This window comes from Ochlerotatus camptorhynchus, unplaced genomic scaffold, assembly GCF_037179485.1.
Source record: "Ochlerotatus camptorhynchus isolate MF236.1 unplaced genomic scaffold, CSIRO-AGI_Acam_v1.1 ptg000268l, whole genome shotgun sequence".
Classification (NCBI taxonomy): Eukaryota; Metazoa; Arthropoda; class Insecta; order Diptera; family Culicidae; genus Ochlerotatus; species Ochlerotatus camptorhynchus.
The window spans coordinates 1931641-2044506 of record NW_027040758.1 but is presented as its reverse complement, the minus strand read 5'-3'; the positions used below and the strand labels follow the sequence as shown (position 1 = coordinate 2044506).

Sequence of the window (112866 nt, the reverse complement as noted above, 5' to 3'; positions counted from 1 at the left end):
CCCAGAAATTCCTCGGTAAGTGCCACAAATGCGGGCGTCGCGGCCACATGAAAAAGGATTGTCACCAGCGTGAAGCCAATTCAGCGAAGAAGGATGCCATCAGTTTCATGGCCGATGCAAACATTGCGGAAAAGCGGCCTGGACGAATCCTTTTCAAGCTTGATTCCGGGTGCAGTGACCACCTGGTTGGCGACAAGTTCGTTTTTGCTGCCCTGAAGAAGATGACCTGTTGCGTGGAGATCAAGGTCGCCAAGGAAGGAGAAGCTATGCTTGCTGAACAGATTGGCGAAATCAACGTGACCAGCAACAAAGGTGTACATTTCAATCTAAAGAATGTGCTCTACGAACTACGTGAAAACCTGATATCCGTCAGGAAGATGGCCAATGCTGGGATCGATGTCTTGTTCTCTGGAAACGTAGCAGTTCTGAAGAAAAGTGGTAAGTTACTGGCCACTGGACACCTTCGAGGCAGCCTGTACGAGCTTGAGCTATCGTTGGAGGAAGTTGAAGCGAACCATTGCGAAGTATCGATTGGAAACCTGTGGCATCGTCGACTGAGGCATATCGGCCAACGCGGATTGAAGACCATGACCCGGAAAGGAATGCTAAAAGGTATGAATGAAAAAACAACCAAAATTGATTTCTGCGACGCCTGCGTGCAAGCCAAGCAATGCCGAGAACCGTTCAACAAAACGCGAGCTAGGGCCAGCCGGCCGCTGGAGCGGATTCATTCTGATGTTTGCGGACCGATCGATCCGCCGGCATGGGATGGTTCTCGTTACATAGTCAGTTTCATCGATGACCATACTCATTTCTCGATGATATATTTGCTGAAGCGCAAATCAGAGGTATTCGAGAAATTTCAGGAATTCGAAGCAAAGGTCACTGCTATGCTGGGAAAGTCCATTTCAAGAATAACGGTGGACCAGGGACGAGAGTACTGTTCCACAAATCAGATGCAGTTCTACAAGAGAAAAGGGATACAGCTAGAGTTCAACCGAACCTTGGTTGAAAAAGTCCGTTCCGTGCTCATCCAATCCAATGTGAAGAATCAGCTATGGTCCGAAGCAGCCCTCGCCTGCGTTTACTTGATGAACTGAAGCCCAACAAGTGCGTTGCCCTCTGGTGTTACTCCGGCTGAGATGTGGTTCGGTATTAGACCGGATCTGGACAAACTTCGTGTGTTTGGCTGCAAGAGTTTCGTGTGGATTCCAAAGCAGCAAAGGCGTAAGTTGGATGCGAAGAGCAAGGAGATGGTCATAGTTGGGTACGCTCCGAACGGCTACCGCGTGTGGGACCCGGTGGCTCGAAAGCTTACGATTGCTCGAGACGTCAAGTTTGATGAGTCGTCCTTCCCGTACGCTATGATGCAGCAAGAAGACGATGTCCCATTGACCGTCCACTTCCCGTTCGAGCAAGAGGGGGAACGTTGCCAGCCGGCCCCCACAGATGAAATTCGTGAAGCCAATAATGAACCTGAAATCAATCGAATTGAAGCAGAACCCGACGATGATCTTGAAGAACCGGTTGAAGAACCAGAAAATGCGCTCCCTTCGCCCACAGAAAGACGCGAAATTCCTAGTGAATTGTCGTCGAGGCATAGCGAACGGGAGCGCAGGCTCCCCGGTAAATTATTTGATTACTTTATCGGTTATAGAGCTATTTCTGGCGAATTGATTTCCGCAGATATACCCGAATCGTTTGATGAACTGCCGTTGCGTGCTGACCGAGCCATGTGGATGGCTGCGGTACGAGATGAGTTACGTTCCATGGAGGAGAACAAGGTCTGGCGTCTTACGAGCTGTCCGAAGGGAGTGAAGCCTCTGAAATCGAAATGGGTGTTTCGGCTGAAGGACGATTCGGCCGGCAATGCGGTCAAACATAAGGCGAGACTGGTGGTGAAAGGATTCCTGCAAAAGGCTGGAGTCAATTACAAGGAGACATTCGCTCCTGTTGCAAAACTGGCCACCATCAGGACGGTTCTCGCGGTCGGAGTGCAACAGTGTTTCCACTTCCATCAAATGGACGTCAAGACGGCGTTTTTGCACGGCGACCTGAAAGAGGAATTGTACATGGCGGTTCCCGACGGTGTTGCAGCGTCCCCTAATACAGTGTGCCGCTTACTCAAGTCCCTGTACGGCCTCAAGCAATCCCCAAGGTGCTGGAACGAAAAGTTCAACGATCGGTTACTGAGTTTGGGATTTCGTCGATCGCTGCACGACTACTGCCTCTACGTGCGGGTGGTACCAGGAGACGAAATTTATATCATTCTGTATGTGGACGATTTGCTCATCGCTGGGAGGAAGATTGAAACGATTGTGAATCTGAAGAAAGCCCTGAGTTCGACATTCAAGATGACGGACTGTGGTGAGATCAGTCGTTTCCTAGGTATGAAACTAGAATACGACCGTGCGACGAATTCCATGAAACTCTCTCAAGAAACGAATATCGAAAAAAATATTGATACGCTTTAAAATGACGGATTGTAACCCGACCAAGACGCCTATGGAGAAGAACCTGGTTGTTTCCCGTGATGGTGAGTCAACCCAAGAACCGTACCGCGAGCTGCTGGGCACAATTATGTACGTAATGCTGTGCACCAGGCCTGATTTGTGTTTCCCCGTCGGATTCCTGGGCCGTTACCAACAGAACCCAACAGTTAACCATTGGCAATGCCTCAAGCGTATGGTACGGTATTTGAAAGGGACGAAAACGAAGCACCTGAAGTTTGTACGCGACGAATCAGCGGAAGCGTTGGTTGGATATGCTGACGCCGACTGGGCATCGGATGCGGAAAACAAGAAGTCAGTCAGAGGCTACCTGTTCACGGTATTCGGTAATCCTGTATCGTGGTCGAGCAAAAAGCAGGTTACCGTTGCTACATCCTCGAGTGAAGCGGAATATGTGTCGCTGAGTTCTGCTGTTTCGGAAGCGATCTGGTTGTCCGGAGTGATGGAAGATCTTCAATTGAAGCGGCCTGCGGATCCGGTCGTAATATTTGAGGACAATCAAGGAGCGATAGGTATGGCGAAGAATTGTGAAAGCAAGAGAAGCAAGCATATAGATATCAAGCACCACTTCATCCGGGACCACATTGCGAATGGACGTGTAGCGGTGAAGTATATCAGTACCGAAAAGCAACTGGTGGATTTGTTCACCAAACCGGTGGACGCGGTGCGCATGAAGAAGCTGTGCCAAGCAAGGGGGGAGGTGGCTGTCAAATACGAACAATCGTCGCCTACCTCGCATAACTGGCTCCAAACGTAAACAAGTAATAAGAAACCTACAGCGTTTGTTTACGTTTGGAACCAGTTTCATACAAGATGATCAGTAGGCTGATTTGACAGCACGTCCCCCCCAGGTGCCAAGGCTTTGGAATGGCCGATTGAGAGGGGGTGTTGGCGTAGTAGGCAATCAGCCGTCGCTTTCCCTTGTTACGTTGTTGGGAAGCCCTCCCTGGCAACGACCCGTTACCTGTTTGTAAAAATTAATAACTGTTCATTCCACAATCGCACTTCGTCTAGTACAGACGTTTAAATAAACCTTTCTCCGTTTTTTCTTGTTAAACCATATACTTCGTTTGGAGTCTCCCTTTTTTCCTTTCAAGAAAGCATTAATTTTGTTATTGGAAAAATATTATGTGCGTTCTGTCGTGACCGGACCGAGGTTTCCAGCCTCGGTCACGGCTACACGAATCTCGGCTGATCTGCTTCCAGTACAGCTGCTGCTCCTGCTGCTGATGCTCCTGCTACTGCTGCTATTTGGTCTCCGTTGCTTCCAAAGTTAGTTACAAGAATGACCTCTAAGAGTTTTTTTTTTTTTAGTTTAAATGATCTTTATTTTAGTTTAACTTGGACGATTACCATATAAATTTTTACTAAGTGATTTAATTGCTTTCTTCATCTTTAGGTATGGGCAAAATTCAAAATTTGTTTTACAGAATTAGTCCTAGACTTAGTACACGGTCGACCACCTTGGTGGGATTGGTTTGTTTTGTTTTTAGAATTTGAAGAGAAACTACTTAATACTACTATTTACAGCTTAAAACTAACCTACTCTACTATATACACTTAACCTACTATGTACAAATTGCTTATTAAAGCATGTTCAGAAAGATTGCATTTTTGAATAAATTTAGTTGTCATATCATCAATTTTGGAATCTACTTTGGGAATTTCTGCCTCTTGATGGAGGTCTGCTATTCTTGTGTCGAATGGACGATCTAGGATCATCCTCAACACTCTATTCTGTGCAACCTGGATTTTGTTCCTGTGGGTCTGAGCGCACGATTCCCACACCGGGGCGGCATAGAAGATCGCGGGGGCTATGATCTGTTTGTAAACAGCCAGTTTGTTTTGCCTTGAGAGGCGGGATCTGCGGCAAATGAGCGGATACAAACACCTAACCAAGGCGGAGCACTTAACTAGGGTTTTCTCTATGTGCGAGCGGAACAGGAGCTTCTCATCGAACAACATCCCGAGATAAGTAACATCAGTGGACCACTCGACCCTTGTACCATCCATTATTACGGTACAGGAGGGAGACGGTTTAAGTTTTAATGATTGTCTGTGAAGGAACATGATCGCTTGGGTTTTCGAGGCGTTGATTTTGATTTTCCACGTGGTGGCATAATCAGTAAAGGTGTCAAGGCATCGTTGGAGCTTGTTCGTAATTTCACGAGGCATCCTACCCTTGACAGCTATCGCGGTGTCATCTGCAAACAGAAAGAACACGCAACCGTCTCCTAGAGGAGGGATGTCCAACGTGTAGATGCTGTAAAGCAGTGGTCCCAGCAGACTCCCTTGCGGAACACCTGCTGGGATCGGAAATTGTCCCGAAAGGGAACTATTCAACGACACCCTGAACGACCTTTGATGGAGATAGTTACGGGTGATTTTCACAAGGTATGGTGGAAAGTTGGAGTTACAAAGCTTGTATATAAGTCCGTCGTGCCAGACATTGTCAAACGCCTTTTCGACGTCTAACAAGGCCATGGCTGTGGACTTGGATACAGCTTTGTTACTCCGGATGTTATTCATCACCCGCACTAGCTGATGATTGGTGGAATGCCCCTTACGGAACCCGAACTGTTCCGGAAGAAGAATGTCATGTTCCTCCACAAACTTGTTTAGTCGGCTGAGGATCAATTTTTCGAACAGCTTGCTCAGCGCTGAGAGCAGGCTAATCGGTCTGTAGCTTGACGGTAGTGAAGGGTCTTTCCCAGGTTTGCGGATCGGGATGATTTTTGCCACCTTCCAGATGCTTGGAAAGTAGTGCAGCTCCAAGCATCTGTTGAGGATGGCAGCCAGCAGCGAGTGCACCCTCGCGCTGAGATTTTTCAACTCTAGGTTGAATATTCCGTCAAACCCGGGAGCCTTCATGTTCGTACTGTGTTTCAGCGCTGAGCAAATTTGTTCCTCTGTAATCCGTTCTTCTGGAGGGACGGCACAAGGGGAGGCATCTAACGTCTGGACGCACTGCACAACCTGGTTATCGAGTGGACTTGGGATTGTAGAGCCAAGCAAATGCGACTGGGCAATGTGCTCCCCAATTGCATTGGCCTTCTCTTCGTTGGTGATAAGCCGTTCGTCATTGACTCTAAGTGGTGGAATGGGCTTGGGGTGAGACTTCAGCACCTTGGCAACCTTCCAGAATGGTCTGGAACGGTCGTCCAGGTTCTGAACGAGCCGCCCGAAACTCTCGTTCCGGATTGAGACCATTCTGGAAGCGATCTGCCGATTCAGATCGACCATTTCGTATTTACGCTGCAGATCCCCAGTCCGCTGAAACTGGCGTCTACGAACATTTCTGAGCCGAATCAAGAGTTTGGTGTGGGAATCAATTGCTTGAAACTTACCCCTCACAGGAACTCGTCGAACGCACTCTTCGTCAGCCACGGATATGGCTTGATGGAGACCCTCCAGGGCCCGGTCGATGTCATCCACTGTGTCGAGCGGTGGGTTGTCGTCGATGTGGCGGTCGACCACGCGTCGAAACTGGACCCAGTTGACTCGATGGTAGTCCTTCCGCTGGCACGGTGCAGGGGCCACGTTGTAGCCCAGCTCGGTCAGCACCGGTTGGTGGTCCGAACTCAGGTCGTTGACGGCAACCGGCTTGGCTAATCTGGTGTTTGCCAAGAACAGGTCCAGCGTCGATGGGTTGCCCGTCGGTGATGTGAAGGTTGGTTCGTCCGGAAACCAGACGGAATAGAGACCATGCTGGGAATGGTCGAATAGCAGGCGGCCGTTCTGGTTCTGCTGGTTGTTCCGCCAGGCCTCGTGCCGGGCGTTCAGGTCCCCTCCGATTACAAAGCGGGCATTGGTGTGGGTTATGATGGCAAGGTCGTTCTTGAACTGCTGTGCTGTACCATTGCTAACGGTACATTGCCGGGGGCAGTAGGCGGCGATGAACCGGACGTTTCCGGTCGATGTTTCCACCTCTACGCCAACGGCCTCGATGATGGAAGTGCGGTAGTGGGGTAGGGTGCAGTACTTGATGCCTTTCTTGATGATGACCGCGACACCGCCCCCCCTGGAGCTGGTGCGATCAAGCCGGACAATGCTGTGGTCGGGCAGCCAGAAGCTGTCACCGGTCTTGAGGTGAGTCTCGGTGAGAAGGCCCACGTCGATGTCGTGCTTGCGGAGGAAGTCTGCAAGCTCAATGTTTTTCGCCCCTACGGAGCGAGCGTTCCAGTTGGCGATCTTTATGGGTTCACGGTCCATAATTAGTGACGAAGGAGATGATAGCTTGGAGCTGTTGTGTTCTTGTTGCGCAGGTGCGCTTGATGATGATGGCCTGGGCCAACAGTGTGACGATCTCATCCGTTGACAGCGGAGAATCGTCTGTAGCTTCACCGGTTGTACCGGCCAATCCCGGAGCAGGGGGATCCGTCGATGGCGCGGAGGCTTGACCGGGTACTGCAGCGGCAGCCAACTGTTGGTTGAGCGGGAGCGACGGCAACACTGGAATTGGCCGTGATTGGACCGGTGATAACGGAGGAAAGTTCTGCGCGTTGTTTTCTGGAACCTTCTTGCGACCGGGCTGGCTGTTGGACGAGGCCTTCTTCCGGATCTCGGCGTATTCGGCCCGCTTCGGACAGGCCTTACTCGTGGCCTTGTGGGCGGCACCGCAGTTGGCGCATGTGGGAGTGGCTTCCTCGATGCTGTCGCAGTTGTCGATCTTGTGGTTTTTGCCGCATTTGATGCAGCGGCTGGCCATGCGGCAATTCCTGGTGCCGTGCCCGAACAATAGGCAGTTCGAGCACTGAGTGACGCCACGGTGGGTGGGTTTATACCGCTCCCACTTCACTACGATGTGGAACAGTGTGCGTGTCGACTGGAGATCCTTCACGGTTGTGGTGTTCTTCTCCAGATGGACCAGGTAGAGCTGGTCACGATACTTGATGGCCTTGCTGCGGGTCATCTTGTGGACTTCGACCGGCTTGAGGCCGTTCGCCTTAATCTCGTCCAATAAGGTGGTGGTGTCCATGTCGTGGAGCCCGCGCAGCACCACTTTCAGCGGCTTGGTGGCCTCGATGTCGTGGGAGAAGTACTCCAGCTTCATTCTGTCCAAGAGGGCCTGAACTGCGTTGAAGTGTTTTTCGGCCGGGACCATCAGTTTGTAGCCTTCCGTGCACCGTTGAATGGTGCAGCGAAGGCCCTGCTTAATGTAGAAATCCAGCTGCTCCCATAGCCCGGGAGGGAAGCCCTTCACATAGAAGGGTGGCAACTTAACTTTTTTCGGCACCGTCTCAGGGTCCGACTGCGGCTGGGCTCCGCTCTGCAGGGCGGAGAACGGATTGTTGCTCAGCAGCTTTTTTGCTGCTGATACGGTGGCGCTGCTGTCTTCAGGTCTGGGTCGTTTAGTTCCGGGAGGCCCCGGCTGCGGGTCCGCAACGCCTGTCGGGATGGGCAATGGGGTTTTCTTCTGCTTCTTCTGGGCTGGCTCGGTGGTCGCGCCGTCTCCTGGGAGAGTCTGTTTTCCCGGTAAACCGGCACTCGCGTTACCGCGCGATTTCTTACCCATGGCTGGGTCAGCGAGAGCGTCACTACACAACGCGGAGCTAATTCGACTTGCGAACGAACGAACGAAACTAGAGAGAATTCATGACCTCTAAGAGCTTAGGTAGCTCGTTTTTATACCTCTGTGCTGTGTCAGAATTTCCCCTCACTTAAGCATGAGATTTTGTTCGCATCTCTCTATTATCACTTCTGCCACGCTCCACTCTAATTTAGTTTAACTCAAATTGAGTGTTTCATTACTTGACTCACCTCTCAAGTTTTTATTTATTTCATTATTATTATTCCACACCAACTCTATCTACCACACGTTCCTAATAGAAACTATGTGAAAACTTTTTTCAGTGTGGAATCTTTATGACCAGTTCTTGGAAGCTCACAGAAATTGTGGGTTGTTCTTCGAAGAGCACACATCTTGTAAGAAACTATCCAAAATTTTGGGCAGTTCTCGAATATTTTGGAATTCCTCAGATCATCTGGGGAATTCACAAATCTTTTAAGAGTTGGAAAACTCTCGGAACTGATGGTAAGTTTTCGAAATTTTTGGGAAGTCCTCGTATCTCTGGGAAGTTCTCGGAATTTCTGTGAACGTCTTGAATTATCTGGAAAGTTTACGGGACTTCTGGAAAGCTCTCGGAATGTTTGGGAAGTTCTGATATCTTCTCTAAAGTTTTGGAAAGCTCTCAGAATTGCCGGGAAGTATACGGATCTTCTACGAAGCTTTTAGAATTTCAGAGATCCTCTGGGAAATTATCGGATTTTTTTTGGATAGTTCTTGGAATTTCGGAGAAGTTCTCTGATCTGCTACTGTCTTACCTGACTCACAACGAATATATATTGTATCCGGGGGAACATGAACTCGTCTAATTTTGCAGATGCTATGTTAAATTAAATGAAGTATACGTTGTGTCCGTGGCCCGCGGGCACAACGTATATAAGTTCGAGGGTCTTCTGGGAAACTGTCGGAATTTATGGGACGTTCCAAGATCTAGATCTAGTAATACTCAGAATTTGTTAAACGTAAACAGAACTTCTGAAAAGTTGTTGGATCTTCTGCAAAGATCTCGAAATTTATGGGAAGTTCCCGGAACTTCTGTGCAGTTCCCAGAACGTCTGGGTAGTTGCCGGAACTTCTGAAAAATTCTCTAATATTTTTGGAATTTTTGAGAAGTTCTCGGATTTTCTCGGTAATTCTGGGAATTTCTCGGAATGTTTGGGAAATTTTTAGGAATTTCTTGGGGGTTTGTGGAATTTGTCGGAAGTTCTTGGATTTTTTTGAAAAGTTCTCAGAATTTCTGGGAAGCTGTCGAATTTCTAGATTGTTTTGCAGTCCGAGTACTTTTGGGATGGTCCAAGAATTCTTGAACTATTTCAAGATTTTTAGGGAAGTCCCGAGAACTCCTCGGCTATTTATTCTTAGATTTTCAGTGAAGTTTCGATAATTCAATTTTATGCCTAGAACTTTAGGGAAATATCGAAAATATTAGAAAAGTTCCATGAGCTTCATGGAAGTTCCGTATATTTGAGGAATGTCATGAAAACTTGAGGTAAGTTACGGACACATCAGTGGAAATTTCTGAGAACTTCAGGGACGTTAAAACAACTCTTAAAGTTTTAAAATACGACCAGGATTTTCAAAGAACTTAAAAGGAGTTTTCGAAGCTATCAATCGAATACTTCTGCAAAATTGCGGGAACTAAGGGAAGTACCTAGAACGTTAAGTCAGTTCTTAGAAGGAAATTGAATTTGGTAAAATGCTAACCTGCAGTTTCAAAATTTTACTCGAAACACCACTAAAGCCTCGCCTTAAGCTCCCTGAAATTCTTAGACCAATTCAATATTCGGCATTTCTTTGAAATTCTGCAACTTCCCTATAGTTCTCGGAACTTCTATGAAAATTCAGAACAACCCAGGAGTTCTCATTGAAGTTCTCGCTTTCCTGAAGTTCATGGAACTTCCCTGAATTTCCGTCAAATTGTCATTTCCGAGGGGGGCGACACATCTAAATCTCAATTCTAGATGTTCAAAAAATCTCACACTAGCGAATAAATCTTCGAAAAACCTTCTTCCATTTCTCGCATCTACTTGCATCGCGCATCATCTTTTTGCAGGAAATCTCCAAAATCGTGATAAATCTTCTTTCTATCTACTCAGCGTACGCGCAGCTAGCCACAGCAAAACACAATATTTCCTGCATCGTAGATAGAGTCGCCCCCCTCGGTCATTTCGTATTTGAAAGTTTTGCTAGAACCGAAAGTCGCTATATTGGATTTCAAAATGGAGGCAATCAACGATTTCCGACGTCTACACGTCATCCCAGTTCCAAAAATACCCATATTGTAGCATAGTTAACTGTTTTTTTAGAGTCGAAAGTTGCCATTTTGGATCCCAAAATGGAGTCAAGCATAAATTTCCGTGCGTCAATACACGTCTTCTCCGGTCCAAAAATATCCATGCTGTTGGGTTTAAAAAAATACTCAGAGAAGTCGCCATCGTTGATTTCAGAAAACCGGATGTCGCCATTTGCACGTCATCGCCAAAAGGGCAGGAACTCAGCGATGAGTAAATTTGTCTCATAATTTCCTGTGGAAAATCTGCCGGAAAATGAGGAAATTAACGAAAATTTTATTCAGTCTCGGAGTAGTACCAATAGACTGAGTGAATCCAATCTTTACTTTTCTCAAATTCGGGAATTTTTCCCTAGAAAATCCTGGAAAAACATGAGGCAAATTTACTCATCGCTGAGTTCCTGCCCTTTTGGCGATTATGAGTGAACTAAACTCAAATTTGGGTCGTTCTCATTCTCCGTGCATATTGATGGGTATTTAATAGTTTCCTCTATAACCGGAAGTCGTTATCTTGGAATCCAGGATGGCGTCAAACATCGATTTCTGGCCTCTGTACGTCGTTCTCAAAGTTTTTCACAAATCGGCAGTCGCCATCATTAATTCCAAAATGGCGTCTAACATCGATTTCCGACGTTGTCCCCGCTCCGAAATTAACCATATTGATCGTCATTTGATAGTTATTTTGGATTTTAGAAAACCGAAAGCCGCCATCTTGTATTGAACGTTAAACATTGATATTCGGCCTCTACACGTTGTCCCCGTTCTGAACATATCCATATTGTTGTGTATTTTTACAATTTTCCACAAACCAGAAGGTGTTATCTAGCATTTAAGAAAACCGGAAGCTGCCATATTGGACTTCAAAATGACATCAAACATCAATTTCCGACCTCTGCACATTGTCCCCGTTCCGAAAATACACATATTGTTGGGTGTGTCCAACGATAGCTCAAGCTTTTCCGGCAAGAAAAAATGAATGGTTTGGCTAACTTCCGAGAACGAAAACAAAGGACTTCCGTCGATAAAAAAAAGCTCGTCTTATTCTGATTTTTCTCTCGTTACAGTGTTGCTGGTTTTCCATTAGCATAAACAAAGTGTATTACGTACTTCAAATAAAAGTTAGTCAGAAGTTCAGTTAAAGTTAAAATTTACTCTGCGCTACTGTCCATTCAGGGTGTTTGACAGTTTTCCACACACCGGAAGTCGTGGAATTTAAAAATCCGGAAGCGTGAATAATGTTACTATTAGGTAGATAATTGATAATTTGACAACTTTGTAGAACATTCCAAAGCTCTATCTATCGATCCCCAAAAGTTATACATTATTTTTGAGTTGCGACCTTCACTTATCGACGGAACTTTAGCTGCGTCGTTCGTTTAACGAAGACACTAGCGACACCCAGCGGTTAAATGGACAAATATTGTGTGGTCATGGCGATACCGTTGAAATTCGAACAATCATCAAGTAAAGCATATTTTTCAATTGTGGTCTACCTGATCAGGCTGGAAAGTTTCTCTCTCTAAATCCAACTACTGGTCCGGAACGACTGTATAAAGTGCGCTGGCAGCGATAGGCAGAATCAGACCGAAGAGATCAAAGGCTTCCATATATATACTATAATGCCATCGTCCCAGAATTTATGAATATCCAGTATTCGAAGAGATCTAGTTGGTATACCCCTTTACAACTTGTAACGTGCTTCAACTAAAGTAAAGAGCCTCCCAGGCTCTTTAAACTAAAGGAGGGAGACAACTGTACAGAAATTTCCGCAGAAGGCAAAAAGGGTTTCGTAAAATCCGCGGATTTTGCGTCAGCAAACTACCAGACTTCAGTTGGTTACGTAGTCTGCAAAAAACTCTATTTACAACTGCAATGTGTTTCAAGACACGACTCCAAACTTATCACCATCGAACACCACCATTGCTGCCACGTTGCCTACCGTGATCCCAATCCTCGCAGTCTCCCCGATCAAAGACGCAAACGCTGCTTCCACTGCTGCATACGATCAATCCCGATCCACAATCCGCAACAGGGACTTTCGGAACACAAACGGAAAACCGGCTAACATTCTACCCTTCAATGTATAACTCTGACTGCTGCTCACTGCTTCAAAAATGCGTCCCCTTCCCGATAGGCTAAACTGCCCCGTATCCTCTTGCCCTTCAGCGCCATACCGAATGGCAACAGTGCCGGTTGCCTCACGTAGATGCCCCGCTTTTCCGGAGTCCAGGCGCGGAAAATCGCTTCTGCACCATCCGGTAGATTCACTGCGATCCACCCGGCTGACGACAGCACCACGTCTGCTACGGAAATGTGCTTTTCCTCACCGTAGAGCAGAATATCCGGACTGGCTTCCAGGGCGGGCCACTTGGCTAGCCGTTCCGGATCGGCTCGCGGTACCCGGAGGTATTCCGTTCCCAGAAGTTTTTGGTAGATGTGTTCGGCGTGGACGGTGTCGCAGATCAGTGTCGGGAGGTTTGGGGAAGCGTACAGGAGAACCCGAGTCGATTCCGGTCCTTCGAGGTAGTCCAGACGCCCTAGACCGGCTAGGAACAGCGTGAGTCCCGTCTTCAAGAGGTACGCTCTCGGACGGATCATCTGCTTCGGTATGGTGAGAAGCAGTTCGTCGGTGGTGAGGAGGTTTGTGATTTGGTCCGGTTGGACTACTCCCGGCGTGTCGTAGCACCATTTGCTGTTGATGTAGTCGTCGCTTTTTTCATTAAGAGTCAGGATGGGGGACGGACCAGATCCTCTTTGCGAGATGGAAAAACTGTCTGCCGTTTCCGGTTTTTCGTCGGCGAAGGTTTGACCAATGTGACCAATTAGAGTGGCGAATTCGGGTGATCCGGTGCTTCTGGCTTGATGCTTGCGTAGTTTTTCCTCTTCGGTTAGTATGACGCGTTCGGACTGAAGTCGTTTCGAGCGAAGATAGAGCCTGTAATCAGAAGGTCTTAGGATGGGAAATTTTAGCATCTTGAGAGTCGTGCCGGGCCAAGGGCAAGCCGTGGCTCGTTGGACTAGATCGGTTGCTTTGACTTTGCACAGATCGGACCGGAGAAGGGCGTTGAACAGGGAGCTCTTGCCGACGTTGGTGCATCCTACCAGATAGACGTCGCCACGTGTTCCCCAGACGTTGTGGATTTTGGTGATCAGCTGTTCGACTCCATAACCGGTGGTGGCCGAGATGAGCGACACGTGTTTGATGTTATTTCTGGTGAAGCCTGCCTCCAGGAAGGTTTTGGTCAGGTTGTTCTGAATGTTGTCCAGATAGCCAGGGCAGTCCCGTGGAAGAAGGTCGACTTTGTTCCCGACGACGATTATCGATCGTTTGGGTCCAAGAATTTCCGACAGACCCGGCCAGATGGAGCACGGGAAATCGAGGAGATCCACCTGAAAGGGATTAGAAGAGAAATTAATAGCATTTTGTTTTGGAAACAGACCTAGCAAAATGGAACCAACCAGCAACAGGACGAGTGACTTCGTATCCTTGATGGAGGATATCATTTCGACGTAATCATCCGGTGAAACGGTGATGTTGATTGCGGTGTTGTAGTTCTTCAGAAAGTGGCACCTCTGGCAGATGGTGGTCATTAGCTGCTGCTTGGATTTATTCTTAAACAGCTGACTGGGCAGGTACCCGGGAATGCTTGGTTCGGCGCATTGCAGCAATGCTCCACAGCCACCGCAAGGAATTTTAGAAACTGGTTGGGTCGGATCTGGCGTTCCATAGAAGGACGTTCGATCATCGTTTTCATCCTCTTCATAATACTCGTAATCGGACATCCAATCACCGGTTGTCGGTGCTGCTTCTTCCGCCGAGGAGGATTCATCCCGGGGCACCCGTTCAATCTTCCTCACGAGTTTCTGGTAGGGAAAATAGTCAACTACTTCTTCGGATTCCTCGGCATCCACCGGCGAGGGATCTTGGAACCTTTCGCCATACAACTGCTCCAGTGCGACCGGAAATGGCTGGGCCCGAATCTGATGTGTCAAGTGATCCCGCTTAGCTTTGGCCAATCGTGACTCGATGATTTTGTTCCTCCTGTAGCCCAGCTTCAGAGTGTTGTTTTCCACGAAGGAACTGTAGCGAATTTTGTCCTTGAGCTGCTCGAACAGCTCCTCTGGGGATTCAATTCTTTTGCTGGTGGAGGAACATGGTCGAACCTGCCAGCGGTGCGAACGAAAGCTGCTCCTTCCCACAAAATTTGCCGTGAGTTTTGCAGAATTTCGTAACATTTTAAAGCACTAAAATTGCATGAAATTCACTTTTTTTTTAAAGAATGATGATACCGGCGATAAACCAAAACAATGTTTGCAGTTTTTGTTGTGGTTCCTAGTTCGCTTCTTGCACAAGCACGTGGTTGTCCATGAAAACATCGCATTTGGCTGCGTGCTGGTTCAAAGGATTTTTCAGCAATATTTCTCGCAGTGTTATCTCTTTATTTACGTTTTGTCGCTGCCCGCGACCGAGCGTTCAAAATAAGCTAAATTAATCGCGATTTAGTACTCGCGCTTCGCGGGTTAGCTGTGTTATTTTTATTTAAACCCATAAAAACAGTCTCTAATGAGGAGGAAGCCGAGCCGGTGCCGCACCCGATGACGAAGCGCCGACAGCTGTACCTGGTAGTGGTCGCGTTGCTGTTCCTACTGCTGGTGATCATCTTCGTCGCCAATTTTTTCTTCATCAACTCGCTGACGACGGCGGCGGTGGACGATGATAACCGGAGGATTTCGCCATCAGAAAAGGATGGCCATCACAGGAAGCATGGCAATGAACCGCTGCTACGGCTGGTTCAGGAGGAACAACAGGAAGGTTTGAGACCGAATCGGGCCAATGGAGTTCAGGAAGCGGTCCAGTCGCAGGTGGCAAAGCTGAAGACAGTGTTCAAGAATCGAAATCCCCGATATTATCCCGTGAAGCGCGGGCTGTTGCGATCGTTTGGACTGAAGAGCTACAACATATCGAGCGTGTGGAAGACCGCCGGGGCGGTAAGTGGAATGAATACATTTGTTATTTTATTCAATACCTAAACATTATATAGATCAAAGTTTGCCCAGGTTCTGAAATTTTGTCTGAAAAGCAGAAGGAATTCACTTAAATAGCAATGATACGCTGACTGTTCACTTTCAGTGGCCCCGCGCAAGCGAAATCTTCCCGCAGAAAGACGAGCGGATCGGAAAGGTCATCCGAGCGCTTCAGGAAACGGCAATCGTCAGCGCGAAGAACACCCCACGGGGGACGCAACTGAAGCTGCTGCTGGAACTGACGGGCAAACAGCCCGTTCTGTTCAAACCAAGCTGGTACCGGAAGGACACCGTTATCGAAGGTACAGTGTACTCCGGAAAGGACCGGCACAATTCGGAAATTGTTTCGTTTCATCTAGCTGCCATACTCAATCTACGCTGGACTCCGATCGTCGTTGGACGGCGCGTTTCGCTGCAGGAAATCTACCGATTAGCGGACGATGAGCTGAAGGCAACCATGGCTAGTAGGTCTCCTCTGTCTTTACGAACCGAATTCTTCACGCAAATTTGGTCCTTATTTTAGAAAACGACACCCGTCAGTGCGTTTATGGCAAGTGCCACTACTGCAAGCAAACCGAAGCTGTCTGTGATGATCCGGAAACGGAAATGCTGGAAGGAGCTATGCTCCTCATGGTACCGGGGAAGTTTTCCAAGTACCGCTCCCCATGGCAACGAACCTATCGGGATGGAGTGCAAGCCGAATGGGAGATATCCGATGGGTACTGTAGTAAAGTTAAGGAAAAACTGCCACTAGATAGACTGTTGGACCTGATCGATGTAGCCATTTTCGATTTTCTCATTCAAAACGGCGATCGCCATCACTACGAAACCAGAGACGATCGCGTTCTGCTGGTGGATAACGGAAAAGGATTCGGTAATCCATTCAAGGATCATTTTGACATACTGGCACCACTGTACCAGTGCTGCATGTAAGTCTTAAACTACCGTTTTCCTCGTTGATCGCTTAACCAAACGGAAATATTCTAGGATCCGTCGAACCACGTGGGAGCGACTGCAGACGTTTTCTGGCGGAGCCCTATCGGAAACCCTGCAGGCATTAAGCGAAATTGATCTCCTTCATCCTCTGCTGACCAAAGAACACTACACCGCAATAGAACGCCGATTGCTTCTTACCTACACCACTGTTGAGATGTGTAGGGAAAAGTACGGAGGCAAAATCTTCAAATGACCCAAACGTTTGTTGAGTTTCGTTCGAATAAAGCTTTAAAATCGTAAAATGTTCCTCAATTTATTCAACCTTTCTGACAAAGCTCCTGTCGATATCTCAGTTTAAATCCGCGGCCAACCGTTTCGTCGTTGGAACGAACCGCTACCACGAGCGGTCCCGCACTGTCCTCCATCACCGGACTGTTCCGGGTGTAATCCTCGATACTGGCTCCATCGTTCAGGCGTTCGCCGCACAGCCGCAGGTAGTTGATGGCGATGTAATCGTCCGGACAGTTGTAGATCTCCACTCCGGCCGTGCCCGGGCGAATTAAGCTGACGCCATCTGCGGACGTGAAGTGAGAGATGGATAGTCATTGATAATTTTTGTCCAACATCAAAAACACAATACCTTCATCTTGATTGACTATCTGAAACTGGTTTTCTTCGCCAGTATCGCCGATGTTTTCAAACGTAACGGTACAGAAGTTGGGGGCTCGTCGGATGCAGATTGCGTAGTTGAGGTTGTTCTGGGGAAGGAAAGCAGATGGAAGGCTGATAACATGAGTTTTAGGATTCACAGGCAACCGTCGTGAATTAGATTTCAGAGACGAACCAGCCCACGGCAGAGAGTCTCCTCACCAAAGAAATCTTATCTAATTTCTAATCTGAATTACCATTTTTAATAAAGGTTACTGTTTTACCTGATTTTTCGGAACTTCCAATAATTTTTAGTTCTCTGGACTTCCTTGACATTTTTTGGAACTTTTCTAAAGTTGTTTAGAAACAGTTCTCAGAACTGCCCTAACAAACTCTAATCTTCCCATAAGCCCCTATAAAGCATTTCTAGATAGAGCTGGAATTAGGGCCTAACAGCTTTTATAAACAATGTCTTTTCTCGATGATTTCTAGGAATTCAAGGCGCGCCAACGCAAACCAACATAACCATCAGGTAGGGGAAGACTTCCCCTACCTGATGGTGATATTGATTTGCTTGGGCGAGCCTTGAGTTTCTAGAAATCATCGAGAGAAGTCGACAGTGAGCATGTATAAGGGCCTATACGCGATGATCGATTCTCTTCGTCGATTTTCTCTTTTGTTAATAACTCGCTAGATTTAACGTTTCTCGGTGCGTTTGCTGTTGCTTTTGATAACCAATACAACCTGTTACTACTCTGCATTGAACAAATTCTAGAAAATTGTTTCGCTTAGCTGTAGCAATGCAAAGAGAAAATCGATGAAGAGAATCGATCATCGCGTATTCACCCTTATGCATGCTCACTGTCGAAATCATTGTTTACAAAAGCTGTTACGCCCTAATTCCAGCTCTATCTAGATTTGTTCTGTTGTTCAATGTTGAGGACAACTGGATGAGCAGATGTATACCGGCCTTAATCGCTACGTTTTTTTTCGGTTTTTTCAGCAGGGCTCTTCTCTGTCGATCAGGGCTGCCAGATTTGAAGACATGTCTTCATTTTGAAGACATTTGAATTTCTGTGAAGACATTTTTTTTGTTGTCTTTCGACCGGCTAAGACCACAGTTGGTCCATCTTGCCACCTCTTTGGTTGTCTTGTTTTCTGGTTTTTGAAGCTGCCCGCATAAACGCGAACCATAAATTGACCTTACCTAAAATGGTTAAAAATTGTTTATAATCCCTGCTAAACTTTAACTGAAATGGTTATGGAACTTTACATGAACGTTTAATGATAAAGTTTCAACCTTATGTATTATGGTTTTTTGGAACTGGACCTTACAAATAATGGATTGTTAAGAATCATTACCGTTCCAAATTCTTGTTTTCTCCATACATTTTCGGAAAGAGAACTATATTAGAACCTTTTAACTTATGGTTTGAGAACTTTAATGGTAATGGTTATGGTAGTCAGTAAGGTTCACGAATGGTTTTGTTACATCGATCAACTTTATGTGGAATATATCGCGAATTGGTTGCCTGTAATTTACTGATTACCAATTCACGATACATTCCACATAAAGTTGAGCGATAATACAAAACCATTAATGGACCTTACTGACTACCATAACCATTACCATTAATGTTCTCAAATCATAAGTAAAAACGTTCTTATATAGTTCTCTTTCCGAAAATGTATGGAGAAAACAACAATTTGGAATGGTAATGGTTCTTAACAACCCATTATTTGTAAGGTCCAGTTCAAAAAAATCATAATACATAAGGTTGAAACTTTATCATTAAACGTTCATGTAAAGTTCCATAACCATTTCAGTTGAAGTTTAGCAGGGATTATAAACAATTTTTAACCATTTTAGGTAAGGTCAAGTGATGGTTCGCGTTTATGCGGGTGTTGTTGTCTGGTTTATATTTGTATTTTCTCTTCTTGGATGAACTTGTAGATTTGTAGCATGCTTTCTTCACATTTCTCATCGAAGATTTCTTCCAGCGGTTTGATGTACTCTAGCACTTGGTATTTGCTTCTGCTTATGTTGTATCGCGGGCAGTAATACAGCACATGCCGTAAGTCTTCAGTTTCTTCACAAAGAACACAAAATTCGTCTTGTTCAATCTTCCATTTAGCTCTCCTATCTTTCGTCAGTGTGTGGCCGCTTCTGATTCTGCTTAACATTCTAATCTGCAGCGCTGTTAGCCTTAGATTATTCGACCATATTCTTTGGTATGGGGTTTCCGCTATCCTGAAGTGCCATCTTCCTTTCGACGTTGATGTTCTTTTATACTGCTCTGTCCAATCGCTCCAGACTTCTATCTTGCTCAAATTTATGGCATCTCCCATGGTGATGCCATTGAAATCTGATTGTTGATCTGTTGTTTTTCTAACCAGCTTGATCCACGATTTCGTTCCCATCAATGCCTGCATGACTGGGAATCCACTGAATTTTGATCTGCATCCTTCCTCGATTTTGGATTTCTTTGAAAATTTCCCATGCTATAAAATTTTCATTTACCGTTTTTTCATTCAGGTGAGTCTCGCAAGCACTCCTAGAATCAGTCAATATTACTGTTTTGGCGTATTTTTTCCTTTTAGCCATTTCAACAGCCCGTAGGATGGCCATTAGCTCTGCATTTGTTATGGAGTAGCTCGTATTGATGCTGTCCGTGAAGGTTTCCTTATCTTGGTGGTCTATGGCAGTTCCACACGATCTTTTGGATCCATCCGTGAATATCAGGCTATGTTGTTGATAGTTATTGCATATGGTCTCTTGGAAGAGTTGCCTCAAAATTGCGCTATGGCAGTTCTCTTTTTTGGGCAAATTTTTGCCTGACTTGGGTACTACCACATCTCTCAGGTCTGTTGTATGGAAAAACCTCATACGTTTGTGCAACGGGATCTCCTTATCCCGTGGATGGACTTGGTAGACAATATCCACGTGTTTTTCTGCAATTTCGGTAAGGTAGGAGCCATTTGGTACTTCCCTTGACAATGAGCTGCTGATGAATTTGATTAATGGCGTATCGTAGAAGGTTGTTCGAATTACTTCATTTTTCGTCAGCATCTCAATCCTTTGGTTCATCGGTAGCTGTCCTGAATCTGCTAGCATGACATGAACCGGCGTGCTCCGTAGGTATCCCATTGCTGCTCTAATGTACTTGTTTTGGACCTTTTGGATTTTATCCAAGTTAGTCTTTGCCGCATTCCCATAAACTATGGCTCCATACTCCAGTCGACTCCTTATGAGAGCATTTCCGATCCTCAGCAATGTTTTGGGGTTTGCGTCAGATGTCTTTTTGGAAATTAGTTTCATCAGCCCTATCTTTTTGCTTGCGTTTTCTTTAATGTTATCTATGTGTTTCCTATGACACAACATTTTATCCAGTGTGTATCCTAGATACTTATGCGTGTTTACTACCTCGATTTTCGCATTTTTCACCTTTATTCTCAGATGTTCGGTATTTTTTTTTGTGAAGGGGATAATTGCTGATTTTCCGCGCTGACTTTTAGGTTTAGCGCATGCAGTTGGTCATAGAAACCATCAAGAAAACAGCATAGTTTGTATTCTGCTTCATCCAGATTTTCTCCCATAGCCACAACAGCGAAGTCGTCGGCAAATTGCACGAGCTCACAGTCATCTTCCGAATTATTATGTAATCCAGCAGTGTAAAGGTTGAATAGGATAGGAGAGAGTGGGCACCCCTGTGGTAATCCTTCGCTGACCTTCACTTCAACGTTTCCTTCATCGGTACGGAGTATTAGCTTCCGGTGTTTTAGATAGATATAGATCCATGATACAAGTTTTTGAGGAACCCCCATAGCAGATAAAGTACTCAACAGTTTGTTAGTATTAACCGAATCGTAGGCCATTTTAACATCTATAAAGGCTACCAGCACTACCTTCCCTAGTTCTTGCGATTCTTTTACTGTGTTAACCACATAGTTTACACAAGTCATTGCGCAGACTTGTGCTCAAAAACCAAAGGATAGTTTGGGAATAAGCTGCCTAATTTCCGCAATCTCCGCCAACCGATTTTTAACCACCGCATTTATCAGTTTGATTTCCACGTTCATTAGTGCTATCGGCCTCCTGGAGTTAGGTAGACTTAGATCTGCTCCTTTTTTCGGTATTTGCTGAATTATTGTTGTTCTCCATCGTTCCGGAATCTCCTCCGACACGAACATCCTACTCAGCATCTCGCAGACCTTCAGTAGCAATTCCATATCAAGCTGTTTCAGGATGGCATATGAAATTCCATTTTCCCCGGGCGTGGAATTTCCGTTTCGACTTTTGAGGGCAGTCAAAATTTCTTCATCTTTTAGTGCCATTTCATATCCTTCCAAATATGACTCTGTCGGCTTATACGGCATCCTCACTTCCCCTATTTTATCCTTGAAATAGTAATCCATAAACAGTACTCCATCCTGATGGTTGATCCCTTTCCTGACTTTGGTTTCTTCAGAAAGTCCTGTATCAATCCCTTTTATGATGTTCCATAGTTGTCGTGAAGGGGTAGTTTCGTCGATCCTCTCCGCTAGCTCCTTAACATATTGCCTTTTGGCTCTTCGTACCTCCTTTTTGAATGCTGCTCTTTGCTTGATGTAGTTGGTTTGCGTTTTGTTGATGTTGTATGTTCGTAGGACTACTCTTTTGCTTTCATACAGTTTTTTTTTATTTCCTCGTTCCACCACTGTTTGATATAGTTCGCTTTTTTGTTCTTGATGACAAACGACGCCTTTTCCTTTTGCTCCTCAAAAATGTCCACCATTTCCGAAGGCGAGTATATGAACTGCGGCCGTATCCTATTCAGATTTTCGATCAACTTTCCTTTGTTAATACGCCTGGTGGATCTTTTGACAGCTGGGATTTGTCCTCCGATTTCCAGCAGCATAGTCCGGTGTCTGCTACCGAATTCCTCATCTACTGTTTTCCATGTCACCTTTGCACCAATTCCTGGCGTAGCCAGCGTTATATCAATTGCAGATTCCTTCTCTCGCGGAGTATTTATCATCGTGGGTGATCCATCGTTGAGCAGAACATACTTAGAATCCTCGATGTTCTCGTTCAACATTCTTCCTCGACTACATATTGGGTATGCAGGGCTCCAGCTAACATGATGCGCATTCAAGTCAGCTCCTATTATGGTTTCTCCATCTAGCCGCTCCAAAAACACGAAAAGGTCCTCTAGATCTTGCCTAACGCTCGATTCAGTTCCAGGTGCCAGGTATACTGAGATCAAGTTTATCGGGTCCATTCCTCCTTTTACCTTGATTCCTACTGCTTCTACGGATCCTACATTTGGTATATCTATTTCCTGGTACTCCAAATCTCTACACGCAAACCAAAAATTTATTACAATGAATGTTAGTTCCACTTCCTATCATCCTCTGTTCATGAACATCGCAGCGAATGTTAGAAGTTGACCTTACAGGCGATGTAATGGTTTTTTGTCTTTTTTATTTCGTGTTCTATCTACGCTTTCGCCTATACCAGTAAGCTTGTAGAACGAAGCACATTGTAGAACATTGTAGAACGACGCCCACACTTGCCTCGAATCTCTCCAGCAGAAAAAGCATGCGAAGTCGAGTATGCGAGAAAATGAACGCTTCATTTTTGCTTTTAGGCTATCCATATTCAGAAGCATGGAGAGAGCAGTGAGGAAAGCACAGGTCTGATAGTTCGTGGTTCGAGTTCAGTCGGCAACCTTTTTCCATTTTTTTTTTCGACATAATTCATTTCACTCACTAATACACTCCACATTTTCAGTCTCCAATTTTCTTGCATTGGACCGCAGCTAGGTATATCGCATTCTTCGTTCATGCGGTCTCCACTAACATCCTCTGATGATGAATCCCACATAATTGTATGCGAATCTTACATCCCCCGGTTGGGTGTATGTGCCAAAATTCTTACGCCCCCGTAGCCTTGGGGTCTTCTTTTTGAAACAAAGTTGAAGTTCCTCATTACGAAAGGCTCCTTATCTTTCAACCAAATCTCCTGTAATAAAGCTACTCTGACATCATTATCTACTAGATAGGTGTAAAGCTCTTCTCTGGTTTCTGTTGGTCTTATGCTCTGTATATTATGCTGGATAATTTTAAAGGCCTTAGTCCCCATTATTGTTTTCGTTTTGATTCTGATTCTGCGGTTGTTCTATGATGTCGTTGTCCTTATTGATGATTCTATCCAGTTCAGAGCAAATTTCTATTAGCAGTTGGTCCGTATCGATGTCCGTTCGGGGATGTCTCAGGCGGCTTATGATGTGGTTTCTCAGTGAGAGTATTGGAAGCTTCCAGGATCCTCCCACACTCTGGAGCAGTATTCTACGCAACTGTTCCAAGAGTGCCTCGAATTCAGTCACCTTATGCTGATTTTCCACGATCCGTGTGTTTTGGCAACTACATTTTCGTTGATTCTTGTTTCCTTACGATTCCGTCAGTGCTTCGCTGTACGTACGTCTCCCATTACGAATGACAACTTTCGATTTATTGTCCCGCCTTTTCGGAATTGCTCCTGTTCTCTTTCCTACACCTTCCTCTTCTGCTACGAAGTCCTTCAAATCGCTAGCGTCGAAATTCAACGGAACGTTGGTCACAAAGCATATTGTTTCCTTACTCCTGTTTGGCAGGAAGGACTTCAGGTTCTTATTCTCCAGATCCAACCTTGACAATTTTGGATAGTCCTCTCTGTTAGTCAGCTCAACCTTGTACTTGAATTTTCCGATCTTCGTTATCTCCTTGAAGCTTTAGAATCCTGCGTCGAATAAAATCCGACCGACCTCCGCTGGATGTTTTGTCACTTCTTTTTCAAAATCAATGGGCTCCAGATACGCTACATCCGATAACTCCACCGCCACTGCATTGGGTCCCTGTTGCGACGCTTTCCGTGTTCCGGGATTGCCACCCGAAGTACTCCCCTTTCTGACGATTTTGGTTGGTATTTGTGACCGTGTGATAGGTCCTCCTTGCCTGTTGCTTGATGTCTCATGGCTTAAATCTATTTTTTTTATTATTAAATACTTTTATTTTTTTATTTTTCTCTCTTCACTTATGAACTAATATATATTTTTTATATTTTGCTGTTTCTCTATACTATTCCACTTTTTCCTCTTCTTTTCGTATGTGTACAAAACACTTTCTTCTCTTAGCCCCTGCTCTAGGCAAAACCAAAATGGCTTCCTAGTCACATCCACTTTTCTTGGAGACGAGATATTAATCATGAAGACATTTTGCTTTTGAAGACTTTTGAAGATATTTGAGAACTAAAACACAAACGAAGTGACAGACGGAGCGCTCGAAAACTTTGGTGACGAACCTGCTATTGCAATTTTTCAGTGTACCACATGACAACACTAAAATGTACTACAATGTTTTGGTTCTATCTCTTTCACTCTACTCAAAACTGAAATGCATAAAAAGAAATGACAAAATGATACACTCTTTGCACACTGTCAAAGATCATTGCACACTAAATCAACTTTGTTCAAATCATTTTCATTTTCATTTTCAAGCACAAAAGGGGGTCATAGCAACAATCAATACGAAACTAACGATTTTAAATTGGCTCACCACTTTAGTAGCCTATTGGTCCCAAGCAAACGATTAACGTACCCTATTCTAGTTGAAATTCTATTACTACACTATGTTTGTTTTGATTCGCTATGAAAGTTTGACAGATAACATCAGGGGTGTGTGGATTCATGCAGAACATGCAGGGGTGAGTGAAATAGCTTGGGACTGCTTGGGACCGTTGTTCTGGTACTGAGTGAGCCAAAAATAATAATGATTTTCTTCAGGACCCAGCGGTCTTAGAGTTACCTCTATGGTCATAGGGCCAGGTATCCAGTGAAACATCACTGTCCATTAGAGTGATGTAAAATTTGAAATTTTCGCTCCACAATACTTAAACGATTCCAAATCGGATCCTGACTAACCTCTCAAAATTTGAACCCATTTGGTGAGAAACTGAGATGGCACAAACCATTTGAAGTTTGTATGGGAATTACTATGGTAAAACCAAGATTTTTGTTCATGTCTATCTAATAATTCACCATATCGGTCTACTTCAAAAGCTTTCAATTTTACTTGTAGGAAATTTTCCCAGCTACAGCTTTGCTGAAGACCACTTTTTGATTGAATGCAAGGATCGAAAGTTATTAATGGTTCAATGCACTGATGTCTTATGATCATGCTCAATCAACTGCTCAGCAGGCAACATTGGTGTTTCTGGGGCGTTGAATAGGACACAACAATTATGGCTACTATGTCACACTGCAAAATACAGTGTTGCCTACAGAGCAGCTGCTTGATCATGTCATAAGTTTACCAATCTCTTATATAATTAATAACTTTTTCCTGTCTCGTTTTACATAGAAACGATGTTCAACAAAGTTGTAGCTGAGAAAATTTTCTATAAGAACGGCTATCGATCTGTTTCGCAGCTCAATATGGAAAAAAGACTAGAAGGTAATGAACAAAAAGTTGAGATTTCCCATAGTAATTTTCATGCAAACTTCAAATGGTTTGTGCGAAGTCTGTTTCTAACCAAATGAGTTGTAACTTTTGGAGGCTAATCACGACCCGATTTGAAACCATTTAAGCACTGTGGAGCGAAAAAGTCAAATTTTGCATCAGTCTACTGTCCATACAGCACAAGGGTATAGAGGTAAAGATTTGGCACCACAGAATAATAATCACAGGGATCAATTGAATCCTGCTTAAGATGACGGATAGGGAGGAATAGTGTTTCAAGTAGGGGATAGTCGGAGTAACAGTAGTATTAGTAAAAGTTGGAAAGTAAACGTTCAGAGGACCATGTTTTGCAATACCTGTAATTCTTGTTTTATGATTTCATTTACTTGAGTTATTGATTAGTTTAGTGATTGATAATGTACTTACATTTTATTATCTACTTAGCTGCTAAAATTCGTGGAAGGGCTCCTCTTCGCTGTCCGGAGTCGAAAATCTTTCGAATTCCGACAATCGTACATCATCTTCCGTGTTTTCCGTGCTCACGGAATCTTCCGAATCTTCATATTCAGACTCGATAAGAGCGTTGAATATTTTCTTTGTGGCCGACTTGTATTCGCCACGGTTGTATGCCAATTCCCTCCAATGCGCCGCTATTGTGTTGCTTCTGTTGAAGTCCTGTTTGAGACTCGTTTTCCACGTGAAGCAGGGTCGTCCTAGTTTCTTTTTTCCATGCACGCGGTAATTGAGAGCTTTCCCTAGTATTCCTTGGGATGTGTTCCTTACCACATGTTCATAGTAGTTTAGCCGCGCCACTCTAATTTTATTGTTGATCGTGTGGTTCCCCAGTTCTCTGACTGCAATATGTTGGGACTGCCTTATTCTTGCGCTTTGCGAGTCATTGATAACAGTTTGTGCCGGTTGTTCTGGGCTTTAATTGGTGAATGCCTCAGGACGCTGTCTTGCTTCAAAACTAAGAGCCTTTAGAGCTGCGAGCATGGTGGTTTCCATTCTACGGAGAGAATTTCTGTTGCTTTTGAGAACAGTCGCAACTTCCTTTGAGTAATATTTAAGTAATATTAGTAATATTAATATTCTTCAAATACTTGACGTTTTGAATGAAACATTGCCATTTCCAGACTTCGTGTTGTTAGTTTTCTTGAAGGTCTTGCGCTGAATGCTTGATTTGTCGCTTCGTATTTCTAAGAATTGACTCTATAAATAGATAAAAAAAAAAACAAAAACAAACACAACGCTTCTCGCCCACAAGCTGTAGACCGAGTGCAGAATCTTCGTGATGATAGTTTCTGTTGAACGGGACATTGCATACCTCTTCTGTACACATCGTTGATTCCCGTCCTCACCTCATGGAGTTCACCTACCATACGCGCAACCTTGGTTCGGTACGTGACAACTGCGAGTAAAGTTCATCTTCATTAGAAAAGCGTAACAACCGCGTGTATTGATCAGTTCACGAAGATTTGCCGCACTCTTCTCTCACCCGTAAGTTTTGACAGTTTTGGGTGGTTTGTTTTGGCTCCCATTCATTGCTATCTCTTTTACTCAGAAGCAAAATGATAGGTAGCAAAAAGTGAGGTTAGGGACCGTGCACTGATCTATTCTTTTAATCGCTTAATAAAGTAAACTTGTTTTTTCTAGTATTTCGCGTGTGCGTTATTTCTCCATAATTCCGAATTCCCGTGTGGCATTCCGCTGTATAGAACCTGGACTTGCCGTCAGGTTATGGGCTAAGTTACCTGCCCTAAGGGAAAAAGACTGGTGCGGAAAGATTCGGTCAGGAAGAGCCGAATAGTTTTTTGGTTACGTTCGCCGCGGGTGCGAAGTGAAATCGCGAAAGACTGGACGGTGCTCGTCGTAAAAAGTAGCACGAAAAAGAAGAGGAAAAGTGTTTACCAGTGCGATGGCTGATGCAAAGTTTTCCATTCCCCTGCTTAATGGGACGAATTGGCAAACTTGGAGGATCCGGGTCGAAATGTTGCTGTCCCGTGAGAACCTGTGGCACGTGATTAGTGATGATCCTCCGATAGTAGCGAACAGGACGGTTGTTTGGCAAGCAGACGACAGAAAAGCGAAAGCGACGTTGATCCTGCTGTTGGATGATAGCCAGCTGTCGCTGGTGAAGGACTGTGCTCTCGCTTGGGATACCTACAATGCGCTGAAGAATTACCATCAGAAAACGACACGTTCTGTTCGTGTGTCATTGCTTAAGAGGCTGTGTTCCATGAATCTCGCGGAGAATTGCGATGTCGAAAAGCACTTGCGCGTTTTCGATGATCTTTTCGATCGTCTGGATGCAGCTGGGATGAACTTGGACAAGGACACCAAGGTATGCATGCTGCTTAGGAGCCTTCCTCCCTCGTACGATGGTCTAGTGACAGCATTAGACAGCCGATCGGATGACATTTCACTGGACGTTGTGAAGTCAAAGCTGGTTGATGAGTTCAATCGGCATATCGAAAGGAAAGGTGTTCCAGTCAAGGTAGAGAAGGCGATGCGATCCGCGGAGGGTAACTGCCGGAAGTTCCTGGTGTCGCAGCAGAAAAAGGATGGGAGTTCCTCGAAGGCGGAAGGTAACGTGAAGGCAAAAGCTGCTCAGAGCGAAGCGAGGAGTGTTGCGTTTACGGTTGCAGAAGAAAACCACAGCAGCTGGGTGATCGACAGTGATGCGAGCGCCCACATGACAAACGACAAGTCGTTCTTCAAGTCGTTAAACGAGTTTGCTGGTGGTTTTATCACACTGGCAGACGGTAAGCGAACACAAATTCAAGGCGAAGGATCTGGCATCGTGTACGGCATCGACGGAGCAGGTAAGGTGACCAAGATAGATGTAAATGACGTGAAATTCGTACCCGGTCTTTCTACCAACCTGATCTCGGTCGGTAAGTTGACCCAAAAGAGGTTTAAAGTGGTTTTTGATACTGACGGGTGCGATGTTGTTGATACGGATGGTACCGTTGTCGCAACGTCATGGTGGGCTATACTACCTGCGCGTTGCAGAGGCATCGATGGCTGCATCGGAAGGTCAGCATAAAGTGGATTGCCAACATCAGTGGCATAGACGGCTGGGCCACCGCGAGTGGGCTGCTGCCGAGAGAATCGTCAAAGAAGAGTTAGCTACGGGCATGAAGGTGAGTGACTGCGGGTTGCGATTTGTGTGTGAGTGCTGCATGGAAGGCAAGTCGGCCAGGCTTCCATTTCCTCCGGTTGTTGATCGGAAAGCATCGCAAGTACTGGACATCGTTCATACGGACTTGTGTGGACCGATGGACTGTATCACTCCTAGTGGAAACCGATACGTGATGACCATCACGGATGATTACAGTCGTTTTACCGTAACGTACCTCCTACGGAACAAGTCAGAGGCAGCACAAAATATTAAGGACTACGTCAGATGGGTCGAAAACCTGTTTGGTCGAAAACCGCGCGTGGTGCGATCGGATGGAGGGGGAGAGTTCATCAATAAGGAGCTGCGTGGGTTCTATAAAGATGAAGGAATTCAACAGCAGTTCACCACCGCCTATTCCCCTCAGCAAAACGGACTTGCTGAACGAAAGAATCGTTCGCTAGGGGAAATGGCCTCGTGCATGTTAGTCGATGCAGGATTGGAGAAGCGCTTCTGGGGTGAGGCAATTCTCACAGCAACCTACCTTCAAAATAGTCTTCCCTCCAGATCCATCCGGAAGACTCCCTATGAGCTTTGGTGGGGGAGAAAACCTGATCTCAGTCATCTCCGTGTGTTCGGCAGTGTAGCGTTTGTACACGTGTCGGATACCAAGCGAAAGAAGATGGACAGCAAGGCAAGAAAGCTTACGTTCATCGGCTACGCGATTGAGCAAAAAGGGTATCGATTTGTGGATCTCGAAACGGATTTGATCACCGTTAGCCGCGACGCTCGGTTCATTGAGCTTGGAAACGGATCGTCGTCGGTGGAATTTCCAGTTGCTGAATCGAAGAAGACTCCGGATGAAGACATACAGCTGATTCCCTTCAAAGAAGAGAAGGAAGAGCCAGATAGTGAAGAGACTAATGACAGTTACACATCGGCATCTGAAGACAACAGTGAAGATGAGGATGAAGGTGCACCGAGTTCGGATCTTCGTCAATCGAAGCGGTCTAATCAAGGAAAACGACCGCGGTACTTGGAAGATTTTGATCTCGAGTTCGCCGTTGGAATTGCAGCCTGTGCAGTGGAAGGCCCAGTTAACCATCAAGAAGCTTTGAAGAATCCTGTGTGGTGCGAGGCGATGAAGGAAGAACTCGAAGCTCATCAGAAAAACGTGACTTGGAATCTAGTTCCACGGCCGAAACATCAAAAGGTAATCGGTTCGAAGTGGATCTACAAGGTGAAGCGCAACGAAGACAACCAGATCGTGAAGTGTAAAGCCCGGCTGGTTGCTCAAGGCTACACGCAGAGAACGGGTGTTGACGTGGATGATGTGTTTGCTCCAGTCACACGTCAGGCAACGTTTCGAACCTTTCTCACGGTGGCGTCAAAGCACGATATGTTTGTACGCCATTTGGATATTAAGACAGCCTACCTGTATGGATCTCTTGAAGAAGACGTATTCATGCGTCAGCCACCTGGTTTCGAGGTACTTGGCAAGGAACAACTAGTATGTAAGCTTCAACGAAGCATTTATGAATTACGCCAGTCAGCTCGTTGCTGGAATAAACGGTTGGATGAAGTCTTGGTAAAGAACGGGTTCAGAGCAGCTGCAGCCGACCCGTGTTTGTATGTGAAGGAAGGCGGCCCGAATAGAAATTTAAATTAGCCCAACGTTTGATTTTGATGTCTACATCAGCATCGAAATCAAATGTATGCCTGATGTCAAACATTAGAAAACATTATGATTTAGTTGTATTTAAGCAACGTAACATGGTGTATACATCAGAAATTTTGGAACAAAATTTTGCCATTCTAATGTCGGTCTGACGTCAAAAATTTCAATCTATTGACATTAGAACCAAACGTTTTAAGGATGTTTTAGGATGTACAAAACGTTAGAACTAAACGTTGTTCGGGTGTTTTTATATGTAAACGTTTTCCGGTAAAGCGAAAGTGTTCCTGATGGTGTATGTAGATGACCTTCTTGTTGGATCAACGGATGAAACGAAAATAGAGAAGATTTGCCGAGGATTGCAAATGGAATTCGAGCTAACTTTCTCGGTGTAGAAGTCAAACGTGTTGATGGAGTGTTCAAGCTAAGTCTGCGGAATTACATCGACAAGTTAATTAATGAGTTTGGGATGGAGCAGTGCAAGACAGCAAAGTCGCCGATGGATCCCGGATATTTGAAGATGGTGGATAAAGGCGAAGCATTCGAGGATCCGACGAAGTACCGTAGTCTCGTTGGAGGTCTTCTGTACCTGGCTGTCGTGGCAAGACCAGACATAACAGCAACCGCAGCGATTCTGGGACGAAACTTTAGTGAACCTCGTGAGAGCGACTGGACCGCAGCGAAGCGTGTTCTTCGTTTTCTGAATGATTTCGGTGAAACCCAGAATCAACCCACCCTCGTAATGGAGGACAATCAAGGGTGTTTGGCATTCGTGCGTTCCGAGAGAAAAAGCAGACGCAGCAAGCACATAGACACAAGAGAGCGTTTTGTTCAGGAGTTGTGTGTGAAACAGCAAATACGACTAGAGTATTGTCCGACTGATCGGATGCTTGCAGATATCATGACCAAGCCTTGCTCGGGCTAAAGGAGAACTGAAGAGATATCCATTGAGGGGGAGTGTTGAACGGGACATTGCATACCTCTTCTGTACACATCGTTGATTCCCGTCCTCACCTCATGGAGTTCACCTACCATATGCGCAACCTTGGTTCGGTACGTGACAGCTGCGAGTAAAGTTCATCTTCATTAGAAAAGCGTAACAACCGCGTGTATTCTTTTAATCGCTTAATAAAGTAAACTTGTTTTTTCTAGTATTTCGCGTGTGCGTTATTTCTCCGTAATTCCGAATTCCCGTGTGGCATTCCACTGTATAGAACCTGGACTTGCCGTTAGTTTCCAAACGTGCAAATCCATAGAAATAAATCCAATTCAATAAAGGATTGATTTCCACTGCGACTAAATCCAGCATTCCTACTAAAATATCAAATGCTGTGCTTAATCATTTATTATTAGTACAGAGCAATACACAATGTACGGTTATGATTAATCTGTTAATATGCTTTTATAAGCGGGTTCAAATGCACTTTTGGTAAGCATCAACACTGATCTGGCAACACTAGTGTGCACTTTCCAATGTGGTAAAGATCCAGATCAGCCCTGGGACCTGGTAGCCTAATTAAACAACATACACTGGAGTCGCTTTTTACGCGGTTTTTTTTTACACGGTTTTTTTTTACGCGGTTTTTTTTTACGCGGATTTCGGAATTTACGCGGTTTTTTTTTACGCGGATTCCGGAATTTACGCGGTTTTTTTTTACGCGGATTTTGGTTTTTTTTTACGCGGATTTCAGAATTTACGCGGTATATCGCTTTTTACGCGGTTTTTTCTTCCACAGTTTTTTTTTTACTCGGTTTTTTTTTTTACGCGGATTTCGGAATTTACGCGGTTTTTTTTTACGCGGATTCCGGAATTTACGCGGTTTTTTTACGCGGTTTTTTTTTACGCGGGACGTATCACCCGCGTAAAAAGCGACTCCAGTGTAAAGGTTTTGCCAAAGCCCAGGGAAAATCAACTTTGTTCAAATCAAAACAAAAATACTAGCCCATCTAGTGGATGAAGTCACAAGCTTTTAAGACAATTTTATTACAGTGAACCACATTATTTTAATTGATTTCTTCGCCAGTTAGTAGTCTGTCACTTCGTTTGTGATAAAAATATGTTTTAGCATAGAGGTAACTCTAAGACTAGAAGGTCCCGAAGAAACGTGCTCAACTTTTTGGCTCAGCTCTGGTACTCTCTTCGGTTCCAAGCTAATCGATTCACCCCTCGAAACATAGGAAAATCCACTAACCCCTCATTTTATCTGTCAAACTTTCATAGCAAATCAAAACAAACATAGTGTAGTACTAGAATTTTGACTCGAATGGGGTACGTTAATCGTTTGCTTGGGACCAATAGGCTAGTCAAGTATTGAGCCAATTTAAAATCGTTAGTTTCGTATTGATTGTTGGTTTTAGTGCACACAATTGATTTTTTATTTTTTTCATTATAACATTTTGAGTTCATATTTTAAACAGCTTTCTTAAAATGATAATTTTGAGCGAAAGTGTAGAAAAGTTTCAAAATATACCAGGGTAGATCTCGAATGTAGTGATCATACTTTAAAGAAAGATAAATCAGCATTGAAAAATCATTTTATATTCTTTGTATCTTGATAAAAATAAATATTAAATTTAGTTTTGCTCAGTTCAAAATATCGCAAATGAATGTCTTTTGGTTTCACAATTTTGTTTGATTCCAAGATTTTGAAAATTTGTTAAATCCTTTGTCTTAGACATTTGATTTTTTTTAAGTTTGAAATTAATAAAGTTCGATACTAAGATTATTAGAGTCACAGAGTCTAATAAAAGTGACAAAAGAGTGACGCGAGAGTTTCTATTCACAGGACAAAACAATAGCAAACACAATGCCGGCTGTATGCGTATTCCTCGATACAATGTTAATTCGTTTACTGTTTCGTTTATGAGATTTTGTACACCGTTGTTTCTATAATAAAACGTTGTTTTATTGTTTGCGCGAAAATTCACCAAATAAAACACAGCTCATAAAACTAAAAACCTGCCAGAATTTGCTAAATTTTCGAACATCCCCAACCACCAACAGTTTTGTTTACCACTGTACGCAGCCAGTCTCGCATTAGAAGCAAAAAAACATCGCATGCATTTATTTGTCAAAATCTACGATAAGTCTCTCGCATAAAATTTGAAAAGGGCATAATATGACATTATCATCTTAGGTAAACAAAACTTGTAAGGCCCTTTTCGCGGAAACCAATGAACGCCCACGCAAACCAAGAACATTATCGGCAAGGAGATATTTTCCCTTACCCGATGGTATTGTTAGTTTGCGTGGACGTACTTCGGTTCGCGCGAAAAGGGCCCTACAAATTTAGTTTACAAAACATGATAGTCTCTTTTCAAATGCTACGCGATGTGTTTGTTTTGATTCATCTCTGGGTGGAAAAGTGCTCCGCTTATCATCAGTGAAAAGTAGATATTTTTATCAGTTTTGTTGATATTTCGATCGAAAAATAGAATCGATCGACTCAACTGCGCGTTGCAAATTGTGATACTTGCTAGGAGGAAAGTGCTGTGTTGAAATCAACTAGAAAATGAAGCTGTAGTGAGGTAAGTTTGGCGATGTTACATTTTCCGAATTCGAGGATTACCTACCAAATAGCTGGGATTCCTGTTGGTGACCACCACCGATTGGTCCTCGTAATTGAACGACTTGATGTACCCGTTAATGCCTGTGTGGTACTGCAAACACCCATCGGAAGCTTCCGGTGTTGTGAGCTGGTATCGAAAAATTAGTTTCCAATTGTCGACTCCCTGCCTGTGGTTGCATACATTACCTGTGTTATTCGGATGTTGAATGCCTTTGGCTCGTTGGAGTTCGATACCGCCGTCAAGTACAGGAAATGTGAATAATCTCGATCGATCTGAAGGTACACTGGGAAAGGAATAAAGATATTTTACAATGAGGAAAAAATCTGCTTTTTTCGAGACCTACAATGTTGTCCACTGTTGACGCCACAGAGAATGGGGTATCTTAAATAGCCATTTTGAACGGATATAATTAGCTGATCCTCCAGGCAGTTTCCCTCCGTGGGTGGTCCCATTTCGAAGAATATAAACTCCAACAGCACCTGTCTGACGTTCCATCGCAGGGCCACGGTGAAACTGCACGTGAGCTTCGTCCGCATCGCAGCTGGATAGTTGGGACTCTGGAAGTAGCTGATGTTCTGCGCGGTTTGATCGTTACACCCCAGTTGGACTATAAATTCACACCTCGCTGCATTAACATCTGAATCAATCTAATAAATTCGAAACATGGAACTTACAGACGCAGCACACTCCAAACCCTCCGGCGCATAGATCCATGGGAACTCCTCCCAGCTGGCTGCATTCCATCTCGTGATAGCAAATACCATAGAATGTAGCCAACTGTTCGCGCCGAGCTATGCACGGTCTATTCTCAAATTTGATTACATTGAACAAACTGAACAAAGTCAGCGGTGATTTCAACTTTTGGATAACTCTGCTTTCGGTAGAATTCGGTACCAAGCTGTTCAGGATGAGTACCTTCAGTCGCTCACCGAGCAGCTCGAATGCGCTTTCCACTCGAGTTGGTGGTCTCATGATATTTCCGCTGCTGTTGCTGATCGTCGCCAACGCCGCCGCCGCCGCCGTCAGCTCGGAGTCAGCGAAGGTGAATGTAGTGGCGTTATCACTTTTCACCGTCAAAGTACCGTTTTCAGCGGTGGTGGTGATTAGAGAGGGTGAGAAGTGTTGTTGTTCTCGTTGTGGTTGTTGCCGTTTGAATTTATTTGCAAACACGGTCGGATCGTAGCGAAGACCGTATTCCACCTTGTAGTCGATGTACTGCAGTTGACTCCTCCCGATCAAGTCACGCAAGCGTAACCGCTCGGAAGGCGGTTGTTGGTCGTGCGGCAGGGGAAAGTCGTTTGACGTCGGCGGAGTGGTCGTGAAGGTACTGTGTATGGCTGAATGTGTGGGAATGTTGATTTGGGAAATTAGGATTGGCTGGCTGACTGGTTGGCAAATCTTGGACAATTTTGATAATATTCTGGATTATCAGAACTCGGTGAACGCCCCTCACCAGCCCTCTCCAAAGGGGGAGTTTGGTAAAGAGAGATGATAAAACCGATTGGTACCTTCCTAAAGTTGTCCTAGCTCGCTTTCTACTCTCTATATGCAATTTTCACACTGCTGTACTCTAAACGGAACTATCAATTCTATACTTTCATCTCCTCATCTATCGTATAAAAATTACCACTTTAGTCTGTTATTTGAAAATAGCATCTTTTTTTTATAATGCGTTTATTTTCCCAGGCTCATCTGCTGTAGCTTTGCGGAGCCGATATTCATTGTTTAGATTACAAAATTACTTAAAACTAACGTTAGTAAAGCGGGGGCCGATTACTCGCGGCTATCTCGAGGTTAGGGGTAACAAATGGTAACAAATGGATGGCAGGGTAGGGATTGTGAACACAAGGTTTGGAGAGCAATGTGCTCTTGATCTCGAACTAGGCGACACTCTGATGAAAAAGACAAACATGGGGGTACACCGATGGGCAGATAACAACTTGGGAGAACACAAGATGACACGAACTACTAAATCCTCAAATCTATCCGTTTTTAAAACACATCTCTAACGGGTATCGCGGGTTGTTTTCCTCGGGCCCTGAGGGATGTGGATAACTCAGATCTGGCAACACGGTGTAAGGAACATGTCCAAACAACATGCTCGATATCGTGATAACCATTGCCACACGCATATAAATTGCTGCCTGACAGCCCAATTCGATAGAAATGCGAGTCTAACGAGCAGTGATTGGACATAAGCCTTGATATAACGCGTATAAAGTCGCGGCTCATGTCCAACCCTTTGAACCATGGTTTGTTCGACACCTGTGGGAGAATAGAATGTAACCATCATTCCATTTTTGTTGCCAACTGATGAGGACTTGCTGACGAGCAATGGAGAAAAATTCGTTGAAGGCGATTTGTCGCTCAAAAATATCGCCTTCCATAGCGCCCACCTTAGCCAACGAGTCCGCTTTCTCATTACCCGGAATTGAGCAATGAGATGGGACCCAAGCTAAGGTGATAGACTATTCGTAAAAATGAAATAATGGTCAGAAGGTAGTGGGGCAATTCGCTCTACTGCGTAAAATATAGCTGCGAGTTCCGCAACGTATACGGAGCATGGTTTCTGCAGTTTATAGGAGGCGCTATGAAATTGATTAAATACACCAAATCCAGTGGAAGCATTTATGGTTGGCCCATCTGGGAAAAATCTTTTATCGTTACTTACATGGTGGTACTTGATTGCAAAAATTGAGGAAACAACCATCGACCGATGGTGATCTGGTATTCCATGGATTTCTTGCATCATGGTCAGATCAAAATTTACAGAGGAATTATAGAAGGCTTGAAAGCAATCACGATTGGAGACTAATGGAGAAGAACCAACCTCCAGCGTCATGTACTCATAGTACAAACTCATGAATCTTGTTTGAGGATTTCGGTCGAGCTGCTTCTCAAAGTGTTCTATTACCAAAGGATTCATTACTTCACAACGGATGAGAAACCGGAGAGACAGCTCACCGAAACGATCTGTCAGTGGGAGAACAACCGCGAGTACTACGAGGCTCATCGTATGAGTCGAGTACATACAGCCTAGCGCAATACGAAGGCAACGGTATTGAATCCGTTGCAGCTTAAGGATGTGTGTTTTTGCTGCGGATTGGAAGCATTTTTATTTCAGATACGCAATATGTTTTCCCCATGTGCATTTGGAATCGAACCAGACACCTAAATACTTAAAAGAAATACTTTGAGTGATTGTTTTACCCATTAGTCGAAGCTGTAACTGTGCAGGATGATGCTTCCTAGAAAAAAAAACAACCAACTCAGTTTTCTCCGGAGAGAATTCGATACCCAGCTTCATAGCCCAAGTAGACAAATTGTCTAAGGTATCTTGCAATGGTCCTTGCAGGTCCGGTGCATTTGGCCCTATAACGGACACAACGCCGTCATCTGCAAGCTGCCTTAGCGAGCAATTTTCATCCGAAAGGACATCAATACAATCAGAATCAAAAGCCCCCTTTAATGTCCAACAAAACTGAACCCATTTGCTGTTTTTGCGCATAGGCCAGTTGAATTTCAGTTGAAAGCAACGCAAGCAACTGCCAATTTGTAAGCAAACCATTCGACTCGACCCATTTGTCTAGACGAAAAAGGATCATTTTCTCCAACAATTTCCGTATACAGGACAGCATCGCGATGGGACGGTACGAGTTATAATCCGACGCGGGTTTACCGGGTTTTCGAATGGCGATACCTTTTACTTGCCTCCAGTCATCCGGAACAATATTGCGCTCCATAAATTGATTGAATAAGTTCAACAAGCGTCTCTTCGCGACGTCTGGGAGATTTGTAAGCAAGTTGAACTTGGTGCTATCCATTCCTGGAGCTGAGTTGTTACATGAAAGGAGAGCAAGTGAGAATTCCACCATCGAAAACGGGGAATACATACATACATTTATTTGTACAACATCACATTTAAGAGAATACATTGCGGCTGCCGCTCTCCATCCTCGGTCATGCCCAATGCTCGCTAGATCACGCTCTACCTGGTCCGCCCATCGTGCTCTCTGCGCTCCACGCCTTCTTGTGCCAACCGGATCAGTAGCGAACACCAACTTTGCAGGGTAGTTGTCCGGCATTCTTACAACATGCCCTGCCCACCGCATCCTTCCGGCTTTGGCCACCTTCTGGATGCTGGGTTCGCCGTAGAGTGCAGCGAGCTCGTGGTTCATTCTTCGCCGAAGATCGTCCTTAGCACACGTCGCTCGAAAACTCCGAGTGCTTGCAGGTCCTTCTCGAGCATAGTCCATGTCTCGTGTCCATAGAGGACCACCGGTCTTATTAGCGTTCTGTACATGGTACATTTGGTGCGGGGGTGAATCTTTTTTGACCGTAGTTTCTTCTGGAGCCCGTAGTAGGCACGACTTCCACTGATGATGCGCCTTCGTATTTCACGAATCACATTGTTGTCAACCGTCAGTTAGGATCCAAGGTAAACGAATTCCTCCACTACCTCGAAAGTATCCCCGTCTATTGTGACATTACTTCCTAGACGAATCCTGTCATGTTCGGTTCCGCCTACTAGCATGTACTTTGTTTTTGACGCACTCACCACCAGTCTGACCTTTCCTGCTTCGTGTTTCAGGCGGGTGTATAGTTCTGCCACCGTTTCAAATGTTCTTGCGATAATGTCCATGTCGTCCGCAAACCACACAAATTGACCGGATTTCGTGAAAATCGTACCCCGGCTGTTGAGCCCGGCTCGTCGCATTACACCTACTAGAGCGATGTTGAAGAGTAGGCATGAGAGTCCGTCGCAGTCCCCGGCGAGATTCGAATGAACTGGATAGTTCACCCGAAACCCTTACGCAGTTTTGCACACCGTCCATCGTTGCTTTGATCAGTCTGATCCCAGGAAAGCCGTTCTCGTCCATGATTTTCCATACCTCTGTGCGGTTGATACTGTCGTATGCCGCCTTAAAGTCGATGAACAAATGATGCGTTGGGACCTGGTATTCACGGCATTTCTGGAGGATTTGCCGTACGGTGAAGATCTGGTCCGTTGTCGATCGGCCGTAAATGAAACCGGCTTGATAACTTCCCTCGAATTCGGTCATTTTAGGTGATAGACGACGGAAGATGATCTGGGATAGCAGCTTGTAGGCGGCATTCAAAATGGTGATCGCTCTGAAGTTCTCACATTCCAAATGGTCGCCTTTCTTGTGAATGGGGAAGATTACCCCCTCCTTCCACTCCTCCGGTAGCTGTTCTGTTTCCCAGATCCTGACTATCATCCGGTGCAGGCAGGTCGCCAACTTTTCTGGGCCCATCTTGATGAGTTCGGCTACCATCCTTACCAGCTGCTTTGTTGTTTTTGAGCTGCTGAATGGCATCCTTAACTTCCCTCAGCGTGGGAGTTGGGTCAGTTCTGTCCTCTGCTGCACTGACGTAGGCGTTTCCTCCATTGCGCTGGTCTCCCGTGCCTACGTTCTCCTCGCCATTCAGGTGCGCATCGAAGTGCTGCTTCTACCTTTCAATTACCTCACGTCCGTCCGTCAAGAGGCTCCCGTCTTTATCCTTGCACATTTCGGCTCGCGGCACGAAGCCGTTGCGGGATGCGTTGAGCTTCTGGTAGAACTTCCGTATTTCTTGGGAACGGCACAGCAGTTCCATTTCCTCGCACTCCGCTTCTTCCAGGCGGCGTTTTTTCTCCCGAAAGATGCGGGTCTGCTGTTTTCGCTTCTTCGGGGAATCTATTTCGTTATTACCCGACGGACGATCACGAACGTTGGTTTGAACCGACACCGAATCCGGGCAAACTTTCCGCGCGAAGCTGAATATCCAACTGTCTCAGTACTCCCTTGTCTTCGTTAACGGGTGATGACGCGTTTCGCATTCTCCTGCCGACATTCCAGAGTGTTCTCATGGAAGTCTCTCGCGACAAACCATCCACGAACCGACGCCAGTAACCGCGTGTTTGGCTTTAATCAAGTCCTTAAAAGTTTTCTCAAGGTCGGTGTACCGCTCGACCTTATCAATGTTTGCGGAAGCGTTTAAACGCGGCGGACTTCTCGCTGTTTGCGTCGGTCAATCCTTATCCCACCAAGGAGTGTGAGGTCGTTTGCGAATGGAAACACCCGGAACGTGTTGTGTCTGTGCTTGAAGAGTGCTATCATCCTTCGTTCACTTGAGAGATAGAAAATTGTCGTGTTCGACAAAGTTTCTTAAAATGATTGCATCTACAATATTCATCGATTTTAACAAGCATTAAAAATGTAATTTTTTTATTTGAGTGTATATCCCCCTTAATCAAAAATTTTCACCACTCAAATAATGTACTCAAAAATTGAAGAATCATTCTAGAAGACATCGAAATGCTTCACTGAATAGTTTCGCCACAAATGGCCATGTCGCACTTTTTTTATTTCGTCCCACTGTGCGACGGGTTCTGGTTCTTGTTGAAAATTGCTCTCTTTCCCGGGAGTACTGAAACATTTCCGGGGTCACTGGAACAAGCCCGGGGGTTCTAGTGTGACCGTAGACTATCAATAAGGCCATTACCGGCCATGTTTTGTAACATCATGATGTTTGATATGTCGCACGAAGGGTTTTGGTTCTGGTTGAGAACTGGCCACATCCCCGGGGGTACCAGAATTTTTCCGGGATGCCCAATGTGATCATGGATCATCGGTATAGCCGTAAAGGGTCCAATTACATCATTTGATTGAGAAAATATTATGTTCACCGTATGTATGATTATAACAGAACAGTAAAGCCGAATGCCGACCCTGACTGACCCCAACGGAAACCGGAATAACTTCAGAACCAATTGATTGATCCGAATTTTTTTTCGGACGTGTTAAAAAACATGAATAGATTCCCGACAAAATGCAACTTGTTGAGCAGAAAAAGATTGAGAAGTGATGTTTTTAGAACTAATTGAATTATGAAATCTATGTAAATTTACACGTCAGGTGGTATGACAAATGCAGTATAAGGGCAAAATCTAAATAATGAAAGTCGCGTAAAAACAGAATTGAGTGTAATCAAATTGCTGTAACTTGCTTTTTGTCGCGATCAATTTTTTGTAAAATTAAAGGCGTTTCAAAGAGATTATTATTTTGACTACAAAAGAGCAAAATTTCAGTTGATTTGGGTTAAAAATGGGCAGTTATTTTACAAGAATTAACCACTTCATTCGAGCAGTTAAAATGACGTTTACTACCACTTGAACTTTGAAATAAAACATTATTTTGATGAAATAATGAAATTGGGTTGTTAGAATGGAATGCTTAAATAAAACAAAAAAAAAGGTTATCTTCCATTTAATTTCACTTAATTAATTTTGGTATCGATGACAGATACGTATTTCGACTACAATGTGCAGTCTTCAGAGAATACTATTTATTGTCCAATACAGCAGGTATAACCGACTTCTGACAAAAATTCACACCCATATAAAAGTCAATTCTTACCTTAGTTCAAGAAGTACCTACCCACCACAGGACTGCCAGATCCATTCACCATCACTTCCAATTGATCACCGATAGCCCGTGCCAGCAGCTTGCTGTCCATCTCACTAAAGGCTTCCCGCTCCGAACTGCTTCCAGACAACTTCGTAAACGTCCAGCACACGGTCGACAGAATCAAACCTAACGAAGATAACTTCCACATTTCACCCGAAAAATTCAAATCTTCCAAACTCAACATCCAAATGCAGACTGCCGCCAGCTGCCGGGGACCTTGAAGTTCCCAGCTGTCGATTTCTCATTTGGTGACAGATTTCTCACCACGGAACGCCGCCGATAACAGCGTTTTCATCGTCGTCGTCGTCGTCGTCGTCAGCGTCGCGTGTTGCATTTGATGGCCAATTATGAGCTGAAGCAGGCCGTAACCGCAGCAACCGCGAAGAAAAGAAGATGCACACCGTACGCTCTCACCTGCCTAGCAGATTATTCGGTTGGTTTCGAATCGAAGGGGAGCTTTATGGATATTTAGGGCGATGCATGGTGATTTGGAATGTTTGGTCGATTTGAATAATTACAGTTTAAACGCTTCGATGTTTTCATTTAGCGTTGCTGCTGCTTGAAGATGATTTCTCTAAAGAGGCACGATGCGAGCTTATAATCTGAGCATGGTTATGTATTAAAATCACCTCCTTTCGAAACATTCTTTACAGATTTGAACCATTTCCTTGGACTATGGGATCGGAACAGTCCCAGCTACAGCAGCAGGCCGAAGCCGGAACCATCCGCGGCGGAAGTCTGCGCGCTCAATCCAGCAATGCCACTCCGACTCCATCGCGATCGACTGCCTCCGGAGCCAAGCTACTCCGGGGCAATACGATCGCCGTGACGGAGTTATCCGCTCTCAGCCTAGACGACGGCGGGGGTCCGTCCTCATCGGGGACACCGTCGTCGGCGTACATCTGTGATTCGCGACCGGTGTCGCCCCCGATGAGCGTGTGCTCCGATTCCGATCTACCCTACATATCCTACACGGACAAGCCCATCGGTGGTAAGTGAATCCATTTGTCGCTTCGCCGCAAGAATGACTAATTTGAGCACTCCTCCCACGACTCGCAGATTCGCCCAAGTTGCGCAACAAGCAGCAGACGAAAGCGGGCAAAATGCGCCCCAACAGCGTTATCGTGGGCAGAACACAGGAAGCGTTTCGCAGTGGCGGTGCAGGCAGCAGCATCGGCACCGGTGGCAGTGCCATGTTCGTTGGTAGGCAGCGACCTTATACGAGCACGACGGCGACCAATTCCGCACACAACATCGTGGTGGTAAAGTCGGCCGCTGTTAAGGAGACTGGAATCGAGAAGGATGACGACATCGTGCGACTGCAGGTAAGTCTCCTTATTTGATCGAGTTCTGACGGAGGTGGTGGAGTTCTGTCGATTGGTTGAGGGAGTTCGGATTCAGAAAGAAGTGCCACAGAGCGGGCGAAAACGATGAATAATGTATCACCATTTTTATTGTTTGTTACTTTTTATTCTCGGCCGTTAATTGATAGTGTGTTTGCTATAAATAATCGTTAATGCGAACGAGAGCGAATTGCGTATTGAAAGCTTAAATTAGAGGTCTCTTCTTGGGGTGTCTGTGTTTGTGTGGGGGGCAGGGGGATTCATCATTTCGTTGTGTTTTTCTTCTTGTACATATTTGGCAGCGGAAAGCACCAATCTGGGACAAACGGGTTGTATAATATAATCTTAAATTAGCTGGGTGGTGTATTATTACTCTGGCTCGGGTCTGAAGAATAGATGTGCGGGTTGACTGCTTTTGGAACTGTGTAACTGGTACCGCTATTCGGGGGGACTTGAGATTATTGCTCGCGCGTATGGCTATTGAACAACTCGGATGATTGAAGATCGGCTACGCCCGACTTGGTTGGACTTAGTTTTTGGGGGTGGAATTCATTTACGGTACCAAGTTTGGGAAGGAACTATCTGGCGGTTCTGAGCTGTAAATGGTGCGTTTGATCGATAGGATGTGTAGACGGTTGCCTTTGGTAAATTACAGAATGACAGCGATGCTTTTGGTGCGATTGAACATCGATAACATTCAGATGACTCAGAATCTTATTTTATATATTATGATGGCGACTATCTAGGTAGATACCTAGTTCTTTTTATTCTGATTTATGTTTCACTCAAATGATCTTTAGGTTAATTTAATATTTATTTGACATAACTGTATTACTTTTGCATAATCTACAGACATCTTGGACAGTTATGTTAATATGTGTTGTAGTTTTATCCTACAATTTAGAATCACATTGAGAACGCATCTTTGAGAGTAGCTGCGAGAAGATATTAAGAACTAAAAAAAAAAAATGCTAAAATGGTTCCTATATAGTAACAAGACCCAGGTCACATTCACAAACTAGACTTGTTCCGCAAACTCAGTTTAAATGGCTCAGTGGTGAAGTGATCATAGAGGTAGCCTACACTACCAAGTGCAACATCTTCATAAGATCACTGTTCCCGCAATATCCACTCTACCCTGTCCCTGAAAAACAAGCTTGCTGTCCACAAATAAATCATCCTTCCCGCGATGAAGATCTCAGCGACACCTCAAACTGCAAAGCATCCAGAACAAAGTCCTTGAGATGATCAGAGTTGGGAGGAAATGCTATACTAATATCAACATGAAGCTTTAGTGCGATAATTTATTGGCTATAGAAAGTTTTGAAGAGCAAAGATTGATAGTGAAAAATTAATAGAAGTTGAAATTGAGCGAAGGGCCATTAGTGCGACAATACTAATCACATGCGCACTCCTTTACCTAACTCACACTTTGATGGGTGAGGGGATTTGAGTTATTTCCTCAAAACCACTGGCAAAAGAGTGCACGTTTGTCTTGCTCATATACTGTCTGCGGTTGTGGAATAGTTCTAGCGACGTTTATCACTACCTAAAGCCCCACGTTGCAGAAAGCATTTGATTAGTACTGTCACATTAATGGTCTTTCGCTCAATATCAATTTCTGTTCAATTTATACACTATCATACTAAAGCGGAACAACACTTTGATTGAACTGGTCCATCGCCTGTTTAGTTTTCAGATACTGAAGCAGCGGACAACGATCTGCATAGGTTCAGATATGGCTGTGGATGATTGAGCAGATTCATCAGTGAATAGGAAAACCAGATGAAGAGTGGAAATTTGAAACCACCGTACCACCGAAATAATCCCGGAGAATCTCGTGAATCCCCTAACATCTACCCGTCATAAGTGTGGAATCACTTGGCAAAGTATTGCATCATTCATACAATATACTGCATCACCTTTATACGTTTAGCATTGCTGAAAAAAAAACGTTTTAAATCACTTCAGAAAACATTCTACGGAATGTACTGAATCGATTCCGAAAAGCTTCAGAAGCGATTCCGATATTTAATGACGTGATTAAGAACCTTTCCTAAGCGATTCAGTACTTTTTGAAGTGATTCCGAACGTTTCGGAAGAGATTCAAACCTTTCTTAATGCAATTCAGTTTTTTTTTCCAAAGTGATTCCAAACTTTTCTGGAGTGTCATAAAACTTTCCGATGTTATTCCAAAGCTTTCTGATGTGATTTACTACTTTCAGATTTCAAACGTTTATGAATTGATTCAGTACACCTCGAAGTTGTTGCAAGCTTCATTGATGTGGTACAGTAATTTCCACAGTGATTCCGAACGTTTCTGAAGTGATTCAGTAAATTCTGAAGTCAATCCGATTTTTTCTGATGTGATCAAGAACTTTTTCGAAGTGATTCCGACTTTTTTTTGGAGTGATTCAGTACTATTGAAATTATTCCAAGCTTTCCTGGTATGGTTAGGAACTTTCTTGCGGTTCAGTATTTTCCGAAGTGATTCTAATTTTTTTCTGAAGTGATTCAGTTTATCCTGAAGTAATCACGAACGTTTCTGATAAGATTAAGCACTTTCCGAAGCTTTCTAAAGTGGTTCCGAACTTTTCTGGCCTGATTACGAACTTTTCTGAAGTGATTCTGAGTGTTCCGAAGTGATTTCGAATTTGTAGGAAGTGATTCAGTACTTCTAGAAATAATTCCAACTGTAAACTTTTCTAAAGCGATTCAGTACTTCCTGAAGTGATTCCGAACGTTTCCGAATTGATTTAGTACATCCCGAAATACTTTCTGGGTGTGATGCAGTTCTTTCCAAAGTGATTCCAAACGTTTCTGAAGTTATTTCAAACTCTCAGAAGTTAATCCAAAGCTTTCGGAAGTGATTGCGAACGTTTCTGAATTGATTTAGTACATCCCAAGAAGATTCCAAACTTTATTGGTGTGATTCAGTTCTTTCCAAACTTTTCTGAAGTAATTTTAAAGCTTCCGTAGTTATTCAAAAGTTTTTGGAAGTGATTCAATACTTCCCGAAGTGACTCCAAACTTGTCTGAAAAGTGATTCAGTACTTTCGGAACGTCTATGAAGTGATTCGATACATCCTGAAGTGATAGCAGTGAAAAGTGATAAGTCTATGAAGTGATTCAATACATCTAATAGTGATTGCAAGCATTATTGATGTGGCTCATTACTTTCCAAACTGATGCCAAGCTTTGCAGAAGAGATTCAGTACTTATCGAAATAATTCCTGATGTGATTACGAACTTTCTTGAAGCGATTCAGTACTTTCCGAAGTGATTCTGATTTATTCTGAAGTGATTCAATACATCCCGAAGTAATTGCGAATTTTTCTGAAGCGATTCAGTACTTTCCGAAGTGATTCCGAATTTGTATGAAGTGATTCGGCACTTATATAAATAATTCCGAACTGTACTGATGCGATTACAAACTTTTCTGAAGCAATTCAGTACTTTCTGAAGTGATTCCGAACGTTTCTGAATTGATTGAGTACATCCCGAAAAGATTCCAAACTTTCTTGGTGTGATTCAGTTCTATCCAAACTTTTCTGAAGTTATTTCAAAGCTCCCGAAGCGATTCAATTCGAACTTTTCGGATGTGATCAAGAACTTTTTCGAAGTGATTCCGACTTTTTTTTCTGGAGTGATTCAGTACTTATTGAAATTATTCCAAGCTTTCCTGGTATGGTTAGGAACTTTCCTGAAGCGGTTCAGTATTTTCCGAAGTGATTCTGAATTTTTCTGAAGTGATTAAGTTTATCCTGAAGTAATCACGAACGTTTCTGATAAGATTAAGCACTTTCCGAAGCTTTCTAAAGTGGTTCCGAACTTTTCTGACCTGATTACGAACTTTTCTGAAGTGATTCTGAGTGTTCCGAAGTGATTTCGAATTTGTAGGAAGTGATTCAGTACTCTAGAAATAATTCCGAACTGTAAACTTTTCTGAAGCGATTCAGTACTTCCTGAAGTGATTCCGAACGTTTCCGAATTGATTTAGTACACCCCAAACTCTCAGAGGGTAATCCAAAGCTTTCGGAAGTAATTCAGTACTTCCCGAAGTGATTGCAAACTTTTCTGAAAAGTGATTTAGTACTTTCGGAAGCGATTCAGTAAGTTCCGAACGTCTTTGAAGTGATTAAATGCATCTAAAAGTGATTGCAAGCATTATTGACGTGGCTCATTACTTTACAAACTGATGTGATCAGGAACTTTCTGGAAGCGATTCAGGTCTTTCCGAAGTGATTCTGATTTTTTTCTGAACTGATTCAGTACAACCCGAACTAATTACGAACATTTCTGAAGTGATTCAGTACTTTCCGAAGTGATTCCGAACGCTAATGACGAGTTTCCAAGCTTTATTGATTAATTAGGCACTTTCTGAAGTGATTACGAACTTTTCTGAAGCGATTCAGTACTTTCCGAAGTGATTCCGAATTTGTATGAAGTGATTCGGTATTTATATAAATAATTCCGAACTGTACTGATGCGATTACAAACTTTTCTGAAGCAATTCAGTACTTTCTGAAGTGATTCCGAACCTTTCTGAATTGATTGAGTACATCCCGAAAAGATTCCAAACATTCTTGGTGTGATTCAGTTCTATCCAAAATTTTCTGAAGTTATTTCAAACCTTCCGAAGTTATTCAAAAGTTTTCGGAAGTGATTCAGTACTTCCCGAAGTGACTCCAAACTTGTCTGAAAAGTGATTCAGTACTTTCGGAACGTCTATAAAGTGATTCGATACATCCTAAAGTGATAGCATGCTTATTGACGTGGTTCATTATTTTCCAAACTGATGCCAAGCTTTGCAGAAGTGGTTAAGAACTTTTCTGAAGCGATTCAGTACTTTACGAAGTGATTCCGATTTTTTTTTAAAGTGATTCAATATTTATCGAAATGATTCCGAACTTTACTAATGTGATTAAGAACTTTCTTGAAGCGATTCAATGCTTTCCGAAGTGATTCCGAATATTTATGAAGGGATTTAGTACGTTCCGAGCATTTCTTAAGTGATTCAGTACTTTCCGAAGTGATTCTGAAGGCTAATGAACTGATTCTGTACATCCCAAAGAGATTCCAAGCTTTATTGATGCGGTTAAGTGATTCCGAACTTTTCTGTCGTGATAACGATCTTGTTTGAAGCGATTCAGTACTTTCCGAAGCTATTCCAAAGTTTTCGGAAGTGATTCCAAACTTTTCTGAAAAGTGATTCAGTACTTTTGGAGCGTACTTTCAGAACGTCTATGAAGTGATTCAATGCATCCCGAAGTGATTTCAAGCTATATTGATGTGGCTCATTACTTTCCAAAGTCATTCCCATCTTTTCAGAAGTGATTCCGAACTTTTCTGATGAGATTAAGAACTTGAAGCGATTCAATACTTTCCGAAGTGATTTCGAATTTTTCTGAAGTGATTCAGTATTTTCCGAAATTATTCCGAACGCTTCGGAAGCGATTTAGTATATCCCGAAAAGATTTCAAGCTTTCTTGATGTTATGCAGTTCTTTCCAAAGTGATTCAGTACTTCCCAAATTGAGTCCAAACTTGTCTGAAAAGTAATTCAGTACATTCCGATGTGATTATAAACTTTATTTCGGTGATGCTAAACTTTTTTGAATACGCTTACAACTTCTTCTGGGACAGTCCTCAAAATTTGGAAGTTTGTTTCCGGAAGTTCGTCCAGACTTTCCGTAGAAGTTTCTTTAAACTTTCCCAGAAAGTTTCTTCCGACTTACTCCAAAAGCACATTTGCTTTCTGCAAGAATTACTTTCTGGTTTCCTTTAAAAGTTTTTTTTTTCAGATCAGCCAGCACCGATGATTTTTTTTCCGACCTGTGGATTAAATTGTTCTAGAAATTTATACTTATGTCGTTCGCAATGCTGAGTTTCAAAATTGTTTCAAACTACTCGACAGTTCTAAAATTTGAAACCGTCGAAAATGAAACTGCAACACGATCAGCGCAACGCACAGTTTTAAAAGGTGTTTGGTATTCATCCCTACATACGTGTGCGTTTGTTTGCTTCGGTGATTTTAGCACGATTCTGATTCAAGAACATGTTTTCTGGAACAAGATGATTTCAACAACGTACTCCAGCGTCAGGTAACGAGTTCGAAGCACGAGAAGAGGTCCCGGACGATTCTACTGTCGAAACATGTAAAGATAGTACTATCTGAAGTGTGATTTCCATGTTTACTCGGCTGTCGACGGAAGCAGGCCACTCTCGATGTGTGTCACGCGATGGTCTGTTTACTCGGCAGCAACCATTGTGTGTTCCTCCTCATTGTTCTTCATCAGCAGTTCTTTCGATCGATGCGTCGTCGACTTTGGAAAGCAACCGTTTAGTGATGAGTGCAAAGGTTCTGACCACGTTTTGCGTTCATTGCTGCAATGAAAGCGCTCTGTCCCCCGTTGGCTATACTGCCATACAATGAAAACACTGGAAGCGGCTCCCGTTCTGATGGAAGAGGCTTATTGGATAGCGGAAGATAAAGTGTTTATTGTGTTGTACCTTTTGACTATAGTTTTAAGATGTATTGTATAGTGAACAAGAATCCTCGGCTCTGTAAAGCTAATTCGATTGAGCCTTATTAAATAAATTAATATACAACAATGAAGTGTGATTTGACGATGGATGAGATTCCGGTGGCCATCATATTCAAAGCTATGGGCACTGATTCGAATAAGGAGATTAGGCAAGTGGTAAGCATCGATACGGATACGAAGAAACGGTTTTCCGCTTCGATGCTGAAAGCGGTCAATCTACGCAATATGAAATTGAAGCACCAAGTATAAGACAATGGCCGAGATTTGCAGTCGGTGAGCAACTCGTGAATCGCTATTGTAAATTGACTGCGCAGGTGTAAGCAACCTACATCCCTGCATTCTAAATGTGACAGGGTGAACTCACAGTTTTAGAAGCCGTGGAATGTTCAGGTGCAGCCAAGTTTGTGGGAAAATGCTGTGTCTATCGGATATTGAATACTCCTGAACTTGAAGCTTTCGGTTTGGCGAAGAACTTTGGATTAGGATGACCTATACCGACAACGTACAACCTTCTCCTACAAACTTGCCATCCACGAACTGGCGACAAGTTCAGTTCTCTATACGGTCATAAAGGTGGTATCATATTGATTTTTGATCAGAGAGAACTTCCATTCAACGGTTGCGGAATGTCACCGAATATAATCATGAACTCGAACAGTTTCTTCGCTGGTGAAGTACTTGAACTTCCATATATTAAAGCTGGAGTTTTGAATGGTACATTCCAATACGGAACCCCCTTCGTTGGAGCCAAGTGCCAAGATCGACAGGATTGTTGAACAGTTGAAGATTTTTAGAATAATACTTGATCATCCTGAAGTATTGAAAATATATCCAAAGAAGTTTTTGGAGATATTTCATTACGTGAAGGTCTTTATCACGTTGAGTCATAAGAAAATATCTGAGAGACGCAATTTGAATTGTTGGATACCTTCAGGATGGTACCTTTTTAAACTAAAGGCTTGAATAAATATCTTGAGGTATGCCTTTGGAATAATTTCTGAACAACCTGGTATCATAAGAGAATATGTGAGAGACGTGATTTGAATTCTTGGACAATAGAAGATCATCATTCTCAAGCAGAAGTATTGAGAAAATATCCAGAGAAGTTTTTGGAGATCTCTGATCATCTGAAGATCTTTGGAAAATTAGGAATTCTAATTCGTAATAATCCTGAGAGAATATCTAATAGACATTATTTGACAGTTTGGTATCTTCAGAATAGTATCTAATCAACTAGGTGGCTTCAAAATAGTACCTGAACAACCTGAAGACTTGAAAAAATATCATTAGAAGTTTTTGGAGATCTCTGATTACCTGAAGGGTTATGAAATAGTTTCTGAACCGCTTGGATGAGACAAAATCTTAAGGATGTGATTTGGATTGTTGATTATTTATGGAGATAACTGATCACCTGATGCAGGTCTTTGTAAAAAGTGAGAGACGGGATTTAAATTCCTGAACAGTCATCAATCGACTGCAAACGGAGCAGAACGGGACAATCGACGAGCCTCACGCGATCGAGGCGCACATGGTGGATTACTTCTCCCACCTCTACTCCGAAGAAGAGAGAATAGACGGTGGGAACACTTTCGACTGCGAGAACGCCATACCACCCAACGACCCGGTAAATGAGGCGTGCACAAGCGAGGTCACCACAACCGAGATTCTCTCCGCGATACGAGCTAGCGCATCCCGAAAGTCACCCGGCTGCGATGGGATTACGAAAGAGTTCTACCATCGCTGTTTCGACGTCATCTACCGAGAGCTAAATCTGGTGATGAATGAGGCGCTCACTGGCAACTTCCCTGCAACGTTTGTGGACGGCATCATCGTGTTGGTGAAAAAGAAGGGTGGCGACGAGAAAGCCCATTTGTATCGTTCCATATCTCTTCTAAACACCGACTACAAACTGTTCTCTCGTATCCTTAAAACCCGTCTGGAGAATGTGATGCGAGCCCACCGCATATTGAGCGACGGGCAGAAATGCTCAAACTCAGATCGAAACATCTTTCAAGCCACTCTCGCTCTGAAAGATCGAATTGCGAGCCTCCGTCATCATCGTCGCGCCGGGAAGCTGATCAGCTTCGACCTCGATCATGCTTTCGATCGGGTCCGGCACTCTTTCCTCTTCAGGACCATGCGATCACTTGGTTTCAACCAGCATCTCATCACTCTGCTCTCCCAGATTGCAAGTCGCTCCACCTCTCGCCTGCTCGTGAATGGGCACCTCTCACGGCCGATCGACATCCAACGCTCGGTGCGGCAGGGGGACCCGTTGTCCATGCACCTCTTCGTGCTGTACCTCCATCCACTAATATGCAGACTCGAACAAGCGTGCGGGAATGATCTGCTGGTGTGGAATGTGGGGAAAACTGTTGCCATTGATGTTGGTTTTTGCGAGGGAAACCGCATCGACATCCCATGGCTACGGACGGCCAACACGGTGAAGATCCTTGGCGTGATTTTCGTCAACTCGATCCGGCTGATGACGACCATAAACTGGGATGCGGTGGTTAGCAAATTTGCGCAACTGATATGGCTCCAATCAACGCGGATTTTGACTCTGCATCAGAAAGTGGCTTTGCTGAATACGTTCGGCTCCTCCAGGATCTGGTATCTTTCATCAATTCTACCACCATTCAGTGTACACATGGCGAAAATTACATCGAGGATGGGCACCTTCCTCTGGAGTGGGATGATCGCTCGCGTTCCGATGGCACAATTAGCGCGAAACCGCGAACATGGTGGACTAAAGCTGCAACTTCCGGCGTATAAGTGCAAGTCGCTCGCTATCAACCGGCACTTGAAAGAGATCGAATCCCTTCCCTACTATAAATCCCTTCTTCTGCAAAATCCCCGCCCAGCAATACCAATAGACCTCCCCGACCTGAAACTGATCCTCTCAAACTTATCCCAAATTCCCCCTCAGATTCGTCAAAACCCCTCCGCCGATCAAATCCACCAGCATTTCGTGGCACAGACGGAGCAGCCCCGGGTGGAACGAAACTGTCCGACAAACGACTGGCCATGCACGTGGCGAAATATCGGACTCAAGAAACTTTCATCGGAACAGAAAAGCAGGCTGTACGTTGCAGTTAACGAAAAAGTTGAGCACCGAAAACTTTGGTTTGTGATGCGGAGAGTTGACAGCGAGTATTGCTTACACTGCACCAACCAAGCAATAGAAACACTAGAACACAAATTCTGTACCTGCACTCGAGTTGTTCCAGCTTGGGAAATCCTGCAGCGGACAATAGCTACTGTTCTGAATGGGTGGAGACGGCTGTCTTTCGAGGAGCTAATCAGACCGGCTTTGAAGAGAATTAACAGAACAAACAAACTAACAATATTAAAATTGTTTGTAAAGTACATTAGCTATATAAGTAGTTGTAATGGAGTGATAAATTTACAAGCATTGGAGTTCGAACTAAATTTTGATAGTTAAATAATAATGAATGTGATACATCTTTGACAATAAAACCAAATTTACAAAAAAAAAAAAAAAAAAAACAGTTGAAGATCTTCAGAATAATACTTGATCAAAATGAAGACTTAAAAAATATCATGAGAAGTTTTGGAGATCTCAGTTCACCTGAAGCTCTTTGGAATATTTTCTAAGTCACCTGGTATTATGAGAGAATATCTGGGAGATGTGGTTTAAATTGTTGGACAGATTGAGATCTTCATGAAGATTATGCAGAATAGTACCTGATCAACTTGAAGCATCCAGAGGACTTTATGGTAATCTTAAAACACATGAAGGTTTTTGGAATAATTTTTGAGCTGCCTGGTATCATATGAGAGAATATCAGAGAGATGTGATTTGGATTGTTGGCTAGTTGGATATTTTCAGAATGATACCTGATCGTCCTGAAGTCTTGAAAAAGTAGGCTGAGATTATCATGGAGATCTCTGATCACCTAATGATCTTCGGAATAATTTATGAACAGCATGGTATCATGAGAGAACATCGAATAAACGTGATTTGAATTGTTGGATAGTTGGATACTTTATGAGCAGCAAGCAGAGCTGTTAGCAGGTCACTTTTTAGTGACTTGGTCACTATTTTCAAGTCAGTCACTAAAAAGTCTCTTTTTTCAGTCACTAAAGTCACTATTTCTTAAAATTTAGTTACTAAAGTCTCTTTTGTACAACCAATGTTCAGAGTAAAAAATTTGACTTTAAAAACACATCAAATCACAGCTTGATTTGATAACAAATGTGTGTTAGTAAGATGAATTAAAAATCCGTGTGTAAAGTCTGATAAGAAGAGGTGCGAACAAATGGAAACTTTAACTGCTCAATTGATATTGACGGAATCACTAATATTTTGATTTTTCTTATCTCGAAATTGTCATAGACCTTCAGAGGTTTCGAAATAAGTTCTAGAACCAATATTTTGGCTATTTTGCATTGAGATATTGAATGTTTTCCAAGCCTATAATGTTAAAAAATGGTCCATGGATTTTTTTTAAAGCTCTCGACATTTGTTCAAAGGCCAGAAATTTAAATAATCTTTATATAGCTTTAGTATTTGTACAAAAATCAATACAAAAATCATGTCACTGAATCTTGAGAACCTTTTTAAGTATGTATTGTATTGTATTTTGTCCATACTTATATTCCTAAAAAACAATTCCAGGTCCAGGTCTTAAACAAAATAAAAGCTCTAAAAATGTATTCCTAAATCCCTTTCTTTCACGATCGAGATTTTAAGTCCACATCCGCATTCACATTTGTGTTCCGTGATCAGTCTATCTGGGAAAATTTTCCTCTTGCCATAGTAATGAAAAAAAAAATATCTAGAAAAGTTGGTTAGGTAAAGTTGGTTAGGTAAAGTTGGTTAGGTAGCAGACTTGTGATTTTTTTTTCCTACGAGGTGTTATAGAAGACTCTATTCTTGGGAGCAAAGTAAAAAGACAACCAGTCTGTTATAGCGACTACAAAGAAGAGAAGGACACTCATGGCTAACTTAGATATGTGTACATTTGATTCTAGACTGCAGTTCTTCACGTTGCGAAACGCATCGCTTCATCTATATCCTAGATCATTACAAATTACTGTCCTAAAATTGTGAAAATTTGTCTAAATCCGAAACTTTGAACATTCGTGATCTAATCACCAATTCGCGAACTGCGTTTACTATCAACTTAGTATATTTTTTGTTTATAACAAAAACGAGATAGACAAAAGATTGCAGAGTAAGGAAATGGAGGTTAGAATTGGACCGTACTCAAATTTATGGGATCCTTAAACCATTTGGTTTATTTTTAAAAATCATGACAAATGGGCTCAAAGTGGCAATCGAAACCAACGGCAATCGAATTGTTTAAAAGTCACTATTTGGTCACTGTTTTCGTTATTTTAGTCACTAACGTCACTACTATTATCTCACATATCCACTACCAGCCCTGAGCATGGTATCATATGAAAGAAAATCTGTTTGAAGTAGAAGACGCAAGTGCTTTCATGAAATTCTGTGAAGATCCATGCATTTCCATGACGTTCTATAATATACTATCCCAAGCAACACTCATGTTCTATAAAAGCTGATATAACCTTTGTACGACTTGTTTTCGTTGTATAGCAGTTGACTCAACAAATTACTGTGAATTTGTGTTACTTGGGTATGCGAATTCCCATGAATTCTATGACGTTCCTCGATCTTTTATAAAATACTTGTCTTTAATGAAATACTCCTGAACTTCAACTCGCTTAAACTTTTTTTAAAGAAAAGTTCCATTAAGTTTACTGTTTTCTATAAAGTTCTTCATTTTTGTTGTGAAGCTCTTCGTATTTTTGTAAGTTTTCCGAACTTCTATGAAACATCCCCAAACTTCTCAGATGTTCCCAAAACTTTTGTAAAATTCCCAAATTTCTATTAAATCCTTTCAACTACTATGAAGCTCTCTGAACATTTACGAGAAACATCTATAAATACATCCAAAGATATTTGAAACAGAGTTTCATTTGTGTTTCAACCCCGCTCAGAAATAAAACAAAATAGTCGAGTAGTTGCAAATCTGGTTCAAAATAGTGCTCGAATAAAGAAACTGCAACTCAGCATTGCGAGTTGTGCGTTTCTGTTCTAGTTTCAAATTGAAACGGTCCATATAAAATACAACAATATTGCGAACGGCCTCAGGATGTCTTTTGCGAAATGATAGCTATCAAATTCCCGGGAGTCAGGAAATGTTACTTTTGGTTAATTTATCAGGAGTAGTTTCTCGAGATGACCCGTGTGGGAAACACTAACTGGAAGCTAAACTGATGGTTCACTGCAACTCTGGTTATTCCATTTCATATTCCAATCGTAATGATAGTTGATGAATAAAAGGAAAATTATGCTTTATGACAATTGCAAATCTTACCATACAGAATTCGCTCGTTGGGGGCTCGTTAGTTGGGGTGCTCATTAATTGGGTGTTCGCTAGTTGGGCCATGACCCAATTAAAAAGCATCTGGATGTCAAAATCTCATGTCAAAGTAGATTTGACAATCAACCATAAATTCCTTCTATGGGTAAGCATATGTGTTTTGAACTGCGCATTCAATGTAATGCAACATTTGAGTTTCATTTGAAATTCCACAAGAAATTCAAATCACATATTAAGCACAACAGAATTTTGCTTTTTCCACTCAGTTTAAAGCAACTTGCTTCAATCCAAAAGGTTTTTTGTTAAATCTTTTTAACCGCAACAAAGGATACGCATGACCCCCCCAACAAATTTTAGCCTTCTGTCAGACCCAACTAACGAATCGAATTCGTTAGTTGGGCCGAGGTGGTGGCCCAACCATCGAATTTGAACCGTGCCAAAATCAAACAGGTACTGTATTACTGATTTTTCGAGCACAAATTGATGGGATCCTTAAGGGGGTATTCCCGATCTTTTTTTTCAAAAAATCAAATTTTTTTTTTCACGTTTTTTTGTACTTTAGACTATATACTTTCATCCCCCCAAGCCGTTTTCCGATCAGCGAATTCGGTGTCCAGGCATAGCTGACTAATGGTAAGAACCCCCAAATGGTTTTAACTAAAGTCAAAACTTTAAACGCGTTTTTCTCGAAACCACATTTTTTTTATCGGGCGAAGATTTTTCTCAGAAACTATAAGAGATATTGACTTGAATCTTTGCGCATTTTGTTCCTTATTAAATTCTTTGGAGCTTCTCCCACTTTCAGCCAAAAATATTAACATTTAAAATTGTTTGAAGACCTTAAAGCTGCAAAAAAGCGGGCTAAAAATCGCCTGTTTTTTCATATGGCCGCCATTTTGTTAATTTGCTAGATTTTTTGCTGCCAACGGGAGAAGCTCCAGAGAATCTTATGCAGGTTATAATTTCATCACGAAATCTTTTTCAGATGAAGCCGTTCCAGAGAAAAGTCTTCGCCCGTCCAGGCGTTTGCGGCGAACAGGGGTCTGTTTGCCGCCATTTTGTGACGTCAATAATGTCTTTTTTTGTGTCGAAAAAAATTTATTTGTAAACTTTAATGTTCAATAAACAAGAATCCCAAAGAGTTAGGCGCATTACTATTCATTTTCCTTGAAAAAAAAATAATTGAAAAACAGGCCGAAAAAAGGCAAAAGATTGGGAATACCCCCTTAAGCCAATTGTGTTATATGAGGGTAGTCGGAAAAACGCTCATGTGAGTGTTTATAAAGTTTATCGAAGAGGGTTGCCATCAACGGAAAATTTGGACCATATCTTTACGATCAATAAATTTCATTATTGTTAACTTTTTTATTGATTTGAAGTCGCTATTTGGTAACTATTTTCGTTATTTTAGTCGCTAAAGTCACTACTATTATATCACCTACCCACTACCAGCACTAACTATGGTCGAAAACGCAAAATTTCATGACAAAAATCGATACCTCAAAAACCATATACTCTACAGGTTTCACATCTTCGAGAGAGTGTGTTTACAGGAAAATATTTTGCTCATTTCAAATAACAGACTAAAGTGGTAATTTTTATACGATACAAGAGGAGATGAAAGTATAGAATTGATAGTTCCGTTAGAGTACGGCAGTGCGAAAATTGCATATAGAGAGTAGAAAGCGAGCAAGGACAACTTTAGGAAGGTACAAATCGGTTTGATCATCTCTCTTTACCAAACTCCCCCGTTGTAGAGGGATGATGAGGGGTAATCCCCCGCCGCCACTGGCAAAAAGGGATGATCGCCGACTCGCTAATGTACCGACGATGTGTTTGAAACAGTTCTATCGATTTTCTAACGGAACTATCAATTCCATACTTTCATCTCCTCATCTCTCGTATAAAAATTACCACTTTAGTCTATTATATGAAATTAGGATCTTCAACTATGTAAATCGTTGACTTCACGCAGAAGAAATACTAAACATATAGTCAAAGTATTTTTTTTTTAAAGTTTAAAGGAATACTTGCTTCTATAAAGTTATAGGTTATAGATTATCAAGAAATCAATATTCTATCTCATCGACATAGTATTCTACGAACATTTTTCAAAATTTAGTTAGGATGGTTCTTGTAAAACAGTTTTTTCGCTCTAACTTGTTTATTTCGATTTCATTTTGAGATCCATTTTCGAAAGACTTCAATACCATGAGAGGACGCATCCTAGATAGAATTTTGATTTCTTCAGCAAAGTTGCTTGTATTCCTAGTATTCCTCTTACCAATAAACGTTTGATCTTTTACATCAAAACCATCACATCTTTCGTAAAACGACATCTAGTATTTCTCAAAAATCTTCAAAATATGCGTCCTTTCATGCTCTTGAAGTCCGTTGAACATGGTTTTCGAAATTAAATCAAAATAAAAAAGTTAAAGCAAAACAACTAGGTTTCCGAACCACCCTAACTAAATTTCGAAAAATGTACAAAGAATGATATGTTGATGAAACAGAATTTTGATTTCTCGAGCAAAGTTGCTTGAAATTAAATTATCTATAACTTTGTAGAAGCAAGTATTCCTTTAAATTAAAAAAGAAAAGTTAAACAATTTAAATAAAACAAAAGAGAACTACCAACGCCAAAAGGAACTGTAGACAACCTTCTCTGAAGATGTTAAACCTTTAGAGTGCATAGTTTTCGGGATATCGGGTTTTGTCGTAAATTTTGCGATTTCTACTATAGTGGGGTGGGGGGAGATCGGTTTTCTGTATATATGAGTGGTATGACTGGTACCTTAGAGCCCCTTCTCGGAACGAGTGTATTGCTAATGGACCTGGTCTACGATTCATGGTTGGTTTCTGTGATCATAGGTATCACATAAAAGGTAAAATAAGTAGCACCATCTTTATCGAAAAGTAAATTTATATGAAAAGTAACAGGATCATTTGAACAGGCGCCTTCAATCTCGACGACATCTAATTATGCATGTCAACACTTTTGAGTCTCTTATCTCTTATCTTATCCTTCACCTATGCATCTACTCTTCTATGTTAAAAATCATCTTAGCCCTCATTTATTTTCGGTAGATTTCAATCGACTCGCATATTTCTGTAGACGTTATGCTTCTGATTATCTGATTATTGTAATTACTATATATAAAAAAATCGGGTTGAGGAGAGACCATCATGGTACCCAATTGAAGCGATTTGGATGGGTAGAGTGAAGATGTCAATTCCCTGTTGCTAACATTTCGTGGATAAAGGGCGAACTATTCTCCCCATTCATTGGGGCATCTTTCTGTTGGAAGGCTCGCTTTTTGACCCATTGGCTGATCAAGTTGTTGGAAGGAGATTCTTAACTATAGCAAGGAAATTATTAGGCGAATTTCCAATCAATCCATCCATTCGTTTTTGGCCGTTCATACAGCGATTTGCTGATGACAATCAGAGGTTATTACGCTTGATCAAGTTCAACAGTGCGAAGAGCCCACAGCTATCGGACTAGTTTCCGTGCTACAATGAGTAGTAGGCCACTATCATCATTATCATCATCATGAAAATAAAATGCGGTAGCTTTTTTTTCAGTGTCATAAATTGCTGAAATCAAACTTGCCGCTATTCCTATTTATGTGAAACCGGGAAAAGCCCAAGAATTTAATTCCTTAAATTCAGTGGACCCTGTATTTGCTACAAGAATACCTTCTCAAACATCCATTTGAAGATAGATTTACTTACAAAACGGATTAAAAATTAGAATATTTTGACGGATATACAAGTTCTCCTGATGCCAAAAACGGCAACTTGCTTGACTGGCATGCGACAGACGATTTAAAATCTATCGTTCCGAAAGCTACACATGAGACGATAATCTATTTAGAAAACAAACACAGCCTGAGTCACGTTTCGATTTCAATGACAAAAAAGCGACACCGGAATTATGAGACGACCGTGTTTAACCACACCATAAACGCACCATTTGAGTCTATCTTTGCAACTCAAATATTTTTCCAACGAATCGATTTCATTTGTCCGTCATCGCGAACAAACAAGCACCACGTGAATTCTTCTTCCAACCAAAACCCCGTGTTTCACCAATGTCCAAAAAAATCAACGCCCATCGCTCACGTCCGATTCAATTTTCCCATTTTTAGAAACCTACCTCCATAACGAGTCACACCAGCCCAAACCGATCTTTTCTTCTCGCGGGGGACACTTCCGCGTGTAAACAACGCACACACATCTACTCTCTTCGACTCCGGGAGCTGTAAACCAACACACTTTTCTTCTATTATGCATGCAGAATTCTGCCTTCTCGATATTAGAGCAGTAGGTAGATCTCAAGAATATTCACTTTATGTTCTGCTTTCGTCTCACTCACTCACTCACTCACCCATTCACCCTCAATTCAAATTCCCCCTCCCGAACAGCCACCCATTCTTCCGCGTACCTACGTGTAATTTACAAATTTGGTAATCCAACTCCCACGCGCTGTGTGGAGGCCGCTTCCCGCACGCTGACGGTTTTGCGCGGCGCACTGCTGTCATCGGCCACCGCGACGCCATTGCTGAAGTTGATGCTGGACCGGAGATGGCGATGCGAGTTACGCCTGTGCTCCGAAACGTCCCCACCCCCCGGGGTTCCCGGTGGGCTGAAGTTGAAATCGGTCGATTTGAAGCTCCGATCGTCCTCGAAGTCGTCGTAGCTTCCGGTGTATCGAGCCGAATAGTGATACTCGGATGAACCGCCCGGAGACGAGAGCTGCCTCCGGTGGCGATCACCGTTCGTCGGCACCGGACTGTACCGGGACGTGGCTAGCTCTCCCTGATCCGGAGTCTGTGGCGGATGGTAACCGTTGGTGCTTTTGGTTGGTGATGTGTCACCAGAATCGACCGTGTCGTAGAACTGGAAACTCGATTTCAGCGTGTTCTGACGGCGCGTTTTGGCCATCTCACTCACGTCGTCGCTTTGCTCGCGGAGAAATTTTTCTATTCTTAACTTTTCACGCTGCCGGTCCCGTTCGATCTGGGAGAACGAGGAATCACTTCCGTCGGAAAATGCGATATGCGATTGTGCGTTGTTGCGGTGGCGCTGTTTGAGAACTTCGGCCGATTCGTACTCACTGGCAGGGCTGGCGCGTTCCTGGGTGGGCGTTGTCGTCACCGACGATGCCGTCGATGGACGGCGGCTGGAAGTGCTGTAGGATTCCTCCGGATCCTGCATGTACTCATCGGGCCAGTAAAAGCTGGATTTCTGACGATCTGGCCTATCGGAGGCACGGTTGATCATGGCCTCGGTGAGGCCATGGAAAAATTTCTGTCCTGCCATCGTTTACGATACACTCATCCTTTGCTTTACAATAGAATATTTAAATTGAATGCAATCACTCTACGATTCCAGGCGTCTGGAGAATCAATGGACACCGTTCTTGTTTCCGAAAAGTTAAATAAATTGCACTCGTCGTGCGCGCACCACCACGTAGTCGTTACGATCCGAACCTTTCGACGCGAAACAGTTGAATAAGCGCCTGCCAGTGGAAAGTAACGTGGAGAACCTGTTGCTGCACCGACCGCCTGCCTGCCGCCACCGTCGCCGTCGTCGTTGAAGTCGGAGTCGGAGTCGGAGAAACAGAAGCAGAGGAGTCAAGCCAGCAGAGCGCGACGGTCGGTTGGCTTCGGTCGAGCAAAGCGAGGGGGTTGCGTGCAGTGCGGACAGATTGGTGCATTTTTGCATTATTATTTTAGTTATATTTTTTTTAGTTTGAACTTAAGCCACCAAATGTTTTTGATTACGCGGGATCGTCCCGCATTTGTGCAACTTAATCCGCACATTGAGCAGCGTTTCGCTTTCTACTGCGATCATCTTTTATGGTGATTACCATGGAAGTTTCATTTGGATATCAATCAGCAACATGTTAAAGATTTTAATTTATTTGGAATACCTTTGCAGGATTTTAGGACTGGTAGCAGTGGCTAAGTCACTATTTCTTCAAATTTAGTCACTAAAGTCACTTTTTTACGACCAATGTTGAGAGTAAAGAGTTTGACTTTTAAAAACTCTCATCAAATCACAGCTTGCAAGGTGACCAGTGAATAGGAAAATGGGGAGAATCGAAAAAAAATCTGTGTTAAACCCGTGAATTTTGACTACAAATCGGGGTCGCAAAAATTACTAAATCTTTTGTTTCAAAAAAAAAAAATTACATTTTGCGCTTTTTTTTCGAAAGATTTTTTTTTTCGAAGCAATATTGAGAAGATTCTAGAATGAATGTCAGAGATAACACCAAGGTATTGTGAAGAGGATCCCAGGATCCGTGAAAAATGCCAAGAGAATCGAATTTTGAGAGTACAATTTCAAAGGAATTTTGAGAATAATTTTAAGGGGATTCCGAGGATAATTCCAAGGCCATCACGAATCGAATTTTTAGGAAAATTTATTAATAAAGGGTGTCCACGATGAAATTGCCACACTATGAAATTGCTCTAACTTTTTAACCGTTGGGTAGAATTTAATGAAAATTTGGGTGGTATAGTTCATAGTGCATTATTTACATTCTGCAAGTTTTAAAGTCATGTGATCAAAACTCACGGAAATGGAGTCGAAAGAACAGCTCGTGCGTGATAAAATCTTGCGCATTCATCACGAGAACAAGGATCTCTCGCATCGTTACATCGCTAAAACGTTGGGAATCGCGAATTCCACGGTGTCGCGAGTGATTAAGCGGTTCGAGGAACGGTTGACCACCGATCGGAAGCCCAGAAGTGAAGGAAAAAGTATTCCGTACAACACCAAAAATCACAACCGCGTAGTTGGGGCCTTCAACCGAAATCCGAACGCCTCCGTTAGGGATGTGGCTAAGAAGCTGCACCTAAGCCGAAGTTTTGTCCAGAAGGCCAAAACTAAGGCTGGGATTCGAACGTTCAAGGTACAAAAGGCCCCTAATCGCGACGAGAAGCAGAACAAGTCCGCCAAAACCCGTGCCAGGAAGTTGTACCTCAACATGCTGACGAAAGTTGAATGCTGCATCATGGACGACGAAACATATGTGAAGGCCGACTTCAAACAGATCCCCGGCAACCTGTTTTTCACGGCCAAGGATAAGTTCAGCGTTCCGGAGCATGTCCGCACTCAGAAGATGTCCAAATTTGCGAAGAAATTCCTGGTTTGGCAAGCCATCTGCACGTGCGGGAAGCGGAGTGCACCTTTCGTGACCCAGGACACGATGAACGGACAGGTGTACATAAAAGAGTGCCTCCAGAAGCGGCTGCTTCCTCTCCTGAAGGCCCACAACGTCCCAACAATCTTCTGGCCGGATTCGGCCTCATGCCACTACTCCAAGGACGTGCTGAAGTGGTATGCGGACAATAAGGTCAATTTCGTGCCGAAAATGTTCAACCCTCCCAACACTCCGGAGCTCCGCCCCATCGAGAAGTACTGGGCGATTATGAAGCAGCACCTTCTTAAACGACCTAAGGTAGTGAAGACAGTCGAGGAACTGAAGAAAGTATGGGTTTACATGCAAAAAACGGTTGATTCACAGGTTGTGCAGAATCTTATGGCCGGGGTTAAGGCCAAGGTGCGGGCATTTGCGTATGGACTGTAAATAAAATACGAGTAAAATGGTAAAATAAAGTTTAATAGTTATTTCTCAATCCCTGAAAATTTGATGGCAATCGGATGAAAACTCGAATTTTGCGAATCAATTTTGTGTGTGGCAATTTCATCGTGGACACCCTTTAGAAGTTCTGAAAAATTCAGAGCTCTTTGAAGCAATTTTGAAAAATTCAACTGTTCCAAGAACTTTAGAAACATCCGAAACATTCAGAGAAGTTTAAAAAAATGTCAGCATTGTTCCAAGAACTACAGAAATGTCCAGAACTCTTTCCATGGTTGAAGATCTTTAGGCGTAAGTTCCGAAAATTTCAGGGCAGTTTCTTGAACTTCAGGAAAATGTCAGAAACTTGTCAAGAACTTCAGAAAACTTCAGGAGAGCTCATGGATTTTTAGGAAAAGTTCTGACAACTTCAGGACAGTTCAGAAAATATCGAAAAAATTGTGGGAATTTTCTGGGAATTTCCGAAAACGAATGTTGCTGCAATTTTTGACGGAGGATTACGTCTTTCGGCAACATATTGACCGCGTTATGTAAAGTGGTCAGATTTTGACCACTTATAACTCTGTCAATAGCGTATGGATTTTAATTCTTAACATGTCAATCAATTGGAAATTTTTGTAAAAATCTGCTAAAATGAACACTCTCATTTTTCAATAGGTCACTATTGAAAATTACACAAATTACCAACTGTTGCAATGGTGATCAAAATTGGTGGTGTCCGGTCGGTCGCCTTCAGCAGCAGCAGTGCTTTCGGCGCGTGGCATTAAACATTGTTCTCCAATACACAACAAAAAGCTGCAGCCCACATGAGCGTCCATTCACCGAAGAAGGAGGAAGAAGTCGCACTGCTACTGATCAGATTCAGTAGCTCTTCGTGAGTCGCTGTGAGCCATCTATGCCAAGCGCGTCACCCTCGTTCCAAACAACATACAGCTCGCCAGTCTCATATGTGTTAAACACCCTAATAGCTCAGGATTACTCAACCATCACGACAAAACGGTCGTTTTCAGGATCACCATAAATTTGTTAAAGAGTATTTTGTGGACACTTGTCAAGGACATCAATCGGATGTCAGTTCCCATAAATTTAAAAATTTAAATCTAACATGTCATGTATTTTCAATACATAATTGGGGGTGCAATTTCAAAAAACCAAAGTCGGTCGCGGCATGAAAGTGGTCTGATTTTGATCCAGGATTTTAATTCTTAATACGCCAGTCGGTAGGAAATATTTTTACGAATCTTTTAAAATTATTATTATTATTATTTAGCTTTATTAAGGAGGCTTTCAACCTTGGGGTGGTTCGCCTCCAAAAAATCTTTTAAAATCAATACTTTAACAATTTACAAAAGGTCACTACTTCACGAATGTGCAACTGTTGCTATGATAGTTAAAATTATCACCGATTGCCTGTGGAAAGTTCTTTCTCAAACACAGATTTCAAAATCGAATTCCTTCCGGTCTCGCCGAACGGTGTTTATTCAAATACCGCGTGAGTGGTGGTGTCTGGTCGTCATCATCATCAGCAGCAGCAACAACAGTGCTTTCGGTGCGTGGCGTTGTACATTTTTGTCCAGTACACAACGAAAGGCTCTCCGCAAGCAGCTATCTAACAAGGTTGCCCTCAAGAGCCCTCGATTTACCGAAGAAGAAGGAAGAAGCCGTACCGCTACTGATCGGATTCAGTTGCTCGTCGTGCGCCGCTGTGGGCCATCTATGTCAAGCGCATCACCCTCGTTCCAAACAAAATACAGCTCGTGAGCCTCATCCGTGTTGAACACCCAAATAGCTCAGCATTACTCAATCATCACGACAAAACGGTTCTTTTCAGGACCACCATAAATTATTGTTGTTAAAGAGTTAATTTTTTTCGAACGTTCGCTCGCCTTGCTGCCAGCCACATCACCCCCAAGCTCTTTGATAATGTACCCAGCAACCAAACGTTTGTGATCAAATGCGTAACAGTTTTGAAGTGGTACATAAATATTCTCACAATGACCGAATACCACAGAAATTATGGTAGGGTTTTCTCCAGGACGCTAGAAAGAATAAAAAAAAATCTCGAATTTATATGATTGATCGCGAATACCTCGCGATTGGATTATTTTAGCAAGAAATTCCTCCAATCAATTTTCGATTTGTTTTATTATCTGTAGAAAAACCAAAAATTCCGTGCGTTTTGTGCACGAAAATGCGCAATTTTATCATCAGAAAACGAGGCGTTTGCGTGATGGGAAAAAAGTGGTTTCCCTAACACAGTCGCCGAATATTGATACCGAGCACGTCAAATCTGCGGTCTTACTTTTTCGACCGATTAACTTCTGAAAAAAAAAAATGCAGGAACTCTACAGATGTTCCAAGGTTAAATACCAAAAAACTTCAAAGAAATTGTGGGCCCATGAACATCGGGAAACTTGCGGTAACTTTAATGATGTGCCAAGAACTTTGAGTAAATTTAGAAAAAAAAAACTACAAGAGACAGCCCTATGGAGTTGTATGTAAGGGTGACGTAGGACTACGTGCACACTTAGAAATACTTAATCTTACACGTGACGGAATCCATTTTTGACATAAAGGGTGAGACGTAAACAAACATGTCGTGTAAAACTAAGTGCTTCGAGACTTAAAAAGTTCGAAAGTACGTTTGATTGAGCTGAATTTCGCGTCTATTATGACTCAGTTTTATGTCAAAATTGACGCTCGTATATGTCAGTTTCAGAGCACCTAAATTTACATCAATTTTTCTATGTGTGTGGTCTTATATAATAAATCTTATTTGTTAACTGCAGCAGGAGCTTGTGTTTTGTGTAGAAATAGGAATTTGAGCGGGGTTCTCTCTGTTTATACTCTTTAGTATGACGCGCTTGACATAGATGGCCCACAGCAACTCACGAAGAGCTACTGATTCCGATCAATAGCGGTGCGGCTTCATCCTCCTTCTATGGATGCTCATGTGGGCAGCAGCTCGCCGCTTGCTGGCAGTTTTTCGTTGTGTACTGGAGAACACCATCACTCACCACGCGGTGATTGAATAAATACCGTTTGGTGAGACCGGATGGATTTCAACTTTGAAATCTGCGTTAGGGAATTCGCTTTTCGCTGGCAATTGGTGATAATTTAAAGTAATAAAGCAACAGTTGCACATTTCTGCAATTTTCGAAACATTTTAAAAAAAAGTCTTAAGTGTTACAGACGCGTAGAAATATATCTGATCGATTTGAGATGAAATTATTGAAATTGGTCCAAGGGCAGCTGAGTTATGACCGTTCAAAATCTTTCATAATTTTGTTACATGTTCCATTTTCGGTTTTCACAAAGTGTACCCCCATATAGAAATCACAGACGTAATCCTGTGTGTGTATGTGTGTATTCAATCCAACGCCCACTGGCCGGCAGTGTTATTATGGAAGAACTCTCTCTACAATGTCGCATTTATGGTCATTGTAGACAGCTTTAGTCCGGGAGTTAGAAGGTGATAGCTCTATTGCAGATCCAGCAACCCATTTCAGAATGTCTGGAGAGTCACGCCCATTCCGAGGTTACTTTCACTTACAATAAGCCCCGCATGTATGCATCACCGTTATCAAATGGATAGTGGTATTATTATTATTTATCTTTATTGGGAGGCTTTCAGCCTTGGGCTGGTTCGCCTCCAATCATGGATATTGGTATTACATTCACGCTTCCAGGTTCGAAAATATATTTTTTCAAACCTGGCATGTATTTAGTTTAATTTTGATATATTTTTTTTAATAATTGGAAAGCTCTCACCATATTCTGCTCTTTCGCCGTCGTTGATTACTTCTTTTGGAATCCCTTGGACTTTTTCTCTAACGCTTCGTATTTCATTCCGTGCTTCACCGGCAATTTCCTTCCGTAGATCGTCCTTGGTTGGTTCTAATATGATTCCGCCTTTTTTGGTCGGTTTCATTGAATTGAATTGAATTGCCATGGTGATCTGGGACGAGGCTTACGTCCAAAGTCGCTGTTCCACCGAGCGCTCCGTGTGGGAAAAGAGAATGGAAGAAATACGAAAGGGATCAGTTTCAAGAAGTGACAGTTTCATCAGATTCCCCAACTAACCATAGTCAAGCAAAGTAAGAATATACAAGCTACATTGCGACTATACGGTTACTTGGGTACTCATATGGCCGTCAGAATGGTTCATCGGTTGCGAAGTGAAATATTTCTGAAAGTGATGCGTTATATTTCTCAATGTTTTGATTTTATCCTAACGTTACCTCCATGTTATTTCACAAACAAGCAGACACAACACATTGAACACTTATCATTGTAAACCCTACCACCATCTGTTGTATATACATTCATGGGCAATACGCTCAACAGATGGTTGTAGTTGTAAACGTCAAACGCTAGGGAATTGATTATGTTCACCACAAGTGGCGGTACTACCAACTAAGAAACATTTAAATTGACCGTTAAAATGATTTCTATGAAGGTTTTAAGAGTGTTATGTCTGCTCGTCTGTGATCATACCTTCACTATCGCAACTTCGGGTAATGTGCGAAAGTATTTGCATTTTTCTCAGGCACTTTTGATCTAACTGCAATTACTCTCTCATACTCGAAATGTGCCACGACCAAATTGGCACAACGACGCCCTATACGCTCTCTGACCGAAGCGCAGGGAGAAATCACAGACGTAGTCCTACGTCAAAAATAATATGGTAGTTCATCACGGAGAAAAATGCTGTAGAAAATTACCCTTTGGTGTTTTTATCTTGAAAATTTGGGTAGAAGTAGTTTAGAGTGTATTTTTTACACTGTATTTTTATCGCTGTCAGTTTTTCGAAAGTTGGAAAAAACGGCGTCACCCGAAAAGCAACGTCGCGAATTGATTTTGCGCCAGCACCTGGAAAATACTCAACTCTCTCATCGGGACATCGGAAAACAACTCGGAATCGTGCAGTCAACGGTGAGTCGTGTGATTAATCGTTACTACGAAACTCTGAGCATCGAACGCATGGAGAAATGCGGTCAGAATGGATGTTCTATTAGTGATCAGGATCACAAGCGTGTCGTGAAAGTGTTTAAGCGGAATCCCAATGCTTCGGTCAGGGATGTGATCAAAAGGTTGAATCTGTCCAAGTCTTTCGTTCAGAGATCCACGGACCGGGAGGGACTGCATACGTACAAAGTGCAGAAGGCTCCAAATCGTGACGAACGGCTAAAAACGGTGGGAAAGTCACGGGCCCGGAAACTGTACAACTAGATGCTGAGGAAGCCTTATTGTATCATCATGGATGATGAGTCTTATGTCAAGACGGACTTCCGGCAGCTTCCGGGGCTACTGTTTTTCACCGCCCAGCACAAGTTTGATGTTCCGGAGGAAGTAAGGAAGCAGAAACTTTCAAAGTTTGCCAAGAAATAGATGATTTGGCAAGCGATCTGCTCATGTGACTACCGGGACTGTAAACGGGGATATCTACCTCAAGGAGTGTTTACAGAAGCGTCTGCTTCCTCTGTTGAAGCAACACGAGGGTTCTGCGTTCTTCTGGCCGGATCTAGCATCGTGCCACTATTCAAATGTTGTCCTGGAGTGGTACGAAGCCAACGGGGTCACTTTGGAACCCAAGGACATGATGATGATGATGGTGATGGTCCCACCTCTTACCCCTACAAAGGTTTGAGCTGGATGACCCCCCCCCCCCCCCCCAACGCACTGGAACTAAGGCCCATCGAAAGTATTGGGCTATTATGAAGCAGGCACTACGGAAGCATGGGATCCTTCAAGAAGTTCTGAGAATTTCATGGAAATTCCAACAATTGGACGTCCAGAACTACGGGAAGTTTTAAGATTATTTGGGTAAGTTACGGTAGCTTCAGGGCAGTTCCAGGGCTGTTACAACAGGCGAGATTTCGTGGATTTCGCGATTTTCGGAATCGGGTTCGCGGAAACATTAAATGATGTCGCGAAAATCGCAAAGGGACTGATGTGCTGTCACAAAAGTTGTAACCTTTCCGTCCCGAATTATTTTGCTGTCATCAATTTTGTTGTTCATTTGGCTCTCAATTTTTTAACCGGTTCAAACCAAACACGCTGCAAATAATCGAGAAATGATCTCAATTCTATAAGTCACACCGGATTTACACGGAAATTGCCTGAGGTCTGTCCAATGTGAGACATTTTACTTTTTTTTACAATATTAACATACCATTTTTCGTTGTCAAATGATAAACGAATCGTAATTGCCATGTATACCGGATATTCAAGGTTCTCCAAATCGTCCTGGAGTTCAGTTGATTTGTTCTACTATATCAACCAAGACTCCAATAATGTCTGTAGTATCGAAATATGTCCAAACAGATTTAAAGAGTCTATGTGGATTGTACCTGACCTATTGCTACGTATACAAGATGTTCTAAAATCATTTTGGAGATCAGATTATTTTTCTACTAGGTCACTTAAGACTAATTCAATATCTGTAGTATCGAAATATGCCCAAACAAATTTGCAGTGTCTATGTGGATCATGCCAACCTATTTCCGTGAATGCCAGATGTTCTAGGCTTTCCAAATCGATATTTCGAGACTACATATATTATCCTATTCTTTGTTGATCTAGTAACACAAATCATCTGAACTGCTGGACGATTTGGAGAACCTAGATCATCTGGTATTCGTGGAAATAATTAAACATTATCCATATAGACACTATGAATCTGTTTGGACATATTTCGGTACTACAGACATTGTCCCAATCTCGGTTGATCTAGTAGATCAAATTATCTGAACTCCAGGACGATTTGAAGATCCTTGAACATCTGGATTACTCGAAAATAGATCATACATGATCTACATAGACACTTTGAATCTGATTGGACATTTTTCGATACTACAGACATTATTGCAGTCTTGGTTGATCTAGTAGAACAAATCAACTGATGTACTGGACGATCAACAATGTTATTTTTTTTAAATTTCAAAGGTTATAAGCGATACTCATTTAGCTCAGTCGGTAAAGGCGCAGCTACAAAGCAAGTCCATGCTGGAGGCGACTGAGTGCGGTTCCCGTCCAGTCTATTAATTTTTCGAGTTGGAATTTCTCTACTTTCTTGGGCGTAGGATGGTACAGGCATAGAAAGCTCTCAATTAAAATGTGAAAGTACTTCAAAGAACACTAAGTTGATAGCAGGCAAAAATCTAATATGCTATAGCAATACGCTTGAAATGCCATGTAGTAGTATACAAATGCTATTTTTAGGCAATGAAAACAGTTTTTTTTTGTCGTGGATTAGTATTTGAAGTCGCGGATTTTTTTTTGAGAAAACGCGGATTTCAGTGAAGATCCAAGAGCTTCAGGGCAGTTCCATTAACTTCTAGCAAACTTTACCGAAGATGCCAAAACTTCAGTTAAGATCTTGAGGGACATTATGTAACTTTGGGCAGAATTTAGAACTCATGATTATCAGGGAACTGTTAAGAACTTAAGAAAGGTATCGGAAACCTCACATAAGTTTCGAATAACTCACAAAAATATTAGGATAAAGTTCCGAGGAATGAATGGAAATACCAAGAATTTCGGGGAAGTTTCAATATCAGGGTGGCTTAGTGGACATCAGGGAAGATCAGAGAACGGCAGAGAAGTTCTATTAACTTCAAGGAAGTTGTAGGATCTTTACAGAAGCTCTGGCACGCTCCGGGTATTTCCGAAAACTTCCGAGGTCTTCAGGGAAGCCCAGTGAACTTTAGACAATTTTACAGACTTTTAGACAGTTCAATTATTTTCAGGTATGTTTTTTGTGTATCGCGGAAGATCTGAGAACTTTTCACTTGAAATCCTATATATGAGTGCTCATTGCAAGCCAGCCTATATTACATGATATAAGCCATAGTCTGTCCGGGGTATTAGAGCAGTTCCGATAATTAATTGCTGCAACTTTCGAGAAATGTTCAAGAATTTCAGAAAATTTCCCAAATTTTCTGGAAAATTTCGGGATTTTCAGGGAAGTTCCACGAAAGAAACATTTTTGGAAAGTAAGATAATTTATTGGAAATTTAGGGGACTTCATGAAGGACACCACTACTTAATTGCAGTAAGCATGCGCTCAAAACTCTCCATGGTGCATAACACCCGCCGAAGTCGAAAGCCGCGACCAAACATTGAGCAATTACGGGACGCCGGCCTGGCCTAGGGGCCTCCCTTAGCTCAGTCGGTAAAGGTGCAGCTACAAAGCAAGACCATGCTGGAGGTGGCTGGGTTCAATTCCCGGTCCGGTCTAGGAATTTTTCGGGTTGGAAAATTTCTCGACTGCCCTGGGCATAGAAGTATGATTGGACTTGCCACACAATTATACCAATGTAAAAATGGTACAGGCATCGAAAGCTCTCAATTAATAACTGTGGAAGTGCATCTAGAACACTAAGTTGAGAGCACGCAATAAGCTAATATGCGATGTGCAATAAGTTTGAAATGCGAAGAAGAAGAAGAAGAAGAAGAAGAAGGGACGCCGGAGTTGCCCAGGATTCCACGCAGCAGCTGGAAGCGGCGCTGCTTTTGAAAATGGCTGAAGGGACATCCGTTCCGCCATAGGTAGTACTGCTGCAGCGGCACTAGGTACTGCGATCCCGAACCGAAGAAATGACTGGTTTGACGGCGAATGCAAACTGTTAGTACAGGAGAAGAATGCTACACGGCCGAGGTTGAATGTGGAGCGATACAGACAAGCACGGATCGTTTTCAACATCCGCGGGGATATCAAATTGTTTGCTCAACTAAATTTCACCAGAAGAGGGATCAAGAGATTACCCTTTTCTTTTGCGTTTAGGCGCCATGGCGGCAGACGAAAGTTTCTTCAAATCGGCTCCTAAGCATATTACTATAAGAATTCGATAGATCCAAGAGGAATTTTCCAAATCGATAAAAAAGCAGGATTACCCCGGGTAGGGTCCAAACAACGATCGAAGAGGAATAAGAATCGAACAAAGTAGAAAACGTGCAGGTAATGTTTTGCACTGAGAAGTGCTGTTTAAATTCGTTGCAGCTTTATGTAGCAGTTAAACTTTCTTAAGCAAAAATCAAATGTGCGGATCGACAAGAGAGCACGATGCGGAAATTTCCGTTCTCACATGGATAAATTGGACACTCCATCTCTTGAAGTTTTTCCTGGTCAGAATTTTCGAGAGATCATTTGTCACAATATTAGAGTAGAGAGCGTATGCACACTACAAAAGATCGGTCGAGTGTGATAATTCCTAACTCTAGTGTAGTGAACTTCTCATCTCTTTCTCACTTTGGGTTCAAATCAGAAAGTTGCACAAAATACATCCATACACTGCAACTGGAAGTTCAGTAGATTTATAAACTACCTACTTGCCAAAAAATCTAATCCTAAAATGTATTTGTGAATTCAAAATTTAGAGCTCATTCTTTTTATTTTCATGGCGAATATTACCAATTCAGTGTGATAAATTTTTTGCTATATCACCTTATCAATTGACCGACCCCACACACGCCACTTAGTGCCTGGAGAAGCCGAGTGTCATAAACTCGTTAAGGCAAGGCCGTAAATCTGCCTACGACGAATGCGCATTAGGTTGTAGGTGTAATGCGACTTTGTTGTGTTGTTGTCGCGTTCTCGTTCTCAATCTCAAACGAACAAAGATCAGTTTTGAAACCCCACGATGGAGTCGCGCCTCGTTTGGCTAACAGCCGTTTGATACATTTTTATAGCAGCACCAGCAGTTTTAAATCATTCAATTACACATAACCTAACATGCATGCTCTAAGGAATCCCGCCGCAATCAATTATCTACTAACACCCTTAAAAGTGAAGGTATTTCGCTCGGTCACGCGAGCGTGATGCTCCAAAGGCGATTGCATGCAAACAGCACCAGATAGCTCCAAATGACATTAGCGAAACAGAAAGTTAAAACAGAACCGACACACATTGCATTGTTGGTGGTGAATAATTCAGCGGAGCATGCTATGTGTATTACGCAATCAAAATTCTTGCCGGATAAAATCCAGTAAATTATCATCATCCGATTACTCATCCGCTGACGGATAAGAGCAAAACCAGTTTATCAGTTTGGCTGGCTGTATCAACTTCCATCGTAGAAATTGAGACATTTAGTTGCTTTTTGTACTTAATCCGCTTCTCTCCTTTTATCGACACGCTTGACTAATTGATTCGGCATACCAATTAGTAGCGAGAAAACAAAGTGGAAGCCGCAGCATGGTTGGTAACTTTCGCATCCTTTGCTGCAGTTTGATCGTACTGTTACCCCGAATCATTAAAAAACCAGCCTGCTAGGAGTCTTGTTCTCACCCACACCGCGCCGTGGATCGATCATAAAGATTTCTTTTATTGATCAAACCTCTCGAAACTCCATCTCTTACCGGGCCGCGGCTGCGATCGATTTGCTTTTGCTTACCAGCGGATTCAGAGCAGTCGTATTGGAGTTTGTTATAACAGAGCGCGCGATTCGATGAATGAAGGAAAAGTGATCAACGCGTCTCGATATCTTTCCTATTCCATAACGAGCGACGAACCGCGACCGCGAAACAGTCCAACGGCGGATAGTGTGTTGTTTCGCCTGTTTGTTTCTTCACTCTTGCCTATAGGCCTAAAAAACTTGGCCTCTTGCGGCCATCTTGGAAAAAAGCTTGATGATGCAGATTAAAAAAATTGTGCACGGTGAGGTTGGGATTGAAATTTTTCTTTAATAAATTAAAAAAAAACTCAAGGCCTACTCAACAGATGTTATAATATTAAATATTCGAAATTTATAACCCGTTCACATTACTGACTATATCACGTAATATAGGCTGTCTTGCAATGAGCACTCATACATAGGATTTCCAGTGAAAACTACATGTATGAGTGCTCATTGCAAGACAGCGTATATCACGTGATATAGTCAGTAATGTGAACGGGGTATTAAAAAAATGTTGATTTCGACTTTTTTATCAAATTAATTTAAATTACTTAATTCAAACAATATAACCGTTTCAAATCTTCTCTCCCATACCTCGGCGTGCAACATTTTGAAATCCGCATTATCAAGCCTTTTTTTATTCGAGATGGTCGCGAGAGGCCAAGTTTTAAATGCCTATAGTTATGTAGGTGAGCGTCCATCGAAACGAACCAATACGAACGACGAGGATATGATGCTGACTACTATAGGTGCTGATGCACTGGGACGGAGCTGCTGTTTTACATTTGCATGGTTAATAATTTCGGTTTCGTTCGTTCTGTTGAGCATGCGGGCGCTTGGAAGCGTGTGGCGTCGACGTATGTGCGATGCGGAATGCCGAAAAAGCAGTCAAGTGATCGTCAGTACCATACGATCGAGCACGTGATGCCAGTTTGGAGGTTTTTTCCTAAGAATTGGAATTAGGATTTGTTGAATCACTCGTGACATGCAACGCGTTTCTAGTCTTCCCTGAGATTTATTCGTTAGGGGATACTGTTTGCGGCTTTCAAGCGTTGTCCTGATTTGCATTCAAAACAATTGTTTTTTATTCCATCGTTGTACATTCAATCGGGAATTTTGTAATATCTTTCGAAGACTTCGATCTTGTCCATTTTAAATAAGTACGCTTAAAACTTAAATTCGATTATTCTTATATGGCACTTTAGTTCTATCCACTTAATGAATAAAAGAGTTTACTTTACTTCCTCCACAAAGAAAGCACTAACTATACTTATACTATAATATACTATACTTTATTTTTTTCGTGCTTTCGATGTGAGACCACTTATATTCAGCAATTCCATAGAAAAAAGTTATAGTGGGTCTCAGAATTTCATGAAAATTGGTATAGTTCTTCCTTATCAAAAAATATTAGACTCGTATTTTTTTATTGCGCCATTAGAGTGACCATTTCCGTGTTAGGGTGGCCCAAAAAATCATTTTTTTTCAAAAATGTCTTTTTTCAAAAATTTATAACTTCTGAACCTCTTGACTGATTTTTACGATTGACGCTTCAAATGAAAGATGTTTTAATGTAGTTTTAAGAAAAATTATGAAACACTCAGAGATATTTGATTTTGTAGGAAAAAAATATGTTACAAATGCTTTTTCTTGATTTTCACTGCGAGGGTCTTCAACAACTTCTTATTTTAGTATTTTTAATTGAAAGATCATTTAATTTTACATAACATATCAAAAAATTAGCGATGTCGGAGAAGCAGTTTTGGAGATACAATTTTTTTAAAATAAAAAATTATTGTTCCGCAATATATGCACCAAACGTGCATGGAAACGATGAAGACGCAAGGTAGTTCACAATGCGTCTCCATCGAGTCACAGCAGCTGTGACTAATGAAATCTATGAGTAACTTACAAGCTGGGTGCAACATTCAGTTCAGCCTGGAGGCTGTCCATAAACCACGTAGACCAATTTTTAAACATTGAAGATCCTACCTCCCCCCGCGTATACTTTACTAAAATTTTAAAATATTTTTACCGAGCGTATACTGTGGCTGGACTCCCCTCCCCCATTGAACTCTTCGTGGCTTTAAAACAGGCTCCAGTTTGACATTATTAATTTTGGTATCAACATTCTGGGAGAAGTACTTAAATGCTACAAATAATGACGAGGTCGAAGAAAAATAAGTAAAACATGAAGCATTTATTTTCTTTAATTACAATTTCACACATTTTTCTTCCATTGAAAATGAATACCGTTTGACAATAATATACTTTTCGTTTTGAGGCTTAAAACTATGGAATGACTGTGTCCCCGAAATTTGGTTCACATGTATATAACGGTTTTTCAATTTTCTTTCCATTTTATTGTAATCGGATTCCGAAAAAAACTGATAGTGTATTTTTGAATCTGGCTTAGAAATAGCCCATGAGTAAAGTTCTTGGGCCGTTGTTATATGGTGGCCTTGCAAACTCGCTTTCGCAGCGTTTCGTTTTAATACTCCTCCCAAAGCATCACAAGGGCCCTTTCCATGACAAGTTGCGAAAAAATTCCACTCGGCAGCAATGCCAAAATCTTTTTGCATGTTGCATAAATTAAAAGCGGTCATCTTATTTTTATATTGGCTTCCTGATCCATCTGAGAAAAAGTAAATCTGTTGTAAGCTTGGCAATTTACATTTTATGAACGCTAGACAATGCGTAAGAAATAACCGAACTGCGACATGATTATGTTTAGTGAAATCAGCAATTGCAATAACACTAGTAAATTTCAAATCGTTAGATTCTTCGTCTTTAAAATAAATAGCACAAGGGTGAATAGTACATTGGGCGTTCGCCCAATGAAAGCCTTGAACTGCATCCTGCACAACGAAAGAATAATTCTCCGAAAAATCACAGATTATGATGCATTCTGTAGCTTTCAAATTCTTTTGACGTGTTTCATGTAATTTGCCTGTTGCTCAGCTATAAAGTTATGCGGCAATAAATTGAATAATTTTTCTAAAAAAGTATCAATAAATTCCTGTGTGTCCATTTCAACTAAATCCATAATGCATCTCTCTACTTGACGCCATTGTTTGAATTGTATTGATTCAACATGTCCGTTACTAAGAATAGTCATTAGTTCTGTGGCCAAAATTTGCGTTCCTGAACAATTTTTGCAACACTGCAGCCAGCATTGTTCACTTGGATTTTGACAAATTATTTTTTTAAACAAATCGTGATAGGAATCAACACCATCTGGGAGTGATTGTCTGCTTTGTAGTGTTTTAAAAATAAGTTTAACGTTCTGATGATATATACAAACGCATACGGTATGCGTGCCACTTGTCCCTGCCAAAAATGCAGTGTTACTGGCGGTTACTGGCGAACATGGAAAATCCTATTTTAATATCAGGATATGTATTTTTAAAGATGGAGTACGCCTCCTGCAAGTTACACAAGACTAATCTTCTTTGTACGTAGATTTCGCCTTCATCATTTTTAGATATTAAATAATCTCTTTTCCCCGGACAAACACGACTTATATCGTCACTATTGTAAAAATCACGAACAAGCATTATCGTTGGTTCTCCTAATGAAGCTCTGCTTAACCTCTTTACAGGCACCGACATTATTCCTTTCTCTTGCTGCAGTGCTTTTGCTTGGTTGGCCATATGTTGGGAAACATTGAACTCCTTCATAATTTTATATGTAGACCAACTTTTGGGAAGTGTGGTTAAAATCCTGTATCTCTCATTGCTGTCTCTTGTTTCTTTATATTTATCCTTAAGTTGTATAAGGAATTCATTTTCGTCCGACAAAGGTGCGTTGTAGGTGGTAACGATCGATTCAGAACTGGTTGTTTCCACTGATTCTGAAAATAAATATAAAAAATGATTGATTATTAGAAAAAAAAGCATACAAACGATTTATTTTTTTATTATTTACCTTGGCAGGGAAAAGGAACCATTCTGGACGGTCCCGCAACGGAAATTGATTCAATGCTGGTTGCTTCGATGGACTCTGAAAAATGATTGCAAAAAAGAAGAGTTTAAGTTAGTAGTTAGAAGAAAAGAATTGAAATTTGAAGAAGAATCACATGAATTTTCAAATAACGTACCTGCAGCAGCGATTCTGGATGGTCCTGCAACGGCTTCTTCGGTCACGGCATCATTGGGTTCATATAGTTTGTGGTAGCATCGTTGACAAATGAAGGAGCTACTCTCATCTATTTTAATCTTTTTTTCCACTGCATAATCGTACAATTTATTGGTGATTTTTCTGGCACATGAACTCAACATCCAAACATCACACATTGAACACTTACGTTTCATTTTTAGATATTCTTCAATTCAACTGTTCTAGTAGGAAACTTTGATTTCTAACTGATCATTTCTTTCATAACATTCGTTGTTTTATGTGAAGCATTATATCGTACCTACGAGTGAGTGATATACCTACGAGTCTAAGCTGTAACTGATAGGTATATCACCTGTTCGTAAGCAATGACGTCACTTCAAACAGCTGTTTCAGGTAAATAGATGAATATTGCGAACAAATACAAACACCACTAAATATTTCCAAATGTCACTAACACCGCGAAGCCTATTGGGCTGGAGCTTATGTAAAAGTCATTGCCTACGAACGAGTGATATACCTATGAGGTACAGCTTGGACTCTTAGCAACTGATGCAACATGCAAAAAATTTTGGCATTGCTGCCGTGTGGCATTTTTTCGCAACTTGTCATGGAAAAGGCCCTATGGGAGGAGTATTGAGACGAAACGCTTTAAAATTTGAGTATACGAAGGGAAAGGTAGGATCTTCAATGTTTAAAACTTGGTCTACGTGGTTTATGGACGGCCCGCAGGTTGAACTGAATGTTGCACCCAGCTTGTAAGTTACTCATAGATTTCATTAGTCACAGCTGCTGTGACTCGATGGAGGCGCATTGTGAACTACCTTGCGTCTTCATCGTTTCCATGCACGTTTGGTGCATATATTGCGGAACAATAATTTTTTATTTTATCTCCAAAACTGCTTCTCCGACATCGCTAATTTTTTGATATGTTATGTAAAATTAAATGATCTTTCAATTAAAAATACTAAAATATGAAGTTGTTGAAGACCCTCGCAGTGAAAATCAAGAAAAAGCATTTGTAACATATTTTTTTCCTACAAAATCAAATATCTCTGAGTGTTTCATAATTTTTCTTAAAACTACATTAAAACATCTTTCATTTGAAGGGTCAATCGTAAAAATCGGTCAAGAGGTTCAGAAGTTATAAATTTTTGAAAAAAGACATTTTTGAAAAAAAATGATTTTTTGGACCACCCTAACACGGAAATGGTCACCCTAATGGCGCAATAAAAAAATACGAGTCTAATATTTTTTGATAAGGAAGAACTATACCAATTTTCATGAAATTCTGAGACCCACTATAACTTTTTTCTATGGAATTGCTGTATTTATTTATTTTATTGTCGTCAATCTTCGTTTTGTTACAATTATAGTTACAATTGTAAGACATAAATTATTTCTAAAAAATATAAAGGGTGATACGGTCAAAATTTGGTCAAGGGAAAACGCGTGTAAATCGGTGAAATCGTTTATTTAAAAAATCAAATTAAATTTCTTTTTCAAGTTCAATTAGTATAAAATTCAGGAAAAATATTCAGTTAGGCTTCCGCTTTTCCAAATCCGAATTGCCGGGCCTTACGCTTGACCCCTGCCATCAGATTTTGTACAGCCACCTTGTCCACCTTCTTCGCCGCAGAAAGCCAGTTTGCCTTGAACTGCTGCTCGCCCTTAGCAGTTTTTTTGGTCTTCTTTAGGTTCCGCTTGACAATAGCCCAGTATTTCTCAATTGGGCGGAGCTCTGGCGTGTTGGGAGGGTTCTTGTCCTTGGGAACCACCTGCACGTTGTTGGCGGCGTACCACTCCATGGCCTTTTTACCGTAATGGCAAGATGCCAAATCCGGCCAAAACAGTACGGAACAACCGTGTTTCTTCAGGAAAGGCAGCAGACGTTTATTCAAACACTCTTTCACGTCAATTTCTTGGTTGACAGTCCCGGAAGCTATGAAAATGCTGCTTTTTAAGCCACAGGTACAGATGGCTTGCCAAACCAGATATTTCTTTGCGAACTTTGACAGTTTCATGTGCTTGAAAACATCTGCTACCTTTCCCCTTCCTTTTGCCGTATAAAACTCCTGTCCCGGAAGCTGCTTGTAGTCGGCTTTGACGTAGGTTTCGTCGTCCATTACCACGCAGTCAAACTTCGTCAGCATCGTCGTGTACAGCCTCCGGGATCGCGCTTTGGCCGTCGTATTTTGTTTATCATCGCGATTTGGAGTCACTACCTTCTTGTAAGTCGATAGTCCGGCTCGTTTTTTGGCTCGATGCACGGTTGTAGACGATACACCCAGCTTATTTGCGGCATCTCGGAGAGAGAGGTTAGGGTTTCGCTTGAAACTACCGGCAACTCTCTTTGTCGTCTCAGCGGCTTCCGGTTTTCGATTTCCCCCCGATCCAGACTTCCTGGCTGTCGACACTTTAATTACATTTGTAACGGTTGATTTGGCAACTTTTAGCGATTTTGCCAACTTTGCGAGCGAGTAGCTCGGATTTTCGCGATGCGCGAGCAAAATTTTGATACGCTGCTCTTCTTGCTTGGACGGCATTTTGACAACTGAAGAGTGAATTCCAAAATCAAAATAGGAGCAACATTCTACACACACACACCTTCAAAATGAGGGGTGTTCAGGTTTTTTAAATGCAAAATTGAAAGAAATACGTCAAGTTGATATTGAACAAATTTTGACCGTATCACCCTTTAATACACAATTTGACAGTGCTGTTGTCGTTAAATTTGAGCTAAGTAGTCGCAATTTTATTAATTTGACCCAATAACAAGATCAAAATGACACTAACGTGATCAAAATCGTGGTGTCAAGAAACGGGTGTCTGCCACATAAAAAAAACTGGAATATCGGGAATTCACAAGAAATTTTATTTTTCCTGAAAATTCCTGGAATGATGAGATTATAGAATTTTCAAATTCTCTTACTAAGGATATTTTAAAGAATGCAATTAATCATATCGTCCGGCCATCTTCCACAGAGATGGCGCTGTTCCGCTGATAGGAAGTGATAAAAATCCTCATATAGTCGGAATAATTCGCTTTCGATGCATATTCAGGTAAAAAAAAAAAGTGAACGACAACCTAAATCAATTAGTCAGGGACTTTGTCGTTCAGTTCTTCCTCGGTAATTATTGCTCAACAAGCTATAATTAAATAAAAATGATTTTTCCGCATACAGTTTTATCTGCTTTACTACCAGTTCCCCTAGAGCCAAAAAATTCAAATTTGAGAGAGAAAATTTACTCTCACGAGTTCAATCTCTCAACATGCCATGTATTTTGATGACACTCGATTTGTGATTTCCCTTTCACAGATTACAAAATAGAGTATCTGTCACTACAAAACATGTCTGGTACCTCTATATATATACATTTAGATTAACATTCGAAGTCCCTCCTTTTTTACATATTCTGCACAAAAGATACTTTCTGCCCCGCCACATTTATAAATATCGGCGGGAAATTCTGTGAGGGGTAATCTATTTTGTGTGCAGAATGTGTAAAAAAGGGGACTTCGAATATTAATCTAGATGCATATATAGAGGTACCAGACATGTTTTACACTGCAGTGTCCTCTGCGAACAATTAATGGAAAACATATTTGACGTAGTTTCCGATAGATGTCACTGCAAACAACAGCAGTGACATCTGATGGAACATCAATGCAGAACCTTGACACAATGATTAATTCATTTTATAATGCAAACATTTAATTATTTTCATTCAGTCATCAAATAACATTTAAAAAATTAAGATTTTTTTGAAGACGGTTTTTAAATTCTGGATTAAATTAATTAAACTTCAAGAAATTTTCATGAATCCCTGCACCGTTTCAAAAGCTCTTGGAATTTGATTATAATTTCTATAGATCTTCTGGAATGAGTTGACAAAGAAATCTTTAAGAAATACACTGCTTTTAAGATATGAATTCCAGATTTCATGTGAAACTTGCGATAATTTGGAGTAGAATTTCAAGGAAATCGTGGATTAGATTCAAAGTGTATTTTAATGAAACCTCATTGTAATTTCTGAGAATTATTCCATGTTAATTCTGAGCAGAACTCCTGGGAGCCCCAAAGTAAAAATCCAAGGGTATTCTGAGGATAATTTCAAGAAATTTGTGGGGAAAAATGAATTCGGATTACAATTACATCTGAGAATAATTCCAGGAGAACTTCAAAGGAATTCGGAATATAATTCCAAGAGAGTTTGTCAAATATATTGTGAGGAGAAATCTAAGAAATTTGCGAGAGTAGATGTGAGTAAAATTACAAGGGATGGAGTGTATTTCAAAGGGAGTTCTGAAATGAATACAGTCAACTTTCGCTCGTTGGGCTAAACCCGTAGCCAACTTTGCAAAAAGGCTTTCGTTAGTTGTGCTGAGCTGTCAAGCTTATAATGGGTTGAGGAATACACCGATTGTTTATTATCATCACAATCCTTTAGAAACTAAACAAATTGTTCATACATGAGCCCCTCGAAAATGAATCAGCACTGTCAGAAATGACGTCTGACTTCGATTTAGGTTGGCTACAACCCAACTAGCGGGATCCCAACTAAAACGTAGCCCACTTAAACATAGCCCAACGAGCGAAATTTGACTGTATTTTGATGACTACTGAACTACTTGAAGGTTCCCAAAATTTCCATGAAGTTAATTAAACTGTATTTTTCCTCCTTGATTTATTTTCCGTCGATATTGTTTTCCGTACTGAGTAACAATGGTACCGATGCAGGGGGGCCACTTCCACACATGAATCCTACCTATCGACCCATCAACTCTTGGATCGGGGACATCGTGATGGCGCAGAGCAATGGTGACCCGCCGAATGCAGGTGCCGGACAGATGCCACATCCACCGAACATTCAGGATCAGGTGATGCAGATGGTCCAACAGCTGGCCACCACCCAAGTTGCCATCAGGAATCTCTCCCCCGATGAAAGAGTGCTGGACATGGCGGAGTTCGTGTATGACAAGGACAATGGTCGCACGTTCGTCGCATGGAACGGCTTTACTTTCGCGTGATCAGAGATTTTAGGCCTTAAAAATTCCCGACGGTGCCGACTGGGATTGAACCCAGGTCCTTGGAGTGAGAGGCAATCACGCTTATTGCTACACCACCTAATTAAACTGTCTTGAAGATCTTTTGTAGTTTGAGAAACTAGCCTGATGCTCACAATACTTCTCTTCAAAAATTTTAAATTTCTCTACTAAAGTTCCTCAATTTTCAGATGTTTTTCTAGAATTCTAGGAAGCACCTGGTGTTTCAACAATTCTCCAATCTTTTATTTTTTTAATTTATGTGTCATTTCAGCTCAAGTGGGTACACCACCTGTGGCCGATGTCACCGAATTGAGCCAAACTTGGCCAAAACGCTTATTTTGGCATTCTGAACAAACGCCTTTTTTGATTTTGCTCTGAAGTGCCTCGATCCCTCTCGGCTACAACCCTGGAGATATTAAAAAAAAATCATCTTTCAGAAGAGATTACTCCACAACCAAATAAGCTATTCGTGATCTTAGAACGTCAATTTGAAGGTTTTTTAATGTAGATTCTTATAAGTGTACCCATATTTTGTTTTTGTTTTAGTAACTACAGTAAACAGGCTGATTACCGGCAGGTGTCCAAATTATCAAAAAATGGCCTATTTTCACCATAGGCGGGATTTTTTATTTCATAATATTTTGTGCTCAAATTTTAACCACACTTTGAAAAACTCTTCTACTTGATGCGTTTCCAAGGGAAAATTATTTGGACAAATAGTTTTTGAGATATGACCAGATGAGTGAGTGGTAGTTTTGAGCTTTTCTGGTGGAAAAGGAGCCCAAAATCCCGCCCATTCAAAGATCCATAGGCAATTTTTTGACAATTTTAATACCTGCCAGTAATCAGTCTTTTTTACTGTAGTTACTATAACAAAGGCAAAATGTGGGTACACTTATGAGAATCTACACAAAAAAACTTTCAAATTGACGTTGGTTGTGGAGTAATCTCTTCTGAAAGTTGAAATTTTTAAAAATCTTGAAAATCCAGGGTTGTAGTCCAGAAGGATCTATTCACTTTAAAGTAAAATTTAAAAAAGACGTTTGTTCAGAATGTCATAATAAACGTTTTGGCCAAGTTTGGCTCAAAGCGGTGACATCGACCACAACTTTTTAAAATCTGTACCCACTCGAGCTGGAATGACCCTTATGTTATTTTTCTAAAGTTTATGGAACTGCCCTAAGGTTCTTTGTTCTTTCCTGAAATTTTAGAAACTTCTCTAACGTTTTTGCAGTTCTCGTGAAGCTTGTTGTACTACCATGCATTTAATTAAACTGTCCTAAAAATGTCTATGCTTCCGTGAAGTTCACTGAACTTATGTGAAGTTGTATGAAAATCGTTTTTTTTTCTGAAAATTTGGGAATTTCCCAAAATATTCTAATATTCTGAAACTCGTGGAACTTTCCTGGAGTTCCAAAATTTTTGGAGTTTATTTTCCTAGCGTGCATGAAATATTCGTGGAGTTCTCAGATCTTCCCTAAACTTCCATCGACTTTGAAGTTCTCGGAGCTTTTCTGAAGATGTTTGGCTTTCTGTGATGCTTTTGAAGTTTTTCTAAAATTTCTTCTTCTCGAAAACTTCTGAAACTTTTTTATGTTCTCTAAAATTTTCTGGAATCGAATTTAGGGGAAATGTTGGCTTCGGCAATACCTTAACCTATTATCGTCAGGGGGTAAACAAAGTCCTAGAGCACTCAAATTTGGCCAATGGATGCTCTCAAACTCAATGTATCCACATACCTAAATTGAGCTCTCAAGGACGTTGTTCACCCCCTGACGATAATAGGGTAAGGTTTTGCCGAAGCAAACATTTCTCCTAAATAATTAACATAGATCTAAGATTTTCAAAGAAGTTCTCATATCGATCACCATGTTCCACTCGCCTTCTGGCGTAGCTAATGGGGGTGCCAATGGGCCAGGCCCCCTCCAGAATTATCTAATCCCCCCACCCAGAATTTGTGGTGTTATTTTTTTTTACTCGCCGGTATTTTGTCAAGCTAGGCAAGTTCGATGTTACTATTTAACAGCGATTAATAAAATTGGACCACAAACAACGATTTTTTTAAAGTCCTTTAAGTTGACTACTTTTCTTATGTTCTGAACTAGAAGAAACAGTTTTGAGAAGTTATATAATATCGATATTTAATCGATGGCATAATAAGACGTCTTCAGGCTCTACAAATTGGCAATGAGCCCAGGGTATTTTTTTCAACTTTTGGGAACTTCGTAAAACTTTAAGGGCTTCTAAGAAGTTTAGGGAACATCGTAGAAATCGAAGAAACTTAGTAGAAATTTTGGGAACTACATAGATCTTCAGAAAAAGTCGTTCTGAAAACTGCGCAGAAGTGGAACATTTCTAATATAATATATTAATATAATATAATTTGACGACCCTTTTTGAAGCCTAATGGACTTGGAATAGTTGTGGAAATTACGTGCAAGTTCAATAAATTTCGATCGTGAAATTTCGAAAATCTACAGCAAACTTTGTAGATGATTTGCGAATTTGTAAGGAATTGTGAAAAAGTTCATGGAATTTTGTAGAAGATCTAAAAATAGTTCAGCAAAGCTTCTAAGAACTTCAGCGAACCTTACTTCAGTTTAGGGAACTTCGTTGCAGTTTGTCAGCGATATTTCTTCAAAAAAGCTCAATGAACTTCTTGGAGGTTAAATTTCATGGTACTTTCCAGATGTTCAAGAATATTTGTACATGATAGGTGTCTTTCCAGAAGTGCAAAGATGTTCAGAGATCTTCGTAGGATTATGAGAGATGGAATAAATATGGGATTTGGAATTAATTCAGGGAATTTTATAGAAGCTGGGGAAAACTTTTAAAACTTAAGAGAGTTTTATAGATGTTTAGGAAACGTTGCATAAGTTACAGGATATAGAATTATGACAATTGATCTTATTTCGTTACTTTTATTTACATTTGTATTCGAAAAATTTCTCTTTTTTTAGTTAGTATCTCTTTTTTTAGCTAGATATCTCTTATTTTAGCTAGACAATCTTGAAAACATATGGAAATCATTTTTATTTTAACATTCAGAATGTTAAGAATTTGCATGGACATATTATATCATGCACGTTTTCCTAAGTCCTAAATGTATGAAATTTATCCTGTGTGCACTTTACCATGTTTCAGCCCACATTTTAGAAAATTATAAAATTCAAACTTCTAGAATTTAATTTTGAGATTTAACTGACGATAAAATATTTAAAATCTAAAAAAAAAAAAAATAAGTTACAAAAATCATGGAATTACCTAACTCTGAGAATTATCTTAAGTTTGAGATGCTTAAATTTATGAGTTCTGGACGCGATGTGATTTCATTACAAAAAGCATGAACAAACGATCATTGCTTGTTCAAAATCAATAGCTCCTGAAGTGAAGCTCCCACAATAGATTTCCTAATTGTTGTTATCGAATAAATTTAATCAAATTTGTTTAACGATTAAAATAATAGCAAGCCTCAATGTCATATTATTGGTCACAGAAAAAAAAATATAAAAAAAAAGTTGCCTTGACGCAATTTGATTGAATAGCATCTTCGCGAGTTTTTATTTATCCGTAGTTTTGCAAAATAAAAAAAATGCAAGAGACCCCCCTAGGCCCCTCCAGTTTAATTTGCAGTGCACTTGAGACTTGGCATTCATAAAAATTTTATTCAAAGATTTTTACTGAAGTTTGTGGAACTACCCTTAAATTATCGACACTAATTCATAACTTTTCCAATAGTCTAGTCTTTCCTGAAGATATAAAAACTGTTTAAATGGTTTCTGAATTTCCTGAAAGTTATTTAGACTGCCCTGAAATTTTCATTGTTTTTTATAAGTACCCGCAATTTTACCGAAGTTAATTAAATTTCCTTTTATTTTCCATAATTTTGCATTTTTTTGTTATTAATTTATTTTATAAGGCTCAATCGAATTAAATTTGAAGAGCGCTTCAACTGCAGCAATGGATGCAAAACGGAGTCATCAGTGACTCATCACTCACACATTCAACACGAAACCGCTGCTTTGCTAAGTCGACGGCTCATGAACCGAAATATCTTCTGATGAAGAACAATGAGCTTGACCAACACGATGGTTGCTGCCGAGTAAACCGACGATTGCGTGTGGAAAAAGCAAGAGAGTTGAGGGCACGGATGAAGGAAGCTAAACTCAAGTTTAGAAATTTCCTAAATAATTCCCTGGCGCTTATGAAGCTTTCGGGTTATTCATAGAATTCTAGAAATATTTCATAAGTCCACAAAACTTTTTGTAAGTTTTTGCAAATTTCCTTAATTTAATGGAATTGTTCTTAAGCCATCTGATCACCCTCGATGTACTCGGGACTTAACTGAATATTATGAAACTATCCAAACGTTTCTAAATTTCTATGAAGGTTTCTGGAATTTCTTGTAGATATCTCATTTTTTTTTAATTAATAGAACTGCCTTAAAGTTCCCTATTCAACTTAGTTAAATTTTCGCCAATTTGTGAAGTTCTTGACATTCTCATGGTAATCATATAAAACACCTAAAATACTCTGATATTTTCCGAGTGGTAATTTAACTTTCCTTACGTTCTAGAAATTCCCTCGGAGCTTTTCTGTAGATTCCTGAATTTCTCGAAACTTCTATAAGCTGTAATATCTTGGTTGTGCGCTGAAATAAATGGAACTCCAATCCTAGACACCTTCAAATTTTCCTGATTTAATATTTCTGAAGTTTTCATAAGTTCTTCGAATGTCACTAGACTTCCCTAAAATTCTCGGTGCATCCTAAGTGTTCTTGTATTTTTTTCCTGGAGAACATGGAGTTGTCCTGAATTTATGTTATCTCACGCTTATAGGTTTTTAAACTCGTCCAAAAGTCTGGACTTTCCTACAACTACGGGAACTGCCCTTCAGATCTCTGAAATTTACCAAAGTTCTCTATATTGATGGAGCCGGTGGTGGCGTTGCCATCATTCTTCACAGACATATCAAATATCAAATTCTTGCTTAATTTTGAACCAATTTAATCCAATTTGGACTACTTACGTTCATAGCTATTTGCCATTCCAAACCAGCAAAATAATTTTCTCAATGGTGACCTTCAGAAACTTACCCGTCATAGGTCTAAATTCATCATTATTGGTAATTTTAATGCAAAACACCGCCTTTGGAATAATGCTCAAAGCAATTCCAATGGTAATAGTATGTTTGATGATTGTTCTGCAGGTTATTACACTATTCACTATTCAAACAGCCCAACATGCTTTTCTTCTGCAAGAAATCCCTCAACTATTTATGTGGTCTTAACTGATTCATGTAATCTTTATAGCCAAGTGGTTACCCATGCTGACTTTGGTTTTTATTACCTTCGCGTAGCTTTTGAAATATCCCATGAAATAATTTCTAATCCCAACAGCAATATCGAACATTGGTGGAATATAAATTTAATCCAAACATTCCTTTGCAAACCAAATTAATTATGCTCTTGAATCTCTGACTACTTCTATAGTTGAAGCAAGAGCTACCTCAGTACCAAATTGAGAGGTTACATTCGATTCAATCATAATAGACGACGATCTTCAGCTCTTGATCCGTCTGAAAAATGTCCGTATTAGGCAATATCAAAGAACTCGCGATCCTGCCGTGAAAGTTATCTGGCAGGATTTGCAAAAAAACAAATTAAACAGGTATTCTCTGCCCTGAGGAATAAAACTTTGGAAAATCATGTTTCGAAGTTAGACTCGAGTTCCAAATTCCAAAGTCCGGGGGACTGATTTGGACGAAGTAAGATCTATAACTAAAAAAGTTTCAAAATATGAAAGCTCCTGGTGATGACGGAATTTTCTATATCCTCAGCAAAAAACTCCCAGAGAGTACCTTGAGCTTCTTGGTAAAACTATATAACAGATGTTATTCCAACTTTGAAGCCGGATAAAAATCCAGCTGAAGCTTCTAGCTAAGGTCCAATAAGTTTGCTGTCTTCAATAAGTAAACTTTAAAAAAAAAAATATTTTGAATAGAATGATGCTTCACATCAATACGAACTCAATTTTTGGAGATGAGCAGTTTGGATTTTGCCATGGGCATTCAACAGCTCATCAACTCTTAAGAGTTACCAATTTAATTCGTCTAAACAAATCTGAAGGCTGCTCAACTGTAATTGCTCTTCTAGACATAGAAAAAGCATTTGACAGTGTTTGGCATGAAGGTTTGATTGGTAAACTGAAAATGTTTAATTTTCCACTCTATATTATGAAATTAGTTCAAAATTATTTAACTGACATACCTCTACAGGTAAATTATCAAATTTATAAATCTGAACGACTACCTGTTAGAGCAGGAGCTCCTCGGATTGCATTATTGGGCCTATATTGCATAACAGTTCCACTTCGAACCTCCCTGATTTGCGTCAGGGTTGCCACAAATCTTTGTTCGCCGATGACAGGCATTTCCGCTAAAGCAGACTGTAGAAAAGTTGAGATATTTTCTCTTCTTATTGACAAAAATAAAAGATTTCTCCCAACGCTTCCAAAGCTCAACTTATAATATTCCCACATAAGCTTAGAGCTTACTTTTTGCATGGAAATACATTGGGCCAAAAACTGGTTCACTTACCCTAGTTTGATTCATTTTTTCATAAATCACATCATGATAAAACATTTCCTAGTTAAGGGTTCCAACAATTAGTCTTGATGTTTCCCCCAAATTCTGGATCTTGGTATTTTTCCATGGCAGATTTATTCTAAGTTTCTGAATTTTACTAAAAACAATAATTCCTGTGTTCGATATATTTACATTTTTTTTAGCGTGGATTCCCAAAATATTGTCAAGACCCAAGAATCTTGCAATTTTGTGAAAGCCAGGCTTTTTGAACCACTTTCTACCATGCCTTATTCGAGACCAACAATTTAAATGGCCTTAACTCCATTTTGTAAACAAACCTTGTAAGGCCATTTTATCGCGAACCGAAACCTTCATTCGCAAATCTAAGCCACAATCGGGTAGAGGAGAATTTTCCCTACCTATTCATTATGTTGGTTTGCCTTTGTGGACTTCGGTTCACGAGAAAATGGCCTTACAAGGTATGTTTACAACATGGAGTTAAGGCCATTTCAATTGTTGGTCATGTATTCTTGTATTTAACCACAGTTTCTACTTAAGTTCTCGAACATGAACACAGTATTGTGGTTGCTTATCGATCTGAGCGATCTAAGCTCATTGTCATTATCGAGAAAACTGATACAAATTTAGGTATTGATTTGCGGATGTACACAAGTCACAAGATCGAACCTTCTACCCCTTAATAACTCCTTCGATACACCTATGCTGTTTATAATAATCCCAAACCCGTGATCTAGCAGACAAGCACATCGTACAATATCGCCTCTGCTATAGTTTGTTACCCCTTCCTTCGGAAGGGAAGTAAAGCCGTTGGTCCCCGGTTCATGAGTTGATGGGTCGATAGGTAGGGTCCAGGTGTGGGAGCTGCCTCCCTGGCGTCGGTAGCATTGGTGCTCAGCACGGAAAACAAGATCGACAAAAAACAAATCAAAGAAAAAAAAAAACAAATAGTTTGTTACCCTTTTTTCTCCATTCTCATTGATTTGCATCCATCCGATCAGCGAACCAAATGTCATAAAAAATCGTTCTAGAGGTATGTAGGCATGTGTCGATTGGCTGATACCTACCCACTACAAATGCGACAGTCGTTGAGTTTAGGCATAAATGGCGCGCGCTCTAGGCGATAAACGATCTTCTGTTTGTAGTTTGTATGCAAATGCACCAGCAGCCGTTGTTGTTTTTGTTGTAATGCCTCAACAACTCAATTCCACCGCCGTTGCCACCTTCAACCGTCATGGAGTCGGTTGCATCGACTGCTTTGAAGGTTCAGTGTTGGTAGGACAACAGATCTCCCCAAATCGCCATATTCGTTTCTGAATGTTGCTTCATGTTTTTCAGCGTTTTACATGGTGTAATTTATCGCCTCATGACGCGGCACGAAGAGATTAATTCTGATTTATAGCCGCAGTCAGTTTTGGGTTTTTTTCGGGGAAGGGTCCGTACTTTCCCATCCCTCCTTTTAGGGCCAATGATTCGAAATTCGCAACCAATGAAAAATGCACCGCAATTAACATAAACCTTTCGTCTTATTCCATGACACCCCGTTGAAACGCAACCGAAGAGCGTTCCCATGTTTCTACCGGTGATGCGCGGTACCCTTTCCCTACCGGCGAATCGTGACCCGGAGGTGCTGGAGCGACTGCACCCGAACCACATGATCAATATGTGCAGCCGGTTGCAGAGCCACTTCAACACCTGTGCCACCCAGGTCGCATCCGAGCAGCAGAAGATTACCAACAAAATCAAAGAGGTGGGTACATGATCACACTAAACCTATGGACTTTTTGTTTTGACGTTTGTTTGTTTCGAAAGGTGGACCAGGAGATTTCCAGTGCGCTGGCCCAGCTGGTGCAGAAGCAGAAGCTCTACACTTCCTACGCGGAGACGTTCTCCAAGGTGCGGGTGATATCGCAGCAACTGACCCGGTGCAATGACATTCTCAATCAGAACATTGAAAGCATGGAATATTTGAATAACCTGTTGGACGTGGACGATCGGTTAGAACCGTTCGTGTGGAAGACGGAGTAGTTTACGAACGTAGCTTGAATCTTTTGCCTAGGTATGTACTCAAATGTAACCAAAATTAAAATTAGCGGTAGATAAGTTGTAGGATGTTGCAATTTTAGTTTAAGGCTCCTTGCGGGGAAAGCTGGAGGGTGGAAGCGATTCGAATCGTTTTATCGAGGTTGATTCAGAATTGGACGGTGATTGGAGTAAGTTGGAAATGTCGCAAGCGTAAATGATATATGTAGGTCGTTTTCGGAACTGTCTGACAGAATCAGTTGGAGATCACTGTGATCACAAAAAAATTAATTGGTTTTTTAAGTGGTATTGAGGTTATGGTATGTTCATAATTTGGTCAGCTTTGGTGTTCTGTCAGGAACTATTATAGATGTTGAGTAGTTTTCACTGTGGGCGAGCGTTCGGCTCATCTTGCTACGTGACCCATCTTGTCCCACCTTACCCCAATAACTAATTCAGTCGTGTTGCCGAAAACGGGCGACAGTGTTGAAGAGCGGATGAAAAATCGTTACTATTCAGGAACCTAATTTGATCAGCACTATTCATTTATCAATAACTTGTTCATTAGACTGATGCAACATTTGAAATTCTCAAATTCGCAGCGAGTCCTGCTCATCCTCCCAAAATTTCAACTAATTTGGTTAAAACTGACTGTACATAAATCATTTAAAATTTATATGGGAATTACTAAGGGAAAAGCAACACTTTGATGTTCATATCTTTCTAACAATGCATCATACTTTTCTACAATCAAAATAATTTGATAGCTTTGCTTGCATGAAATTTTCTCTGCTACAAGTTCAAGACCATATTTCGGTTACATGTAAGAAACAAAAGTTTTCAATGTTTCGAGACGCTGATGCATTATGATGATCATCATCTTCAACTGCTTAGCAGGAAACATTGGTGTTTCTGGTGTGTGAAATAGAGCAACAAAATAACCATGGCTTCTATGTCACATTGCACAATACAGTATTGTGATGTCTGAAGATTACTCGGACATAATTAATAACTATTTCATTTGTCGTGTAACTAAATATAAAATAATATTCAGCAAAGTTGTAGCTGAGAAAATGTCCCACAAGAATAACTATCAAACTTTCTCTCAGAGTAATATAGAAAAAGTGTAGAAGGAAATAAACAAACAGTTTGGATTTACCATAGTAATTCTCATACAAACTTTACATTGTTTGTGCACAGTCACACCAAACGAGTTAAAATTTTGGGAAACTAATCATGACCCGACACTCTGGAGCGAAAATATCAAATTTTCCATCAATCTGTTGTCCATATAAACAAGCATGTCTCAAGCGTAATGATGATTGCGGGAACTGATCGAACATAAATAAAAAGATTTTCATCGGAAATCCCATTTCGTTGCAGCAGATCAGAAAAGCTGCAGTAAGAAGTCCAATATTGGAACAACTAGACAATACATATATCTAGATGAACCTTTCTAGAAAGTCGATGAAGAGAATAGTTCAAAGCAGATAGGAGCTATTTGAAATTATCGTCTAGATATTTAGCAACCATTATAGTTGGTAGCAGGTCACTTTTTAGCGCCTACACGCTAAGATCAGTTTACCTAGACGGTACAAAGAGATTACCGAGATTGGCAGTAAATTGCACAAACTCACAGATGGGTAATTTTTTTTAACCCAAATATGGGTTCTTATGAACCATAAATGATTTATTTTTATGCAAATTTGACTTAAATTTACTCATATTTGGGTTGAAAAATTTACCTATATCTGAGTTTGTGCAGTTTACGCCTAGTTTGGGTAAAGTAAACCTACATTTGGGTTATCGGATCTTAGCGTGTAGGTCACTATCAAGTCAGTCACTAAAAAGTCACTGTATCAAAATTTAGTCACTAAAGCCTATTTTTTTACGACCAATGTTGTCTACTATCACTACTACTAATTTCACTTTGAAAATTCCTACCAAATGCTTGGTTTCCTAACAAATTTGTGTTCGAAAGATCGATTGAAAATCTGCGTGTAAATTCTTACTAGAATAGTTGCGAACATATAAACGGTGTCGTGAACGAAAACGATCGTTTGTTGGACCTCTGTTTTGTTAGTGATGAACTGCAGCTGCAGCATGATTTGAGCTTTCGTTGGTAAAAGATTACAAGCATCATCCTCCTTTGCAATTATCATTGCAGTGTGATGTTAGAACTACTTTCGTTGATGCTAGTACTAATGCCATATACTACGACTTCAGTAAAACCGATTACGCCATTATGAACTCCTTTCTCATAAGTATTGATCGGGCTGAACTAATACGTGATTACGATGTCAACCTAGCTACTAGCACTGTTTGTAACATATTACTGCACGCAATCGATCAGTTTGTTCCAAAAAAGTTACAAAATTGTGATTCAACAATTTACCCCTCTAAGCTCGAGTAAGTTGCGAGTATTCGGCCCAACTCCTACTAGACATAGATATATGTGAATTTTGTTCAATGAACAATGAATTATTGGCTCCGTAAAGCTAACGCGATTGAGCCTTCCAAATAAAAGAAGTTACAAAAAGAACAAGTTTACCCTATCAGGACCAACTCTCGTTTGAAACGCAGGGCTGGTAGCGAGTCCCTTTTTAGTGACTTGGTCACTTTTTTCAAGCCAAACACTAAAAAGTCTTCTTTTTTATGGCCAAATCACTAAAGTCACTTTTTCTTGTAATCAGTCACTATTTTAAACTTTTTTAGGGTGAATTTATTTCAATATTGATCATTCTTTGCATTGTGACGTTTAACCATCTTTCTCTATCTACAGGGTGTCTACTCATTTTTCTAAATAAAATTACCTGAGTTTTCCAAGTAAGTAAGTCCATGATCTAAAAATATGGAATGTCTTGAACTTTCGTAATCCTTGTACAAGTTCAAGATATTGAAAATTTTCATAATGCCAGAATTAAGGAAAAAATAAATGATTTATTTCAAGATCGTAATTACCTTTATGAAAGATTAGAGATCTTCATTGCAGTCCCATAATCTTCACAACAATTGTAGGAACTTTGGAGAGGTTCTCAGGAATGAAAGGAAATGCTGAGCATTTCAGTGAAGCTCCATAAACAAACTGTGTGAACATAAGCGTAGTTAACACGCTGAACATATGGGGAACTTACTGGAAGCTTTAAGAACCTCAAAGCGGTTCTTTTAGCATCCCAAAATTTTCAGGAACTTTCATGAAGTTCCTAGAAATTCAAAGAACTTCACAAGTTTTTAAGCGAACTTGAGAAATATAGAAAACTTGAGGGGTATTGTGCAATTTTTGTAAGAAGTTCTAAGCACCTCAGAAAAGCTAGATCTAGAAATCTTTACGAAATTTCAGATCTTAAGAGCAGTTCCCGTAACTTTAGTCTAGACTTTTGGAGCAGTTTAAAGATCTATAATCATAAATTTAGGCTAATTTAGGATAGTTCCATGATGTGCTGAAAAAAAATCGAGAGCCCTTAAGATGTTCCGAGAATTAGGGACGTACAGAGACCTTCAAAGAATTTATGAAAACTACAGAAATATTATAGGAACTTAACAGAAGTCCAGAGAATATCTGGGAAATTTAAAGTTGTTTACGGGAATTCCATTTATTTCCAATCAGAACCGAGATCTTCAATTGAAGAGCTTTAGGGAAGCTTCGAGAACATCAAGACAGATAAGAGAATCAAAGGGTTCAGTTCAAATAATTTCAAGGAAATTGTAGAAACCTTAAAGAAGTTTCGAGAAACTCAGGGAACTTCCGGATACTTCAGCAAAGCTCTGAGATAAGTTCTGGAACGTGATAAAAATTATATGACCATCCCGAAAACGTGAGAGTATTTTAAGAGTTTTATATCATGGTGATTTCTAGAACTTAAAAAAAATGCGAGAACTTTTAGCAAACAGCAATATCTTCAAGAAATTCCAGAGAACTTCTAATAAATTTAGATATTTTTAGATAGTTTCATTATATTCAGCAAAGTTCCGAGTACTTCGAGGACGATCAGATAGCTTCAGAATAATCCCATTAACTTAAGCAAATTTGTAGCGACTTATAAGGAGTTCCGTGGAACTATGGGTTATTCCATGAATTCTATGATCGATCCAAAAACGTCAGAAGCGTTAGGGAATTATGAATATATATCAGAAAATTTGCCGGATTATTAAACAAATTTAGATAAATCAATTATGCATAAATAAGTTCAGGGAAAATTTGTGAGCGTTTATAATGGTTATGATACTTAAGAAAAATTGTCGAAACTTCAAGGCAAATCAATTAATTTCAGTAAAGTAGCGGGTTCTTAAAAAATACTGATAAATTCAGAGCAGTCTCGAGAACTTTAAAGAAATTAGTAATCGTTTAGACACTTTTAATAACACCAGGAAAGTCTAGACTAAAGGGTGATACGGTCAAAATTTGGTCAAGGGAAAACGCGTGTAAATCGGTGAAATCGTTTATTTAAAAAATCAAATTAAATTTCTTTTTCAAGTTCAATTAGTGTAAAATTCAGGAAAAATATTCAGTTAGGCTTCCGCTTTTCCAAATCCGAATTGCCGGGCCTTACGCTTGATCCCTGCCATCAGATTTTGTACAGCCACCTTGTCCACCTTCTTCGCCGCAGAAAGCCAGTTTGCCTTGAACTGCTGCTCGCCCTTAGCAGTTTTTTTGGTCTTCTTTAGGTTCCGCTTGACAATAGCCCAGTATTTCTCAATTGGGCGGAGCTCTGGTGTGTTGGGAGGGTTCTTGTCCTTGGGAACCACCTGCACGTTGTTGGCGGCGTACCACTCCATGGCCTTTTTGCCGTAATGACAAGATGCCAAATCCGGCCAAAACAGTACGGAACAACCGTGTTTCTTCAGGAAAGGCAGCAGACGTTTATTCAAACACTCTTTCACGTAAATTTCTTGGTTGACAGTCCCGGAAGCTATGAAAATGCTGCTTTTCAAGCCACAGGTACAGATGGCTTGCCAAACCAGATATTTCTTTGCGAACTTTGACAGTTTCATGTGCTTGAAAACATCTGCTACCTTTCCCCTTCCTTTTGCCGTATAAAACTCCTGTCCCGGAAGCTGCTTGTAGTCGGCTTTGACGTAGGTTTCGTCGTCCATTACCACGCAGTCAAACTTCGTCAGCATCGTCGTGTACAGCCTCCGGGATCGCGCTTTGGCCGTCGTATTTTGTTTATCATCGCGATTTGGAGTCACTACCTTCTTGTAAGTCGATAGTCCGGCTCGTTTTTTGGCTCGATGCACGGTTGTAGACGATACACCCAGCTTATTTGCGGCATCTCGGAGAGAGAGGTTAGGGTTTCGCTTGAAACTACCGGCAACTCTCTTTGTCGTCTCAGCGGCTTCCGGTTTTCGATTTCCCCCCGATCCAGACTTCCTGGCTATCGACAAACGTTCCCCAAACACTTTAATTACATTTGTAACGGTTGATTTGGCAACTTTTAGCGATTTTGCCAACTTTGCGTGCGAGTAGCTCGGATTTTCGCGATGCGCGAGCAAAATTTTGATACGCTGCTCTTCTTGCTTGGACGGCATTTTGACAACTGAAGAGTGAATTCCAAAATCAAAATAGGAGCAACATTCTACACACACACACCTTCAAAATGAGGGGTGTTCAGGTTTTTTAAATGCAAAATTGAAAGAAATACGTCAAGTTGATATTGACCAAATTTTGACCGTATCACCCTTTACTGAAGAAGTTTTAAATTAGTGTCGATAATATAAGGGAAGCTTCATGAACTCCAGAAAAAGGTTGAGAACTTCAGTTAAAATCGTTATTTCGATCTAATTCCATCAAAATTGCGGGAGCACAAAAGTTCCAGAAATTTAGAAAAAACTACGGAAACTTCACAGAAGGACAGTGGTCTTCAAAAACATTACTTCATAGAAAGCTATGGATCTTAAGATGAGATCCGCGAACTTCAGGAAATTTTATGAACATTAGCAAAATGCGGGAGCATTGGAAAGAGGTTTAGGTTTTGGGAATTTCAGAAAAGAACAAAAAACCTCAGAGCAGTTCCGTCAACATTAGAGAAGTCATATAAATTTTAAAGAAGTTTAGAGAACTTCAGCGAATTGTTAAACCTTTAAATGAGATCCATGATCGTTAGAAAAATTTAGGAAACTTTAGGAAGTCCTATAAAGTTCAGAATTTGATGAGAAGTATTGTGAACATCAGGCTAGTTTCTCAAACTACAAAAGAACTTCAAGGCAGTTTCATTAACTTCAGGAAAAATGTTCAAGTGGTTCTGAACAAGGTTGCAAATACTCATTTCAGCTAAAATAATGTTTTTCGGAATAATAAAACCAAAAGATGGTATGATGACATGTTTTACTTGTAACTTACAAGAAGAGGTTACAAAGTATGCATTTGAAACATAAATCCTGTAAATTTAGCTTTCTATGAGTCACAATCAGCGATTTGCTGATCGCTGAGTGAGTGAGTGAGTGAGTGTGTTGAAAATCGCTGATTGTGACTATCATGAAGTGAAATAAACAGGTTTAATATGTCAAACACATTTTTTGCAACCTCTTCTTGTATCGTACCTATTCAAAATATGATCATAGCATTTAATTATTTCATAATTAAAAAAAAAAACATTTTTTTAGCTGTAATGAGTATTTTCAACCTTGGTTCTGAGGATCTCAAAATAGTCCATTCCATATCCAACGAAGATTTTCATTGAAATATTACTCAAAATCTCTATGAAGCTATCCTCAGAATTAAATTTTCTTTTAGTTTTCCTCGGAATTACCTTGAAATTCTCCACAATTAGACACCCTTCGTGGAAAGATTCTTCGAGCAGTCATTGAATTGATTTCAGATTTCCTTAACATTGAAAGTCTCCTAACAATTCATTGTCATTTCTCCTCACAAATTCCTTTGATTTCTTCTCATTATTTGTTTGGCAAATTCTCCTGAATTTAATAGCCAACAGGGTATGTAAAAGACGAATAAGTAGCTATTTCACGCACATCAAAATTATTTGCAACGGAGTCTAAAATCGAAACCGAAACTCCTTCAATCATGGACTTTCTTCAATCATGCCCAACGCTAATTTAAAAGTTCCAACTACTGATGAAATTGCATCCCTTTTTCGTGAACAATTTACCGGCGTTTTCTTAAATGAACCAGCTAGCCAACACAATATATCGTCGTTGCCACTGTCAATGTACCTCTTTTACGTGCCATTGGTCTTCACCATTCGATAATAACCAATGTTGGGGTTAAAACCGACCGACCTCCAACACAGTAAGGGAATTGTAGCCAGCGGAAGAACGTTTCCTGGTACTGGGGTGTTGAGGTATTCGCTCTCTTGTTGATAGGAATGCATTAGGATTCCGTCTCGTCGTCAATCCAATTGGAGATTTTGTCAAAAGTAGGCAATAAGCAGCACTTATATTAATATACACAACACTAGTATACACATACTATATTTATTAACAAAATACCGGACTATAATACAAAATTTACAGAAACGTTTAACCCATTAAAATTTGTCGTACTGAGCCTCCTACCCAGCGGCTGTTGATATTGAGGACCCAGGTTGGACTGGTTGTCCTATCAGGCCTTGCCTGTGTGGTTAGTCTTCGAATTCCGATCGGCCTCCGATTGCATAGAGAGTCCTCTCTATTGCCTCCATACTCTCACACTGTACTGTAGCCATAGGCCACAGTGTAGAGTTCGTGATGATGAAGTAGTGGGTGATTTGTGATTTACTTTAAGTGACCAACAGAATCCAGGGTTAAATTGTTGGGCTCACTCCCGAACATACTCACCCACCCCGAAATGTCGTCCATTTCTGAAATGATAAAAATCTTCTTCGACAGTTTGGTAATAGGGAATGATAGTGGGGAATTCCGTAAGGGATGGAGGGATGGGCTTAGGTCGTATAGTTTGTAGAGTGATGCACGCATTTTACACCCCCTATGGTACTTGATTACGTGATACCCAGCTGTATCGCTGCAGCGCTCTCCTTGTTCTTCGTGTACGTTTATTAATTCCCAGATTGCGATCAATCCAAACCGAGATCCATGCATCATGTTTTCCATTAGTGTGGGTGCAGAATCTCATGCCTGTCGGAACAGGTTGTTGTAAACAACCAGAACGGAGAGATTTTCAATGCGTATTGTGGTGTAAAAGATTTCCGATTGCCAAATTTTGAATCCATCGATGAAGCCAGCTAATAATTCGGTTCTCATGATTCCTTGCGTTGATTACTTCAGATGAGAGTGTAGGTGTTAGAGAGGAAATTTGAATTAGTGCAGTATCTGCATCGTCCGGGCTTCGGCTGAACATATACAATTGTTCTAACTGACCTAATCGGAAATAGTTCTCAGCTACCTCCCCTAATAAAATATGTATGGTAATTTTGCTTAACGACGTGTTTGGGGTATCATCCAAACCATTTGTGGAAAAGTTCGACAATTTGGGTTGTCGTTCATTAATGGTATTTGTTTATTAGGGTCTCCAAGGTTCCACGTGGATGTCCTATATACTGATGAATACAACGTATTGGTGATTTTTGTTGACTGCCGATGAAGTTGAAAGAGATGTTCATCCGACTTTTTTTGTCCAGTGCAGCAGCAAGTGATTTCAATTGGAATTGATTAGTGGCTGTTGATCCTAACAACGGATGAGTCCCATTGACCCATTTCCAGACCGAATTGTTGAAGTTGGGAGACACCCTAGTGTCCTGGTTGACGATGAAATTACGTGGATCTTCCAACGTCGTGCCTCAGTCTCCGTCCATGGAAACTGACAGCAATCCTGCGAATACCCCTAGTATCAGAATTGGTTGACTTGAACATCCTTGACATTCAAGTCCCTTCCTGGATTGCCGAATACCCCTAGCATCCGACTCCTTGACACTCCCTGTGCCGGTTGTAAACATATCTGTAGCATTTGTAGTAGTCACTCCAGGCTTACAGAAAGCCAGTAATGATCGTAATCTGCAACCTTGCGTAGTCAAACGAACGTCTGCTTCGTGCGTTTGTTTACATGGAGCACAAAACATGGAACCGTTTCATGGTAACTCCAATACACATCTCGAGTACTGGATTCTGAGCTTGTGGCATTGGTTATATCATGATGGGCATATACTCTTATCTTACTGACCTGGGAAAATAGTTATCGGCGCTTCCTCAAGCGCAATTTCTTTAGCATTCCGTGTCCTACACTGTACCAAAACAACATCCTCTGCTTGAATGAATTCTCAGGCCATTCAAACCGAAACCGCTTTTTCGAATGATAGCTGGAACCGGATGACGGTTGTTTTGTAATGGGATGATGCTCTCGAATTCAGGATGAACATTGATACATTTCCCAAAATGAAATGCATATGGTATTGGTTCAGCCCCATATCGCAAATCATCCAAAACCATGATGTAAATAATTCTATCCAACGCCATTTGCAGACCTGAGCTGACAAACGAGATGGAAACATAGTCATTGCTATCAAAGGTGGTACGAACATTGATAAAAGCGTGGAAACCGAAGATTGTCTTATTAAGAGCATTTCCAAGTCATCATATTCTTAAATTGTTTCCCTCTGAGCGCTGTATTTTTTACAGTCAATTTTCAAATAAGGACGACTTCCCCTACCCGACGGTTATGATGGTTTGCATGGGCATGCCTTGAGTTGCTAGAAATCATCGATAAAAGTCATTGTTTACAAAGGCTGTTACGCCCTAATTCCAGCTCTATCTTGATTTAGACTTTCTAGCCAAAATCTTCCGTGGCTTTTAAAACTCTTATCATTTCAGCTTTTCCTTGTCGTTTTCGCGCGCAAACAACCTGCTGGATTTGTTATGTAAACATGACCAGCTGCAAGCTCGAGAACAAAGGGTTCAAAAGCTAAGAGGAAGAGTAGACAATACGGGGGCGAAAACGAACCACTTTTCTGTAAAACGCGAACCAGCTCGTGATTGGCCGATTTGAAGTGCGTAAGATAGAGATACACACTTATTTTGCTCGATAAAATCTCCAACAGCTGATTACCTCGGTATTTACTTTTGCTGATATCTCTGCAAAATATCTGTTTGTTAGCTGATATCTCAGCAAAATGTTATTTGTTAGCTGAGTCTCGGGAATTGTTTGACTGAATCTCAGCTAAATAAATTGCAAAAATACTCGGCTGTTGGGATCTTGGTGAAAAAAAAAATGAAAATGTGTAGAGGTAGATATTGATAGAGATAGAGATAGAGATTAAATAGCAAGAAGCCAGTTGTTTCCTCTTCCTCTTAGTTCAAATGTAAACATATTATGGAAGAGGATTTGACCCACTGACGTTTATATAAGGTCCGGGCCAACAGGCAGCTTGCTGGTGTTAGAAGCAAAAATATTGTAAACATTGCTGAGCACACTCTACCACAGGATTGGAACTTCGGATCAGAAAGTGGCTCCACTTGTCATTTGCGAACACTAGCGAACCTAGCGGTAGAAGGCATCTTTTGCCTGCAGTTCTTGGGTGGGACGTGCTGTCAAATCAGCCTACTGATCATTCTTGTATGAAATTGGTTCCAAAAGTAAACAAACCCTGTACACGCTAACTTGAAAGTACTCATTAATGAGTAAAAAAAAAGACCCATTTTGAAGAAAAGTGGCTTAACTCATTAATGATTAAACAATTTTACCCATTAATGAGTATCTGTTACCCATTAATGATTAACAATTACTCATTAATGGGTAACAGATACTCATTAATGGGTAAAAAATTTACTCATTTAATGAGTTAAGCCACTTTTCTTCAAAATGGGTCTTTTTCAACCATTAATGGGTACTTTAAAGTTAGCGTGTAGTTTTCTTATGGCTTGTTTACGTTTGGAACCAGTTATGCAAGGTAGGCGACGATTGTTCGTATTTGACAGCCACCTCCCCCCCTTGGTTAAGATAGGCAGCATTATAGTTGCTATATTCATAGTCTGGCGGATAGAATATCGATCTATCAAAAAGCGGAACCAATTCAATATATTTGAACCAACAATTGAAAAGGTACTATCAAATTTATAAACAAAACGTTGATTATTCTTTTCACGCCAATCGAACGCAAATTACTGGCATCATCGGATAAGGGAAATTTTCCCCAACCCAAAGATGGTGTCAGTTTACGTAAGCGAGCCTTGAGTCACGAGAAAAGGGTTTCCAAAGTTTTGATTGCAATAGCAGACGTGCTCTTTTTTGTTGTTGGTCATGATTTGCTCGATTGGTTCCGCTATTCGACAGCTCAATTGGTTCCCGAGATTCTATCCGCCAGACTATAAATATAGCGACTATAGGTAGCATGCTATTATAGTGTGCGTGTACATAGAAAGCCCGTGTGGAACGCTACCACAACACATCGCTTGTTGAGCAGAAAAACGAACCACTTTTTGATTCACCGATTTTTTTGCACTTCCGCTTCTGTTCTGTAACTCTATTATAACATTCCATACTGCGAACAGTGAGATTCACATCACTTCCAACAGTTGTTTCGTGTAAAAAGATAAACATTGCAATGAAATACGAACACCACTAAACATTTGCACATTTCACTAACACTTATAAGCCTGTTGGCACGGACCTTATATAAATGGCATTGAATTTGACCTGGGACGGGACTTGGCAATCGGGTAGCGATTTAGAGCGAATTTGCTGTTAAATCCGAACTAGTTGCTGATTGGTCGATTTGGCAGTAGCAATCGTGGAATAAACAGGACAGAGGGATCACAGCAATCTGACTGGCAGTGATGCCGGAATGCATGTTGACGTCAATGGTGTTGTTAGTTCATCATCATCATCATCATCATCATCATCATCATCAATTGTTTACATTTGCAAAAGGAAAGTTGAACAATTGAGTGCACTGCGTGTTTTAAACGATGAATATTGTTGTCAGTTTATGCTTGTTTTTGTTGTGATGAGCAACTGATATAAAAGGAGCTAAACTGCGGTAGAAACTCCGAATCAAACCCAAATTTAAACATAAAAAAAAACATTCTGCAATCCTGGCATCATTACTCAACTCCATCAAACACCACGCACAAATATTCGAAGGGCTTTCATCAAGATCATTAAGAAGAGTGAGAAGCTCGATTGTCAAGTCCCGTCCCGGGATTTGACCAGCTGGTTTGCAACAAAGTAGTCAAAAGTAAACTTCAGCAGAAATGTCATGGAAACCAAGCGTTGTATATGTTCCAAGGTGGGATAAGTGAGAGCGAATAAATCATCCAAAATATCCTTCGAAAGCCACCGGTCGCCTGAGACGAAAAATATTTATAAACATCTTTTTTTGCTCCCGGCCTCTGCTCTGATGGGTTAAATATGTATGAAATAGGAGTCACCTCCCTGGCACCGGTTGCAGTTTCTTATTGAACACAGGTGTAATAGATTTTTCTAAAATACACAGGGCAGTTTTCTAATGACACATTCTACCAATATGTATCCACGTTTTTGCAAGTCTTTTTGGCAGTTTTTGTACTGTAGCTGAAAAATAATGAAGAGTAACCCTCAAATATTATTCCAATTTTGGAAAGTGTGATCAGTTAGTCAGTTATCTTTATAAGGAGACTTTCAGCCCAACGCTGGTGACAAACTTCCTATAAGAATACCTCAAGAGTTTATGATTTGAGTAGCTCAAAATGATTTGATGAGCGACTACGTTGCGACTACAACGACTACAACTATTTACCAAAATTGTTTAGGCTATTCAAATCAGAAACTCTTGATAGGAAATTTAACGCATTTTCCAAATCTCCAATAATATTTATGGATCACCTTTATTTTTTAAAGTTACAGTACAAAAACTGCCAAAAACTGTTTAAACGAAACGTCACGCAGAATGTGTCTAATGATTCTTGTTTCATTCACATCCGCCAGCCCTAACTCTGATTTTTTTCATAAGTTCCAATTGGCGTCTGTTTTCACTGTAAAAATCGATAGTCAAAATACCACAGCTACAAATTTTAAGCAAAACATCCCTCAAATCGAAGGATTGATCCAACGACTTCTCACTTGAATAGCCTTAATTTCATCAATCTCTTTCAATCACTCGAACTCCACCTGTAGAACGCGACATCGACATCTGTCCCAGTAACACGATAAATCCGATTCGGACAGTTTCTACCAACTGAAAGCCCTGCGAAAAAGAAGTATGTATTTATTTCCATCAACATGGTTGCCATAAAAACAGAAACTATATTTAGATTGTATGTGCACATTAGCTATCTAATTCCCTAACGTTTAAGCTATTCTACTCACTCAGCTAGCTATCAGTACTAACATAATAAAATTGTTCCACAACAGATCTAACCATACTGCTCACCTTCCAAACCCAGATGACATCCCTTCTTAGAAAATAAACCTCTTCAGCACGAAATGATACAACACAAACAGCACCACAAGCAGCAGAAACCATCTGAACCAGTACAGCTGCCTTATCTTCCTCCGGGCCTTCTCCATGCTGTCCAGGTCGTCCTTCAGCACAAACTTGCGAATCCCGAGCATGTAGCGCTCGATGTACGCATCCCAGTCCATATGGGTCATATCGAAGTCAAAATCGGCCCCATCCTTCGCCCGATGGACCTTGTGCATCAACCGTCTCAGATTGTGACTCTTGAAGTCCCACTGGTGCATGGCGAAGAACTCACCCGTGTCGGCTGCCTTCTGAAAGCGTTTGGCAATCTTGGCCATGATCGGCTTCGTTCCCTGGATTCGCATCACTACGTCGAACAGGTAAGCCGGCAGAAAGTGCAGAAACAGCTCGACTATCTTGTGCATGATTCGATTGGTGCGGTACTGGAAGCCCGGATACAGCATCACGTACTTGGTTGGATTCTTAATGGCATACTTCTGGGTGATTTCGCCGTATTTGTACCACTTGATCGGGTTGATCGGACCGGAGGTGCAGTTGTATACCCGTAGCGGGTTGGACCTAGGGGAATCGGGAAAGTTGATTAAATTTTAGGAATGCTTACTTCCAGGGAGAGCACTCCTACATGGTGATGGCATTTTCCCACGCAGCCGCGATCAAGGTATTGCACACGATATCCACCGGAATGACGTCCATGACGCAGTTTTGATCGCACATGATACTACTGATGGTACCTCGTCCGATTTCCATCATGATACCTGTAATTAGAAGCGCTTAAAGTTTGCATTCGGATGCCCAAGTGTTATACATACCAGTAATTCCGTAGACGTTGTCCACCCACCCCGGGTACGGTTCCTTCAGCGCTCCGGTCACGATCGACGGTCGTACGATGCAGATCGGCAGCTGACTGCTGTACTCGGAAACCAGTTGTTCGGCAATCGACTTCGTCAACGTGTACGTATTTGGATGAGTTCCCTGTAGCTTCCCGGCCAGTGCATTGATCACATCCCCTGGCAGAATGCTCACGCACTGTATGAACGAGTCGGCATTCATCGTTGGCGGGTAGACCACTTCGTCGACTTCGCGCCTGCTCGGGTTACTGTAGGCAGTCGAGACGTGGACCACGCTCTGTGAATAGAACAGAATTTTATCATCTGAACACGACGCGCACCCCAAAGTGACACATACCTGCAAATGAAACATCTTAACGCAAAGCTCCAGCATTTGTTGCGTCCCGATGGCATTCAACACGGCAGCTTCCTTCAAGCCTTCGTTGAACCGCACGGTGGCGGCCACGTGGAACACAATGTTTACATTCTCCACCAGCAGCTGCATATCTTTCTCGGATAGTCCCAGCTGGGGCATCGTGATGTCCCCTCCCACACATACCATCTTGTCTATCACGAACGGTTCCGTCTGGCGCAGTCGGTCGAATGCGGGATGTTTGATAAACTCTCGGTACCGCTGCTCACTGGTCAGACCCCGTTTCGGTCTCAACAGGATGTAGATCTTTTTGATGCCATCGCAACTGCGCAGCAGTTTCTCGATCAACACCTTCCCCAGAAAACCCGTCCCTCCCGTCACGAAAATGGTCTTCCCCTCGTAGAACGGTCGAATCGCGTACGATTCGCTGATTTCCTCCTCTACCGGAGAGATGTTCCCGTCGAGGGTGTTGTTGTTCAGATCGGATTTCACCATGGTCTTGAGCACACCATTGCTTCCGGCTGACGACAGCGAATGGAAGCGGTTGGCAATGGTCTCCACCTGGGCCAGTATGGGCAGATCCATTATGATGAGATGGGTCGATTACTCGATTTGCGCTGCTACTACGCTGCTTCAGTTCTAGATCGTGCGTGATGTGAATGTGCTATCAGATGATACGGTTCGTTAACATTTGGATTGCAGAGGTAAGGCTTGAAAGAAATAATCGTTTGCATAACATTAATGGAATATCTTTCCCAATTTATCAAAACGCATTACGATTGCGGTTTGTTTTTCCGATTTTTTAATAATGAGAATGTTTGGCACTTGGCTACTGGAAATTTGAAACATTATAAATAGAAAATGAGTTTCTTTTATTCACTAATCATTCGGACCACTCCCTCTTTTATATTAAAAGTTCGGTTAGCAAAACTAGAAAAACTTTCTTCAAGACACCATTTACATAAAACTAGTGGTTAAGGTACAAACAAGTTTATCTTCCGGCTTCGTGACCATTGTGCAGTGGACCGTTCCCAGTTGAACAACTTTCTATCTAGTCGTGATTTCAAGATAAGATTCAAAATGAAAAGGTTCAGCGACACCTGACACCTGACGAAAAAATTCTGTACTGATCTGTCCACCGTCTAATAGATCTTTTCTACTTGAGCAACTTTGTTGAAGACCTGCTACCTTGGTGCTGTTTATGTACACAAGCTTCTATGAAGACACTGCCTAGTCATAACACGTTTTCACGTAAATAATAATAAAAAAAAAACACACGTTTTGGCATTTAAGCCACCGAACCCTGGGGGCAATGAGATTAAAAAAAACGATGCCTAATTTTTCAGTTCGTTATGAGCAGTTCACTGGTAAATGAGCAAATGATCCAGATCGACCCACTTCGATGTGGCTGAAAGTTTTTACAAGTTCGAAGATCTCCATATAATTTCAGGACACTTTATTGTAGCCTCACGAAAAAAAAATTCTCAATAAATGCTTTATATATTTTTTTACTTCAAATCTGGATATTCCAAATCCGGTAGGTATCTTAATAATCTAAAGAAAATTAAATCATAATCTAATATTTCGTGATTTTTCTTTGACTGAAATTAAATATTTTTCGACGATTTATAATCAAATTTTTCTTGTGATTCTTATCTTCTCGAAAAATGTCTTAAGTCTCAGAATCTAGGTAAGTTTCCCTAGATCTTTAATTACGAATATTTAAAGAAATTGTTTAAACATTTGTCAGGCATATGTATTTATTTTCTGGAGTTTTATTAAACTTGAATGTTTGATGGTGAAACATATTATGATGATGATGGTAGCAAACAAAATCAAACTGGTTACAGTTACAGATATTAAATCCCTCTAGAGTTTACAGTTGCTTCACAGCGATATAAATGTGGAAAAGCTTAGGCATCAACCTCTTAGTTCGACTTTTTGTCCACCTAAAATATTCATTAGGGTGGGTCACCGTTATATGGAGAAACGTAAACTTGACCTCATCAAACGAGAACACCCAGCCGGCGCCGGTGGTGTAGTGGTAAGCGTGACTGCTTTCTAACACCCCAATGGGTCTGGGTTCAATCCCAGCCAAGGTCGGTGAGATTTTTCTGAGGCATAAAAATCTCTGGTCACGTCTTCGTTCGGAAGGGAAGTAAAGCCGTTGGTCCCGTGAATGGGTGCGATATCCTGCGCAGGTGTGGAAGCTGCCTTCCTGCACATTCGATTGCCGTCAATGGATGGCAATCGATGTCCGTCGGTGATTGGCACTAGATTGCGGAACAGAGACCGACGTTAAATAAAGGAATGAAGAGACGAGAACCCTTCTTTAATTCCATTTGAGGTTCCAAACAACTGTACAACATTTGAGGACAATTGTTTGTAACCCGGCTTTCCGCATTGTGTTTGAAGTTTGTATGGAAATTAGTATGGGAAAATCTACTTTTTTGCACTTTCATCCTTAGAGACCACAATTTTGCTTGAACCATTTGCCAAACAGTTGTCGATATCTTTGACATAAAAGTTATAAAGAAGAGGGCTGAGACATGAGCCTTGGGGCAGGCCCATGTAACTAATTCTGGAAGTTGTCAGTTTTCCAAGAGAAAAGTTCATTTGCTTTTCTGACAACAAATTGTACAAGAAATTATTTAAAATTCCAGAAAATCCACATCTGTGCAGATTGTCTGACAGAATTTCAATGGAAACTGAATTAAAAGCCCCCTTAATGTCCAAGAATACTGAAGCCAATTGCTCCTTGTGCGCAAAGGCCAGTTGAATATCTGTGGAAACCAGCGCTAGACAATCGTTTGTTCCTTTTTACTTTCATTGATATAAGTGAGCTGGCGGAAGGGATACAGTAAGCACCCCCACCAAGTAACATTGCAGGTTTTATCGCGGTTTTATAGCATTCTACAAGTCTAAATCATGGTCTACAGAACCCTCATAAAACCAAAATTGTTACTTGGGCACCACACCCCCCCCCCCTTGTCCAACTACGCCTGTTGGATTGAGAAAATATTTTCGATAGAGGTGGGCAAAACAGCTCATCTAGCTGAGTGGATCAAACCCATCCAGCTCACTAAAGGAAGTCGATTCTTTTGAACAGCTCTTCAGCTCACATTGAAATTATAGAAATTATGAAACAAATTCAAAATCGAAAAATTAATTTGTGGTTTTAGTGCATAAAACTGCATAAAACCGTAAAAGTAGTCTAAACCAATAAATCCGTACCTTATGGCACTACTTTTCAATGGAAAACGCTAATAACGGAACAACTGATCAACCATCGCGTAAACCAAAATGCGCGCAAAATGTGCCAACAACATATCAGTAAAAGCAAAAAATGTATGCGAGAGAGCTACATACAGATTTTATTTCTGATGTTAATTCTCCAGCAGAATTTCTCTCACTATTATCGGCTTCAACTACAGCTCATCAGCTCAGATCCGGATCCGGAGCTGAATCGTGAAGAATCGAGAGAGAAAAAATGATCCGAAGAGCTAGACGGGTCCGAGAGTTGTCAACAGCTCCCAGTGAATTATTCGAGTAGATGATTCGGATCCGGAGCTGAGCTGATAAGCTGGAGAGCTGCATTTCGCTTTTCGGTTATTTGTTTTGTGCGGATCTTCCGCTCCCCCAGAGAATGATGGGAGGAGAGGTGAGAGCACATATGCTGGAGGAATAATATCAGCAATAAGAGCTGGGTACATAAATAAATTGGATAATACCAGTAGAAAATCAACATCGCGTAGCACATGTGCAGGGAAAATGATTCGACGCAACTGACAGCCACAGCATGCTATTAAAGCTGATAATCTGACGCCAAATGCTAATTTTTCCCTGAATTGGCAATATGTCTCTCTCTCCCAAACAGCCGCTTGGAAGTTTGCTTTTACCATTGGTGCTGTCGATCTTGGTTTACGCGGTGACTATTCAATGCGTAAGTGGAGTAATGAGTCCTTTTTTGAAGAGTTCCGTTATGAATGATGGATTGAATGGTTTAGACTTGTGATATCAGTGAGCTGATGAGCTGCGGTTCCTAAAAAAATGAACCGCCGGTGATCAGCTCACTTTAGAGAATCGGGTCTATAGAACAGCTCGGGAGCGGATCGCCCATCTCTCATTTTCGACTAACACATTTGAACATACCAACTCGGCAAGATGAGCATCACCGAAGTTATTTCAGTATAGTATAGTTCAGGGTATGTAAGCCCCCCTCTCTAACTACGCTTATGAGATTGAGTAATTGTTTTTGAATAATTCATCTGACCATACCAAATCGATAATATTAGAAAATCCGAAATTATTTTTGTTTGAAATCTGACTTCCATTAGTTCACCGGCAGTGTTGACGGAAAAAGTGATTTTTGGCATATACAGCTTTCCTCCGAAGAACGCGTTTTTGTCTCAGTAGGTTTTCAACCAAGCGCTCTGATTTTCTGCGAGTGACTAGTTCTCCATTGACCCTACTCACATGCAAAAAAACAGACCTACTGGTTGAAACCCCGCCGAGAAAAAGCGGTGGGTGCAACTCAGTGGGTAACGCGTTTTTCGGGGGATAGCTGTAATTCGACACATTGATCTTTGAACAGCTATATCTTTTTTAGAGACATTATAACACCGTACTTTCTTCGGCAAAGTTTTTAGGCACTTCCTGGACTATACTTTTACATAAGATGGCTTCCAAGTAAGAAGTGCTCCGACAAAAAATAATGCGAGCGGTCGTAGAAATTTCAGGCCAGTCCCACAGGTGGATCGCGAAACAGTTTCGAATCGACAATTCGACCGTGTCCCGTGTGGTAAAATCGTTCAAGGAGACCCAGACGACCCAGCGGTGAGCTGGCAGTGGAAGAAAAGCGAAGACGACCAACCCTGTGAACGTAAGGAAGGTGAGGGATTACTTCAAGCGCAATTCGAACCTTTGGATTCGGGACGTTGCCAAGAAGGTCAATTCTTCCGTTTGGTTCATCCAGCAGACAATAAAGCGGACCGGACTTCATGTCTTCAAGGCGCCCAACTGAACCGATAAACAGAATACGGTAGCCAAATACCGCGCCAGGCAGCTGTACCGCGAGTGGATGGTGCAGTCGAAATGCATCGTTATGGACGACGAGACGTACATTAAAGCGGACGCCAAGCAGATCCCCGGCCGGGAGTTTGTCGTCGGCAAGTCCCGCCTGGATGTTCCGGAGAAGTTCCGGAAGAAGAAGGTCGATAAATTTGCCAATAAGTACTTAGTAAGCCAAATTTAGCAAGTCGTACATAACGACCGGTACCATCAATGGCCAAATATATGAAGAAGAATGCCTCCAAAAGCGCCTGCTGTCCTTCCTCCGGTCCCACGAAGGTGACACTCTGTTTTGGCCGGATCTGGCATCGTGCCATTACGCGAAACCGGTGATGCAGTGGTACGAAGCCGACGATGTTTTTTTTTGTGCCGAAGGAGGAAAATCCGCTAAACTCTTCAGAACTTCGCGCAATAGAAAAATTCTCTCCGGAAAACAGGCAAGGTCTTCAAAAACGACAAGGATTTAAAGAAAGAGTGGATGAAAGTGTGTAAGAAAGATGATGCAAGTGTTGCACATGATTTGATAGTTAGCGTTAGGTCCAAGGTGCGGGCATTTAGCCTAGAAGAGGAGGTTGAAAAAACCAACTTTGAAGAAAACATATCTAATATGTGTCCCAAGCGTTGTTTTGAAATAAATATAATAAAATTTAATGTTTCACCAAAATTCAAGCCTCCCTGTACACGTCATACTATCGGACTAAGTGGAAATGTATCCAACAGGAAAATATAATAACAAATAGCCTTGATGCCATTTGATTGAACAGCAGTTCCAGAGTTTTTATTTAACTATAGTTTAACAAAAAATCCACAGACCCCACTCCCCCTAGGGCCCCCTCCAGTAAAATTTTCTTGTCACGTAAATGCTAAGTGGTAACCAGATGATCTACCGGAAGATCTGGAACATTCGTAAAATTTATGACTGTGCAAAATTGATCAAAGTAAGCCTTGATTTTTATCTGCAATTATATGCAGGGCTGTTACAACAGGCGTGGATTTCGCGAATTTCACGGATTGGTAGCGGATTTGAACTTTCATTCTCGAAAATCGCGGAAACATTAAATGATGTCACGAAAATCGCTAAGGGACTGATGTGCTATCACAAAAATTACAGAACTCATTTTAATGGCGTGAATTGTTTATAATAATATCACTATTTTCTATTTATCGCGTATTATGATTAATTTTCTGTAGAAAAATCTTTTAATATTTAAAATTTTATGAAGTAAATAGATCAAAATTGAACTTATATGAGACTTATTCTGGTTTTTGGTTTTATTTGTCAATTTGTTTTTATATTACCTTCCAAAATTTGCAAACAAAAAAGAATAGATTGAAAAATTTTTAAGGGTTGCGCAGAGGTTATAATGTTATGAATGATATTTAAACAAATGACAATTGGTAAACCATGGCCCACTTAGTAATGAAACAATCTCTTTTGCTTATTACAGCGCTCTTGGTGGACGTTTTCGGAAGTTTTTGACGTCTTTTTGTTGACAACATCAATAACAATAACTGTTTATTTTTTCAGTTCATAAAACGCTCTTGTTTTGGAGACAGTCACTATGCAAGAGGAGCGTAGAAAAAAAAATCGTGTGTAGTTAGCTGGAAAATCAATCGTGGTCCGCGTCCAAGCTGGCTACTTAAAGTGTTGAATTTTCCTAGAAACATCGTATGGCGCGTACTCAAAACGTACAGGGAAACCTTGCCAAAGAATCGGAAGCCTCAAAGTAAACGCCGGAGTGGACCTATCAACAGTCAGCTCCATGGAAAGGTCGTGAGGTCCATCAGAAGCAAACACAGGTACAGTTATCCCATAGAGGTATCTCTAAGACTAGAAGGTCCCGAAGAAACGTGCTCAACTTTTTGGCTCAGCTCTGGTACTCTCTTCG

General features: G+C 41.4%; 7 protein-coding genes and 1 pseudogene across 7 annotated transcripts; 2 read left to right on the top strand and 6 right to left on the bottom strand.

Annotated features, from left to right (window-relative positions):
• Positions 1 to 12258: 12258 nt before the first annotated feature.
• On the bottom strand, positions 12259 to 14661 carry LOC135705580 (nitric oxide-associated protein 1). Its single transcript, XM_065227353.1, has 2 exons — positions 13826 to 14661; positions 12259 to 13756 (listed from the first exon to the last, which is right to left on the bottom strand). The coding sequence occupies exons 1-2, from the start codon at positions 14600 to 14602 to the stop codon at positions 12467 to 12469; spliced, it is 2067 nt and encodes a 688-aa protein (XP_065083425.1). The 5' UTR covers positions 14603 to 14661; the 3' UTR covers positions 12259 to 12466.
• A 185-nt stretch (positions 14662 to 14846) lies between these two features.
• On the top strand, positions 14847 to 16629 carry LOC135705522 (glycosaminoglycan xylosylkinase homolog). The gene is made up of 4 exons (XM_065227298.1): positions 14847 to 15355; positions 15498 to 15855; positions 15915 to 16320; positions 16379 to 16629. Exons 1-4 carry the CDS (start codon positions 14963 to 14965, stop codon positions 16578 to 16580), a joined length of 1359 nt encoding a protein of 452 aa, XP_065083370.1. The 5' UTR covers positions 14847 to 14962; the 3' UTR covers positions 16581 to 16629.
• Positions 16630 to 16644: 15 nt separating this feature from the next.
• Positions 16645 to 41573, bottom strand: LOC135705554 (uncharacterized). The gene is made up of 7 exons (XM_065227329.1): positions 41258 to 41573; positions 34494 to 35239; positions 34163 to 34426; positions 34005 to 34102; positions 33823 to 33945; positions 16968 to 17085; positions 16645 to 16901 (listed from the first exon to the last, which is right to left on the bottom strand). Exons 1-7 carry the CDS (start codon positions 41473 to 41475, stop codon positions 16645 to 16647), a joined length of 1824 nt encoding a protein of 607 aa, XP_065083401.1. The 5' UTR covers positions 41476 to 41573.
• On the bottom strand, positions 18893 to 19439 carry LOC135705533 (uncharacterized; annotated as a pseudogene).
• Positions 33613 to 104681, top strand: LOC135705525 (uncharacterized). Its single transcript, XM_065227301.1, has 6 exons — positions 33613 to 33777; positions 41945 to 42282; positions 42351 to 42616; positions 90901 to 91089; positions 91152 to 91398; positions 104638 to 104681. Exons 2-5 carry the CDS (start codon positions 41967 to 41969, stop codon positions 91365 to 91367), a joined length of 987 nt encoding a protein of 328 aa, XP_065083373.1. The 5' UTR covers positions 33613 to 33777; positions 41945 to 41966; the 3' UTR covers positions 91368 to 91398; positions 104638 to 104681.
• LOC135705528 (uncharacterized) lies at positions 42678 to 61124 on the bottom strand. Its single transcript, XM_065227305.1, has 2 exons — positions 60010 to 61124; positions 42678 to 42950 (listed from the first exon to the last, which is right to left on the bottom strand). Exon 1 carries the CDS (start codon positions 60881 to 60883, stop codon positions 60017 to 60019), a length of 867 nt encoding a protein of 288 aa, XP_065083377.1. The 5' UTR covers positions 60884 to 61124; the 3' UTR covers positions 42678 to 42950; positions 60010 to 60016.
• Positions 76617 to 77938, bottom strand: LOC135705579 (uncharacterized; the record flags this gene model as incomplete). The annotated part of the gene is given in 2 exon segments (XM_065227352.1): positions 76617 to 76907; positions 76909 to 77938. Coding segments are annotated over 2 exon segments (852 nt in total), but the record flags the coding sequence as incomplete, so codon positions are not given.
• On the bottom strand, positions 104478 to 106614 carry LOC135705518 (putative fatty acyl-CoA reductase CG5065). The gene is made up of 4 exons (XM_065227293.1): positions 105893 to 106614; positions 105517 to 105832; positions 105330 to 105462; positions 104478 to 105265 (listed from the first exon to the last, which is right to left on the bottom strand). The coding sequence occupies exons 1-4, from the start codon at positions 106490 to 106492 to the stop codon at positions 104683 to 104685; spliced, it is 1632 nt and encodes a 543-aa protein (XP_065083365.1). The 5' UTR covers positions 106493 to 106614; the 3' UTR covers positions 104478 to 104682.
• Between the last annotated feature and the right edge of the window lie 6252 nt (positions 106615 to 112866).

Excerpts from the sequence above, each read along its gene's own strand:
- LOC135705525 (XM_065227301.1), top strand. The coding sequence starts at position 41,967 with ATGGGATCGGAACAGTCCCAGCTACAGCAGCAGGCCGAAGCCGGAACC. Across the intron at positions 42,283-42,350 it reads CACGGACAAGCCCATCGGTG|ATTCGCCCAAGTTGCGCAAC; the intron begins GTAAGTGAATCC and ends CACGACTCGCAG. Across the intron at positions 91,090-91,151 it reads TTACCAACAAAATCAAAGAG|GTGGACCAGGAGATTTCCAG; the intron begins GTGGGTACATGA and ends TTGTTTCGAAAG.
- LOC135705528 (XM_065227305.1), bottom strand. The coding sequence starts at position 60,883 with ATGGCAGGACAGAAATTTTTCCATGGCCTCACCGAGGCCATGATCAAC.
- LOC135705518 (XM_065227293.1), bottom strand. The coding sequence starts at position 106,492 with ATGGATCTGCCCATACTGGCCCAGGTGGAGACCATTGCCAACCGCTTC. Across the intron at positions 105,833-105,892 it reads TTAAGATGTTTCATTTGCAG|AGCGTGGTCCACGTCTCGAC; the intron begins GTATGTGTCACT and ends TTCTATTCACAG. Across the intron at positions 105,266-105,329 it reads TGGGAAAATGCCATCACCAT|GTCCAACCCGCTACGGGTAT; the intron begins GTAGGAGTGCTC and ends CGATTCCCCTAG.
- LOC135705580 (XM_065227353.1), bottom strand. The coding sequence starts at position 14,602 with ATGTTACGAAATTCTGCAAAACTCACGGCAAATTTTGTGGGAAGGAGC. Across the intron at positions 13,757-13,825 it reads AGTCACTCGTCCTGTTGCTG|GTGGATCTCCTCGATTTCCC; the intron begins GTTGGTTCCATT and ends AATCCCTTTCAG.
- LOC135705522 (XM_065227298.1), top strand. The coding sequence starts at position 14,963 with ATGACGAAGCGCCGACAGCTGTACCTGGTAGTGGTCGCGTTGCTGTTC. Across the intron at positions 15,856-15,914 it reads GCTGAAGGCAACCATGGCTA|AAAACGACACCCGTCAGTGC; the intron begins GTAGGTCTCCTC and ends TCCTTATTTTAG. Across the intron at positions 16,321-16,378 it reads CCACTGTACCAGTGCTGCAT|GATCCGTCGAACCACGTGGG; the intron begins GTAAGTCTTAAA and ends GAAATATTCTAG.
- LOC135705554 (XM_065227329.1), bottom strand. The coding sequence starts at position 41,475 with ATGTTGAGTTTGGAAGATTTGAATTTTTCGGGTGAAATGTGGAAGTTA. Across the intron at positions 34,427-34,493 it reads GTTTGGAGTGTGCTGCGTCT|TCCAACTGGGGTGTAACGAT; the intron begins GTAAGTTCCATG and ends GTGAATTTATAG. Across the intron at positions 33,946-34,004 it reads TCAACATCCGAATAACACAG|CTCACAACACCGGAAGCTTC; the intron begins GTAATGTATGCA and ends TTTCGATACCAG.